We start from the raw sequence: 144,179 nt of genomic DNA on the forward strand, positions 1-144,179 counted from the left end.
AAGTGGCGAAATGCGGTGGGCTTTGCCAGCAGCCTGGCGGCGGTGGCAGGCGTCGAGCTAAGTGTTTACCGTCGCGATAGGCGGTGCCATGGCATAGACGCAGAGGAGCTTGTGCAGGTGTGAATGGGGAACGTACCGGAGGGGACAAGGGGGTGGCGGGGGGTGAGGGTTTTTGTGACGTGGGGATGGTGAGGGTTTTATTTTTTCTTTTTTGAATTGGGTGGTGAAGGTTTTCTGTCCCACAAAGAATTTTGGGGGCGACGGTTTGCTAGAGCGAACTGTGTGTGATTGATGTTGCAGGCAAAATGAAAGTCATTGCACATGGTTCCAATTTTTGGAACCATGTGTGATTGACGTACTACCTCCGTCCTGGTTTATTGGTCCCCCATTGTATTTTTTACCAAAATTTGGCGAAATATTTAACATACTCAGACATAGATAATAAGCGCACACGTACATAAGCATAGTTCAACCATAAGTACATAGTTCAACCGCCATTAAGCATACTCAAGCATACATAGTTTGATCCATCCCACATCTCATCTCACATGCGGTCGGCACAATCCTGAAGCTTCTCCAGGTACTCGGCATACGCATCGTGCGCCCCCCTACGAGAATACTTCTAGTTGAAGGAGCCAACGACCCATCCTCTTGCATGCGCCAAAACACTTAGATACGTGTCATGAATCTTGTGGTGGCAAAATGGGCATCCATAGCCGTCGTTCCAGGTCCTAATACGCCTGTTATGCATTCCCGCATAAAGCTCCCTCAGGATTCGCCTCTTGTACCTCCTCTGGGCATCTTCATCCTCGTTGTCCACATCGTCAGACCGCAACTATACAAATAGTAAAAAAAATTTGGCATCAAATCACTGATTACATGCCGTGAAGTAGGATTAGGAATTTATGGCTATTTATTTATACATATCCAGAGATTATGATTCGATTTTCAAGCACAGTCGTCCATGTACAGACCAATCTTGAAGAAAATCATGGCACAAACATAGGTAGGTCATTCAAAATCAATTGTCAACTCCTGGCTAAGAATTATTAGCACGAACACTAACCCTAGTCGGATTATTAGTAGAAATCATTTGCACAGATGAAACAACTAATCACTTATCACCTGTACCATTCAAGCAATCAATACACTACACGGATCTAACGAAACTTACTCAGATTTCATGGATTGGGAGAACATAACCACATGATTTCTATTCCAAAAAGGGGGAGGCAGGAGTAACCAGAGAAACCCTATGATCTATTTGACACATAAATGGGTATAGATGATGAACCAGCTATCCGTCGTCGTCGGAGTCGTCGCCGGAGTGGTCGTCGGAGTCATCACCGGAGTGGTCGTCAGAGTTGTCGCCGGAGTGGTCATCGGAGTCGGTGTGGAACTCCGCCTCCGGTTGTGGAAGCTCGACGACGTCACGGTGCAGCATAACTCGCCGGAGGTGATGGCAACCTCTGTCTCCATCTCCACGCCATGCTCCGGTGCATTAGCAGCCCCGGTGTCGCCAGTCCCTCCGATGGGGCGCTTCGGCGGCATCCTCATACACTGACTGCTTTGAGGACTGAGAGCGGCGTCGAGGATGCAAGCAAAGAGAGAGGATTGTGTGTGCGTAGCGAGGATGGGGGGTGCGGCCGCTCGGGCGCACCATTAATATTGAGTAGTGGGGGTTGTGGGAGAGAGGCGGGCGGCGGTCAAACCGATGGATCACCTCCCAGTGAGCCTGCGCACCGGACTGTTGGCATGCCTACCAAAGTTTTACACAGCTAGTCGCATGCCTCCCGATGAAAATGCGCAGCGAGAATGCCTCCATCAATTCACACACATGCACGCATGCCTCCCCGTCTGCCTGCGTGGCGGACTTCTTGCATGCGTCCCGTCAACTCACGCCTGCTCGCACGCCACACGGGTCATGCGGCGGCACGTATATTGTTTTTCTGTTTGGATGATTAATGTTGTCGCTTTATTTCTTAACCGAACCATGGCACGTATCCATTGGTGGACCAACGCTCACGGTTCGAATAAATAATCCATTTGGGATATTGGTTCCCAATTATTAATAATCTCCCGTCTGTAATTAGATAAAGATTACGTCAAAACTGGTCTCAAATTTGACAAAAAAAAGTACAATGCCACTTTGTATTGGTGTCCATATGACAACACGATAAGTTTCATGAACTTCAAATAGGTTTTAGATGTACTAGAATTTAACAATCAAGATTCTCAATGTTTGAAATTTGTTGCACGGGGAGTAAACATGCACCCAATGAGACACATGTGTTTTTGCAATCCATTTAGGTGCACTGTCACGTGTGGATGTAGCTCAAATTTGATTTTTGCACATTATACCCATAGAAAATCAAACAATCAATGTACTAAAACGTCTTAATGATCTCTGTGGTTTTTTTAAATTAAAACGTTCCTCCTTTGGTAACATGTATGTTCACCACGGGATAATTAATTTAACATGCATCGTAGTTGTGATGGATTCGCGGTGTGTGTGTGGGTGTGTGCGTCTGGGGGTGGTGGGTGGCTCGCAGTACACTACGAGTTGTGAGCCACCGTGTGGGTTAGCCATTTTATTAGGCAGGCTGGTGCCACATCAGAGTCGTGAAATTGTTATTTAAAACATTGCACAACCCTTTCATACATAAATGTTTTGCCACATGCAGTCGATGGTTGTCCTACACGACACTTGATACTCGCGTGTGACGCTTAAGGTTGGCCCGCGAGGTCGTCGTCCATCACTTTGACGAACAGCCGGTAGTGAGGTTAATTTGACCAGCAAGGTAGAATCATTTTTGTTTGTGTTATGGTGGTATATAGTACGCGTCGAAGAGGTGGGAGGGGACTAGCATATATACTATACGTATGCGTCCGTGAACAAGTACACCTCACTCAGTGTCGGGACTTTTTGGTTACCGAGGCACGTGACACATCAAAATTGTGAAATTGGTTATTAAAACATCACACAACACCTTTTTGGGCCACATGCATATATATCTTAGCTAGGACACTCACGTGTGACGCTTCCATCTATGGGCCCACGAGGCCATCGTCGATGCATGCATGCATGCATCACTTTGACCTACATCGGGAGAGGTTAATTAATTTCACCATCGATGAGGATTCTTTTGGGTTGTACATATATTACGGCAGGAGCATATAGTATGCGGTGAAGAGGGGGAAGGGGACCATCATATGTAGTACGCTTGATATGAACCTCGCTCTGTGTGGGTGCATGGTTTACGGTTTTTGAGGCATGTGGCACATCAAAGTTGTGCATTTTGGGTGGTGGTTGTCCTCTCGCACCCACTTAAGCAGTTATCACCGATATCGATGCTTTCCATCTATGGGCCCGCTTGGTCCATCACTTCTTTTTGCCTGACAACAAGAGAGGTTAATTTGAGTTAGGAGGGGATTATTATTTTTGCTCTGGGATGACATGCATGATACACTTTGAGCACACACACATGCATGTGTATGCATGAATCCCTCCCATCGAGTCGAAGTGGCTAGTACAACGACACCATCATGAACCAATCTCGCTCTGTGTGGTGAGCTAGTGTACGATTTTTGACACACACGCGAGATCAATGTTCTGTATTCAAACATGCATGCACGCATCACAGCCATACATATGCATGTAGTGGTTGCCTTCGAACGATACACTCCCTCGCGTGGTTATCGGCGACAAGCCTATATATTTGTGGACCCGGATGGACATCCATGATCACCTTGACCAACAACAAGATTGGTTACCATGGTGGATTCTTCATTTGGTTCGTGTTATCGTAGTATAGGTCATGGTGAGATTCAGATCTAATTAAGTTTGAGCGCATATACTATGCACGCATGCATGCATATATGAATTCCCGTTGTTGGCTTGAAGTGTTGTGTAACATACATATGCATCGTCAACCTAACCCTCACTCAGTGTGGGGATTTCTAGTTCGAAATCACAGTGCCACATCAAAGTTGTTGCATTGTTACTCAAAAACACACCTCTTCATGCATATGTTTGGGCCACACGCATGCACTGGTTGTCTTCGGGGACTAGCTACTTGTGTGATTATTGGCGAGCTAGCCCATCTCCGGGGTCGCATGGACGGCCATCACTTTGTCCAACAACAAGAGAGGGGTTGTACGACCAAGGTGGATTATTCTTGGTCCGTTTTACGATCCATCTTGGTGAGATATATGCCTCTATGGCCCGCTGACTAAAAGTGTGTGTGTGGGGGGGGGTACTACATCACACTTTGCTAGGTGAACCTCGGTTGGGGGGCATGCATTCATAGCTTAATTAGGATTCCCTTTGTGGCGACATGAGGGGGGTGCGGGCTGCTAGCTACTTTGCACTTTGCGAAGTGAACCTCGGTTGGGGGGAGGGGGGCATGCTCATAGCTTAGGATTCCCTTCGCGCCGACACGAGGGGGGCTGCTAGCTACTTCGCACTTTGCTAGGTTAACCTCGGTTGGGGGGCATGTACATTCATAGCTTAGGATTCCCTTCATGCCGACACGAGGGAGGGATGGCTGCTAGCTACTTCGCACTTTGCTTGGGTGAACCTCGGTTGGGGGGGAGGGCATGCATTCATAGCTTAGTATTCCCTTTGTGCTGACATGAGGGAGGGGTGGATGCTAGCTACTTCGCACTTTACTAGGGTGAACCTCGGTTGGGGGGCATGCAATCATAGCTTAGCTAGGATTCCCTTCGTGCCGACACGAGGGAGGGGGGCTGCTAGCTACTTCGCACTTTGCTAGGTGAACCTCGGTTGGGGGGGCATGCATTCATAGATTAGGAATCCCTTCGTGCCGACACGAGGGGGGGTGCTAGCTCTACTTCACACTTTTCTAGGTGAACCTCAGTTGGGGGGCATGCATTCATAGCTTAGGATTCCCTTCGTGCCAACACGAGGGAGGGGGGCTGCTAGCTACTTCGCACTTTGCTACAGTGAACCTCGGTTGGGGGCATGCATTCATAGCTTAGGATTCCCTTCGTGCCAACACGAGGGAGGAGGGGGCTGCTAGCTACTTCGCACTTTGATAGGTGAACCTCGGTTGAGGGGGGCATGCATTCATAGCTTAGGATTCCCTTCGTGCTGACACGAGGGGGGTGGGGGCAAGCAATACTATGCGCTTTGCAAGAGAAGTGTCACATCAAAGTTGCATTTGGTATTTGAAAATCAAACCACCCTTTTGATACACAAATTTGGTCCACATGCAAGTGTGTTCGTGTTCTGACCCCCTCCCGCGTCATTTTTCGCCAAATTTATGAATATTAGACAAGTCGGATGACGCAACAGACATGGTTCACTCAAACTAACTGTGTGCCACGCCGGTGCACCTGTCACGCACACATCCGCACAGTACATTGGGCTCCACGAGGCTCCCCCTCTCAAAAATATATGCCCGCCTCGAGGGTTTTTGTGTTTCATAACACACGGTTGTTATCTCCGGACCGTGTGCGATGTATCTTGTTCCCAATCCCGCCTACATCCCTAGAAAATATCTGCCCGCCTCAAGAGTTTTTCTGTTTCATAACACACGGTTGTTATCTCCGGACCATGTGCAATGCACTATCATCAAAATTTTCAATCGCCCGACATTTCACTCCCGCCTTTGACTCATGCGTAGTAAAATTTTCAGTACCCGCGTCATTTCCTCAAACACCCCGCGCCGCCCCCCTCCACACACACACACCAAAACCTCCTCGGGCATGCACACACACACACACCCTCCCTCGCTCGAAACCCTAGCAAAGTCCCTGCCGCCGCTGCCGCTGCCACCGCAAGGCCTCCATTGTCAGCATCTACCGGTATGCCCGTGCAGCTTACCCCCCAATCTCCATACCCAGGTCGCCCTAAGTTTCTTAGAGGACGCCTGCCAAACACCCCCTTTCCAACAGATCCCCATCCCCATCCCCCACTCCCGAGCGTTGTAGCCTAAGCCCGGCTACACTTCCCATGGAGCTCGAGGAGCGACTGGCCCAAAAGAGGTGTATAATCGTCTCTTCGCCCGACATCGCTGAGGAAGCTGACGGCAGGCACTCAAGCAGCGGGATAGAGTATGCAGGCATGTCTCGTCCGCCGGCTACGACATTCGAGGTCATCGACGGCGACGCCCTGAGGCGGGCTAGGTCACAGGTTAAGTGGCCCACCCCAATCCCTTGGGTTCAACCACTGTCGATCTCATCCATGGCCCCGCCGCTGATCTCCTCTGGCTCGCTGTCAACAATTTTCCATTCGACATCCCCATCGAGCCCCTTTTGTCATTTCTGAAGGACACGTTCTGTGACGCTGGCTTGGGATCCACAGCTTCCAAGTCAAACATCATTGACGGTGACCACGAGGAGGGCACCCTCTCCGGCTCTTCCAAGGGGAAAGAGCCCATCTGCTCTTCCAAGGGGAAAGCGCCTGTCTGCAACATCAGGGAGGGCACCCTACAGCCGTGCTCTTCCAAGGGGAAGGAGCCCATCTACGACAACATGGAGCGCATCCAGGGTCCGTGCTCTTCCCACAGGAACGAGCCCATCCGTGACAAGTGAGGAAACCCATGATTTGTTTTGCCGTGCCTCTTAACAGGGGGGCCATGATTTATTTTGTCGAGTCCCTTTTGTAGTGTAGTGAGAATATGTCCAGTTTTAATTCTATATCTGGTTGTTTGCAGTATGCCTTGTTTATTTCAGTTGTTCACAATGTGATGCTCTATATGTGCAATTATTTACTGTGCAGTACATTTCATTAATCCAGTTTTAAACATACCAATAGGAATGCATATATTTGCTTGCTGTTAAGCCTGTTATAGCTAGCATATGCCTCTTTTAAAGTTTTTTTATTGTTCGTTTGTTTGTAGTTAGCATATGTTCAGTTTTAAATGCTATCTTTGGTTGTTCGTAGTATGCCTTGTTTATTCCAGTTATTCACAACGTGATGTTCTATATGTGCAAGTATGAACTGTGCATTTCAATTTCATCAGTACCAGTTTCAACAATACCATTATGAATGACTACATTTGGTTGCTGCATCTTGTAGTTAAAACGCCTTTCCATTTCTATTTAACCATAACCAGTGTACTTAGACCGGCACAATACCAGTTTGAATGACCATGTTTGCTTGTTGTTAAATGTTTGGCCTGTTGCTATTAGCACACCTTTCCACTTGTTTTGCTTTACTAGCGTGCTTAAACCTACACACTGAAGCTATCTTTTGGAGATTATTTTGCTTGCCATGTGTAAATTTGGTTGATGTTTAGCCTGTTGTGCTTAACATGCTTCTTAATGTACCTACACAGGACAATTTTGGGAACGATTGTTGTTTTCCATCGAGGTTAGTTTCATCCCATGGCTTATATCTGCTCACTGTTCAGGATATCGGTAGCTGGTACCATATAGGCCAACGGCTGATAACGGACTAATCGGTGAATCGGACTTTTAACTGAATATATCTGCAACCAATTTTTCCTTAGGTTAACTAGGGCCATATGTAATATATCTGAGGCTACATAGCAACATGCGGTGTACTTAATGTCTAAATATGCAATCCTAGGCTACATAGCAACAAGGAAGAGTGTTACATTAATCTTCTAATGATGTCTATATATACGTAGAAGAGCAGCAGCAGCAACAGCAACAACACAGCCCTGTTTGGATACTCAACTTAGCTAGAGGTTAGAGTTAGTTTCTAGATCATTACTAACCCTGAACGAACTCCATCCAAAGAGTTGTTTGGATGGCAGGGTTAGATTGAAAATAAATGAACTAGGAGAACTAGCTCCAATTAGCACCTCTTGGGTTGGATACTAGTTTTTTGGGGTGGGTTATAGATGCAACTAGCTCAAACTAGCCCTCTTGTTTAGATATACTTTAGGGCTACTTGAGCCCAAACTAGCTCAAAATAATTGTAACCCATGGATACAGCAGCAGATAATTTGTAAGATTGAACTAAACTCCTTCTAGCCCATAATATAAGATGTTAATTCATCTAATATGTGAGTATATTGGATGTTATAAGATACTCCCTCCGTTCCTAAATATTTGTCTTTTTAGAGATTTCAAATGGACTACCACATACGGATGTATATAGACATATTATAAAAGAGTGTTGTACTACATCATTGTGCAATTGTTGTTTAGCTTCTAATATTAACTTGGTGCATTTAGGTACATATGTCATTGGTAAAGATCCGCGTTTCGACCCTTTCTGCGTATGGGGCAATGAGATATCAATGAACCAGCATCAAGTGAGGAAGCTGATAAAGATTGTTAGTAAAATGGGTCCAAAGATGGCAATTAAACTACTTGTTTACACTTTATCTAAGACAACAGCGTACTGCAGGATGTTAAGTAAGAACTCTGCAGCCTTCTTTTTACTGCCCATAATGAGTTGTGTTAGATGACAATGTCTGAATCTTTTTCCTTTGCAGTGGTTGCCAAAGCAGTTTACTCAAGATTACCTCTCAAACTACATGATTGGTGGGCATGCAAAGGTTAAAGCATTTCTACCAGAACACGATGATTATCTAGATGTTATCATGAAGACCGTGAAGGATGGTCGGTCGGACATCACAAGGGGTTGTAATAGAGTCGTGCGTGCCTTCTGCATGGTGGAGGGCACAATATGGGCATTCCGCTTCACCTTGTTCAGCAACCAGAATATATTTCGCCTCTTTCTTTACCGTCTTTAATAGCACAACTATACAATTGTGGTTCATCATTCTTTATTTGGTTCTTATGTAATTCTTGAACATATGTACCTATGAATCGAATAATGCATTGGTTGTTTGAACCTGATGGATATGAATAAAGTTGTAGCATACATTCAAATTCACATCCAAATCTGGTACAATTTGGATAAGTAGCAATTAAACTACGATGAAATTACGCTCTCCAGGTTGTTACGGCACACACGGTTGGTAAAACACAAATGTTTGCGATATGCACCATAATCGGAGATGGCTCATAGAGAGAAAACGTGTGCAAGCATGCACACAGTTGCCATTTGCAAAGCGTGTGCAATGTCAGACAATATCACAAATGGTGCGGGCAAACTAAACGTTTGTGTAAGTTGCCTTATCGTATAAGATTCGCAACCATGAACTGTTTTTGATGAAGTATGCATCGTAAATGTTGCACCACATAATAGAGTGTGCGGTAGTTGTCGTGTACGACGATGTTACGACAGTCCGACGTTTCGTAATCCTGTCCGACACTCGTACGACGATTAGCTAATCTTCAACCATATGTGATGGGCCGCGCATCATAAACGTAGCACCACAGAATACCGACTGGGATGGCAATGCGAGCAGAAACGAGTAGGAGTAATATAGGGGCCCTATCCCCGACGGTTTCTGTGTCGTATGGGAAGGATCCCCCTATCGCCCACACTCACTTAGCGACGGTTCCAAATGCCGTCGCGGAAAGGGGTTTTAAACCGTTTGTTTAGGACCGACGTGCACCAGTGTGAGTCTTCGGACTTTACAAAAATAAAAGAGGCCAAAGAATCCCACCCAAAAAATCAAAAAATAGAGAAAAGAGAGAAGGGGCAATGTTACTATCCTTTTTCCACACTCAGGCTTCAATGTAGCACCATGATCTTCATGACAGAGAGTCTCCTACGTTGTCACTTTCTTATACTAGTGGGAATTTTTCATTATAGAACTTGGCGTGTATATTCCAATGATGGGCTTCTGATGTCTACTACGCAACTTTATGCTTGTAGACGTTGTTGGGCCTCCAAGTGCAGAGTTTTGTAGGACAGTAGCAAATTTCCCTCAAGTGGATGTCCTAAGGTTTAGCAATCCGTGGGAGGCATAGGATGAAGATGGTCTCTCTCAAACAACCCTGCAACCAAATAACAAAGAGTCTCTTGTGTCCCCAATACACCCAATACAATGGTAAGTTGTACAGGTGCACTAGTTCAGCGAAGAGATGGTGATACCAGTGCAATGCGGATGGTAGATATAGGGTTTTTGTAATCTGAAAATATAAAAACAGCAAGGTAGCAAGTAGTAAAAGTGAGTGAAAACGGTATTGCAATGCTTGAAAATAAGGCCTAGGGTTCATAATTTCACTAGTGCAAGTTCTCTCAACAATGATAACATAATTAGATCATATGGTAATCCCTCAACTTGTGACAAAAGTCACTTCAAAGTCACTAATAGTGGAGAATAAATGCAGAGATTGTTATAGGGTACAAAACCACCTCAAAGTTATTCTTTCTGATCGATCTATTGGGCTATTCCTATACGTGTCACAAACATCCCTAGAGTTTGTACTAAAATAACACCTTAAGGCACACAACAACCAAAACCCTAATCTCAACTAGATACTCCAATGTCACCACAAGTATCCGCGGGTTTGATTATACGATATGCACCACACAATCTCAGATTCATCTATTCAAACCAACACAAAGAACTTCAAAGAGTGCCCCAAAGTTTCTACCGGAGAGTCAAGACGAAAACATGTGCCAACCCCTATGCATAAGTTCACAAGGTCACAGAACCCGCAAGTTGATCACCAAAACATACATCAAATAGATCACGTGAATATCCCATTGTCACCACAGATAAGCACATGCAAGACATAGTGTTCTCAAATCCTTAAAGACTCAATCTGATAAGATAACTTCAAAGGGAAAACTCAATCCATTACAAGAGGTAGAGGGGGAGAAACATCATAAGATCCAACTATAATAGAAAAGCTCGCGGTACATCAAGATCATACCAAATCAAGAACATGAGAGAGAGAGAGAGAGATCGAACACATAGCTACTAGTACATACCCTCATCCCCGAGGGTGAACTACTCCCTCATCATCATGGAGAGTGCCGGGATGATGAAGATGGCCACCGGTGATGGTTTCCCCCTCTGGTAGGGTGCCGGAACGAGCTCCCGATTAGTTTTTTGTGGCTACAGAGGCTTGCGGCGGTGGAACTCCCGATCTAGGTTTCTTTCTGGGGGTTTCTATACTTACAGGAATTTTTGGCGTCAAGAACAAGTTAGGGAGATCCACGAGGAGCCCACAAGACCAGATGGCTCGCCCACCACCCTTGTGGAGGCCTCGTGGCTCTTTTGGCCCAACTCTTTTGCTTCGGGGGCTTCTTCTGGTCCATAAAAAATCACTATAAATTTTCAGCTCAATTGGACTCCGTTTGATATTCCTTTTCTGTAAAACTCAAAAACAAGGAAAAAACAGAAACTGGCACTGGGCTCTAGGTTAATAGGTTAGTACCAAAAATCATATAAATGCATATAAAACATCCGAGATAGATAATATAATATCATGGAACAATCAAAAATTATAGATACGTTGGAGACATATCAAGCATCCCCAAGCTTAATTCCTGCTCGTCTTCGAGTAGGTAAATGATAAAAACAGAATTTTTGATGTGGAATGCTACCTAACATATTTATCAATTTATTGTGGCATGAATGTTCAGATCCATAAGATTCAAAACAAAAGTTTAATATTGACATAAAAACATTAATACTTCGAGCATACTAATAAAGCAATCATGTCTTCTCAAAATAACATGGCCAAAGAAAGTTATCCCAACAAAATCATATAGTCTGGCTATGCTCCATCTTCATCACACAAAATATTCAAATCATGCACAACCTTGATTTGAATCCAAGCAATTGTTTAATACTTTTTATGTTCTCAAACCTTTTCAACTTTCACGCAATACATGAGAGTGAGCCATGGACATAACACTATAGGTGGAATAGAATATGGTGGTTGTGGAGAAGAAAAAAAGAAGGAGATAGTCTCACATCAACTAGGCGTATCAACGGGCTATGGAGATGCCCATCAATAGATATCAATGTGAGTGAGTAGGGATTGCCATGCAACGGATGCACTAGAGCTACAAGTGTATGAAAGCTCAAAAGAAAACTAAGTGGGTGTGCATCCAACTCGCTTGCTCGCGAAGACCTAGGGAAATTTGAGGGAGCCCATCTTTGGAATATACAAGCCAAGTTCTATAATGAAAAATTCCCACTAGTATATGAAAGTGACAACATAGGAGACTCTCTATCATGAAGATCATGGTGCTACTTTTTGAAGCACAAGTGTGGAAAAAAGGATAGTAGCATTGCCCCTTCTCTCTTTTTCTCTCATTTTTTGTTGTTTTTTGGGGACTTCTCCTTTTTTGGTCTCTTTTTTCGGAGTCTCATCCCGACTTGTGGGGGAATCATAGTCTCCATCATCCTTTCCTCACTAGGACAATGCTCTAATAATGGTGATCATCATACTTTTACTTACTTACAACTCCAGAATTACAACTTGATACTAGAACAAAGATATGACTCTATATGAATGCCTCTGGCGGTGTACCAGGATGTGCCATGAATCAAGAGCGACATGTATACAAAATGATGAAAGGTGGCTTTGCCACAAATACAACGTCAACTACATGATCATGCAAAGCAATATGACAATGACGGAACGTGTCATAATGAATGGAATGGTGGAAAGTTGCATGGCAATATATCTCGGAATGGCTATGGAAATGCCAAAATAGGTAGGTATGGTGGCTGTTTTGATGAAGGTATATGGTGGGTTTAAGGTACCGCGAAAGTTGTGCGGTACTAGAGAGGCTAGCAATGGTGGAAGGGTGAGAGTGCGTATAATCCATGGACTCAACATTAGTCATAAAGAACTCACATACTTATTGCAAAAATCTATTAGTTATCGAAACAAAGTACTACGCGCATGCTCCTAGAGGGATAGATTGGTAGGAAAAGATCATCGCTCATCCCCGACCGCCACTCATAAGGAAGATAGATGATAAATAAATCATGCTCCGACTTAATCACATAACGGTTCACCATACGTGCATGCTATGGGAATCACAAAATTTAACACAAGTATTTTTACCAATCCACAATTACTCACTAGCATGACTCTAATATCACCATAATTATATCTCAAAACAATCATAAGGAATCAAAATTCTCATAGTATTCAATGCACTTTATATGATTTTTTTATTATATCCCTCCTGGATGTCTATCATATTTGGACTAAATTTATAACATAAGCAAATTACCATGCTGTTTAAAGACTCTCAAAATGATAGAAGTGAAGAATGAGAGTTCATCAATTTCTTCAAAATAAAACTAGCGTCGTGCTCTAAAAAGATATAAGTGAAGCACTAGAGCAAATGACAAACTTCTCCAAAAGATATAAGTGAAGATCAATGAGTAGTCGAATAATTATGTAACTATGTGAAGACTCCTTCTCATAAATAAAATTTCATATCTTAAGTATTTTATTCAAACAGCAAGAAATACAAAATAAAATGACATGACGCTCCAACCAAAACACATATCATGTGGTGACTAAAAATATAGCTCCAAGTAAGGTTACCGATGAACGACGACGAAAGAGGGGATGCCATCCGGGGCATCCCCAAGCTTAGGCTCTTGGTTGTCCTTGAATATTACCTTGGGATGCCTTGGGCATCCCTAAGATTAGGCTCTTACCACTCCTTATTCCGTAGCCATCAAAACTTTACCCAAAACTTGAAAACTTCACAATAGAAAACTCAACAGAAAACTCGTACGCTCTGTTAGTATAATAAAGCAAATCACCACTTGGGTACTGTTGTTAACTTATTCTACATTTATATTGGTGTTATATCTACTATATTCAAACTTCTCCATGGTTTATACCCTCCGATACAACTCATAGATTCATCAAAATAAGCAAACAACACAATGAAAATAGAATCTGTCAAAAACAGAACAGTTTGTAGTAATATGTAACACTCGTATACTTATGTAACTCCAAAAATTCTAAAAAATTAGGAGAACCTAAGAAATTTGTATATCAATCCTGTGCAAAATTAATCAGTATTTTATCACGCTCCTGTAAAAAGTGAAAATTATTTTACTGGGGGCAAAAGTTTCCGTTTTTCAGCAAGATCAAATCAATTATCACCGTAAGCTATCCCAAAGATCTTACTTGGTACTTCATTGAAACAAAAGCTATAAAACATGATTAATACAATAGCCTAATCATGTGAACACACAAAAACAGTAGGAGTAAATATTGGGTTGTCTCCCAACAAGAACTTTTCTTTAATGCCTTTTTAGCTAGGCATGATGATTTCAACGATGCTCACATAAAAGATAAGAATTGAAACATAATGGGAGCATCATGAAGAATATGACAAGCAAATTTAAGTCTAACCCAGTTCCTATGCATAGGGATTTTGTGAGCAAACAATTTATGGGAGCAAGAATCTACTAGCATAGGAAGTTAAAGCAAGCAAAACCTTAAACACATAGAGAGGAAACTTCATATTATTGCAATATGTAGAAGCATATGTTCCTCTCTCATAATAATTTTCAGTAGCATCTTGAAGGAATTCAACAATATAACTATCACATAAAGCATCCTTTTCATGATCCACAAGCATAGAAAATTTATTACTCTCCACATAAGCAAATTTATTCTCCTCAATAGTAGTGGGAGAAAACTCAACAAAATAACTATCATGTGAGGCATAATCCAATTGAAAATTAAAATCATGATGACAAGTTAAATGGTTATCGTTATTCTTTATAGCATACATGTAATCACAATAATCATCATATATATAAACTTTTTTCTCATAATCAATTGGAATCTCTTCCAAAATAGTGGATTCATCACTAAATAAAGTCATGACCTCTCCAAAACCACTTTCATAAACATAATCATCAAAAATAGGAGGCATGCTATCATCATAATAAATTTGCTCATCAAAACGTCTTCATTAAACATAGCATCCCCAAGATTATGGCTTTGCATATCATTAGCATCATGGACATTCAAGGAATTCATACTAACAACATTGCAATCATGCTCATCATTCAAAGATTTAGTGCCAAACATTTTATAGACTTCTTCCTCTAACACTTGAGCACAATTTTCCATTCCATCATTTTCACGAAAGACTTTAAAAAGATGAAGCATATGAGGCAACCTTAATTCCATTTTTTGTACTTTTCTTTTATAGACTAAACTAGTGATAAAACAAGAAACTAAAAGATTCAATTGCAAGATCTACAGGTATACCTTCAAGCACTCACCTCCCGGACAACAGCGCCAGAAAATAGCTTCATTGACGAGATGTCAGTGTCGCTTACCTAGCCTCCCCGGCAACGGCGCCAGAAAAGAGCTTGATGTCTACTACGCAACTTTATCCTTGTAGACATTGTTGGGCCTCCAAGTGCAGAGTTTTGTAGGACAGTAGCAAATTTCGCTCAAGTGGACGACCTAAGGTTTATCAATCCATGGGAGGCGTAGGATGACGATGGTCTCTCTCAAACGACCATGCAACCAAATAACCAAGAGTCTCTTGTGTCCCCAACACACCCAATATAATGGTAAGTTGTATAGGTGCACTAGTTAGGCGAATAGATGGTGATACAGGTGCAATATGGATGGTAGATATAGGTTTTGTAATCTGAAAATATAAAGGTAGCAAGTAGTAAAAGTGAGCGAAAACGGTATTACAATGCTTGGAAACAAGGCCTAGGGTTCATACTTTCACTAGTGCAAGTTCTCTCAACAATGATAACATAATTAGCTCATATGGCAATCCCTCAACGTGTGACAAAAGTCACTTCAAAGTCACTAATAGCGAAGAATAAACACAGAGATTATTGTAGGTGTGAAACCACCTCGAAGTGATTATTTCTGGTCAATATATTGACCGATTCCTATATGTGTCACAAACAGCCCTAGTGTTCGTAATAAAATAACACCTTAAGACACACATCAACCAAAACCCTAATGTCACCAAGATACTCCAATGTCACCACAAGTATCCGCAGGTTTGATTATGCGGTATGCACCACACACTCTCAGATTAATCTATTCAAACCAACACAAAGAACTTCAAAGAGTGCACCAAAGTTTCTAGCAGAGAGTCAAGACGAAAACGTGTGCGAACCCCTATGCATAAGTTCACAAGGTCACAGAACCCGCAAGTTGATCACCAAAACATACATCAAGTAGATCGCATGAATATCCCATTGTCACCATAGATAAGCACATGCAAAACATACATCAAGTGTTCTCAAATTCTTAAAGACCCAATCTGATAAGATGGTTTCAAAGGGAAAACTCAATCCATTACAAAAGTTAGAGGGGGAGAAACATCATAAGATCCAACTATAATAGCAAAGCTCGCGGTACATCAAGATCGTGCCAATTTAAGAACACGAGAGAGAGAGATCAAACACATAGCTACTAGTACATACCCTCAACCCCGAGGGTGAACTACTCCATCCTCGTCATGGAGAGTGTCGAGATGATGAAGATGGCCACAGGTGATGGTTCCCCCTCCGGCAGGGTGCCAGAACGGGCTCCCGATTGGTTTTTCATGGCTACGGAGCCTTGCGGCGGTGGAACTCCCGATCTATGTTTCTTTCTGGGGTTTTCTATATTTATAGGAATTTTTGGCGTTGAGAACAAATCAGGGGGTCGACGAGGATCCCACAAGACCGAAGGGCGCGCCCAGGGGGTAGGGCACGCCCTCCACCCTTGTGGAGGCCTCGTGGCTCTTCTGGCCCAACTCTTTTGCTTCGGGTGCTTCTTCTGGTCCATAAAAATCACCATAAATTTTCAACTCAATTGGACTCCGTTTGATATTCCTTTTTCTGTAGAACTCAAAAATAAGGAAAAAAAACACAAACTGGCACTGGGCTCTAGGTTAATAGGTTAGTACCAAAAATCATATAAAATAGCATATAAATGCATATAAAACATCCAAGATAGATAATATAATAGCATGGAACAATCAAATAATATAGATACGTTGGAGACATATCGGCTTCCTCAAATTGTCGTAGTCCTTCTTGAGCAAGCGAGTTGGATGCACACCCACTTAGCTTCTTTTTGAGCTTTCGTAAACTTATGGCTCTTGTGCATGCCAATCCCTACTCTCTCGCATTGATATCTATTGATGGGCATCTCCATAGCCTGTTAATATGCCTAGTTGATGTGAGACTATCTCCTTCTTTTTGTCTTCTCCACAACCACCATATTCTATTCCACCTATAGTGCTATATTCATGGCTCAAGCTCATGTATTGCGTGGAAGTTGAAAAGGTTTGAGAACATCAAAAGTATGAAACAATTGCTTGGCTTGTCATCGGGGTTGTGCATGATTTAATACTTTGTGTGATGAAGATGGAGCATAGCCAGATTCTATGATTTTGTAGGTATAACTTTCTTTGGCCATGTTATTTTGAGAAGACACAATTGTTTTATTAGTATGCTTGAAGTATTTTTTATGTCAATATTAAACTTTTGTTTTGAATCTTATGGATCTGAATATTCATGCCACAATGAATAAGATTACAGGCATAAATATGTTAGGTAGCATTCCACATCAAAAATTCTGTATTTATCATTTACCTACTCGAGGACGAGCAGAAATTAAGCTTGGGGATGCTTGATACATCTCCAATGTATCTATAATTTTGTATTGTTCCATGCTATTATATTATCTATTTGGATGTTTTGTATGCATTAATATGCTATTTTATATTATTTTCGGACTAACTTATTCACCCAGAGCCCAGTGCCAGTTTCAGTTTTTTTCCTTGTTTTTGAGTTATATAGAAAAGGAATATTAAACAGAGTCCAAATGGAATAAAAATTTACAATGATTTTTCTTGGACCTGAAGACACATGTAGTACTTGGAGAGGAAGTCAGAAGAGTCCCGAGGGCTCCACAAGCCCTCATGGCGCGCCCCTTGGCTTGTGGGCCCCATGGGACTCCTCCAACCCTAATCTTTGGCTTATAAATTAAGAAACATTCCCAAACGACCAGAAGCGTCCACCAAAATACTTTTTCACCGCCGTAACCTTCTGTACCCGTGAGATGCCATCTAGGGACCTTTTTCGGCACCCCACCGAAGGGGGATTCGATCACGGAGGGCATCTACATCAACTCTATTGCCCTTCTGATGAAGCGTGAGTAGTTTACCACACACCTATGGGTCCATAGCTAGTAGCTAGATGACTTCTTCTCTCTCTTTGATCCTCAATACCATGTTCTCCTCGATGTTCTTGGAGATCTATCCGATGTAATCTTATTTTGTGGTGTGTTTGTCGAGATCCAATGAATTGTGGATTTATGATCAGTTTATCTATGAATATTATTTGAATCTTCTCTGAATTCTTATATGCATGATTAGATGTCTTTGTATTTCTCTTCGAATTATCGGTTTGGTTTGGCCAACTAGATTGGTTTTTCTTGCAATGGGAGAGGTGCTTAGTTTTGGGTTCAATCTTGCGGTGTCCTCACCCAGTGACAAACTAGGGGTAGCAAGGCACGTATTTGTATTGTTGCCATCAAGGGTAAAATGATGGAGTTTTCATCATATTTCTTGAATTTATCCCTCTACATCATGTCATCTTACTTAAGGCATTACTCTATTCTTATGAACTTAATACTCTAGATGCATGTTGGATAGCGGTCGATGTGTGGAGTAATAGTAGTAGATGCAGGCAGAAGTCGGTCTACTTGACACGGACGTGATGCCTATATTCATAATCATTGCCTTGGATATCATCATAACTTTTCGCTTATCTATCAATTGCTCGACAGTAATTTGTTCACCCACCGTATTATTTTCCTTCAGGAGAGAAGCCTCTAGTGAAACCTATGGCCCCCGGGTCTATTTTCCATCATATATTTTCAGATCTATAAACCAAAAAACCCAAAAATATCTCGCTGCCATTTATTTACTTTTATTTTGTTTTACGTTTTAGTAATATTTTATATCTATCTCTATCAGATCTCACCTTTGCAAGTGACCGTGAAGGGATTGACAACCCCTTTATCGCATTGGGTGCAATTGTTTGATTGTTTGTGTAGGTGCATAGATTGGAGACTTGCTTGTATCTCCTACTAGATTGATACCTTGGTTCTTAACTGTAACGCCCGGAGACCGTTGTGCCAGGTGTCTTCTAGTTATTCGCTATTGTTGCCTTGTATTTTCTTGCGTGTTGCATCTTTCCATGTCATAATGTGCATAGCATGATCATGTTTTCAAAACTTGCATCCATCACGGTCTTCCCATACCTTCCGTTGTCCATTCTAAGGCCAGACACACTCACACGCAGCTACAGCATGTCCGAAATATTATTTTATAAGTGAGGGGAAAATGTTTTCGGAATGGTATAAAATTTGGCGTGCAGTCTTATTATAGTGTAGGTAGACCGCCTATCAAATTTCATCACATTCGGAGTTCGTTTGATGCCCCAACAGATAACTATAGCGACAATATAGTCGGTCATACGTCAGACGTTTTCGGTCTCCAGAAACAGTTATCGGGCTGCACTCCTTCCCCTCTCATCTCAGCCCACTCCCAGAGTAAACCAGCCCACCAAACCCCCCTCGCCTGTGCGTCCGAAACTTACCCGAACCCGACCCGGGCAGTCATCACCGTTGGATCCGGATCATCCCCAAACATCCCTAAATCTTCATCGGTTTCTCATTGGACTCTCCTTAGCTATTTATTCTCGATCGTCCGATTAAAAATCGGAGGGACCAGATACCCCCTAAACCTAGCCTACTTACCATATAAATAGAGAAACCCTAAAATCTAGGGACCTTGTCCCATCTATCCCATCCCCACGCTGCCGCCACTCCCTTTGTTTTCAGTGCTGAACCAACCAGCTTCATCCCCCCCTATCCAAATCCATCCAGCCACCCACTTCCTCCATTGATCCACCGCATGAGAGCGAGTGCTCCCTTGCCTCCCTCGATCCTGCCGCACCCGACTCCGCCCGATCCTGCCGACCACCTCGCCGCAGCATAGCACCCTCGGAGCCTCGAGGCTCGTGCCCTTCGCCGCCTCCCATGCGCCTCTGCTCATGCCTAAGCACGGACGCCTCGCCGGACTCCTCCCGCAGCAGTCCCGCTCCAAGCCTCGCGCCGTCGGCCAACAGGACTGAGCCGCCATCGTCCTTTCTCCCCGCAGCCTCCCCGCTCTCCTCATCGGCGCAGGGAGATGAGCTCCTCTCCAAGACCAGCAACGGCGGTGCCCCTCACAGGTCATCCGTGCCCCTGCGTTTCCTTCTTCTTCCCCTATCCTGCTCTTCTCTCGGTACTCTCTCTTTGTCCAGTGTAGGAGGATAGCCATGGGAGCACCACCGCAGGAGCAGCTGTCCCGTCCGCCGCCTCCCATGCGCTGCCGTCCAGGACCCCGGCAGGTCACGCCACGCGCCGAAGATGGAGCTCCACAGGAGTTCTCCTCCGCCAATTGCCTCAGCTCTGGCCAGAACGAGCCGTCCCCGGCCTCCTCGTCAGACCGGCTCCCCTCCACCAAGTCATGCATCGTCGTCCAGGCCCCACGGCCCTTGACCCCTGCCTTCTGTCACGTCGCCCGTGCGAGCCCTCCTCTGCTTCGCCTTCGCGGAAACGCGCCATCCTGCTGCTCGCCGGAGTCCCACGCGCCCCTGCATTGTCGCTGCCTTCTAACGAGCACGAGGTCGATCCCCTGCTTCCTTGCATCGAAAGAACCAGGCACGTTGACTGGGCCTGGACCGGCCTCGCCTAGGCCCAGCACCCACCTCGATCTACCTCCAAGCCAGGCCTTGGGCCGACTTCCCACAACGGCCTGCCCCACGCCACTGTCCCGCGTGGGCCACTTCCCCTCCAACGGCCCGATTTGGCCCATGGTGAGTGCCCCAGCGCCCAGCAGTTTCGGCCCCGTTCTGTATTTTTTCCGGGAACGTATTTGTCTAATTTTCCAGAGACTGCGGTTTTGCAGAAAAACCCTCTAACTTCATGCATATAATAACTCATGAACTATGCATCTTATGTAAAAACTTTAAACATGTAAACTGCTTAGAATTCTGTCTTGTTTCATAATATCCAACTTTCATCCATGTCTAAAATGTTGTTTGTGTTTATTTTGCATAATGCCATGTTAAAATGATTTATTTCATAACTTAATAACCATAGCTCCAAATTTAATAAACTTTATATGTAAATGGGGTAGGAAAATGCATAGATTAACTTGTTGGCATTACTTTGCATGTTTAGAAACTCTAAAATTATGTTTAGGGCAGAACAGTAGCTAATTCGAAATATGCATGTGAGGATTTTTTGGAATTGTTGTTGTTGTTTCTGGCCTCATTTAAACTTGCTTAAATGTGTAGTTTTCATATGCTTCACCTCTTGCCATGTTTAAACATTTAATATTGTTGGGTACATAAACGAGAGAGAACAAAATAACTGATGTGGTGTTTCGTCAATACGCAACTCGTTGCATATTGAGCTCCACTTAATTTGTAGTATTGTTTGTGCACTTTGCCATGCCATGCCTTATTGTACGTACATGCATCATACTTGATTGTGCATCATGCCATGTTATTGCTTGTGTGTTTACCATGTTGCTTGCTTCTTTCCGGGTTGCTTCTCTCGTTAGCTTCGGTTTCGTTCCGGAGTTCTGAGGATTCGTTCGACTCCGTCCGTTTGTCTTCTTCATGCACTCGTTCTTCTTCCTTGTAGGATCTCAGGCAAGATGACCATTACCCTTGATATCACTTCTATCTTTGCTTGCTAGTTGTCCGCTCTATTGTTGTTTATCATGCCTCCCATGTTGCCATGTCAAGCCTCTAACCCACATTCCTAGCAAATCGTTGTTTAGCTATGTTACCGCTTTTGCTTAGCCCATCTTATAGCATTACTAGTTGCAGGTGCCTTGTAGGTTGTTCCATGTTGGAACATGGATATGTTTGGGATATCATATTATATATTGTTTAATTTAATGCATCTATATACTTGGTAGAGGGTGGAAGGCTCGGCGTTATGCCTGGTGTTTTGTTCCACTCTTGCCGCCCTAGTTTCCGTCATATCGGTGTCATGTTCCTTGATTTTGCGTTCCTAGCGCGGTTGGGGTTATGGGACCCCCTTGACAGTTTGCTTTGAATAAATAAAACTCCTCCAGCAAGGCCCAACCTTAGTTTTACATTTGCCTCACCTAAGCCTTTCCCTTGGGTTTCCGGAGCCCGAGGGTCATCTTATTTTACCCTCCCCCCCACGGGCCAGTGCTCCTCTTAGTGCTGGTCTAAACTAGAGCCCTTTGCAGCGCCACCTCGGGGAAACTTGAGGGCTGGTTTTAGTTGTATGGATTGCTCATCCGGTGTGCCCTGAGAATGAGATATGTGCAGCTCCTATCGGGATTTTTCGGCACAGTCAGGTGGTCTTGCTGGTCTTGTTTTACCATTATCGAAATGTCTTGTAACCGGGATTCTGAGTCTGATCGGATCGTTCCGGGAGAAGGAATATTCTTCGCTGATCGTGAGAGCTTGTGATGGGTTAAGTTGGAACACCCCTTCAGGGTTTAAACTTTTGAAAGTCGTGCTCGCGGTTATGTGGCAGATGGGAATTTGTTAAAATCCGGTTGTAGATAACTTGACACTTGACTTAATTAAAATGAATCCACCGCGTGTGTAGCCGTGATGGTCTCTTTTCGGCGGAGTCCGGGAAGTGAACATGGTCTTGTGTTATGTTTGAACGTAAGTAGTTTTAGGATCACTTCTTGATCACTTATAGTTTTTCGACCGTTGCGTAGTTTTAGGATCACTTCTTGATCACTATCCGGTCATGATTTTTTTACCCAGACGACCCCCTCGAACTCCCGACTTGACCGGCACCCTTCTTATCCGGCCCAAATATGGGACGGATATGGGGGCACCTGGGCCCGCCCGCCACATTGGACCCGATAACACAACCCTACCCCAAATTGTACTACATCCACCCCTAAGACCAGCCAGATCCATTTTCTATCTCCTCTCTTCTTCCTCCTCCACGCCATCTGTCTCGCGCTCCGCCACCTCACCCGCTCCATGGTTGTTCCTAGGCTCTCCGTCACCAGCTCCGGAAGAGCCATTTCCTCCTCGCCGCAGGGGACATCATCGTCGGCCCAGACACCACCATGGTACGTCTGGCAACACTCTGGCTTCGTGTTTCGCTTCATGTGTTCGACACATTGTCTGACCAGATTTTTTATGATTTTTTAGGGAAAACGATGGATTTTGATGCTTCGTCGGATAAGGAGTATGGACCGATAGAGTTTGACCAAATGATTCAAGATGAGTTCTTCGATTGTCGGATTTGGACGAAGAAGTGGACATGATTATGCTCATGTGCATGCAAGAGGAAATGGACCGGAAAGTGGATCATATTCTCAAATTCAAGGGCTCAATCAAAGGAGAGGAGTGAACAACCGAGACAGGGTGTTCGGAGCAAAGCTACTACGCAAGGACTACTTTGCTCCCAACCCTACTTTCCCAGGTAATCCATGGTTCCGTCGTCGTTTTCACATGCGAAAACCATTGTTTTTGCGCATTATGGAGGGAGTGGAGGCACACGACGACTACTTCAAGATCACAAGGGATTGCTGCGGCAAACTCTCTTTCTCGACCAAGCAGAAGTACACGACTGCTTTGAGGATGCTTGCACTTGGTACTGCTCCGATGGTCAGGATGAGGGAGATCACGTGCTTGAAGACTACTGTCAAGTTTGGCCCCGCCGTGGTGGAGGTGTTTTGACCTGAGTATCTTAGAGAACCAAATGCGCAGGACACGGAGAAGTTGTTGGCTATTGGAGAGCCAAGGGGGTTTCCAGGAATGCTCGGATCAATTGATTGCATGCATTGGCAATGGAAGAACTGCCCCAAAGGTTTGTGGGGAATGTATTAAGGTCACACCAGAGAGGCCACCATCATACTAGAAGCGGTGTCATCACATGACTTATGGATTTGGCATGCTTTCTTTGAAATGTCGGGTTCTCACAACGCCATCAACGTGCTTGAACGATCTCTGGTGATCGAGAGGCATTGCAATGGGGAATCACCGCCGTGCAACTACACCATCAATGGCCGAGAGTACAACATGGGATACTATCTTGCCGATGGTATCTATCCGCAGTGGGCGGCATTTGTGAAGACCATATCCGAACCGCATGGCAATAAACAGAACCACTTTGCAACAATGCAGGAAGCGGTTAGGAAGGATGTGGAGAGGGCATTTGGTGTACTATAGGCTCGTTGGGGAATTGTGCGGAGCGCTGCAATGACGTGGGAATCGAAAACTTTGTGGCAGCTGATGACATGTTGTGTTATTCTGCACAATATGATTGTCGAGGATGAGGATGATGGTGTAGCCCAAACCCATGATTTTGAAGCACCTGGAGAACAAGTTAAAATCCTGGAAGATCAAGATGCGGCTCAGCTGATGATCTTTCTACAGATGCATCAGAATCTTCGAGATCAGCAGGTGTACATGCACTCAATAATCTTGTGGAACCCATGTGGACCCACAATGGCAACCAAGGACCCAATGCTTGAGTTTGGCACTTAAAATAAATTTTATGTAAACCCTATCTATGCTTCAAACCAACATTTGCCATTTACATGCGACATTGACTTGTATGATCCCCGTGCATGTATTTGCATGGATTTCAGAGTCCGAATTTGAAATATGTGGATGCTGGGACGGAAATATGAGGACATGTCCGGATGCTCCCGCGGGCATGCCCGGGCACGTCCGCGAACATATAGGGAGTCGGATTTGCCAAGTCCAGTGGTAGATGCTCTTATGAGGCAGTGGGAATAATGATAGGAAAAACTAAACTAATGGAACTAAGCTAAAAGCAACAATTAAAGAAGCAACAACAAACACTAAATGAGATGATGATTAATAAACGACTTTAGGCAAGTGGCTACCTAAACTACAGTAACACAAAACATATGCTATATGCCTACATTAGAGAGGTCGGGGGGTTAAATCTTGATGATTTCATTGGTCCAGTTCCTCGGAATAGGCATCCCTAGGGTCCGAAAATCCCTCTATTATTTGTGTGAGCTTTATCTTTGCATCAAGTACACACACGCGCGCGATTTTAGAGTGCGTCAAATGTGAGAAGGAGGGTCGGGCGCGCTTCCGCAGATTCCTACAATTAATATAAAGTTGGGAGGAAATGTATTTTGTCAAAAAAATATTTGAATAATTTACATATTTACAGTTGCACTATGAAGATGGGCATATGACTTGGACTTAAGATTCACATTTTTTCTATTTTTTTCTATAAAATCTCAAGACGGAAAAGCTAAAATCTTGTCGGCAGGATTTTTGCAACATATCCGTACAATTCGGTTGTCGTTCGACCCGATCTCGCAGCGTCGCTCCTCCCGTTTTCCCTCGCGTGCTGCGTTTTTTTCTTTTTATGTCCCCATTATTTCCGCTACCGTTCGAACACACGTAGCGAGCGATTCCATAGGAGTCCCAACCGTCCCCTATTTCTTTTCTCTCTCGAAAATAGGGAAAATAGGGGCGCAAAAAATAAAAGTGCTGGTTGTAGGGTTCGAACCCAGCACCTGTTGAATTTATGCACAACATCCTTGCCATTTCAAAAACTACTGACTCTTGTCTATAAAAAGGTAACAAGGTATTTGAACCTTTTTACTACTATATGAGAAAACAGATGAAAAACAATTCTTGTTCTTTTTCTTTGGATTTCTCCTATAACTCACGTACAATCATTATGATATCTAGTTTCATGAGTCTCAAGTTGATAACACCCTATTAATTTTCATGCGGGGGTGGGGGTGAGGGGGGCAGTTGATGAAACATCCACTCGGTGACTTTTGTCTGAATAACATGGTAGCTCACACATAGTAGACCTGATAACTTATGTACATCTGGCTTGGTAACTTTGGCACCCGCGAGGGGGGGGGGCGTTGATGAAATATCCCCATGGTAAGTTTATGGGAATAGCATGGGTAGCTCGCACCTCACAGACTTGATAACTTATGTATACTAGTCCTGGTAACCATTGGCGGCGGTGGTGGGGGAAGGCTGTTGGTGAAATATCCTCCCTCGCCGGTAATTTTTGTGTGAATAATATGGTAAATCACATCTGGTTTCATGTGCTCTAATGCATTTGCATGTGAAAAGAATGCTGGAGGAGCCATTTTCATGCCTTGGTGATTTCTGTGTAAATAGGATGGTAACTGACGTATCATAGAGGTAACTTATTTAGCCTAGGTGTGTTAACTTTTGACCCAAAAAATTAGTCAAAATATACCAACATGGGATCTAGTTTCGAAGCTATCGTGGCGACGAATCTTTTATGTGAAAACAGTTTTTCAATCGGAGCGACGATTTGACCTACAAAACATTTAAAGTTTTAAATTTGATGGAATCTTTGACGACATCAGCATTTTTGTCCTATATGCATGTATGCAGCTATTAGAGAAAAGGTTAGACTGGATGTGTTTATTTTTTGTATTAAAAAAGAACGAGAAATCAACACTCACCAACAACAGCCCAAGCGACCATAGATGAATCATCCGGATCTATCGCTAATAGTCCGTACGTATGGATATTAGCACGGTCCATCTCAAAACTATATGCTGACTTAATTATTTTTTCTTTCAGTTCTATCATCCGGACTACGCGGACGAAGAACCACTCTTTTCTCTTTGTCAATGACGAATAGCCTCTTTTCGGTCCGGGTGCGCATCAAGAGATATCTCTGTTCTGGAGGGAATAAAGAGCGTTCTCAATTCTCATTTTTTGACAAAGGGTGAATTTTATTGGCTCAAAATGGAGCATCAAGAAGATACAAACACAATGAGCACACCCAGTCTCTACATAGCTAGGATGCACATAGTCAACACCAACACACGCAGACAAGAACGCACCAATAAATAGCAAAGTCATACAAGACCAAAGCTATGCATAGGTGAGAAAAAACCTGAAGTGATCAAATCCATAATCGGCAAACTACATCAATGACCATATCCGCACTGAAAGATCATGGATGTTGCCTAGAGGGGGGTGAATAGGCGTTTTAAAATAATTACGGTTTAGGCTTGAACAAATGCGGAATAAACCTAGTGCTTAATTTGTCAAGCACAGAACCTAAAACAACTAGGCTCACCTATGTGCACCAACAACTTATGCTAAGCAAGATAAAAAACTAAGTGATAGCAAGATATATGACAAGAAACAATATGGAAATCACAAAGTAAAGTGCATAAGTAAAGGGTTCAGGTAAGACATAACCGAGGAACGTGGAGACGGCGATGTATCCCGAAGTTCACACCCTTGCGGATGCTAATCTCCGTTTGGAGCGGTGTGGAGGCACAATGCTCCCCAAGAAGCCACTAGGGCCACCGTAATGTCCTCACGCCCTCGTACAATGCAAGATGCCGTGATTCCACTAAGGGACCCTTGAGGGCGGTCACCGAACCCGTCAAATGGCAACCCTTGGGGGCGATCACCGAACCCGTACACTTTGGCAACCCTTGGGGGCGGTCACCGAAACCCGTCAACTTGCTCGGGGTGATCTCCACAACATAATTGGAGTCCCCGACCCTTGCTCGGAGCATTACACCACAATGATTGAGCTCTGAACACCACCAACCGTCTAGGGTGCCCAAGCACCCAAGAGGAACAAGCTCAAGGGTACCAAGCACCCAAGAGTAATAAGCTTCTCCACTTGCAACTTTCACGTATCACGTGGAGAACTCAAACTGATGCACCAAATGCAATGGCAAGGGCACACGGAGTGGCCAAGTCCTTCTCTCTCAAATCCCACTGAAGCAACTAATGCTAGGGAGGAAAATGAGAGGAAGAACAAGAAGGAGAACACTAAGAACTCCAAGTTCTAGATCCATGGGGTTCCCCTCACATAGAGGAGAAAGTGATTGGTGGAAATGTGGATCTAGATCTCCTCTCTCTTTTCCCTCAAAAACTAGCAAGAATCCATGGAGGGATTGAGAGTTAGCAACCTCGAAGAAGGTCAACAATGGGGGAAGAACACGAACTTGAAGGATAAGGTTCATTGGGGAAGAAGACCCCCTTTTATAAGAGGGGGGAAATCCAACTGTTATCCTCACCGCCGCACTGAGCAGTACTACCGCTAGGGCGGCAGAAGCCAAATGAAACAACACTGCAATGGGGCAATAGGGCGGTACTACTGGAGGAGTGGTAGTACCGCCTGCCCTTGCGGTACAACCGCGCAACCATGGATGAAAAGAAAAACTACAGCGCCTACAACCATTGGAGCTAGCTACGAGAAAAAGTCGGCATGTTACTACCGATCACAGGGAGAGGCACTACCGCGTAAGTGCGGATGTAAAAAATTACATCCGCGCCTACTTCCGCACGCAACAGCGCCAACACATGAGGCAGCGGTACTACCGCTCACCAGGAGTAGTACTACCACGTAGGGCGCGGAAGTAAAAAAATTACTTCCGCACCTACTTCCGTCTGTGCCAGCATTCTGGGCTAGAGGCAGCGGTACTACCGCTCGCCAGGAGCGGTACTACCGCTGGCCCCTGCTGTACTACCGCTCCCTTGAGCAGTACTACCGCACGCCACAGAGGCTTTAGCACTTGGATGCCTTCAAAACGCAGCTAAAGACAACAGACGGACCCAATAAAACCAGAACTGCCATAACTTCTGCAAATGAGCTCCGAATTGAGCAAACTCAAGCTTGTTGGATACAATACGACGAGTAGCATCAAAACAGCAAAACCTCCAACAGAGAAGAACGGGCATAACCTCCAACATCGAAAACATCATAGAAGATGCAAGTGAACTCCGTTTTTGATGAACTCGAGCTTGTCATCAAGTTGACCATAAGCTCCAAAACTCAGAAAGAGAACCAAACAAGAACCAAGAAAGATGATGCAAGGATGCAGTGGTTTGACCTCTCTATGAACGATACGATCAAGCTACTCATCGAGAGCCCCCTCTTGATAGTACGAAAATCAATCCTATAACCCAGTCTCCCAACTACCACCATGAGACCGGTAAAATAGAAAACCTATCAAGGGCAAACCTTTGCCTTGCACATGGTCCACTTGAGCTAGATGATGATGATCTTAACTCCCTCAAGTTGGACCACCTTTCTTGATTGTGTTGGCTCGATGAATACTAGTTGATTGCTCCCCCATACTCCACCATGGGTGAGCCACTCTTCCACACATCTTCACAAATCCATTGTTACCACAATGGACGGCAAGCTTCAAGAATTTGATCTCTTCGTGATGCTCCACTTGAACTTGCACACCGCAACCTAACCCCACAAAGAACTCTCACGAATACCTTGGGTTAGCATACAAAGCGTAATGGACAATACTTGAATCTTTCGACCTTGAATCTTGTACGCTTTGTGTGTTGATCAACTCGCTTCACTCTTGACTTAATCTTGATCAACCTTGAATCTTTCCAACTCTCTTCATTTGGATGATGTCTTGAAGGTAGACATGAATGATAACACAATCTTCTTCTCCAAGACATGCTTGCAATAAGCTCAACTCTGACATGACCAATCTTTGGATAATTCCTTAAGAGCAACTTGGTCAACACATAAACTCCTTGAAACCAACACATGGACTTCAAGACATGCCTATGGACAAATCCTTCAAATATAACTCAATGTAACCATTAGTCCATAGAGATTGTCATCAATTACCAAAACCAAACATGAGGGCACCGCATGTTCTTTCACGCACCAACCAAGTTATTACCCCAAACGGACGACGAGATTTTTCAACAGCAACGCCTTAAGGAAGGGAGTGACGCTCAATAGCCGCCGTTGCTGGATCCAACCACCTAAGGTCAGAATCTAGGTTTTCACCCTGAAGAAATAGTCCAAGCATATCCGAGCAATGCCTTCAACAAGGTAACGGCGTAAAAACATCGCCATTGCTAGGCATGACCAACATGGTGTTGGGGAACGCAGTAATTTAAAAAAAATCCTACGCACACGCAAGATCCATCTAGGTGATGTATAGCAACGAGAGGGGATAGAGTTGTCTACATACTCTCGTAGACCGTAAGTGGAAGCGTTATGACAACGCGGTTGATGTAGTCGTACGTCTTCACGATCCGACCGATCCTAGCACCGAAGGTATGGCACCTCTGCGATCTGCACACATTCAGCTCGGTGACGTCCTAAGAACTCTAGATCCAGCTGAGGTCGAGGGAGAGTTTCGTCAGCACGATGGTGTGATGACGGTGATGATGAAGTTACCGATGCAGGGCTTCGCCTAAGCACTACAATGATATGACCGAGGTGGAAATCTATGGAGGGGGGCACCGCAGACGACTAAACAATCAACTTGTGTGTCTATGGGGTGCCCCCTCCCCCATATAAAAAGGAGTGGAGGAGGGGAGGGCCGTCCCTCTATGGGGCGCCTCAAGGGGGAGTCCTACTCCCGGGGGGAGTAGGATTCCCCCTTCACTTGTTGGAGTAGGAGAGAAAGGAAGGGGAGAGAGAGGGAAGGAAAGGGGGGGCCGGCACCCACCCAATTCGGATTGGGCTTGGGGGGCGCACCCTCCACCTTAGCCGCCTCCTCCTCTCTCCTACTAAGGCCCAATAAGGCCCATTGACTCCCTGGGGGGTTCCGGTAACCCCCCCGGTTCTCCGGTAAATGCCCGAACTCATTTGGAACCATTCTGATGTCCAAACATAGCCTTCCAATATATTGATCTTTATGTCTCGACCATTTCAAGCCTCCTCGTCATTCCCGTGATCACATCCGGGACTCTGAACTACCTTCGGTACATCAAAACACATAAACTCATAATACCGATCGTCACCGAACGTTAAGCGTGCGGACCATACAGGTTCGAGAACTATGTAGACATGACCGAGACTCACTTCTGGTCAATAACCAATAGCGGAACCTGGATTCTCATATTGGTTCCTACATATTCTACGAAGATCTTTATCGGTCAAACCGCATAACAACGTACGTTGTTCCCTTTGTCATCAGTATGTTACTTGCCCGAGATTCGATCGTCGGTATCTCAATACCAAGTTCAATCTCGTTACCAGCAAGTCTCTTTACTTGTTCCATAATGCAACATCCCATAACTAACTAACTCATTAGTCACATTGCTTGCAAGGCTTATAGTGATGTGCATTACCGAGAGGGCCTAGAGATACCTCTCCGATACACGGAGTGACAAATCCTAATCTCGATCTATGCCAACTCAAGAAACACCATCGAAGACACCTATAGAGCATCTTTATAGTCACCCAGTTATGTTGTGACGTTTGATAGCACACTAAGTGTTCCTCCGGTATTCGGGAGTTGCATAATCTCATAGTCATAGGAACATGTATAAGTTATGGAGAAAGCAATAGCAGTAAACTAAACAATCAAAGTGCCAAGCTAATGGATGGTTCAAGTCAACTACATCATTCTCTAATGATGTGATCCCGTTTGTCAAATGACAACTCTTTGTCCATGTCTAGGAAACTTAACCATCTTTGATAAACAAGCTAGTCAAGTAGAGGCATACTAGTGACACTCTATTTGTCTATGTATTCACACATGTACTAAGTTTCCGGTTAATAAAATTCTAGCATGAATAATAAACATTTATCATGATATAAGGAAATATAAATAACAACTTTATTATTGCACCTATGGCATATTTCCTTCAGTCTCCCACTCGCACTAGAGTCAATAATCTAGATTACATTGTAATGATTTTAACACCCATGGAGTCTTGGTGCTGATCATGTTTTGCTCGTGAGAGAGGCTTAGTGAACGGGTCTGCAACATTCAGATATGTATGTATCTTGCAAATCTCTATATCTCCCTCCTTGACTTGATCGCGGATGGAATTGAAGCGTCTCTTGATGTGCTTGGTTCTCTTGTGAAATCTGGATTCCTTTGCCAAGGCAATTGCACCAGTATTGTCACAAAAGAATTTTATTGGACCCGATGCACTAGGTATGACACCTAGATCGGATATGAACTCCTTGATCCAGACTCCTTCATTTGCTGCTTCTGAAGCAGCTATGTACTCCGCTTCACACGTAGATCCCGCCACGACGCTCTGCTTGGAACTGCTGTCTGTGTCAAAACCAGCAGATCTCCGTTAGGGGGTCCCGAACTGTGCGTCTAAGGATTGATGGTAACAGGAGACAGGGAACACGATGTTTACCCAGGTTTGGGCCCTCTTGATGGAGGTAATACCCTACTTCCTACTTGATTGACTTTGATGAGTATATGGGTTACAAGAGTTGATCTACCTCGAGAACGTATGTTGTGGTCTAAACCCTATAGGTATGATGAGTAATGTCATAATAATCTACCACCTAGCCTGGCCTTGGCTTGTATAATGTACCAGAGGCCTAGGATAACAAGAGTCCTAGTCGAATACGCCGGTGGAGAGGAGTCCTTGTCTTGATCACCAAGTCTTGTGGAATCTTCCTCGTGTATACATCGGCTCTCTGAACTGGCCCATGAGCATACGGCCATGGGGGTCCTTGGCCCAATTCAACTGATTGGGAGATGACGTGGTGAGTACCCCCTAGTCCAGGACACCGTCAGTAGCCCCCTGAACCGGTCTTCAAGTTGGGGACGCTCCTCGATTCTTCCAAACTATTCTTCATCTTCGGTCTTGAAAACTGGTTCAACAAATCTTCCCATCTTCGATCTTGAGGATCGCCGAAGTAAATTCGAAGAGTTTACACGTCGGGTATCCGAGGAGCCCCTTTAAGTTCTCGGCGTTTACCAATGCCTTGTTATTTTTATGCCACACCTCGGGTTTGAAGTTGTTCCTGGGCGGCAGCGTCCTCCTGCGTCCGAGCTCCCACGTGGGACTGCATTCGAGGTATCGTTTGTAGCCGAGCACCAACGCCGAACCGCTTCCGAGCTCCAATGCCGGAATGTATCCGAGGTCCAACACCGGACTATGTCCAAGATCCAACGCCGGACTGTATCCGAGCACCAACGGCGGACTATATCCGAGGTGTCATAAATCACCTTGGTTCAAAAAAGTTGAAGGAGTTTAGCCGAGCTTAATGCAGGAAATGCCCTCTATGGAGCCAGCCACTAGCGCCCGAGCTTTATGCCGGACTGCTTCCGAGGTGGTGCACCACCCCGATTACGGGCTGATTTTTTGTCAATATTTTTGATTGGTGCAATTTATTCTCTGCCGAGATATATAGCCAGTAGCCTCAAGGTGTGTATCGGTCTAAAACCCGAGATGCACCTGAAGGATGACATAAGACCGCTGATCACAGTAGCCCCTGAGACTCAGGTTGTTCCACAAAATCGGCCTGAGGATCAACTCCTAGATCGGAGGAATACTTCGGGACACAAAAGCGATGTGCAAATTCCTCGAGACTCAGGGTGGGTGCGGCCGACCAACCTGAGGATCATAATCTCCTCTAAAGCTATATTGCACTTTAAATTTTCTGCATTGGATTGTCAATGTAGTAGCCGCCGAGACACTGGTCGGGTGGCAACACCAGATCAGGGGATCGATATGCCCCTTTCAATATTTGTGAATGATAAGCTCGAAGCCCAGTAGCCCCCGAGACTTAATGTAGGCACGGGTGGCCGAATTAAGGATCGATATCCAGAGTAAAACCACAAATTATGTGTAATGATTCTACGTATCCAAGTACTTTACATCATTAATGCTCAGATCCGCATTGTACAAAACTTTGTTGATCGACCATCGGCTTCAACCTCCTCGGCCAGAAGCCGGGGAGTGTTTTTCCTACTTTATAAAGCCGTTATAAGGGCAAAGATTTACGGAAAACAAGGCAATCCGGCCATACGGTTTTATAAACAAAGGTACGCGGAGAGATATGTTATATTACTTAATGTAAGAAACATCTTCCAAGGAAAATAGTCCTGCTATCGGTTCCTTTCTTTGGGCCGTCATGCTTATCATGATCATGAAACCTCACCTCTGATCATTGTGGGAGGAAAATATTGAGGATTTAGTTCGGGGAAAGTTCCCGAACTCTGTGGTATTAATGAACCAAAAAATTTACTTCCGTCGTGGCCCATCGTCGGCTTCTACACCTTTGTAGATACTATGCAGGGTATCTCCGCAATAAAAAGACAACCCTTAGCCGACGTCTCGGTGCCCGAAGGCGGTTGTGTTAGCGGAAATGAGGCAATCAAATATGCGGGCTTTATAACTTTCACTTAGTCATAGGAGCTTTAAACTAGGGAAGCTAGCTATGAACCCTCAGTTAGTGTTAGACAACATCCAAGGTCAAGCCGTAAACACTTCGGCCAATGTTATGAACGGCCCATCATTTAACACAGTCATTGGATCGCTGACCAATTTACGCTTATTGTGACAGTCAGTTTTCGGCTTTCTCCACTGAGGTGCTTAACCATGTGAGCTGGAAGCACAATCGCAGTGGTTCTCCCTTTGCACACCTAGCCGAACAAAGCGGAACGTAGGAGGCAAGCGTAGGAGCCGGGCAACCCAACTATTGACTGAAGACACAATTCGAAACCGATGCATATTTAGCAATATCTGAGAATGTTTTTGCAGAATCTCTAAAGGTGTCCGGCGTTGCACTGCGAGGCTTGTGCTGAAAACACACAAATAGTTTAAAAGTGGCATAAGCTTGGAAAACCAAAAAACGTCAGTAAAAACTTGACATCCGAACAAGATCAAGTGTTCGGTGCCAATCCGAAAATTGGAAAAAAGAAAAAAATGTGCTTCTACCGTCACTACAAAAAAAAGACACATCCGTGACATTTTGGGCCGAACGAAATTTTTTGTCATACATATGACACTTCTATGACGATAATTGTGACAAAACCCGGTATCATCATAGATGTGGTGGGCTCCTACTTCTATGACAAAAAATCATGACAGAAAATGGGCTTTTTGTCCTGGGCAGGCCGGAGACGCAGCTGCATGACATTCTTTGGGCCGTCCATGACGGAAAAAACCGTGGTAGAAGCGAGGGGGAGGAAAATTTCAGGGAGTTCCCGGTTACGGTGGGGGGTCGGGGGCCAAGCGATGCGCGTTTCTCTCGTACACGTACGCGCGTGTGTGCGAGGCGTTGGCTCTAACTGAACCCGAGCGAGGCGTTGGACTCTAACTGAACCTGAGCATTTGCACTGCAGGCTACGCGTTACTGAACCCGAGCGATCGATCGACGGCTGTTAACTGAACCCGATCGAGCGATTCCTTCGCTACTGCTGCTAACTGAAGCCGATCGATGCTGCCTCTGGATGAACAGTGAGCATTGCGGGGGGGGGGGGGGGGGGGGGGGGGGGGGTTGGATGAACAGTTCCCGGTGGGGGTGTGGATGAACAGGACCCCGTGGTGTTGCCTCTGGATGAATAGGACCCCGATCGATCGAGCCGGTTGGGGCAGGATGAACAGGACCCCGTGGAGGGCTGGATGAATAGGACCACCCCATGGAGGGCAGGATGAATAGTAGACGGTGGAGGGCAGGATGAACAGTAGCCCGTGGAGGGGTGGTTGAACAGGAGCCCATGGAGAGGGCTGGTTGAGCAGTAGCCGGTGGAGTAGCACGCGGTGGAGTCTGGATGAACAGGAGCCCGTGGATGAACATTCGCAGGTGGAGGCTGGAGGAGGTCGACGATGGATGAACACTAGCTCGTGGAGGCTGGAGGGGGTCGATGGTGGAGATGAACAGTATCTCATGGAGTCCCGTTTTGCGGTACGCCACACCCCTCCCGATGAACAGGACCCCCGTTTCGACCGTAGCGCTCCAACACAAGTCCGTTTTGTCCGTTTTGCGGTACGCCACACCCCTCCCGATCAACAGGACCCCCGTTTCGACCGTAGGAGGTCTGTTTCCTCCGTTTTGTGGTACGCCAGACCCCTCCCGATGAACAAGATCCCGTTTCGAACGTGGCCGGTCGAACACAAGGCCGTTTCCTCCGTTTTGCGGTACGCCAGGCCTCGTTTCCATTGCCTGTTCCGTCCAAGCCCTCCCGATGAACACGACGCATTCCGTTGCCTCCCCATGAACATGACGACGACGCTGTTTCTCCGTTCCGACCCAGCAATGTACACGATCCCTGGCCATACGTATGCGCGAGTAGGCGTTCGAGACCCCGCCCGTATGTACACATACGTGGCCGTATTTTCTTTCTTGCACCCTGGCTGTTGTACGTACGTGTACATGCTACGTGCGCGCCTATACTACGACATGTGCGCGCCTCTACTACGACACGTGCGCGCCTCTACATCGACCAGTATGTACGTACACGTTCATGACCAGAATGACAACGCTACGTACGCTTCGACCAGGTGGGTCCCGAGTGTCAGGCACTTCCTTGCCTGCGAAGATGTAGCTGGTGGGTCCCAGTAGCCATGGGGCGAATCGTTTTTTTTTGCCCGGACGCACTTCCTTGCGGGCGAAGATGTAGCTGGTGGGTCCCAGCAGTCAGGGGGAAATGTTTTTTTCGTGAAATACAGTGGCCCGTCCGGTGGGTCCTAGTTGTCAGGTGGAGGAATCATTATTTTCTGCGTAATAAGGAGGCAGTTCCTTGCTGCGGCCGTGGACCTAGCTGTCAGCCTCTCCACGTACAGTCCACGTCCGATGGAAGTCGTTCCTTGACCATGTTGACCACGCCGCACCTAGAGCACAAGGGCGGTGGACGACGGCGAGGCCTAAGAAGGGGACGACATAGAGGCAGGGAAGACTCGGCAGTTGTTTCCCACGCGGAGGGGAGTATGATTGTACGAGGGTTTACTGGTTCGTCTGTCGTCACCGGAGAATAACAGCAGGTGTGGGTGAGTAGAGGGATGGCTAGGCCAGCGATGGGAGTACGGTCGGGTGGTGAGGTCTGCGCGGCAGCACAGCCGGCCTCGAGGAGGAGGGAGCAGGCAGTCCCGCCGGCCCTTGTTTGAGCGGCTGGAGCAGTAAGAGCAGAGATTGAAGAAGCACGACGGCTGTTGGGTGGACATCCAACAGTCAGTGCTTGTGCGTCAACCTTTTTTTAGGAAAGCCTCAAATCTGTGGAAAACAGCGTACAACCCATCTGGCATTATTTCTAATAAATTACAGCCCGTTTGCTAATTCTTAAGGTTTTTTTGGAGCCCATATTCTTTTCGGTGGCATTACAGCCCATATTGTGGCAATGGTTAAAAAATTATACGAAATTTTGCATATTTCGGTGCGGTCCGAACTGTTTTTAATCCCGAAATTTTGACTCACATTCAAACTGATTTTAAAAATAAATGTATATCAATATAAAATCCAACAAATTCTCCACGCATAAAAATTAATGTAATTTAAAATCTTGAAATGAAAAAAAAGATATTTGAAACTAATTGCCGGTTTGATGTGTTTTAAAAATGTACAACCCATTTCTCATTACTGATGGGCCATTTTCTCGGCCAGCCGAATGAAAGCTCTCCTCGTCTTGAAAGATTTGCAGCCCAACAGGCCTGACAAAGCGACTTACTTGGCAAATCACAAAAAAACTATGCTGTGGCCGTGGACCCAGCTGTCAGCCTCTCCACGTACAGTACTCTTCCGATGGAAGTCGTTCCTTGACCACGTTGACCACGCCGCGCGGAGAGCACCACGGCGGTGGACGACGGCGAGGCCTAGGAAAGGGACGACGCGACAGTGGAAGCCCGCGCACAGAGGACTACGAGGGTTCACTGGTTCGGCTGCGGTGTGAGTCTATCGTCGCCGCAGAGCCTGGCCAGCGGTGGGAATAGTAGGGGGCGGTGAGGCCTCTGGGGCAGCACAGCCGGCCACGGGAGGCAGGAGCATGCGGCACGACCGGCGCTGCTTTGGGCGGCTAGAGGAAGAAGACCAGAGGTTGAAGAAGCACTACGGCCGTTGGATCGACATCGTACGGTCACTGGAGCTAGAATCGTTCATATTGACTAAGTTGACAAAGCCCTTCGTCCCCATCAACTTAGTAGGCCCACAAGTCAGCCTCCCAGCAAGGTGGGTCCCAGCTAGCCAGGGGAGTATTCGTTTTTTTGTGCGTAATAAGGAGGCACTTCCGATGGGTCCGAGCTGACAGCGGGGGGAACGTTTTTTTTGCGAAATAGAGTGACCCGTCCGGTGGACACCATCAGTCAGGGGGAAACGATTTTTTTCGCAAAATACTGGTGGCCCGTTCGGTGGGTCCCTGCTGTCAGGTGGAGGAATCATTATTTTATGGTAATAAGGAGGCACTTCCTTGCTGTTGCCGTGGACCCAGCTGTCAGCCTCTCCACGTACAGTCCACGTCCGATGGAAGTCGTTCCTTCCACGTTGACCACGCCGCGTCGAGAGCACCAGGGCGGTGGACGACGGTGAGGCCTAGGAAGGGGACAACGCGGAGCCGGTGAAGACGCGGCAGTGGATGCCCACGCGGAGAGGATTATGAGGGTTCACTCGTTCGGCTGCGGTGTGAGGCTGCCGTCGTCGCAGGGCGTGGCCAGGGGTCGGAATAGTAGGGGGCAGTGAGGCCTCCACGACAGCACAGCCGGCCACGGGAGGCAGGAGCAGGTGGCACAACCGGCGCTGCTTTGGGTGGCTGGAGCAAGAAGACCATAGGTTGAAGAAACACTACGGGCGTTGGATGGACATCGTACGGTCACTGCAACTAGAATCGTTTATATTGACTAAGTTGACAAAGCCCTTGGTACGTCAACTTAGTAGGACCACAGGTCAGCTTCCGAAACGGTGCGCCCTAGATGTCAGGGGGAGGAATCATTTTTTGGGCGGGTGAACCTAGAATATCCGAGATTGAAGAAGAAGCACGGCATCCGTTGGATGGACATCCAACGGCCACTGCTGCTAGAACCGTGTGTTGACTATAAGTAGACAAAGCCTTGCATACGCGTTAACTCTGTTTTTTTGGGACGCGTCAACTTAGTAAGGCCAGAAGTGTGTTGCAGAGAACTTATAGCCCATTTGAGATTTGTAAGAATGTGTAGCCCACTTTTGAATTCTAATGGAATTTACTACAGCCCACTTACAGTTTGTTAAAAGTACAGCCCATTTCAACCAACCGTTCAAAACAGAATTCAATAAAATTTCCCACATTTTGATGGGATCCGAAATATTTTTATCCCGAAATTTCTAGTCAGATTAAATACAATTTCAATATAAATTTATATTACGTAAAAATCCAACGAAACATTGCGCTCGCAACAATTAATGAAATTAAAATTTTCAATATCCAAAAATAATATTTTATAAAGTAATCACGTGTTTGGTGCATTTTTTTAAAGTTACTGCCTAGTTTTTATAATTACATCCCATTTGTTATTTCTTAAAGCCCATTTTCTTGTTAAGCCTAATGCATCCCTCCTAGGAAAGATTTGCAGCCCAGCGGGGCGGAGAATAACAACTTGACCTTGCCTGGGTATTCCTAAAAAAAGTATAGCTGGGCTAGCCATTTTCAGCTTGAAAAAAATTAATATCTGGGCTGGATTTCTGGCCTGGGCTAGACGGGCCACAGCCAGCCCAGTTAATACCTGCAGCAATGTTTTCGTTGTTGTTCACAGGAGAAAAATTAATATCTGGGCTAAACATCGAAAAACTCTGCAGTGCTCACACCTCAAAAACACAAATACTGCTCGAGCTGCTTGGTCCCAGCTGTCGGCCGCTTCTTGTGCAATTCTCTCGTTTATTGACTACTACTACATAGGTTGACAATGGTGTGGGACCGTGATGTCAGGAAACCAGGGGGAAGCAAAATAAATAACTCCAGCGAGCGCTTCCACCTCTGCCTCGTTGTCTCCCGTGGAAACCCCTTTCCTCCCTTTTTTTTGCTCGGGCAAGGACCAATGCATGCAGCACGTCCATGCGGTTATTAGGAAAGAAATAAAAGCGCTTTGCATGCTATGAATTACGATGGCCTGCATGGGTAGCTAATAAGGCATCCTCTTAACTGCTGTGATTAAATGTTGTGTTTAGAAGAGAGAAATGTTCTTCTTTTCCACCAATCTGCTTGCACCTAGGTCGTGATGCACCTTCTAGTACGACTTATTCACCTAGACGGAGGGAGTATAGTTTTATACATACATACATATATATATATATAATAAGGAGGCAATTGCGTGCGTAGGCTATGGACCTGGTGGGTCCCCATTGTCATCCTCTCCAAGTAAAGTCATCTCCTCGCCCGCGCGCGCTTTCCGCCTGAAATAGTCAGCGCCGCCCGCCCCGCTTCCCGGTGCAGGTGATTGCTCCGCCTTCAAACGACAAAAGTGTCGTCCGTCCGTCCATCTGCCGCCCACATTAATGATACGCAGTTGCCGAGGCGGCTACTCCGGTGCCACACGTCCGTCCCTCCGCCCGCCCACCATTGCTATATAAACTGTTGTGCCGGCCATAGTCGCAGTCATCCGCATCCGTTCCCTTTCTCCTGTCCACACCACTACTGCCCACCAGGGCTTCCTCGCGCTCAAGTGCTCTTCGGGATGGGCGAACGACGGACCACAAGGAGATGGCAGCCATTGCTGCCGACCGGCTGGCCAGCAGGCAGCCGGAGGACGACCACGTCCCAATGGAGAACATGGTAATCAACGATCCAGTGCCAACCCCCTCCTCCGCGCCATCCTCACCGGTGCATTGCACCATGACCATCGGCGAGGCCCGTGCCCAATATATGGACAGTGTGAGGCAGATGCGTCAGGAGCAGTTCCGGGAGGCGCAGGCCGACGCCGCCTACAACCACCATCTCCTCCAGGAGCATCTGCAGGCTGAGGAGCAAATCACCGCGGAGCGGGCGGAGTAGGAGGCGCTGCTCGACTCATACCGCTCCACCCGCAAGGGCCGCCTCGAGCGCTGGCAGAAGCGCATGCGGGTGGCGGAGGCTGCAGCCGCCTACAAAGAGGCTAGCAAAAAGGGCGATGAAGCAGGCAAGGCGCTGTTTGGCGAGACCGAGGACGAGGCAGAGGATAATGCCGGCTCCGACGAGTCCCCGCTCCACAGGCGTCGACGAGGCCCTGCTCCGCCGAGGCCCCGCGGCGCCAACAACGAGACAGAGGACACCACCGGCTCCGTCGAGGCCCCGCCCCGCCAACAATGAGGCAGAGGTCATCGCCGGCTCAGCCGAGGCCCCACCATGTCGGCAACGCGGGGGAGGATTTCCACTGCTCCGCTGAGGCGCCGCCCGCCGGCAACGAGACAGAGGACATCGCCAGCTCCGCCGAGGCCCCGCCCCGCTGCCAACAAGGCCGCGCCACACAGAAAACGAGGAAGAGTAGAACACGGTAGGTCGCCACGGCTCGGGTCCAAGTAAGGCCACCGCTGCTACCCTCCTGTTGAAGCCAAGCTAGGCAGGTTGACCATTGACGGCCAGTTAGCTTCTTGGCGGCGACATGGAGTCGGGGAGTTCTGCTGGAGAATAACGCTGCTTCTACTTAACTGTTGGTGCAGTTGGCTGACTGACACGGGGGCCCAACAGGCCACATGTCAGTTACATAACTGCACCTGCAGTTAAGTCACTGAAGCTTCTGTTCGGCTCAGCGGGACACAAGTGGGTAGCTTCGGTTAATTAATTATACCTCCAGCGCACCCCTTTTTAGTTGAAGAATGTATGAAATGTAATGAAATCTGGCATGTTTATATGAAATCCGACCGTGTATGAATGAATTTATTTCGATTAGTTCAAATTCTTGTATCACTGGCATTGGATGAACATGCAAAACAATATGTACTAGCATTATTCCCAGGGTGATCACCTCGTTTGCAGCAGTTTCACATGTACTCCCTCCGGTCCTTTCTAGTCTGCATACAAGTTTTGTCTGCAGTCAAAGTATCTCTACTTTGACCAATCTTATACAAAAAAGTATGCACTTTCACAATGTGCGAAGTAAAAAGGAACAGAAGGAGTACAAAGAGTTTGAGCAGGTTTTTAGCATTTCTGTACATTGCAATCAAACACACAGGCCTGGCAATTCATAGAGAACATTCAAAACAATCGATGATTATGCATCTCAGCGACTCACATGTCAGAGGCAATATTTACTTCACAACTAAAGAATAAAGAAAAAATTGATCGACGCTGCTGACAGCAAGGGCGTCCCATTTGAAAATATCAAACGCATGTCTTGCTAAAATCAATGAGCAAAATTTGACAAGGTTGTCCCATTCCAAAATATCAAATGCCTATGATTGTGGAATGGGCAGGGTTTGCCATCAGTTCGGACATTGACATGGCACCTCGTGCTAAATAAACCAGCTGTTCTTTTTGTGCAGTTCCACCAAAATCAACTAAATTCGCGCGTAGCTTGTATGATTTCGCCCTTATATGTTGCAACGCCTTGAACTTATAAGCACCTCCTTTCTTGTGGTGGAAATGAATGAGTCGATGTATTCATGAACATTTTGTGCAGTTCCCATTGAAATCAAGCTGAGCACCCATGTTTGCACAAATACAAAAAAGTGATTAGTATAGAGCAAACTGTACTATGAATTGACAGTTTCAATAGGCACATACATGGTCCATGTAGAGCACACTTTTAGAAAAATGGAACTCACCAGAAAGAATCCTAGAACAACATTGTACTCGCACATCACAACAAAAAAATGGAGATTTTGTCAGTCCTTCTAAGCTGAAGTTAGTTTGGTCTTGTGGGGAGTAATGTAACCATCCTTCAACTGCTCCTTCTGATGATAAGATAGACAGGGCTTGTTCATCCTGCCATAATCGGAACTAGTCACTTCACGTACTCCATATTCTTCTTCAGAGGAAGATGATCCTGTTGTGCAAGGACAAGAGGACTACTAAATGCTAGCATCACTGTTTGCTCGAAAAAAGGAAAGGAAATATTTAAAACAGCACAGATGAAGCACTTCTCAAGGACAATACCACTTTTTCATGACAGCATCGGGAGTTGATTTTTGTTTTTCTTCCCCTTGTTCTTCCCCTTCATCACTTGGTTCAATAACAAACAAGCTTCACCTTCAATGTAAGATTTGGCATGTCAATTAGGGAGCACAAGTATAGTACTAAACTTAATTTTCTGATGAAAGTGGCAAAATACAGGCCAGCAGTTGTGAAATATCCTTATCTTACCTCAATGGGATATTACGGTGCACATACAAATTGGAAGTCTTGTCTCCATTTGTGCAGTTCACTAAAATCAAGCAACATTATCGTACAAGTAGCACAACATATGAATGCACACTGCAGAATCATGTGAAAGAAGGCGAGTACTGACCTCTGATGATGCGGAATTCAAACAACTCACAAGAAGAAGATCTGAACCAAATTCGCCTTAACGGATAGGAAGTAAGATCTACTCTTGTGCAGTTCCACTAAGATCAAGCAATCAAGCAACATTGTCGGTGTGACATTTTGGTTGAACTGCACAAAACACTCTTAAAACAAAAGTGTTTTGTGAAGTGCAACAAAAGGTCACAATGGCAACGAGGTGAAGCAGATAACCCTGTTTACACAGAGGTGCAAAGGAAACAATTACTCCCTCCATTCCGGTTTACAGGGCTTATCAAAATTTTAGTTTTTCCATTTTATAAGGCTCAATTTGGTTGTTCCCCATCACATGTTCAGACTTCAAGGTGCATTAAATCATTGCATGCAGTATTAAGAGAAAACTGACCAATGCATGCATGCATTGCAATTAATGCATTCGCAAACATAATTTTTTGAGGAAAACAAGAGCATTAATTGGGTGCTTTTGCAAACTACAAAAAATATTCCACCACTCATCATCTACCTTGGTTGGTGAGATTTTTGAATTGAGCCCTATAAACCGGAAAGGAGGGAGTAGTGGTCAATAACGATGGATGACACAGAAGCCAACAAAAAGAAGCATCTACCTTATCTAAATGGGAAAGAAAGCAAGACAGTAGCATTTTTCAAACGGTGGCATTGATTAATATTAACATAGAGATTATATTAACAATAAAATTCGTTAAACATGTAATTTTCTTTTAACTGTGGCATTGCATCAATTTTCCAGCGGCATTTTTAGAGGCTGTTTGTTTACAGGGACATTTTGGTGTAGGGACTAAAAAACTCCATGTCAGTCCCATCTAAACCAAAGAGGAGGGACTTTTAGGGACTAAAAGTGGGCATTTGGGACTAAAGAAAGAAGACCCCGAGGGAGTCTTCTTGGGACTTTTTCCAACAGTTTCCCCTGCCACGCATCGCACCTTGTGTCTATTAGTTCATTACTAGGGTAACATGGTCTTTTAGCATGTAATTTTATAACCTCTAGTCCATGTTTAGTCCCTGGAACCCAGCAGGTAGGGACTAGGGAGTTTTTAACCAAACAGGGCCTTAGATTAACAACAACTAATGAGTTGCACGGGACAGTGGACGCACCAGCACCATGTGCATCTACCGATGTACTGTGGTCATGCACAGTTTGTTGCAACAAAGAACAAGAAACCAAGGAGCATATTTGTGTTGGTCCCAGTTTTGTTACCTTTAGACGCCTTTCCCTATGTGAGCGCAGCAAATCTAGTCCTGCTCAAACTCTACAGCCTTGTCCCTTCCTTTCCTTTTTGAACTAGTACTTTCGCCCCTTCCTTTCCTCTTTGAACCACTTCCTAGATTTATGTGATACAACTTTCCCCACAACTTTCCCCCATTCCTTTACTCTTTGAACCACGTCCTAGATTAATGCTATACAACTTTCCCCCTTCATTTCCTCTTTGAACCACGTCCTAGATTCATGCTATATACAACTTTTCCCACTACTTTCCCCCACTCCTTTCCTCTTTGAACCACGTCCTAGATTCATGGTATACATGCAGCTAGAGCAATGCATGTGGAGTAAGTAAATTATAACTTAAGGTTCTTGGGGCGTGGTTCGGTGGGCGATGGGACGGCAGCGAAGAAGAAGGGGTCGGAGGCCCTCCCGCGCCGCCGCTGGGTGGAAAGTGAACAGCTGCGCCGGTAGTCCCTCGCCGACGGCGACAACGTTAAGCCTCCTTCCCTTCCCAGCGGACGGATGCTGCCGGCTCTTTGAGTAGCAGTGAGGGGAGAGAGAGGCCAACGAAGTCTTGTTTAGATCTAGAGACGGCGAGAGAGTGTGAAGAGAGCAACTACAAGCGCTGAGGCTCCAGCGGGAGAGGGCGAGAGAGTGAGCGAACAGGCTAACCAGCTACACAACCCGCCCATTATGTTCAACGAGAGGGAAATAACCTTTTATACATTCCTGCATTCGTGTGACAAGCATGCCGTGTTTTTTGTGTGCGTGGGAGTCATTGGGATTTCAATCATAATCGTGTCATGTGGCTTTGCTGGTAAGACTATCCACAGTGGTGCAAAAATAATGCAGCCTTAGTCACCTTACCTCTCTCCACGTAGTATGTTGGGTCCCACCAGTCAGAGGGTGAAACAAACAAATTAATAAGAAAAATTAAAAGCGACAGCGGTGTATCTTACCTCACACATCTCGCTACTGCTCGGGAACACTGTCCAATTGATCCCTCTGTTTGCTCACGTACTATTTTAAGTGAATCCTTATTATAACATGCACACAAATTTTGGCCACATGTATTCGACTTAAGTCAGTGTGCCACCGTATCTGGTATAGTTACTACTACCTCCGTCTAGGTGTAATAAGTCACGTTAGAAGGTGCAACGGGACCAAGGTGCGTGCGTGTGCGCGCGCGCGCGTGTGTGTATGTGTGTGTGTTTAACACCATGTGTGTGTTAGAGAGAGCGACATATCGACCTACTCCTATAGAGAGATGTTGTGTAGTGTACGATTTTAGCCGCGAGAGTCGGTGCATCCTCTCGTTTCCGGGTGTGTCCGGTTGGGACATGCGGACAACTGCCACGCCTGCTCCTGATCAGCCTGGCCCACCCAAAGCCCCTCCATCGCCCGCGCGCACTTCCCGCCCAAAACAGTCAGCGCCGCTCCAAAGAATCGGTGCCGCATTCATGCCTGGGTAGAGCAGGCACGACCTCTCACTGGCGCAAGAGTGATGGTTGCTTCGTCCGTCCAACTTACTGCTGGGTCTATGTGATTTGACGGCTCATTGGTCTTTATTACTGAGGTGGTAGGACTGTTGGATGTCCCACGCTTTCGGCGAAAGGAGGTATACTACTACTACTAGATTACAATTTTCTCCATGCTTACAGCGGAGGCGTGCAAGAGCAGTGAAAACACGCAGGCTCAGTGATTACATGGCCCACCTCACACTACTATCACTTTGCGACACCTAACTCTTTACATAGTACTCCCTCCGTTCCTAAATATTACTAGATGAGTCACCGCGCGTTGGCGCGGAACAACGATATATCTCTCTACGCAAAATTATCAATTTCATAGAACAAAAAAAAACTCTATGACCGCATGACAAATGTGGTAGCCAAACTAAATAAACTCCCATCATCATTTAGATCATCCGACGTAAGGAAAAAAGATCAGCCAACTCCTGAACTCCTACTGCATAATGGGATTATATTTTTCTTTTTGACATGTTAATGGGACTTAAAAGCTCACTTACATGCATGCTACCGGTGCATACTTGCATGCAGACATGTTGATGTGATTTAAAACCCACTCACATGCATGTGGCACGGTATTTCTGCATGCTTGCATGTGTCTTAGTGCGGAGCCTCTCAACGTCAAGATCAGATGGCTATTATGGACTGATTTACTTCATCTAACGGCTACATCAATTTTTATGACGTGGCTCAAGGAGAGGATAGAGAATTCCTAGTATTGGGGGCTAGCTATTACTAGTAGATATAAGTCTTTGTAGAGATTCCACTACATACGGAACAAAATGAATGAATCTACACTTAAAATGCATCTATATACATCCGCATGTGGTTCATGGTGAAATCTCTACAAAGACTTATATTTAGGAACGGAGGAAGTACTAGTATAGTACGTACTGTAATTTATCAGCGAGATAAATTTGTACAATGCTATGAAGCTTCCAGCTTCTGTTACATGTATCTTGCGTCCAAGGTTGCCCGTTGGAACATTTCATCAAATACAAAGGAGACTAACATGCATGCTATTTCATCTCAATGATTGACAGATCATAGCAAATATGTACTCCCTCCGGTCCAAAATAAGTTTCTCAACTTTGTGCAAACTTTAGTACAAAGTTGTACTACTACTAAAGTTGACACTTATTTCGGAATAGAGGCAGCTAAAGAAAAAAATGATCCATGCAGTCCCTAGCCCTTGAACCGTGAACCCTAACCAGGTTTCAATTTTCTGGCAACGTTCGAGCTTCCTGATGAATGAATTTTGTAACCTTTTGACCATCGGATCATTTTGTGCAGTTTCACCAAAATCGAGATGAGCATCCCTGTGGCAAAGAAGTTGAACAAGCGTGATTAGAATAAGATTACTGGGACTAGTTGATGAGACATAAACTCATCACAAATACAGTACGTAGAAGCCAGTAGAGGTATGTGAGGGGCAAAGAAGTAGAGAAATATCCACAGGGAGTACGTAGAAGCCAGTAGAGGTATGTGGGCAGCTGGAGCAGTGGTGCAAGCCGGCTATAAAGGGAGTTGTACCTGAGGGACGTAGCTCAACCTTGAAGAGGGCGGCGGGAGGCGGCAACTGCCCACGTCGCGGCAGTGAGCAAGGGATGAAGGCAACCACACCGGCTTTGTGAGAGAACGGCGGGGACCCCTGATCGGGACGTGTCGACAGTGGGTTTTCGCCTTCGGCGACGGCCACCGCATCTACACTAAGCATCCACCCCTTCCCCAAGCGGACGTGATCCGCCGGGATGTTAGAGATGTGGCCACAGTCGTTTTGTGCGAGAGAGTGTGAAGAGAGCAACCCCAGCAAGCAACCGTGTAGGCTGGCCCGTCCTGACTATGTACTCCTTTTCTCTCCATATGAACCTATCATATTGCGTATGTGCCACTGAAGAAAAAAAAACTTTATTTATAAATGACGTGGCACCTACTACTCGTTCTCCTATAACCTTGCGCTTGGCATCTCCAAAATATTGACCTTGCGATTGGCTCTTCGCCTCTTCGGGAAGTCGAGCAATAATGGTAGTGCAGTATATATCGTTCTGGCTATATGAGACCGAATGAATTGCTGCACGTCCACCACGTGGGCGAGGGTCGAGGGGCGAGGGAGAGTGCTACATACGGAGCAAAATGAGTGAATCTACACTCTAAAATACGTCGATATACATCAGTGTTTGGAGTATGTACTAGTAGTTCATCTTGAAATCTACTAAAGGACATATATATTCCAAACAATATGATATAATCTCTATAACCAAGGTAGTAGGGACGAGGAGTAAACGGAGGGAGTAGTAAATTTTTCTCCTCTTTCTGCGAGCCACCGCGCGCATGGGCGAGGGAGCGGGCGTAAGGCGTAGTAAGCAAGCTTCACCTCATCCTGCGAGCCACCGTGCCCGTGGGCGGGGGAGACGGCGTACTAAGTAAGCTTCTCCTCGTTCTGCGAGTTGACGGGACACATCAAAAGTACTCCAGTGTATAGAGCCTTGCCTCTAAGGTAGGCCCCACATGGTTTGCCTCTTTTTTTAACAAAACATGTCAAGTCGCAATTTGTTTGTTCACCCGTGGTAGACGATTCTCCCTCCACCAAGTGGACAACCAGTACACGTGCCAAATTACCACATGGGCTGCCTTTTCGTACAGAAATGAGCTCCACCGTGTACCCGCACGGGTGTGGTTGGGAAAGAGACGGGAGTACGTGCGCCGTGCATGCACCTCTTCTCTTTGTGCATGTTCCCCACCTACGTGGGTGTGTGTGAGAGATACAAACCGCGTTCGTGAGTGTTTTTTGTTTTGGGGTGGGGGTTGATTTCGTGAATTATTTGTGGGAATATGTGTCGATGACATCTCAAACAAAATTTTGCATGCAATGTGTGTGAAATGGAGGCCTATCCATATCATACAAAGAGGGTCGGGCAATCCACGAGAAGAGAGGGAGGGGTCATAGCTATCGATAGAGTCGAAGAGAGGATCAAGTGGGTGGGTGCGAGATCGATGAAGAGAGCCATCGAAATTGTGTGTGTGTACAAGTCAAAGATATAGGGCGACTGGCCTACTGAAACGTTAGAGGGCACACGTCAAGTTTGTGTGTGGCAGGGAGACATGACTAGAGCGCTCAATGTAGGGGTGGGGGGGGGGGGGGGGGGGGGGGGGGGGGGGGTAGGCAGAGGCCTAACTATAGAGGTAGAACGACTCGTATATGTGTTGAGAAGGAGAGACCCATCTATGTCTTGAGGGAGATCGGTCGACATCCATACATAACTGAAGGACAGGAAATATGATGGGAGAGAGATATAGGAGAGAGAGAGGGAGGGAGAGAGAGGGAGAGGGGTAGAGTGCTGGATGGGTGATGGAGTTGCTTCTCGAAGATGGTGGGAGAGGCCTACTAGACAAACTGACGGTGGAACTGCAATGTTATCAATAAGAGTGGGGATGTGTTTCTTTGTGTGCCTATGCGTGATAGATCTGTCGGGACGCATCCATGGATGATGAAGGGGAACCATGTGTTTGGTAAGCAAACATAACTAGATCGGTAGATCAATTGTTGTTTGTCGGAGGAAGGGAGAGACACAACTAATGAGGTAGATCGATTGACGTGTGGGTAAAAACGAGTTATAAGGACCTAGCTAGCTATATGTATAGCGAGAGATCAGTCGGTGTACGTCCATTTGTTAGAGGCTAATAAGGCCCAGCGAGACAGATAGACAGAGAGAATGGAGCTAGGAGGTGGTGCGAGAGGCCCAACTACTAGCTAGATAGGGGGAGGAGTGTGCGGTTGTGAGAGAGCGATGAAAAGAGGGGCGAGAGTTTACACATGTGTCTGCCCGTATAATAGACACGAGGCAAGGACACATAAAGGAGGAGATTGAAGGTGTGTTTGTATGTTGTAGGAAGGCATCGCTTGAGAGGTTTATCGATCGGTGTGTGTCGGAAAGGAGTTGTGGAGACTCTGGGAGAACGACCTAAGGAAAAAAATGAATGTGCCGGGTGGATAGAATGCCGAGGGAGGGGGAGGGCGAGGAGGGCGTGTGCATGCACGAGAGAAAGTTAGTGGTAGCTACAAAGGTTAGAGGATTGTGTGGGTGTAAGAGACTAACAAAGATCATAATTTGATATGAAAGCAGATTCATATATTTGAATAGGAGATCATAGTGTTCTAAACATTGCATGCATGAATATAGCGGTGATACACGTGCTGTGCACATGTTATACCATAATGTGATAATGCATGGTGTTTGCAACTTACAGCTAAATGCCGAACAATCTAAACCATACTATACATCAAACAGTCTCACATTTTACTTGAATTTGTGATAATGTGTGGTGTTTGCAGCTTACAACTAAATATCGAACAATCTAAATAATACTATATATCGAACATTCTCACATTTTATTTGAATTTGTGGTAATGTGTGGTGTTTGCAACTTACATCTAAATACTTGTAGGCATATGGGGCGGGGCACCATACATAATGTGATGAACACATTATACATATGAGACATGGTTTAGATTATGAAGATCTAGCTAGAGCTAGAAATGTAATGTGATTTGAAATCAAAATAAAGTGGATTCAAAAAATCTAGTTCAAGTTCATATAGTACACATAGTTCATATGTAACTCGAGACTAATCATGTAGTGTGTTGTGAAGATAATACACAAACGATGGTTTAACTTGACAATAATGATGATTGTAGATCTTATTAAAACAGAGAAACGAATTCAAATGCTTTGACTTCACAACTATCATTACTGTAGATCTTATTCAAATAGAGAAACGAATTCAAATTTAGTTCATATTGAAGCGGTAGTATATACGTTTGGAATGCACTAAAACGTTCATTTGAGTAGTAGGTTGCATGCATTATACACGTAGCGAAATATTTTAATTGAACATAACATGAATTCAAAGTTTTGAATGACATTTGTAGGGCGCATTGATTTGGTACAGTACACGTTAGGCTTGTTCGGAAATTTCAACCCGCGCCTTGTTAGCCTGAAATATTTAAGATATATATTTGTCTCGTTGTGCTCCCACAACTCCCTCCATCTCAACCCGCGCCTTGCTATTCCAAAATTACAACGCGCGCGAAAACTCCCACCTCCTGTGAAATCCCGACACGTGAAATGCCTGTGGTACCCCTGAACCGAAAGAACCGCCTCAAATCGGTGGGGGTACTTTCGTAACTTACCCCACATTTCGGACAAGCGCGTCTCTAAGCCATGGTTCCCCAGTGCCATCCCATCCGCCCAACCATTCGTACACCGAGGCTGCGAAAACCCGCGACGAAACCCCACGCCCTGCTCCGTCCGCCACCCAGCCGGAGCCTCTTCCCCGACGACGTCGTCCACAGCAACACCTCGACGTCCCTCATCCACCGTACCAGATGAGGATTCGTCGTCGATCTCATCGTCCCGCCGGTTCAGCCACATCGTCCTCCACCTCCAAGGAGCTGCCCCGACGTTCCCCTCATCTTTCGCGCCATCTCCATTCCCACACCGCCGTCTTCACCTGCACCACTGGAAGAGCATCATCATCACCGTTTCCTCGGATGAAGCTGCGGCCTAATCGGCGCCACCAAAGAGGTTGTACACTAATTGACGCATTTTCTTCTTGATTCGATCTCAGGGTGCTGCCGGCGCTCGGTCCCGAGCCGACACGGCGCGGCTCCATCCACGGCGGCGTCACCGGCCACTTCCTCCACGGCGTCGCTCCCTCGGCGGCGACATCCACATCAGTAGGACCTGCTGCTACTTTAGCTCTCGCTCGCGCTGCTGCTCTGCTCTTTCTCTCGGTCCCCTGCCTGGTCTGCTCTTGCTATTGCTCTTGCTCACGCTGCTGCTCTCGCTCTTGCTCTTGCTTGCGATGCTGCTCCGATTTAGCTACACTTCACTCCGATGCCGCCGGGGTGAAGGAAGAACCAGCCGCAGCGGGGAGGGGGGCTCGCCGAAGAGGTACCCCACTATCTATCTTAGGGTTCAGGATGGGGCGGTGGTCGCCGACAGTGGCGGGGCGTTGGCGGGGCGGTGGCGTGGGGATCGCCGGAGAAAAACTCGGCACGGGGGGCCTAGAGGGATGGCCGGGGCGGCGACGGACTGGCGGTGGGGAGTGTTTTTGGGGCGGCCGGGGCGGCGCACCGCGGGCGGTGGGGGGCTGTTGTTTGGCCGGCTCAGGGGGGTGGAGGTTGAAGATGAACCGCAGGCCCTTGATTTCGTATCCAACGGCTGCAAAATTGACTGACCAGAGATGAAAAAGTCAGTCGACCGACGTGTAGCCCCACCTTGCTAGTGTGTCCAGTTTCGACAGCAAAATTCAGTTTCGACAGCAAAATTCAGTTTTGACAGTTAAGTTCAGTTTCGACAGTTAAGTTCAGTTTCGACAGTTAAATTGAGTTTTGACAGTTAAGTTCCGAGATGAGCAGCTGATGTATTTTACATCTAGCACTTTGTGGTTATGTATTTTACGTCATGTATTGGAGATGCTATTAGAATTCCACTCAGGTTAACGTTGTTCGTTGTCTCTCTTGTCCTGTTTCAGCCTTGGCGTCGTACAACTCATCGGAGCTGCTCCAACGACGAAACCCTCCATCACAGCGGAGCAGTACCTCGGGCTCCATCTCCAGACGCCTAAGATCTTCTTCCCCTCCTCCGACAGCCAAGTCAGCCGGAGCATCCTCACCGGCCAACCCAATCACGCTGAGATCGACATGGCTTCGCCAAAGAGGTTGTACACTTGTTGCATCCCTTTTTTACTCTACATGTTATATATATTGTCCACTGAGCACACTGATTTGTTCCTTTAGTGTCTCCTTGAAAGAAAAAATGTAGGAATTTTAATTTTCACTTGTCCTCCTTTTCAAATTCCTATTCATGAAGCACAAGGCTAAGAGATAGTAGCATAATAGCATTATAACCGTACATTTTCTTGTGGTTTGACTAAATCTCACCATGCTTCTTTGCATCCTGTGATCTTCCAATTGTTGTGAATCAAACACCCAGATTGGCAGAAATCCTGTGTTTTTAAATTCTCTGTTTTGCACGTGCATTCCTATCCTATTCCTGTCTATTTCCTATCCCTGCATTGTTGTAATCCTCCAATTCAAACGAGCCCTTACAGAATTACTTCTCTTACAGATAGTTGTCAAAGAAAACCTTGCGTGGTTTGTCCCGCTCCTGCTGCTCCGTCGTCCACCCCAGCTCAGCTGCTCCAACGACAGAAGGGTCCAACACAGCAGGGATCCAGCCTCCAGACTGTCTTTCACCGCCTCAGATCTTCTTCCCCGCCGCTGGTAGCCATGAAAACTGCACTACCATCATCAATTGAGCAGATGACCTCGAGGTCGCACTCTTTCGTGTCTTCTTACGTTATGCATCGCTTAATATTACATGCTACTTTATCGTCCTGTTAACCGATTAGACTCTGAGTCAGCTCCAAACTAATGGTCAAACTTGAGCTTTTAAATGGTTGTGGGGTACATATCGGGGCCGCTATCAATAATATCTATCTACTATCTGGTTAATCTCTGGTGTCTACTATGAGTTTCATGTTGGGTGGGAAACAAATAGTAAAGAAGCCATTATCTGTATTTTTTAACTGGAGCCATTATCTGCCTGCTATTATTGGTTTGGTGTCTATCCACAGGTTGCTACCATCACTCTGGATTTCTGCAGGCACTCCTTACATAATCTCACTATGTTTTATTCGTATGCATGATAGTTATTGTAAACAATGGAACTGAACATGTAGAGCAAAAGAGACGAGCCTTGTGTGGCAATAAAATTTCATGTAGACGTCGCTCCATGGTAGGCACAAAGGCAGCCCCCCCCTCCACGCATTTCGGATTGTAATCGAGAGGAAGATATCTGTTCTGAGGGGGATTCAGAAGGAGAAGACAACTCCTATTTACCCCCTAAGGTCTTCGCTCTAACTTGGCATGCTGATGTTGGTTATATCATGCATATGGTGTCTTGCATTGCTTACTTTATTCATCAAATATGTCATCTGCTTAGTTTAGACATCCTTTGTGTGAATGACATTTGTTTAGTTTATTCATCGTTTATGTGAATTATGCAATGCCATCTTGTTTAGCCAGGCATCATATATGTGAATTTTGCAATGCCGTCCTGCTTAGCCAGTCATCTCATATGTAAATTATATCATGCCATCCTTTTTTTTCGTTACATATTACATTTGTCAACAATGTTATTACATTCAACTGCTCTTCGTGTGCATCAGCCATTTGACACGGTGATGGCAAATTCTAGAGTGAAAACAAGGTCTTCAGAGCAGACTATGCTATCTGACGAAGCGCATATCTTGCTGGTTACGGATAGCTCCTCAGAGGAGGATTCAGAGACAGATGACCAGTCCTATTCCCCCCCCCCCCCCGAGGTGTATGCTCTAACTTGGCAGGGTTATGTTGCTCATATCGTGCGTATGGTGTCTCTCATTGCTATTGAAAGTGCGAGTGGTCGACTAGAGGGGGGTGAATAGGCGATTTTTATGAAAGTCTTCAAAACATGGAAGTTTCGAAGACAAACGATGGAGATAAACCTATTACCATGCAGCGGAAGGTAGACTACACTAGGCAAACCATAGTCAAGTATTCAATGGAGTGAAAGCACAATGACTAATAGTATCTAGGCAGTAAAGATCAGGTAGGAAGATATTGTGAAGCCAATCAGAACAAGCAGTCACTCAGTGAAGACAAAAGATAAAGCAATCATACAATGACTTCACAAGGAACAACAGTAAGTAAAGGGAAGGGAAGGATGAAACCAGTGACACGTTGAAGACAATGATTTGTTGGACCAGTTCCAGTTGCTGTGACAACTGTACATCTGGTTAGGGAGGTTGAGATTCAACTCAGAAGACCTCGTCTTCACCTTATTCCTCTTGAGCTAAGGACACCCAGTCCTTGCCCAATCACTCTGGTAAGTCTTGAAGGTAGACTTCCAAACCTTCATAGACTTCGTTCACCGGCGATCCACAATGACTCTTGGATTCTCAGAACGCGACGCCTAACCGGCTAGAGGATTCACAGTCCTCAAGTGTAATAAGTCTTCAGATCACACAGATAGGAAGACTTAAGTGATGCCTAACACTCTTTGGCTCTGGGTGTTTAGGGCTTGATCCTCGCAAGGAATTCTCTCTCAAAGGCTTCGAGGTGGGTTGCTCTCAAACGACAAAAGCTGTGCACTAACTCTGAGCAGCCAACCGTTTATGGTTGTAGGGGTGGGCTATTTATAGCCACTAGGCAACTCAACCTGATTTGTCCGAAATGACCCTTGGTCACTAAGGAACTGACATGTGTTCCAACGGTCAGATTTCAAACACACATGACAACTTGACTTGAGCTACAAGCAAAGCTGACTTATCCAACTCTGGACAAGATTTGCTCTCATAGTCTTCACTCGAAGACATAGGATTTTGGTTAAGCATCACTTCAGTCATTCTGACTGGTACACTTGGACCCCACTCAACAAAGAAGAAAAAGAACAACGAAAGAACTAAGTCTCCGCGCTCCATAGTCTTCATGCAATGTCTTCTCTTGTCATAGTATTCAATGTGAATGTCTTCACATACCACCTTTGACTTTAATGTCTTCTTACATTTTTAGGGGTCATCTCTGGTAGGAAAACTGAATCAATGAGGGACTTCTACCTGTGTTATCCTGCAATTCTCACAAACACATTAGTCCCTCAACTAGGTTTGTCGTCAATACTCCAAAACCAACTAGGGGCGGCACTAGATGCACTTACAATCTCCCCCTTTTTGGTGATTGATGACAAACTAGTTGAAGTTTTCAACGGGGAATAAAATAGGTGAAATTGTAAAGGATAGGGGATTGTCATGATAAGTGGCAAAGGCTCCCCCTGAAGATGTGCATATAAGTAATTTGCTTTTGGTATGCAAATGCACATGGCAGGTTGTACTTGTGGAGATCCTCTTCAACTTATGATGACAATTCATCATGCAAGAAAAGTATGTGAAGATAATGACATGCATAATGAAAAATGGACGTCTGCAAAATGATCTAAGTGCAGAATTTATCGTCGCACATGCGGAATTTATCATCGCATCACAGAATACCAAATAAGTAGTAGACGACCATCGAGTTTAAGTATTACAACTCAAAGAACCAAATGTATTGAAAACGAGAGTTGTAAGCACTTGGCACAAGTAGCAAAAAGTAAAGCAAACACCCATATGGACCCGCTTGAAGAATATCAACTCATATGCTTCTCCCCCTTTTGTCAGTGAGGAGCAAAAAGGTTTGAAGACATAGAGCGCCTACTCGTCACCATGAGGTGCAGGCGAGGTAGCAGGGTCATCGGTGAGATCCGGTGGTGCAGAGGAACTTGGTGCAGTGTCGTTACGTGCTGAAGTTGGAGGAGGTGAAATTGCATCATCTTGGTCATTGATGACTCTGGCATTTACGGTCGCAGCTGAGGACGAGTATTCAGAGTCTTCAAGTGAGGGAGTCCGACGCAAGTGAGCATTTCTGGGAGGAGTTGAGTCAAACTTGAAGCGTTCGGTGAAGCCATCGTCGTGCAGATCAGCTTCAGCACTCAGTAGGGTCAAACTCTTCCACGACCTCCGACAGGTTTCATGAGTACCAAAGGCATTCTTGGTGGCAAGATTGCGAATGCGGTTGACATCCACCAAGAGGCTTTGCATCTAACGCTTAAGCCAGTCGTGATGTTTGTCTTGTTTCTGATGCAGCGCGACGAGAAGCTCTCGGTCATTGAGGACACGAGATCGTCTTTGAGGCCTTTGCGCAATGGTGCTACCAGTGGCATCAGTTTGAGCACGAGGGGCACATGTGTTTCTAGCAAGGGGATAAACACGAGACACTGCTGGAATTCCTTCAATGGGCTGGGTGAAGCTTTGGTGATCAGCATTGTGAAGATAAATGGGATCCTTAGCAGGCTCTGGGTAAATGGCTTCAACTGAAAAATCAACCTCGGGCAAGAATATAAGATGATTGCGCGCAGACGGCTGATAGTTGAAGGCTGAGTGACGCATGATCAGACGCATGACCCATGGAGCATAGAATTTCAACCCAAAGATGTCGGAGCCAGACGCAGCCAACTGCACAATGAAGAAGTCTTGAGCATTGAAGCTGATGCCATTGAAGACATAGAAAACCAAAGTCTTCATTGCTCCTTCAAGCTTCGCTACAGATGAGTGTCCTTTCACAGGCCATAGAGTCTTCCTGATGATGTGGTAAATGGTGCGAGGCAGGTACTCTAGGTCTTCAACAAAGAACTCAGATGGGTATTCAGCACCGTGAGGTAGAGGCTTCATCATGCTCAGCATTTGACTCATGTTGGGTTCTGGCTTCTGAAAGATGCTTTCCAAGGCATTTTGATGTTGTTGACAACCTGGTTCATAGTATTCACCAGGAGTGTGCAGGCCTGTGAGCTCAATGATATCAAGAGCTTTAGCTTCATAATGGATATTGCCTGTCATCCACTCAAGGACCCAAGTCTTCGGATCCCTGTTGTAGCCTCGAATATGAAGAGTGGCATAGAATTGAAGCAGCAATTCTTCATTCCAGTGCTCCTTGTCAGTGATGAACTGCAATAGACCAGCATCTTTGAAACAGTCCAATGCTTCTTCGAGGCAGGGCAGACCAGCTATAGCTTTAGAGTCGAGGCGCATATGTGGAAATATGCGCCCTTGATTGTATAGGACACAGGAATAGTAGCTGCACTGCTGATAGCTCCAGAACCGATCTGAGGAAATGTGCGGTCTGGTATAAGGGTTCTTGGAGGTGTTGAAGAAGGTACTATGTGCCACGAAGCCATTCGCATTGAAGACCCTAGGTGAAGTGGCAGTGCCTGGGAAACATGGAAGTCTTGGCTTGGGCTTTTGGACTTGAGGCCTGTGCTCGACCTGGTACTCAAATTGTGGACCAGCAGCAGGCGGAGGAGTCAGAATGGGCCATCGAACCATAACTGGCTGACCACGATCAAATGCCAGCTCCATTGTGTGAGGTCTTGGAGGGGGAACAGGGGCATTGGCATTGTCTTCATGGGCTTCAGGGGCCACATGTGCTTCAGGTACTTGGACCTCAGGTGCTGCAGCATTGACTTCAGGTGTTGCAGCATTGACTTCTAGTGCCTCATTGGCTTCTGGCGCCTCATTGGCTTCCGGCGCCATATTGGCGTCAACCATGACAAAGTCCTTGGCGTCAGCAGTGATGTTGGTGGTTACTTCAGGGTTGTTAACCTCCACTTCAGAAGCTGGAGGGTCGGTCACGTTCTCCTCGAGAACAACATCTTGGTGAGACGGGGGTGTAGCAACTCTTGTGTCTCTTAGGGCTTCTTCTTCATCTTCTTCTTCATCGGCTGATGCAGCCGGAATGTCTTCAGCCATTTTGGCTTCGGGTTCAGACACGTGCATTGTGGGAGTGACTTGGGGCCTTGGTCCTTTGCGAAGCCTGCATAATGCGGGCGACGCTTGTGGATATGGAGTGTGCTGGGCCACAAAGTCATCATCATCTTGCACTGTTGGGGTAGCTTGTGGTTGGGGAGAGCTTGGAGTGTCTTGTCTTTGTGGGTGATCAGCCCACGATGCATCCTGAGCAGTTGGCGTCAGAGGACGACCAATGCTGATGAGTTCGCTGTGCGTAAGCATAGGCGATGATACCAATTGGTGCTCGATCTGAGGAAGGACTTCATCATCTTCAACATTGTCATGGTGACCAATGTCTTCAGCAGCGGTTGGGTCAACTGTTGGAATGTCTTTAGCTTCAGGAGCCTCTGTGGAAGCAGGCTCATGAATTACCATCCATCGTTCTTGATGCGAAGAGGCAGGACAAGCAACCGAGATGGGCTCAACAATAAGGGGCTCTGTGGGAGCAGCCCAATCTTTCTTGGTTTTGCGCTTCTTCTTGGAGGGAGCGACATCAGAAGCTTCAGGATGTTTTCTCTTTCTGGCTTCAGCCTCGACAGCCCTTGTCTTCTTTAATTCTGAAGCCATTGTGGGGACCTTAGGCTTCGAGCCTGTCATACTGGCTGGGAAGATAATGGGATGTGCTTCCTGCCTTGTTGCTTCGGGTTCGGCCATAGCTGGCTTCTTCTTCTTCTTTGCAGCCATCCTGGGATCGGTGCCAGGATGCCCAAGAGCCTTGCGCTTTTCAGCTTCATTGTAGGCTTGCACGCACTTGTCAGCCAGACTCTTCATGCGCTCACGAGAACCTTTAGCTTCTTCCGTTTCTTGAGAAAGGCTTCCTTGAGCTCGTGCAACATAGTCTTGAAGTTCTTGACATCTTGCACGCTGAGCTTTGCCATGTGCTGTTTGAACTGAGCTTTCTCATAGTCGATCTTTTGCTTCAGTTCAACGATGCGCTGAGCTAGAGCTATCTCGGAAGCAATGGCGCCAGCGAAAGCGACACCGAGGCCAATTGGAAGTTGCAGATCATCAAAGCTGAGATTGGGGGTTTCAAACCACTCATCAATGAAGTTGTGAAGGATTGGTACGTCAAAGAGAGGCAAATCATTGTAGATTTCTGCTTCTTCTTTGCTCTTGATCAGTTGCTCAAGAGCATCATCTGCAAGATCTTCATCGCTGGACAGAGTAATGGCGTCGTTGCGCAGAATAGCAGCAGCAGTCAGTTCTTGGCTGGTGGGTTGCAAGGGCATCTTTACTCTCGAGGGCTTGGAGATGCGTGACAAATCTTCAGACTGCACACTGTGTTCAGGAGGTGCAGTGGCCAGAGGCTTCGCCTGTAAGACCTTTAGTGCAGGAGCAGGCTTTGAAGCTTTAGGCTTCTTTAGGTTCTTTGGCTTCGGCGGTGCAGGCACTTAATCAGATTCAGCGTCATCTACAGGCTCATCCACGGCTGTCCCTTGAATCATGATATGAGTAATGAGACCTTCCAGGTTGTAGAAGGGCCCAACAAGATTGGGTTCAGCTTCGCGTGTGCCATCAGCACGAGGAGCAGAGGGGCCTGGATTAAAGTCTAAGCCTCGTGACTTCTTGTTCTCTTTGGCTGAGTTCCTGGAAAAATGAAGGTTGCGCTTGAATAGATTATCATCACGGCACCACAGTAATGAAGGTGGGTCTGCATCCGCAGGATGCGGTCCAAGGACCATGCAAGGATAGAAGCCTTGTTCAATGGCTTCAGCTCTGGACTTGGGTTGAAGATTTCTGCATAGAATGTCTCCCCATGGTCGTTTGATGGCATTCTTCTCATCATACTCCTGGGTCACGAACCTGTACTTGAACCACTGTTCTGCCCAATATCTTCGAATCCATTGGATTCGAGTTTTTCGCTGATTGTAGTCCTCCTATGGATCTGTCTTGTACAACTCATAGAGGTCAGGAGGCAAATCTCTTGAGGTGTTGCCACGACGCTGTCTGCCACCCTTTCTTGTAGGTTTCTCTGGTGCCATGAACTTCAAACTGAATGGCTTCAACACGTTCAAAGGTTTCAAAGGCTTCCGCTTGCTGGTCAAATAGGAACTGGCTTCGGGAGAATTTATATGATGCTGTAAGAATTCTGCAAATGAATGTAGACTATGAGAACCAAGGGATTCTCCCACGGACATGTACCTGTGACAGCATTAAGGTGCGAGGGAAGGGGAAGAGGTCATATGCATTCTCAGAAGATTTTGAAGATAAATCAGTTTAGAAGACATTGACCTCATAGTGCGAAGACATTCAGTCATAGATAGAGAGTTGGTTCCAGATTTGTACGAATCCACGAATAAGTACAAGTGAGGAATCTAACTACTTTGTGAAGCATAAGTGAACATAGTAGGCATATTATGAGATGCAGTATGAAATAGATCCAACTTGTGTGAACAGAAACTGCTTGTGGTAGAAAGTGATGAATCTATAGGATCAAAGGGGCCGTAAAAAGGAAGTTTTATTTACCACACAAAGAACTGCTAGACAGAGTGTGAGAGGAGGCCGAGCAGTTCGATTGTTCGTGCCCTAACTTGGCGACGGAGAATACCTACGGCAACGGCGGAGAAGACGATGTCCGCGGCCGGCGTGAAGACGGCGTCGGTGAGGTCGCTGCAGCTAAGCACTTCGTCGCCGGCGTCGTCGAGGGCTAGCGGTGGCGCTAGGGTTTGTGCGAGAGTGGAAGAAAGGATAATGACTGTGGTGAGGTGTGTATTTATAGGGACAGGGATGACACAGTGTTATTACACAGGTGCCCCTAGCGATTCATATCTGAAGGACAAGTGGCCATCATGCAACATATCAGAGGTTGTTCCACGTTCCCACGCACGCCTGGATTGTCGGGTGGTCGTTCCCACTTCTCCGGGTTTCAGGTGAAGGAATTAGCATTGAAAATGGACTTAATGTTTGTCTCTGTATCTTCTGCTGACTAGGACGCAGAGAAGACATTCGACAATTTCAATAGAATGCATATGATTTGGACATATAGAGTTTGAGATAGAAAGCATAGAGAGATTAGGGTCCGATCACATTCACTTAGTTCAAAAGATTCAACAAGGAAGACATAGCTATAAGTGAATGTTGTAGAGGACAGAACACTAGTATGTATATATCAGAAGACAATCAAGTCAACATAGTGAAGATAATCATGAAGACAAGTTGAAAATGAAGACAAACAAAATGTGAAGACATAGCACATGTAACGCCATGGGTAAAACACTTCAAACAGAAGAATTTGGTGGTGGCGTTACAAACCGTATAGGAAGTATTAGACCCAGACACGGCGCACAATTATCGTGGCGCTAAGAAGTCAAATTCTACGTTAATGTATTCACACTCAGATTGTAAGTCTTCATTGATTAAAGATATACTTTCCTTCGTGTGTTGCACATCTAAGTCATCAACATGCATAAGTGTTAGGATGTGTGCCTGATCACAGGACATTTGAGGATTCCAAGATATTTAGCTCACACCGTAACTTGCAAAACCTCTTCTCATTCAAGGGCTTGGTGAAGATATCTGCCAATTGCGCTTCAGTGTTGACGTGTATGATATCAATATCTTCCTTCACAACATGATCTATGAGAAAGTGATGACGAATTTCAATGTGCTTTGTCTTTGAGTGCTGAATTGGGTTGTTGGCAATCTTGATGGCGCTTTCGTTGTCACAGTAGAGTGGTACTTGCTTCAGGTGAATGCCATAGTCTTCGAGTGTTTTCTTCATCCATAGAAGCTAAGCACAGCAAGATCCAGCAGCAATGTATTCAGATTCAGCAGTGGAGAGAGATACACAGTTCTGCTTCTTTGAAGACCAACATACAGGTGATCGTCCCAGAAAATGACATGTTCCTGATGTAGACTTGTGATCCACCTTGTCACCAGCATAATCAGCATCCGAGAATCCAACTAGATCAAACTCTGAGCCCTTTGGATACCATAATCCTAGTGTTGGGGTGTGAGCCAAATATCCGAGAATTCGCTTCACAGCTAAGTGATGTGATTCCTTTGGTGCCGCTTGGAACCAGGCACACATGCAAACACTAAGCATGATATCTGGCCTAGATGCACATAAATAAAGCAAGGAACCAATCATGGAGCGATATACCTTTTGATCGAACTCTTTACCATTGTCGTCGAGACCCAGATGATGTTTGGCTGGCATTGGCGTCGTGTAGCCTTTGCAATCTTCCATTCCAAATTTCTTCAGGCAATCTTTGAGGTATTTCTCTTGAGATATAAAGATGTCGTTGCGTTGCTGACGTATTTGAAGACCAAGGAAGAACTTCAGCTCACCCATCATGGACATCTGATATTGATCTTGCATCATATATCCAAACTCGTCAGTGTATTTCTAGTTGGTGCAGCCGAAGATAATGTCATCCACATATATTTGGCACACAAACAGTTCACCATCATATGTCTTCGTGAAGAGAGTGGGGTCGAGGGAACCAGGTTTGAAGCCTTTGCTCTCCAGGAAGTCTGTGAGTGTGTCATACCAAGCCCTATGTCGAAGTAATGGGCCACGGGTAGGCCAACCCGAGCCCCAGACCCTTTCAAGACATCGGGGCAGGCTGCGCCCCTCAAGACCCCAGGACGAAGAGCCGCCTTCTGGACGTCAACGGCAGGACGGCCGACTGATCACCAACGGCCGAGTCCCAGGGACGACTTCAGGGAAAGCCGACTCCTGACTAGCGACTTCTAGAGAAGCCGGCTTTGGGGAGTCCGCCTGCGACTCCAACACCCCTCACGATCTCATCAGGCGGGATGGGGCAGGGGAGTGGCAACCGTGAAGCCCGCTCCTACCCCTTACCAAGGGAAGGCATGGCCACAGCACGCCGTACCCCGGAAGATCTCCGTGCGGCATGGCACTATTGCCATGCCGGCCCTGACATCAGCACCGCAGGACCAAATCCTGCACCCACGACGGCTTGTCTGTACGGCCTAGAGGCAGCAGGTCCCATTAGTCGGTGAGACCCCAGGAGACGGCAAGAGGACCCCCCAGTCGGACCCGTCGGGAGTCGGCCCAGGGGAGTCGGCCGAGCACTCCCCCGGGGCCCACGCGCCATTAATCAAGATGTGATGGGGAGTGGCGATAGTGATCGCCCGCCGGGCGGCGGGGCTGTTGCCATGACCTCATGATCAAGCCCGCGTCATCAGAAGCACGGCTACAGTAATCAGCAGCCGGCAGGACCTGCCCACGGCGGACACGGCCTGTCGGCTCCATATCAGGCCAGTCGGCGGGCCCCAGCGGTCAGCAGAGAAGACGGAGGCCGGAGGCACTGACGGCTGGGCCCGCATCCAGCCGGATTGCCATTGTACCCCTGGGGGGTAGGCCTATATAAACCCCCCAGGGCACCCATGCAAAGGGTTGGAACCCATTAGCTCTAGACCAGATCATATAGAAGGGAGAGAGCTAGCCTTGCCCTCTCCTACCACCAGAAAACAGCTCAAGGAGCAACCGTGTAAACACTTTGCCATAGTGATCATGCAGAGACCCCACAGAGCAATAGTAGGGGTATTATCTCCCCGGAGTGCCCCGAAGCTGGGTAAGATTCGCCGGTGTGCATGCCTTCGCCTCATCCCATTTCCAGGCACCGGCGACGTTCTACTCGCCCCCACCATGATAATCCATCCGTTGGCATATGTCGCACCAAACCCCCGACATTTGCCGCCAACCGTGGGGTGTGGTGCACCGCCGTCCGGAGACCTGTTCTGGATAGGAACCCTTTTTCTCCCTGGCGAGCGCAGCCAGCCAGGCACGCCAGACGGAGTTTGCGCCGACACGCTAAGCGGTGTTGAGATCGCTTGCGCAGCCAGCTGCCTGGCTGAACTTGTCGGCGAGGTCCGCCTCTCCGATGAACCTGCATCCAACGCAGGCACGGGCGGCCCCAAGAGCCTCCTCGCGGGCCTCCTCGATCGACTCCACGTTTCCAGCGAGCCTGCCGTAGACTTGGAGTCTGTGGGCTCCACCGACCCGATGCTGGTCGACTCTGACACTGCGTTGCTCGACGCGTTCCCCACCAACGTGGTGGTCTACGACGAACCCCACCCTCGTGCGGAGAGCGACGGAAGCACCGTCACCGAGGTGCTAGTCATCAGTCATGACGAGCTCCCCGGCGGAGGAGTGCACGACTCACTCGGCGTGGCGCTGCAAGACCTAACTGCACCCATTCCGGAAGACGCTGACGCAGAGACGTTGGAGGCGCGCCGCCTTCAGCTCGTTGAAGGCGCGAAGAAGCTGGCCAGAATGAGACGCTTGTTAAAAGCCTACCAGCGGGAGATGGATCGCGCCGTCGGTGGCTCGCCGGCCCCGGCGGGGCCCAGCCGCCTTGGCATGGTCCAGCAGCGCAGCGTAGCCATCGCCAGCCTGTTTGGGGCAAGCCGCCCTGTGTACGCTACATCCGCAGAGAACATCCGAGCCGCCCAGGCAGCGGTGGATGAGCTGGACAATTTCGAGGGCGAATAGCGCCGCCTCATGATGGAGCGAGTCCAGCGGCTCTTCGACGCGGCCGCCGCGCAGAACGAGGTCGGCTGCCGCACGGAGGCGCCGCAGCAGCCAAACGACGACCTTCACCGAGATCAAGGCACGACGTCTCGGACGCCGACTGGCGGCGCCCGAGTCAGAAGAGACAAGGAGCCGGCTATCAGCCGCAGTCGGACACGCATTACCATAGAGCGCGACCGAGGGCAGTGGAACGACAGGATGACTGTCCGCCTCCCCCTCCTCGCAAGGAGAGGCGAGTCTCCCCGCCGCCTGTTGATCATCCGACTCTCGGCGACCGCCTTGGCCGCCGAGAGGGAGTTGGAGAGAATGACGCCCGCCACCGGATCGACCGGCTTCACCGATCCCTGGCGCTGGAAGAAGAGGACGAGCTGGGTCCGCCTTGTTTCGGGCCCCGCATTCAAGACGAGCCCTTTCCCAGAGGGTTCACGCTCCCAAGAGACACGCCCAAGTATACCGGCTCCGTGAAGCCGGAAGACTAGCTAGTCGACTACTCCATGGCTGTCAGCATAGCCAACGGCAACAAGCGTGTCGCCGTAAAGTACGTTCCGCTCATGCTCCAGGGCACGGCCCGGACGTGGCTGAACAGCCTAAAGCCCCGCAACATCAATAGCTAGGTCGACTTCACCGAAGCGTTCGTCCGCAACTTCAACAGCACATACAAGCGTCCTCCCAAGCCCCGTCAGCTCTCCTTGTGCGTGCAAGGCCCCGACGAGTCAACTCACGATTACCTCACGCGTTGGGCCGAGCTTCGGAACTCCTGTGAGGGCGTGCACGAGGTGCAGGCCATCGAGTACTTCACAGCCGGGTGCAGAGAAGGCACCCTCCTCAAGCACAGGCTCCTCTGCAACGAGCCAGAAACCCTCGACGAGCTACAGATCATAGCGGACAAGTACGCCACGGCCGACTCCTCCATGAAGGCGGAGATTCAAATCAGCACAACTGGCAAAGTGGCCCCGCAAGCTCCAAGAACTCCAGCGGGAGACGCCAGCCGGCGACAACAGCAGGGCGACCACAAGCGCAAGGCCCCGCCGCCGGCTTCCAGTAGTCGGCAGGTCGCGACCGTTGAAGCCCAGCAGCCAGATGAGCAGCCTCCGCCCAAGCGACAGAAAGGCGGCAAGCCAAACTGGTTGCCGGCCATCTCCTACGAACAGACCCTGGATGGACCTTGCAAGTTCCGTAGCGGCGCAAAGCCGTCGAATCACACCACCCGGAAGTGCCACTGGCTCACCAGGATCACCAAGGGAGACGGCTTCCTGCCTCCCCCGCCTGCTGGGCAGCCGCCTCCGCCGCCGGCCCAGCAGCCGGCTGTCAGGCCAGTCGGTGCAGTACAAGACGAATACCCTGAAGAGCATGGAGCCTACGTGGTGTTTACCAGTGTGGCTGATGATCGACGCAGCAGGCGGCTGCAGCGACAAGAGGTGAATGCAGTAGCATCGGAGACGCCAGAGTTCATGCACTGGTCCGAGAAGCCCATTACTTGGAGCAGGGCTGACCACCCAGAAGTGATGCCGAGTCCGGGCTCCTATGCCTTGGTCCTGGACGCCACCTTTTCTACGGACAGACGAGCCACGCGTTTCTCGCGAGTTCTGATAGACGGAGGCAGCAGCATTAATATCCTGTACAAGGACACCATGGAGAAGTTAGGAATCCAGCAAAGACAGCTTCAGAACAGCCGAACTGTGTTCCACGGCATTGTTCCTGGGCTTTCCTGCTCGCCAATCGGCAAGATCCCGATGGACGTCCTCTTTGGAGACAAAGATCACTTCCGCAGAGAGTCTGTTTGGTTTGAGGTGGTGGACCTTGAGAGCCCATACCATGCGCTACTTGGCCGACCAGCCTTGGCCAAGTTCATGGCGGTCCCCCACTATGCCTACCTCAAGATGAAGATGCCCAGTTCTAGGGGAATTATGACTGTGGCTGGCAACTACCGGAAGTCGTCTGCTTGCGCGGCTGAGAGCAGTCGGCTGGCCAAGTCCCTGGTAATTGCGGCCGAGAAGCGGCTCCTTGAGCGAGTTGTGGCGATGGCCGGCAAGCAGCCAGAGGTATCGCCCAACCCAAAAGAGTCGGAGGCTGAGGGTTCGTTCAAGCCGGCCAAAGAGACAAAGAAGATACCCTTGGATCCGGAGCACCCCGAGAGGTACGCCGTCGTAGGGGCAAACCTCAACAACAAATAGGAAGGCGAGCTCGTCGATTTCCTCCGTGAGAATCGGGACATCTTCGCATGGTCCCCCAAAGACATGCAAGGTGTACCAACGGAATTCGCCGAGCACAAGTTACATGTCTGATCTGATGCAAAGCCGGTCAGGCAGCCCCTGCCCCGCCTATCAGAAGAGAAGAGAAGAGTTGTCGGAGAAGAGATAGCCCGACTCCTAGCAGCCGGCTTCATTATGGAAGTGTTCTTTCCAGAATGGCTAGCAAATACGGTCCTGGTACGGAAGAAGAACAAGCAGTGGCGAATGTGTATTGACTACATGAGCCTCAACAAGGCCTGCCCCAAGGACCCATTTGCTCTACCAAGAATCGATCAGGTGATAGACTCCACAGCCAGATGTGAGCTGTTGAGTTTTTTGGATGCATACTCAGGATATCACCAGATCAAGCTAAACCCGGCTGACAGACTGAAGACCGCCTTCATCATGCCGTTTGGAGCCTTCTGCTACCTCACCATGACGTTCGGCTTAAGGAACGCCGGCGCCACCTTTCAGCGTTGCATGAAGAAGTGCCTCCTCAAGCAGCTCGGCAGGAACGCCCACGTCTACGTAGACGACGTGGTGGTGAAGACAGAAAAGCATGGAACGCTGCTGGAAGATCTCAAGGAGACCTTTGAGAACCTACGCCAATTCCAGATCAAGCTCAATCCCGAGAAGTGTGTCTTCAGAGTACCAGCCGGCCAGCTCCTCGGCTTCCTGGTCTCTGAACGTGGCATAGAATGCAACCCAGTAAAGATCAAGGCCATTGAGAGAATGGAGGTACCTAGCCGACTGCTGGATGTGCAGAACTTCACCGGCTGCTTGGCGTCCATCAGCCGATTCATCACTCGGCTGGGCAAGAAAGCTCTCCCCTTATACCAACTCATGAAGAAGACCACTTTTTCGAGTGGAACCATAAGGCGGACGAAGCTTTTCACCAGTTGAAGAAGGTGCTGACTACTCCACCCGTCCTGGCGACTCCGACTCCCAAAGAACCTATGCTCATGTACATCGCCGCCACCAACCGGGTAGTCAGCACGGTCATTGTAGTGGAACGCAAGGAGGAAGGCAAGGCGCTACCTATCCAAAGACCGGTATATTACGTGAGCGAGGTACTGTCGATCTCCAAGCAGAACTACCCCCACTACCAGAAGATGTGCTATGGCATACACTTTGCTGCCAAGAAATTGAAGCCTTACTTTCAAGAGCATCCAATCACGGTGGTCTGCACGGCCCCACTTACCGAGATCATTGGCAGCCGAGATGCTTCTAGCCGAGTGGCCAAGTGGGCCATAGAGCTAGCTCCTTACACCATCCACTACCAGCCCCGCACCGCTATCAAGTCACAAGCACAAGCTCAAATACGCACTTCAAATCCATTTTGCCGCCTCCAACAACGTCGCCGAGTACGAGGCGCTCATTCACGGGCTCCGGCTTGCTAAAGAGCTTGGCATCCGCCGGATCTTGTGTTATGGCGACTCGGACTTAGTAGTCCAGCAATCATCTGGCGACTGGGACGCGAAAGATGCAAACATGGCGAGTTACCGTTTCCTCGTACAACAACTCAGCGGGTATTTCGAAGGGTGCGAGTTCCTCCATGTGCCAAGAAACGACAACGACCAAGCAGATGCCTTGGCACGAATCGGCTCTACCCGCCAAGCAATACCATCTGGCGTCGCCCTTCAACACCTCCTCAAGCCGTCTGTCAAGCCTTCACCAGAATCAGACTCCATTTTTGTGCCGGCTCCTCCCGAAGACGTCGGATCCAACTCTAGAGCCCCGTCAGTCGGCGCGGGGATTTTGGCGGATGACTCCAAAGCCGCCACAGTCAAACCCGGCCCGGGGACTGCGGTGGCGGACTCGAAGACTCCAGAACTCGGCCCAATGACCGCGCCAGTCGGCCTGGGGACTTCATTAACCCAGCAAGCGGTTGCTGACTCGAACCCGCCGCCTCCCAGCCCAACCGCCCTCGTCCAAGCCGCTGTTCTGGCAGTCGAAGAAATAGCAGCACCCTCATGGGCCCAGCCCATCCTCAAATTCCCGGTGAACAAAGAGCTGCCGACTGATGAGACCTCAGCTCGGCAAATACAATGCTGGGCGGCAGCCTACACCATAGTCAACAGAGAGCTGGTCAGGCGCAGTGTCACTGGCATCTACTAGCGCTGCGTAGAGCCAGAGCAAGGCCAAGCGATTCTCAAAGACATCCATCAAGGCAAGTACGGCCACCATGCGGCTTCAAGAGCACTCGTCGCCAAAGCCTTTCGACACGGTTTCTTCTGGCCAACTGCCTTGGAAGAGGCCAAGGAGTTGGTCCAAAAATGCAAAGGGTGCTAGAAGTTCAGCTCCAAGCCGCACCAGCCAGCTTCTGCACTCAAGACCATCCCGCCTTTCGCAGTTTGGGGTCTAGACATGGTGGGACCATTCAAGACAGCATGAGGTGGTTTAACTCACTTACTTGTCGTAGTGGACAAGTTCACCAAGTGGATAGAAGCAAAGCCAATCAAGAAGCTGAACGGTCCGACTGCCATAACTTTCATCTCCGATATCACAATTCGGTACGGCATACCACACAACATCATCACCGACAACGGCACAAATTTCGCCAAAGGCGCCTTGGCCCGTTTCTGCGCAACACAGGGCATCCGACTGGACCTAGCGTCCGTCGCCCATCCACAGTCAAACGACCAAGTGGAGCGAGCAAACGGCCTCATCCTGTCCGGCATCAAGCCTCGGCTGATCGAGCCTCTGGAGTGCTCGGCTGGCTGCTGGCTCGACCAGCTGCCAGCCATCCTCTAGAGTCTGCGCACGACTCCAAACAAGTCAACCGGCTTCACGCCCTTCTTCCTCGTCTACGGTGCCGAAGCTGTCATCCCAATGGACATAGAGTTCGACTCCCCACGAGTCACCATGTACACCGAGGAGGAAGCAGAAGAAGCACGACAAGATGGCGTCGATCTGCTGGAAGAGGGCCGGCTGTTGGCACTCAGCCGGTCCGGCATCTACCAGCAGAGCCTGCGCCGATACCACAACAGGAAGGTCAAGCCAAGATCTTTCCAAGAAGGCGACCTTGTGCTTCGGCTGATCCAGCGAACAGCTAGCCAGCACAAGCTGTCAGCGCCTTGGGAAGGCCCTTTCATCATCAGCAAAGTACTGGGCAACAACTCCTACTACCTGATTGACGCTCAGAAGCCCCGAGCACGCAAGACGGACGACTCCGGCAAGGAGACAGAGCGGCCATGGAATGCAAATCTCCTCCGAAGATTTTATAGTTGATGCAGTATGTACCACGCTACCTTTTGTATTAAAGTACCAAGACTTCCGCCCCCCCGAGACGAGCTCGGGGACTGCCCTCTTTTGTCTGTATGATAAAAATTATGCCTACAAGTATGTTCCTCTCTGTCATGCCGCTTGGCACCGGGCTCGACGAGTCAGCCCGGGGACTTGCCGCCTTGCACTATGAAATGCTTCCTGCAGCCGGCCAAGTACTGTGTAACACCTAAAACGTCTTCTGTCAGAAGCCGCAGCTCGCAGAGTGACTGTACGGTGGGCAGAGGTAAGGTAGAATGGGCGTTCGCGTGAAAAATGGTTAAGGACTCAAAGCATAAAACATAGCTCAAGACGGCTTCCAGCCTTTTTTCGCAAACCGACTCTCGAATAGTCGGATTGCCGCCTTCTATTCAACTTGCTCAAAACTCTTAAAAACGGCTAAGTACTTGCCTTCTCAAATTAGCCAAGCATTTGATCCAGCGAGAGTCCGCAGAGCGGCTGTCCGATTGGCAAGGCAGGCAACTAAGAGAAAGCGGCAAAGAAAAAAAAAGCCGAAAGAGCAATGAGCAAGAAAAGATAGAACTCAGATAAATATATTTACATAACATAGGCCCTTGGCCGAATTTTCAAGCAGAGGTTCAAAATACACCCCGCAGGTGGAATTGTGCGAATTAACAAGTTCTTCAAAGACTACTGAAGCAGATAAAATAAAGATAAAGCGGCAGCTTAGGAAGCAGCAGACGGATTCGGAGGGTCGAAGGAGGCGGCAGCGTCAGGCATCGGGGCGGCCGGCTGGCTAGTCTCGGCTTGATCGCCTCCGGCGGCAGTCGGGTCGGTCGCATGCGGCTCGTTGCTGGAGGCGCGGTCAAGTTGAGGCTGGTCGTCTGCTCTGTCTTCTGGTGCCTCCGCCTCGCCTCCGTCCTCTGCCTCGCCTTCCTCCTCAACGCCGGAGCCAATCACCTGCGCCGAGTCCTCGCCGTAGTCTGGGTTCATCCCAAACCACTCTGGCGGTACCTCCTCGCCGTCTTCAGACCGCTCGGGGACGAAGATGCTGGTGTCGGTGTACTCGGTGTCGTGGTTCTAAGTCTGACAGTAGTGTAGGGGGGTAAGTATGGAGAGGCAAGATCTTAGCTTTGGAGAAGTTGTAAGCACGCAAGGTTTACGAGTTCAGGCCCTTCTCAGAGGAAGTAATAGCCCTACGTCTCGGAGCCCGGAGGCGGTTGACTGGATTATGTGAGTATGAGTTACTGAGGTGCGAACCCTTGTCTCGGAGGAGGGGGGTGGTGAGGGAGTCCTGGATTAGGGGGTGTTCAGGTAGCCGGACTATACCTTCAGCCAGACTCCAGGACTATGAAGATAGAATATTGAAGACTTCGTCCCGTGTCCGGATGGGACTTTCCTTGGCGTGGAAGGCAAGCTTGGCGATGCGGATATTCAAGATCTCCTACCATTGTAACCGACTTTGTGTAACCCTAACCCTCTCCGGTGTCTATATAAACCGGAGGGTTTTAGTCCGTAGGACAACTTCATCATACAACAATCATACCATAGGCTAGCTTTTAGGGTTTAGCCTCCTTGATCTCGTGGTAGATCCACTCTTGCACTACCCATATCATCAATATTAATCAAGCAGGACGTAGGGTTTTACCTCCATCAAGAGGGCCCGAACCTGGGTAAAACAACATGTTCCTTGCCTCCTGTTACCATCCGGCCTAGACGCACAGTTCGGGACCCCCTACCCGAGATCCGCCGGTGTTCACACCGACATTGGTGCTTTCATTGAGAGTTGCTCTGTGTCGTCGCTTTTAGGCCCGATGGCTCCTTCGATCATCAACAACGATGCAGTCCAGGGTGAGACTTTTCTCCCCGGACAGATCTTCGTCTTCGGCGGCTTCACACTGCGGGCCAATTCGCTTGGCCACCTTGAGCAGATCGAAAGCTACGCCCCTGGCCATCAGGTCAGGTTTGGAAGCCTAAACTACATGGCTGACATCCGCGGGGACTTGATCTTCGACGGATTCGAGCCATAGCCAAGCGCGCCGCACTGTCTCGATGGGCATGATATAGCTCTGCCGCCGAACAACACCTTGGAGGCCGCACACGCATCGGTTCCGACCATTGATTCAGAGCCTACTGCGCCGATCGAGGATCAGCGGTTGGACGCTGCCTCAGGGGCTGCGATCTCAGAGGCGATCGAGCCGAACTCCAGCCCCGCACTCCGCATGGCCCGTGACTCCGAGGAGCCGGATTCCTCTCCGAACTCTGAGCCCCCCGCGCCCCTGTCGATCGAATCCGATTGGGCGCCGATAATGGAGTTCACCGCCGCGGACATCTTTTAGCACTCGCCCTTTGGCGACATCCTGAATTCTCTAAAGTCTCTCTCTTTATCAGGAGAGCCCTGGCCGGACTACGGTCAGCAAGGTTGGGATACAGACGATGAAGAAATTCAAAACCCACCCACCACCCACTTCATAGCCACTGTCGACGACTTAACCGACATGCTTGACTTCGACTCCGAAGACATTGACGTCATGGACAACGATGCAGGAGACGAACAAGAACCAACACCTGTAGGGCACTGGAAGGTCACCTCGTCATATGACATATATATGGTGGACACTCCAAAGGATGGAGATGGCGATAGAACAGTGGGGGACAATACCTCTAAGAAACATCCCAAGCACCGGCGTCAGCGGCGCCACTCTAAATCCCGTCAAAGCAAAAACGGTGATTCCGACACGGGAGATAATACTACTCAGGATAGCGCCGAAGAACACCCCCTCCAGCAAGATTCAGCACAGGAGGACAGAGAAGCCAGCCCTCACGAGAGGGCGGCGGACCAAGAGGTTAAGGACGATAATTATACACCTCCCTCCGAAGACGAGGCAAGCCTCGACGACGACGAGTTCGTCGTGCCAGAGGATCTCGCCGAACAAGAGCGTTTTAAACGCAGGCTTATGGCCACGACAAGCAGCCTCAAGAAAAAGCAGCAACGGCTTAGAGCTGATCAGGATTTGCTAGCTGACAGATGGACTGAAGTCCTTGCGGCCGAAGAGTATGAACTCGAACGCCCCTCCAAGAGTTACCCAAAGCGCAGGCTGCTACCCCGACTAGAGGAGGAAGCACCTACATCACCAGCGCATGACATGGCCGACCGGCCACCTCGTGGCCCTGACAGAGAGGCCTCTTGGCCCTCCACTCAAGCCATGCCCCGACGCCGCGTCAAGCATACTAAGGCACGGGAAAATGCGCCCGAACTGCGCGACATACTGGAGGACAAGGCAAGGCAAACAAGATCGATCTACGGATCGCGCAGGCGCCCCACGGCATGTGACGGTGATCGTCACTCCGGATGCAATAAATCCGGCCGGGCCGAACTCAAAAGACAAAGCTCCTTCGAGATGCGTTGTGATATAGCCCAATACAGAGGCGCCGCACACCCACTATGCTTCACAGATGAAGTAATGGATCATAAAATCCTTGAGGGCTTCAAACCCGTAAACATCAAATCGTACGATGGCACAACAAATCCTGCGGTATGGATCGAGGATTATCTCCTTCATATCCACATGGCCTGCGGTGATGATCTACACGCCATCAAATACCTCCCACTCAAACTTAAGGGACCGGCCCGGCATTGGCTTAATAGCTTGCCAGCAGACTCAATCGGTTCTTGGGAGGACCTGGAAGCCGCATTCCTTGACAACTTCCAAGGCACTTATGTGCGACCACCGGACGCCGATGACCTAAGTCACATAATTCAGCAGCCAGAGGAATCGGCCAGGCAATTCTAGACACGGTTCCTAACAAAGAAAAACCAGATAGTCGACTGTCCGGACGCAGAGGCCTTAGCGGCCTTCAAGCATAATATCCGTGACGAGTGGCTTGCCCGGCACCTGGGACAGGAAAAGCCGAAATCTATGGCAGCCCTCACGACACTCATGACCCGCTTTTGCGCGGGAGAAGACAGCTGGCTAGCTCGCAGTAACAATTTAACCAAGAACCCTGGTAATTCGAATACCAAGGACAAAGGCGACAGGTCGCGTCAGAACAAACAAAAGCGCCGCGTTAACAGCGACAGCAACGAGGATACGCCAGTTAATGCCGGATTCCGAGGCTACAAATCCGGTCAACGGAAAAAGCCATTCAAAAGAAATACACAGGGCCCATCCAGTTTGGACCGAATACTCGACCACTTGTGCCAAATACATGGCACCCCTGAAAAGCCAGCCAATCACACCAACAGGGATTGTTGGGTGTTCAAGCAGGCAGGCAAGTTAAGAGCCGAAAACAAAGACAAGGGGCTGTATAGCGACAACGAGGAGGAGCCCAGGCCGCCGAACAATGGTGGACAAAAGGGATTTCCCCTGCAAGTGCGGATGGTGAACATGATATATGCAACCCACATCCCCAAGAGGGAGCGGAAGCGTGCGTTACGGGACGTATATGCGATGGAGCCAGTCGCCCCAAAGTTCAACCTATGGTCCTCCTGCCCGATCACCTTTGATCAAAGGGACCACCCCACTAGCATCCATCACGGCGGCTTCGCCGCATTGGTTCTAGACCCAATCATTGACGGATTTCATCTCACAAGAGTCCTCATGGACGGCGGCAGCAGCCTGAACCTGCTTTACCAGGATACAGTGCGAAAAATGGGCATAGATCCCTCGAGGATCAAGCCCACCAAAACAACCTTTAAAGGCGTCATACCAGGTGTAGAAGCCAACTGTACAGGCTCAGTCACACTGGAAGTGGTCTTCGGATCTCCGGATAACTTCCGAAGTGAGTTAATCTTCGACATAGTCCCGTTCCATAGTGGCTATCACGCACTGCTCGGGTGAACCGCATTTGCAAAATTCAACGCTGTACCGCACTATGCATACCTCAAGCTCAAGAAGCCAGGCCCTAGAGGAGTAATCACGGTTAATGGGAACACTGAACGCTCCCTCCGAACGGAGGAGCAGACGGCAGCGCTCGCAGCAGAAGTACAAAGCAGCATCTCTAGGCAGTTCTCCAATTCGTCCTTCAAAAAGCCGGACACTGTCAAGCGCGCCCGGAGTACCCTACAACAAGACCGCCCGGAGTACCCCCCAACCCTAGCCCTCGCGATATAGCGAAACCAGCGCTTCGCGTACAGAACTACGCTCTTGAAATACCATGGGCACAGGGGAAGGGGCACAATCACGGCACGCCCGAAATACGACTTAAACCGCACCAGGGGCTGCCGGATTCCTTTTTTTCTTTTTTTTCTCTTACTCTCAGGACTCCATACTTCGGATGACCCGTTCGGCAATTCAACTGCCGCACAAACGATGCAAGATCCAGGAAAGCAGACAAGCGACGCCGCATTATGGAACTCCCAGGTGGTCTCTATTGCGAGCAGTATACCTGTTTTTAAATACAATTCCGCGGCCTGCCCCTGGCCAGGACATGTTAAATAGTCCAATTTCTTTTGCTTATCGCACAATTTTATCGTTCCGCTTTCATAGCAGCGCTTCTATAAACAATGCATAGCTTTTTGTCTATTTTTTGCATTATCCTCTTTTTATATATATGTTTATCAATACCATGTTGCATCCGTACACTGTGGTACGGCAAAAATACGCCAGGGGCTTCAGTATCCATCAATATGGCGTGAGAAGTCCGTACACTTTCACAAGTGCGGCACCCCGAACTTATAGCACTATATGCATCGGATCCGAATCATGATTTGGGTCAATAGTTGGGTTTGCCCGGCTCCTATGTTTTGGTGCCTTACGTTCCGCTATATCGGCTAAGGTAGCACTAGGAGAACTACTACGATTGTGCCCCAGTTGAGCTGGGCTGAGCACCTCAGTAGAGAAATCTAAAACTAACTGTCATGATGAGGCGAGAGACCGGTCGCTGTTCGAGAGGTGTTTCGAGTCCTTGAAGACTTATGCCGCTTCGAGCGAGGAACTGGCTTTGTCCGGCCAAGGCGTGGATAGCGCCCCGAACTCGGTCTTCCGAATACTAGGGGCTTCGCCGAAATTTAAAATTATAGAGTTCTATGGCTAAGTGAGAGTGTTCAAGCATTATAGTCTGATTGCCTTGTTCGTTGTGCTGAGCGCCTCCCTCGGCGGACCCAATCATGGGAAAAAGAGTGCTCAGGTTTATCCCGAACACCCCAGCACTAGTGGCATGGGGGCAGAAGCCGACGACTGGCCATCTCTCAATTTTTGATAAACGGCCGCACAAAAAGTAATATTTTAAATTCAAGCATTGCTTAGCGCATATGAAAAAGTTTTCAGCGCATAGGATAACACGAGCGAGTTCATTCAAAAATTACATCTGTGCATTCGTCCGCCATAAGGTGGGCATCGGCCAGAACTTCTTTGTAATAGCTCTCGGGCTTGCGATGCTCCTTCCCCAGCGGCGGCCCGTCCCTCACAAGCTTCTCATCGTCCAGCTTACCCCAGTGCACCTTTGCACAGGCAAGGGCCCTACGGGCACCTTCGATGCAGACGGAGCGCTTGATGACCTCGAGCCTTGGACAAGCCTCCACCAGCTGCCGCACCAGTCCGAAGTAGCTCCCAGGAAGGGCCTCTCCAGGCCACAGCCGAACTGTGAAGCCCTTCAGGGCCTGTTCGGCCGCCTTGTGGAGCTCGACCAGCTGCTTCAGCTGGTCTCTCAAGGGCACAGGGTGTCCGGCCTCAGCGTACTAAGACTAGAACACCTTCTCCGTTGAGCTGCCTTCCTCGGCTCGGTAGAATGCAGCGGCATCGGATACGCTGCAGGGAAGATCTGCGAATGCCCCTGGAGAGCTCCGGATTCGGGTAAGTAACAAGTAGTTTACTTTTATATGTCTGCTTTGCATAGAGAATGCCTTACCCGCCGCTATCTTTTTCACCACATCCAATTCCTGGAGGGCCTTCTGGGCTTTGGCCTTGGCAGATTTGGCAGTTTTAAGGGCCGCAGCAAGCTCGGACGCTCGCGTCTTCGAGTCGATCACCAAACTCTCATGTTTTTTCATGAGAGCCTGAAACTCTTGCTGCACCCCGCCGACCCTCGCCTCAAATTTCTCCCGCTCGATGCACTCGGTGGCCGCTTTCTTCTCGGCCTCGGACAGCGCCTGCTTGAGGGTCGCCACCTCAGTTGCGGCCCCTACAATAAGCAGTATACTCCTGTCATTTTTTGCAATTGCGTCTTCTTATAGGCATTTTTTCTATAAGGTATCTCTTACCTTCTTTCTCCTCGAGCTGCCGTTTGGCAAGGCCGAGCTTTTGCTCGGTCCGCTCGAGGCCCTGCTTCAGGGCACCCACCTCCGCAGTCAGTGCGGCGGTGGCCAGCAGCGAAGCCTGCATACGTATATTGACTCCTTTTTAGTTAGACTCCTACGATATTTAATAGATCCTCTATTTGGCTTTTCTTTTCGAACGCCAAACAGAGCATCAGGGGCTATGTCTATGCGGTAATATTTTTACATATTTTTACTTACCTCAAAGCCTGTTAGAAAGCTAGCACAAGCTTTAGTCAGTCCGCTTTTGGTGGACCGAACCTTCTAGACCACCGTACTCATGATGGTACGGTGCTCCTCGTCGATGGAGGCGCCCTTAAGCACCTCCAGCAGATTGTCCGGCGCCTCCGGTTGGACGGAGGACGCCGGCTCAATAGGCTTGCTCCTCTTGGCAACAGTTCGCCTACCGCGGTCCCAAACCGTCGATGATTCTGGCGCGGTGTCCGGCCTAAAGCCAGACTTGGAGCCCTGGGGGGTCTTGTCCCCTTTACTCCTGGAGTCCGGGAGGTCGCCTCGCGGCTCCTCCTGGACCACCTCCTCTTGCCCCTAAGCTTGTCACGACGCCACTTCGGCGTCATCCGCAGCACAGGGGGAGGCAGCGGGCGGAACTGAATTCACGTCCAATAAATCCAGGGAGCCGCTCGACGACTCATCGAGCCCGTCCTTGGGCGGGCTGCATGATTATATTCGACATTAGGGAAAGCTGCACAACAAAAGGAATATCATGAGTTACTCTGGTATCCGAACACTTACGATTTCGCCGGACGCTTGGCCCTGTCCGGCCACTCCTCTTCATCCTTGTCGGCGTCGGGGGCGCGGTCCGGTGGAGGGGTTTTCCTCTTCTTGGACCCTTCGGCCTCCCCTACTAGGGCGGCCTTCCTCTTCTTTCCTCCCCCCGCTAGAGGGGGAGAGGTCTCTTCTTCCTCCTCCTCGTCTTCACGGGAGGAGTGCGTCTCGGACTCATCGGGCGACGAGTCCGACACCACCATATGCTGGGAACTCTTTCGAGTCCCCGTGGCCTTCTTCTTCTTGGCCTTCTTCTCTAGCACCACATAAGGTGCCGGAACCAGCAGCTTCACTAGGAGAGCAGGGGCTGGGTCTTCGGGCAAGGGAGCCGGACAATTAATCAGTCCGGACTTCGCCTGCCAATCCTCTCAAAGGTGAGGGAGTTTAGATCCCGCATAGAGTCAAACAATGAAGAAAACATAACATCCTGTAAAAGATGAAAATATTTTACCTCGCCAGTAGGACGCTGCGAGCTGAATCCGCGGTCTTTAGAGGCGGATGTGGGAGCCTCGGCGCCTTTGGTTAGCCCCTTCCAGACATCTTCGTACGTCGTGTCGAAGAGCCTGCTCAGAGTTCGGTGCTGCGCCGGGTTGAACTCCCACAAATTGAAGTCCCATTCTTGACACGGAAGGATCCGGCGGATGAGCATGACCTGGACTACGTTGACAAGCTTGAGCTGCTTGTTCACCAGGGACTGGATGCATTTTTGCAGTCCGGTCACCTCTTCTTCGTCACCCGACGACAAGCCCATCTCCTTCCAGGACGTGAGCCGCGTAGGGGGTCTGGATCGGAATTCAGGGGCTGTGATCCACTTCGGATAGCGTGGCTCGGTGATGTAAAACCACCCTGACTGCCAGCCCTTCAAGGTCTCCACAAAGGAGCCCTCGAGCCATAGGACGTTGGCTATTTTGCCCGCCATGGCACCTCCGCACTCCGCCTGGTTGCCGCGCACCACCTTTGGCTTGACGTTGAAGGTCTTGAGCCAGAGGCCGAAATGGGGGCGGATGCAGAGGAAAGCCTCGCACACGATGATAAACGCCGAGATATTGAGGATGAAGTTCGGGGCCAGATCGTGGAAATCTTGGCCATAGTAGAACATGAGCCCGCGGACAAATTGGTGGAGAGGAAAACCCAGTCCACGGAGGAAGTGGGGAAGAAATACTACCCTCTCATGGGGCCTTGGTGTGGGGAGAAGCTGCCCCTCCTCAGGAAGCCGGTGCGCGATGTCTTTGGACAGGTATCCGGCCTTCCTTAGCTTTTTGACATGGCCCTCCATGACGGAGGAGACCATCCACTTGCCTCCCACTCCGGACATTGTTGGAGAAGGTTGAGGTAGGAAGTGCGGGCTTGGGCGCTGGAGCTCGGGTGCGTAGAAGATGGATACGCAAAGGAGGAAGAAGGTGTAGGTAAAAAGGTGGATCCTTATCCCCTTATATGAGCGGATGCGACTATGCGTCCCCACCAGCCTAGGAAAACTCGCTTACCTCCCAAGCGCCGTGATAAATGGCACGGTTGGGTTACCCATGTCCATATTGATGAGAATCCCATAAATGGGGGACACGATCTCTGCTTTGACAAGATGTGCCAAGGAAACCGCCTCGCAAAACACGCTGAGGTGGAAAAGTGAAAACAATTCGAATAAAGGCTTGGCCGTAGTGTGATGTCACGCTGCGGAATACGTCAGCAGATTAGATTTGTGTTAATATTATTCTCTCTGTGGTGATACGTGGAAACTTATTTTGCAGAGCCGGACACTACTCTTGGTGTTTACAAACTTTTATGAAGAATTTGGAGGAGGAACCCGCCTTGCAATGCCGAAGACAATCTACGCGCCGGACTCGTCGTCATTGAAGCCTGGTTCAGGGGCTACTGAGGGAGTCCTGAATTAGGGGGTGTTCGGGTAGCCGGACTATACCTTCAGCCGGACTCCAGGACTATGAAGATACAAGATTGAAGACTTCGTCCCGTGTCCGGATGGGACTTTCCTTGGCGTGGAAGGCAAGCTTGGCGATGCGGATATTCAAGATCTCCTACCATTGTAACCGACTTTGTGTAACCCTAACCCTCTCCGGTGTCTATATAAACCGGAGGGTTTTAGTCCGTAGGACAACTTCATCATACAACAATCATACCATAGGCTAGCTTTTAGGGTTTAGCCTCCTTGATCTCGTGGTAGATCTACTCTTGTACTACCCATATCATCAATATTAATCAAGCAGGACGTAGGGTTTTACCTCCATCAAGAGGGCCCGAACCTGGGTAAAACATCGTGTTCCTTGCCTCCTATTACCATCCGGCTTAGACGCACAATTCGGGACCCCCTAACCAAGATCCGCCGGTTTTGACACCGACAGGTGGCTTATATAGAGTGCGCCAGGATCCCGGCCAGCCCATGTTACAAAGGGTACAATGTACATTAAGGCGGGGCGTTACTGGTAACGCTAGTAATAAAGTGCTATGATGACCATAAAAGCTACTTAATGACCAACCGTTAGCATGTGGAGTGACTTTAGGTCTCCTGGCCGTCGAGTGGTTGGATCTTGGTCGAGTGATTGCTTCTTGGTCGAGTGTCTTCGAGTTTGTCGAGTGGAACGCCTCCAAGTCGATTGAAAGGTGATTTCTTCTAGAGATGTCCTTGGGTGGGGCAGTTAGGACAGGTCCATGACCCTACCCTAGGTACATAGCTTCATCATTAGCCCCCGAATGGATCGAGGTATGAGTGGGGAAGGAGTTGAGAACTTCTCCGACTCGTTTTTCATGCCGTGAGTATATCTTGTTTCGGATCCAACAGACCTGAGTGATGACAGCAACTTCCTTTTCAGTCGCCTTGATCCATTCTTAATTCTTTGTCGAGTGAGTTTCTTTACTTGTAAAGCTCTGAGTTACGGTGCGGAGGAGATCTTTGGTCTGACAAGTTGTTTGCTGCCCGCAGATTTCGTGGGATCCGAATTTTGGGAAGCGTGCGGGGCGGGGGAGGCCGCTGTAATCGGATGGGATAGAGTGGAGCCGCCTCGATCCCCGTGCCGCCTTTTTCGCCACGTATCACGCGCGCGATCATTACGGGATTTGACAGAGCCACCTGGGCCTACCCGTCAGCCACTCGGAAGCGGCCTCATATAAGGCGTTGGACTGGAGTCTCCCGAACAGTGCGTTCCCATTTCCTCTTCTCCTCTTCACGCCCCTCCGCTGCACTCGCTCTCGCCCCAGCATCACCGCTCCATATGTGTCTCGCCGGCGACAATGGGGAAGGAGAAGACGGCGGCTCTGGAGCGGGCAAAGAAGGCGGCGGCGAGGTCGAAGGGGAAGGCGACCAGCCGGGGCGGATCTTCCTCGCGGCCCGGCCTGCCGAAGGGCTGGATCCAGGGCGACTGGATCCACTCGAGGATCACCCAAGAAGACCTCGACGACCTGGCTGAAGGGGGGCTGATCCCCTATGAATCGGCACGGTTTCCGGAGAAGGAATCTGAGCCGCAACCTCAGGAGGGTGAATGTGTTCTTCTTGCCACCCACGTCAACCGTGGATTTTCCTTGCCTCCTCACCCTTTCTTTCGAGGGTTTCTGAACTTCTTTGGGGCACAACTCCACCATTTTACCCCCAACTCAATTGTTTAGCTCGCCGCTTTCATTTCTTTGTGTGAGAATTTCCTGGGTTGCCGGCCTCACTGGGGTCTTTTCAAGCATATTTTCACTTGTCGCTCCCAGACAGTGAAAAAGGCTAATCCGAGTGACGAGAGGACCCAAGTGATCCAGATGTGTGGGGGTCTTGGCATTCAGACAAGAGGGAAAAGCTCCTTTTCAGCCATGATTCTTCCTGACTCAGTTCGCGGATGGCAGTCGACCTGGTTTTACTGTAAAGACCAGTCGACGCCAGGGCAATCGACTGGCCTCCCTCCCTTTACCATGGACCGAGTGGAGAAACCCTCCCCTTTGAAGGTGCTCCCGGAGGAGAAGGCGCACGTGAAGGTGTTGGTCGCTCGAGTGGTCCAGCTTATTCGTGACGGGGTCACTGGTATGGATCTCTTGGAGGTCTTCCTTCAGCGGCGCATCCAGCCTCTTCAAGCTTGAGACCATCCGATGTGGATGTATTCGGGTCTTGTAGACTCCACTCAGATCCACCCAGAGGAGGTCGACGACGACACACTGGTGAAGTGGCTGTCGGGCATTACCAGAAACAAGGACAATCCCAGGGGAGCCAGGAGAGTTCCTCCATTCGACCAGTCTAATGCACCAGAGCAGGTCTGATTCTGAGTTTTTGCTTGTAATATGAATTCACTCGCGCAGCTGCCTATATTGCATTGACTGACTTTGTTCTCCCTGCTTTCTTTCAGGCCATTATTGAAATGTATTCAATGCCCAACGGGGAGCAAGAGCAAGTACTGGAAGGCGAGGCGAGTGGCGGCGACAGTGGCGAGTGGACTTCTGATGGTGAAGGGGATGGAGGAAGTGATGACTCAAGTGATGGAGAAGAAGTCGACTCGCCCCCTCGCAGGGAGAGGCGATCCAAGCTCAACCAAGAACGGCCGAGTTCCCGCGACAAGGCAACTACTCAGGCTGGTCAGTCTTCGAAGCGTCCTCGGATCTCTTCACCTACCCCGACTGAAAAGGCGCCAAAGCACCCCAAAGTTGCAGAGCCGAGGACTCGGAAGGCGTTGCCGAAGATCAAGATTAATATCCCCGTCGCCTCCGCGTGAGTGTCTCTCTTTGTATTCACTCGACGCTCCGCGCTGTTCGTTTTTCTTGTTTTAACTGGACGAACTTTGGAATTGTCAGCGCTGCCACTTCCGGGACCTCGGCTTACAGGGATGATGATGAGGTGATGGAGGATGCGGTCACTTCTAATTCGGGTATGACTTCTGCCATACTATCTTTATTCGGTCGATTCAACTGCAATGTGCATCATTGGGTGACGTGATTTTGGCAATTGAACTTTGCATAGCTCCCAACATTATTGACCTCCCTGATGATGATGAAGTGTCCGAGAGGCCTTTGACGAGGAAGAATAGGAGTTCAATCGCCCGTTTTGCCACTCGACCAGTTGCATCCCTGTTATGCAAGATCTCTGACAACGAAGCATCGCTGACGACTATAATGGAATGACCAGAGAAGTAATGGGCAACTTTCTTTGTGGTCATATAAATCCCATATATGAGCTTCTGATAATGAGGATATCTTTGCTTCGATGGGGTCAAGACTTCAAAAATATAATACACTGGGCGCAGAACTTTGAAGGTTTTCCCTTCTTTTTCCCGCTCGACCGTAAGTACCGTACTGACGACTTGTCCTGTGGCTGCAATGTAAAGCAGCAAAGGCTCCTTGCTGATTGGGGCAGCAAGCACCGGCTGGGTGGAGAGCAGAGCTTTGAGCTCTGCGAACGCTACGTCAGCTTCAGGAGTCCACTCGAACTTGTCAATGCCTTTTCACCGAGACGAGATATGAATCGACTTAGGGCGGCCAAGCAACCAGTAAGCTTCTGAACATCGTGCACTCGCACAGGACTTTTCATTCGGAGTATAGTACCGACTTTTTCTGGATTGGCGTCGATTCCTCGTTCGGAAACGAGAAAACCGAGTAACTTTCCGCCAGGAACCCCGAATGTGCATTTTGATGGATTAAGCTTGATATCAAACCTTCTGAGGATGGCAAAGGTTTCAGCAAGGTCAGTCAGCAGGTCGGAACCCTTCCGTGACTTGACCAAAATATCATCCATGTACGCCTCCACATTCCGACTGATTTGGGTGAGCAAACACTTCTGAATCATCCTCATGAATGTGGCTCCGGCATTCTTGAGGCCGAATGGCATGGTAACATAACAGAAGCACCCAAATGGAGTGATGAAAGCTGTTGTGATCTCGTCAGGCCCATACAGACGGATCTGATGGTACCCGGAATAGGCGTCTAAAAAAGACAGTCGCTCACATCCCGCAGTCGAGTCGACTATCTGGTCGATGCGGGGGAGAGGAAAATGATCTTTCGGGCAGGCCCGATTGATATGTTTAAAGTCAATGCACATGCGAAGTGACTTGTCCTTCTTGGGGACCATGACAACATTGGCAAGCCACTCGGAGTGGTAGATTTCTCGGATGAACTCCGCCGCTAAGAGCCGAGCTACCTCTTCGCTAATGGCCTTTCTCTTCTGGACGTCTGACCGTCGGAGATGTTCCTTGACAGGTTTTATTTCTGAGTCGACTCTTAGGCGGTGCTCAGCCAGCTCCCTGGGAACACCCGGCATGTCAGAGGGCTTCCATGCGAAAATGTCCCAGTTCTCACGGAGGAACTGGATGAGCGCTTCTTCCTATTTGGAGTCGAGTGTTGTCGAGATATGAGTTGGAGCAGCGCTGGGGTCGATCAGGTGGATGTGAGCTGTCTTCGTATCGCCAGTCGACTGAAAAGCTAACTCTGTAGCGGGCTTCTTGGCTCGCAACAAATCACTCGGGTCTGCAGTCTTCTGGTATTCCTGCAACTCCACCACTTCCATCTGAGCATCGGCGATCTTCGAACCTTTCTGAAAACATTCTTCCGCTTTCTTCCGATTGCCCATAATAGTGATCACACCTTTCGGGCCAGGCATCTTCAATTTGAGATACACATAACACAGTCGGGCCATGAAGCGTGCATAAGCCGGCCTGCCCAAAATAGCGTGGTAGGCACTCTGGAAGTCTACAACTTCAAATGTCAACTTTTCTTTGCGGTAATTCTTGGAATCACCGAAAACCACATCAAGTGAAATCTGGCCAAGTGACTCAGCCTTCTTCCCAGGAATGACCCCATGGAAACTCATGTTGCTGGCACTGAGTCTGGACATCCAAATGCCCATCCCTTTCAACGTCTCAGCATACAATATGTTCAAACCACTGCCACCATCCATCAGGACTTTGGTCAGCCGAGTGCCTTCAACAACTGAGTCGACTACCAAAGCTTGCCTCCCAGGGGTGGCGATGTGCGTTGGGTGGTCAGACTGGTCGAATGTTATGGCAGTCTGAGACCATTTCAGGTAACTAGGTGTCACCGGAGCGACCATATTCACCTCTCGGTTAATAACTTTCAGTCGACTTTTGCTTTCAACATCGGCAAAAATCATCAGTGGAATTGACCTGAGGGTATCCGTCGTCACTGTCTTCTTTGTCCTCGACCTTGTCCGACTCCTTTTTCTTACCTTTGGGCTGCTTGCCCTGGAACAGCTGGATCAAGAGTCGACACTGCCGAGTGGTATGTTTCGGGTAAATGAAATTACCCTCTTCATCTTTCTTTGTGTGGACGAGACATGGTAAGTCCAACACATCATTTCCGTCCTGGTTTTTAACATTTTTGGGGTTCCAAGGTCCTTTAGGTTTCCCTTTAAACTTTCCTTGGGATAAAGCCAAGGCTTCCCCAGGAGCCGCTGGCTCGGCTTTCCGCTTCTGTTTCCGATGGGAATTTCCTCCGGTTTCTTGGGCGACTGACTTGAGCTTGCCACTCCTGAGTCGATCCTCATCTTCACCATTACCGTACTTGGTGGCAATCTCCATCATCCGATTCAAGGACATATCTCCGGTTCGACCGAATTTCAAATTCAGTTCTTTGTACTTGACGCCTTCCTTGAAGGCACAAACTGCTTGGTGGTCAGGCACATTCTCCACCGAGTGATGTAACGTGATCCACCTCTGGATGTAATCCCTCAAAGTTTCATTCAGCTTCTGCATGCAAGACCGCAGTTCCGTCAGCCCTGCCAGTCGCTTGCATGTGCCTTCAAATGTGGTGACGAACACTCGGGAGAGATCTTCCCAAGTGTAAATGCTGCTAGGTGCTAACTGGTTCAGCCACGCTCTGGCCGAGCCCTCCAACATGAGGGGCAGGTGCTTCATGGCCACTTCATCATTGCCGCCGCCAATCTGGACGGCCACTCGGTAGTCCTCAAGCCAAGTATCGGGTTTGGACTCACCAGTGAACTTACTGACTCCAGTCGCCAACCTGAAGTTGGGAGGAATCACAGCGGCCCTGATGGCTCTACTAAAGCACTCTGGCCCCGAAACATGTACTCCGCTGCTGGTAGGTGCATCTCTGTCGTGACCTTCTCGGTGAGCCCTGTTCCTGTCGATCAAACCTTGGACGAGAATGGATCTCGCATCAAAGCCTGGCCCTCTGGGGTCGACTGGAATCCTTCGCCCAGCACTATGAGGGTGCCTGTCATCCTGCTGGCGAGGCATATACGACCCGCTCCTCAGGGGAGGCGTGGGCACTCGGCGTCGACCGTCACGATCGACTCGGTGATCATACTGCTCATGGTTCCCATACTGGTCACGCCGGTCTCCACGCCCCTCACGCCTCGGGGGCGATCTCGGGCTGTGAGCCGACTGGACTGTATCCGCGACAACGGATCTGCTGTGAATCCTGTTCCGCGACTGAGAAACAGCGGAATTCTGATCTCCTGCTGCCCGGAGTAACGCTCTGATCTGCAACAAGCCTCTGCCAGCCTCCGACTGGGAAAGCTGAATCGACTCCGCTATACGGGCCGCTGCTGCTAAATTCTGAATCAGAGTTTGATATACCTGCGGGGGCAGGAAGAGCTGACGTCGACTGGATTCGGGAACCTGTTGTTGCGCATGCTCGTCGAGTGCTCGCTGGAGATTCTCCAGTCGAGTGCGCTCGGCCAAGTTTGCCAGGCGCGCGTCCTCCAAGGCGCGAGCCTCGGGGGTTTCTCCAACGATAGGAGTGTGCAGTGCATCCACGTTCCGGCGGCGAAGATCTTCTCTCTGCAGCGACGTGAGAGGCTCGGGAAGATACTCCTCATGGAGACGCGACGGGTCGCCTCCACCCGTGCCTCCGTCGGTGCAGGGAAAACCGGGACGACTGGGCGGTCCATCGACCATCAGAACCTCCGCCGCCGGATCGCTGCTGTCGCACTCAGATGCGGTCTCTGCGGAGCCAGTCAAACAGGCCGTACTGGGATTCGTCAGGCTCGATTGCTGCGACTTGAGGGGTGGCCGACTGACGTGCCACCGTGTGTCTCACCCACCGCTGAAGTCTTGACCGACCGGAGCGCTTGCGCCGGCAGGAAATGGGGAGGGAGGACAACACAGGATCCGACCGATAGGGGGTCGGCGGTTGCCGCAGGAGAACGCCGCAGACGCACGCGCTAAAGTGCGTTGCCCCGCGAACAGGGTGTGCGTCCACGTTGAGCGGAGCCTCCTGGAGCCAAGCAGAGTCATCGACGAAAAACGCGAGCGCGCCGAGACGGATCTCGCGGCCCTCCACCGAAACTCCGCCGAAAACCATGATGATTCGGGTCGGAAAAGGTCGCAACTCCTCTCAACAAACGCTAAAACACCTGCCCCACGGTGGGGGCCAACTGTCGTGGTTCTAAGTCTGACAGTAGTGTAGGGGGTAAGTATGGAGAGGCAAGATCTTAGCTATGGAGAAGTTGTAAGCATGCAAGGTTTACGAGTTCAGGCCCTTCTCGGAGGAAGTAATAGCCCTACGTCTCGGAGCCCGGAGGCGGTCGACTGGATTATGTGAGTATGAGTTACTGAGGTGCGAACCCTTGTCTCGGAGGAGGGGGTGGCTTATATAGAGTGCGCCAGGACCCCGGCCAGCCCACGTTACAAAGGGTTCAATGTACATTAAGGCGGGGCGTTACTGGTAATGCTAGTAATAAAGTGCTATGATGACCATAAAAGCTACTTAATGACCGACCGTTAGCGTGCGGAGTGACTTTAGGTCTCCTGGCCGTCGAGTGGTTGGATCTTGGTCGAGTGATTGCTTCTTGGTCGAGTGTCTTCGAGTCTGTCGAGTGGAACACCTCCAAGTCGATTGAAAGGTGATTTCTTCTAGAGATGTCCTTGGGTGGGGCAGTTAGGACAGGTCCATGACCCTACCCTAGGTACATAGCTTCATCACTCGGCGATCGCCGCAGCACGCTTGACGAGGGCGTCTTCCGCAGCCGCCAGCTCCGGCTGGGCCTCCGACCGAAGCGTGGCCAGCCGGTCTAGATCCAGCCCCGGATACCATGCCTTGATGAACTCCAAGGCCTGGCGCGCTCCAGCTCGGGCCGAAGAGCCCTTGCAGGCCTCAAGACGACCAGCCGTGACCTCTAGCCAGTTGGCCGTCAGGCTGGGGGTGCGTGGAGCCTGCATATCTGGCCACAGGGTGGCAATTGCCTGGGCACTGACACGCTGAAGCCGGCGCAGCATCTGGTGAGCCGGCCGAAGGCGAGCTTCGATGCTCAGGATGTGCTCGTCAAGAGTTCGCGGGGCATCGGCGGCAATCTCTACGCCCTCCGCCCTCCGACCTTCACGGTCAGCCTCGATGGCTTGGATGGCGGCCTGCGACTGCCCAGGAAAGAAGTCTACAAAGACAGGAAGAAACGAAGAAGCAAGTCAAAAACCAGGAGTCGACACGACTTAAATCGGCAGCTCAAAGAAAGAAAATAAAGAAACTCACCATCAACGATGTCTTCAATCTCATGGAAGCCGGAGGATAGCAGCGCCTCCTTGTCAGACCAGGAGGAGCGCTCGCTCGCGAACTCGGCCAGGAGGGCGGTTTCCGTCTCCTCCGCCTCCCTCTGCGTCTTCACAAGCAGCTCCTTCTGCTCTGCCAATTGAGTGGCCAGCAGATCGCGCTCCGTGGCGAGCTTGCTGCACTCTTCCTCTTTGGCGCGCAAAGCGGAGTTGGCGTCGCTCGGCTGCTCTTGAAGAGCAGTGTTGGCTCCTGAAAAGAAGGAAGAAAGAAGGCGTTAAGTCATCAGGTAAAGAAGGTCGCCGGAGAGATCCGGCCCGACTGCGCAGCAGTCGGCCCGAATCTCGGGGACTACAGCCCGCGGGTACGCCAGCGCACCCCTGCAAAGAAGGAAAAAGACTTACTCCGGCTCTCCGACAGATCGGCGGTCCGCTTGCCCAGCTCTTCAATGTTACGGTTGAAGGCAGTAACACGGAGGTTGTGGTAGTCCTGTGACAAACGTTTCAGACAAAAAGTTAATACCCAGAGTTCATCAATTGGAGTTCCGAGCCGCCTGCTCAGCAGCCAGCCCGGAACTCGGGGACTACACCCAGTGGGTGCGCTGGCGCCCACCCACGGAGAGGAACAAGAAAACAAAGACCAAAGGAAAAACATACCCGGACGGCTGCCCGTGATGCCAGGTACGCCTTGGTGCAATTCTGGAGAGCGTCGCCCTCGGCACGAAGCTTCGCCTGGACGTCCAGAAGCGCCTGGTTCAGCGGCCCTGTGCCGCCTCCTCGCACCCACCCAATGGGCGCGGCGCTCGTCGCTTCGGCATCTGGGATTGCCGAGCTGGCCGTGCCGGCTTCCAGGGGGCGGGGTGCCGAAGTCGCCTTCTCCAGACGGCGGCGCGTTGGTGAGCCGACTTGGAGGCGTAGCCTCGCCATGGCCTCGTCTTCGGTCGGCGGCACCGGAGGGTCCGTTGGCTGCTTGCCTTGCGCACCTTCAGACGGCGGCGGAGGCGGCGGCGGAACGTTCACGTCCGGCGTAGAGGGGTCGCCGCCTTCCCTCTCCACAACGGGGTTCTCCCCGTCGGCTTCCCCAGTCTGCCCCGTGAACTCCGGAGGCGGCGGTGCAGAGTACAAGAGGGTGATGAGCACCGCCGACTGGCGGTGTGCGGCTTCCTCAGCCTGCCGATTCGTCGCGGCGGCGGCTTCGGCCTCCGCCAGTTTTTTCCTTGCGGAGGCCTCCGCCCTGTCGGCTTCCGCCTTCTCCAGGCGAAGGGCCTCTTCTTCGTTGCACTTCTCCTATGCATTCCGCTGCGTCGCCTCCCGGAGGTCAGCAGCAGGGTCAATCCGCCGAGTGGTGGCGGACGTCTCCACTGACCCCATGACGGAGCCGGCGGTGACCCTCTCAAGAGTGAGGGGAGCCCTGAAGAAAGGGAAGCAAGCAAAAGACTCAAGCAAAGCCACAGAGAAAGAATAAAGCATTGAGACAGAATACTCACGCGGAGACCAAAGGCGGCTTCTTCACTTCCTTACGGAAGCGGATGGCCTTCGCAGCCGCCTCGTCCCGCCGGGTCGCCGCAGCCGAGCCCTTGGGCTTCTTTGGCCGATGCCGAACAAGGTCGGAATGGCCCTGCGCTTCTTCACGCCGCCTGGAGCGCCCGGCGCGGCAGAAGAGCCCGCGCGAGGCTGGCTGGCTCCTGGCCGATGGCGAGGGGCGACTTCTCCCTCGGCGTCGTCGTCAGGCCAGTCGGCGAAAGTGGACGAAGGCCTGAAGTCGCCTGCTGTTCCTCCTCCTCCCTCGGCGTCGTCTTCCAGAGCCGCCGCCCCCAGATCAGGGTCGTCGACGTCGCTCTCTGCCCGGTCCTCGAGGAACTCGCGGGCCGGCCCCGAGGTGCCGGCTGGCGGGTGGAGGAGGGGATTCTGACCAAAGCTGACTGGTCAAAACAAACTCGTCAAGAAAGAAGACAGTCCAAAGAGAGAAAGGAAAGGCAACTCACCACGGGCGGGGGGTTGCCGCGCGAGTACGGCTCATTGCCGAACCGCCAATCCTCCAGGAGCTTGCTGTCCGAGAGGTAATTCACCATGAAGGCCACCTCTTCGCGAGGCATGTCCTTGGTGCACATCCGACTCGGGTCACGGTGCCCGCTCATCTGGCATATCATGTGGGGGCGGCCTTGGAGTGGGAGAACTCGGCGTGCCACGAAGGCGGCCAGTAGGTCTGGACCAGTCAAACCCTCCGACTACGTCAGCACTCCGAGTCACGTGATGCCGCCGGCTCCCACAGGCGTCAACGACTTGGCCCGGTACGACTAGTTGGGCAGTCGCCCAGCCGGCGGGCCGGCTTCGAAAGCCGGCAGGTTGACCCAGTCCCCCCTTGCAGAGGCGTTCCTGACGTAGAAGTAGGATCTCTGCCACATCTTCACTAACTTCATCAGCAAGATGGAGGGGAAGGGATTTTCGGCCCCCGACCTTCGCACGACGATGAAAGCGCCGCACTGAGCCGGCACGCCCGTAGCCTGGGTGCCGAGCTTGGAGAAGAAGAACTCCCCCCAGAGCTCGAGGGTGGGGAGGACTCCGAGGAAGCCTTCGCACAAGGCCACGAAGGCGGACAGCAGCACCACTGCATTGGGGGTGATGTGGTGCGGCTGGAGGCCGTAGAACTCCAGGAAGGATCGGACCAAACTGCTCGCCGGCAGCCCCAACCCGCGCAGGTAGTGCGAGCGGAAGATAACCCGCTCGCCCTCTTGCGGCGTGGGGGAAATCTCCCCCTTCGGCGCAAGATGCACCTGCACGCGATCCTCGCCGGGGAGCCGACGATTCCGACGGAGGAACTCGATGTGGTCTTCATGAACTTCGAAGCCATCCCAAGTGTCGGAGCGCACCGGGAGAGGCGCGGCGGCGGAGGAAGAACTCATCGCGAGCTGTCGCCGCAGCGTTCGCCAGAGCTTGGGCGCGCGGCGGAGCGAAGAAGAAGAAGGAGGAGGAGAGCAAGGAGCAGTGAGAAGGAAGAGAGCGAGGAGTAGTGGGAAGGAGGGGCGCGCGTGCCCCCCTCTTCCCCCTACTTATAGCCTCGTGGGCTGCGAAGCCGAGGGGGCGGACGTGGGGATTTACTGCGCCCACAGCCCCACGACCTCCACGTTCCACGATAAAGTTACTGCGCGCAGTAACTCCACGGGAATCCCAACCGTCCGCCGGGGCCGCAGTGGATCCGCTCGGGCGCCGAGGCGCGGTAGTGGCGGGCCCCGCCTATGGGCCTGTCCCGTCGCGCGTGTAGGCTGGCAGGACGGCCCAGCCACGTGCCATCGCGTGACAGGCCTAGAACGAGCGGTGGCCTGGAGGCTTAGCTAGCACGCTACTTGGATCCCGCCGCGACATTCGAAATATTGTGCGAGTCGGAATCAAGTGAGTCCGAGTTGAGCAAGTCCGACTCCTTCTAGTCGGCCCGGCAGAAGTCAATCAAAGACCATGTGTTGAGCACCCGGAAAGAGAAACTGCTGAGGCTTCTCGGTCGATCGTCCGCGGCGCCTCACCAGCTTCGGGGACTACTGTCGGAGTAATGGGCCACGAGTAGGCCAACCCGAGCCCCAGAACCTTTCAAGACATCGGGGCAGGCTGCGCCCCTCAAGACCCCAGGACGAAGAGCCACCTTCAGGACGTCAACGGCAAGACGGCCGACTGATCACCCACGGCCGAGTCCCAGGGATGACTTCAGGGAAAGTCGACTCCTGACTAGCGACTTCCAGAGAAGCCGGCTTTGGGGAGTCGGCCTGCGACTCCAACACCCCTCACGATCTCATCAGGCGGGACGGGGCAGGGGAGTGGCAACAGTGAAGCCCGCTCCTGCCCCTTACCAAGGGAAGGCATGGCCGCAGCACGCCGTACCCCGGAAGATCTCTGTGCGGCATGGCACTATTGCCATGCCGGCCCTGACATCAGCACCGCAGGACCAAATCCTGCACCCACGACGGCTTGTCTGTACGGCCTAGAGGCAACAGGTCCCACCAGTCGGTGAGACCCCAGGAGACGGCAAGAGGACCCCTAGTCGGACCCGTCGGGAGTTGGCCCGGGGGAGTCAGCCGAGCCCTCCCCCGGGGCCCACGCGCCATTAATCAAGATGTGATGGGGAGTGGCGACAGTGATCGCCCGCCGGGCGGCGGGGCTGTTGCCACGACCTCATGATCAAGCCCGCGTCATCGGAAGCACGGCTACAGTAATCAGTAGCCGGCAGGACCCGCCCGCGGCGGACACGGCCTGTCGGCTCCGTACCAGGCCAGTCGGCGGGCCCCAGCGGTCAGCAGAGAAGACGGAGGCCGGAGGCACTGACGGCTGGGCCCGCGTCCAGCCGGATTACCATTGTACCCCTGGGGGGGTAGGCCTATATAAACCCCCAGGGCACCCATGCAAAGGGTTGGAACCCATTAGCTCTAGACCAGATCATATAGAAGGGAGAGAGCTAGCCTTGCCCTCTCCTACCACCAGAAAACAGCTCAAGGAGCAACCGTGTAAACACTTTGCCATAGTGATCATGCGGAGACCCCGCAGAGTAGCAGTAGGGGTATTATCTCCCTGAAGAGCCCCGAAGCTGGGTAAGATTCGCCGGCGTGCATGCCTTCGCCTCATCCCGTTTCCAGGCACCGGCGACGTTCTACTCGCCCCCACCATGATAAGCCATCCGTTGGCATATGTCGCACCAAACCCCCGACACCCTAGGGGCTTGTTTGAGGCCATACAGTGCCTTGTTGTGCTTGTACACCATATCAGGATGTTTTGGATCTTCAAATCCAGGCGGTTGTGCAACATACACTTCTTTGTCAATCTTGCCATTGAGAAAAGCGCTCTTCACATCCATTTGATGCAGAAGAATGTTATGATGATTTGCATAGGCCAACAGTATGCGTATGGCTTCAAGTCTAGCCATAGGAGCAAATGTCTCATCGAAGTCAATCCCTTCAACTTGAGTATATCCTTGAGCAACGAGACGAGCTTTGTTTCTGACAACTTGACCATGCTCATCTTGCTTGTTGCGATATATCCATTTGGTGCCTATTATATTGTGCTTGCGAGGATCAGGACGCTTAACCAGTTCCCATACATTATTCAGCTCGAACTGTTGAAGCTCTTCTTGCATAGCTTGAATCCATTCAGGTTCCATGAAGGCTTCATCAACTTTCTTGGGTTCAGATATTGAGACAAATGCGAAGTGCCCACAGAAATTTGCTAGTTGTGTTGCCCTTGAACTACAGAGTGGACCTGGTGCATTGATGCTATCAATTATTCTCTCAATCTGCACTTCATTTGCAACACGAGGATGTACAGGACGAAGATTTTGCTCTTGCTGATCATTTTCATCGTTAGAAGGATTGTCTTTAGGCTGAGCATTGTCTTCAGGTTGATCAGGTGCGGAGATGATAAGTTCCTCTTCAGGCTGAGCTTCAAATGGTATGATTTCTCTAGTTCCCATAAGTTTGATTGATTCACTGGATGGAACTTCATCTAGCACATTTGGCAGGTGCTCTCTTTGCGAGCCGTTAGTCTCATCGAACCGCACATCCACAATTTCAACCACTTTATAGTGAAAGAGGTTGAAGACTCTATAGGAGTGCGAATCCTTTCCATATCCAAGCATAAAACCTTCATGTGCTTTTGGTGCAAACTTTGAAGTGTGATGTGGATCCTTGATCCAGCACCTAGCACCAAATACTCTGAAGTAACTGACATTTGACTTCTTCCCAGTAAGGAGCTCATAGGAAGTCTTGTTCAGAAGCTTGTGAAGATAAACACGGTTGATGATATGGCATGCAGTATCAATGGCTTCAGGCCAGAATTTTCTTGGAGTCTTGTATTCATCAAGCATCGTCCGAGCCATCTCAATAAGTGTTCTGTTCTTGCGTTCGACGACGCCATTCTGCTGTGGCGTGTATGGAGCTGAGAATTCATGTTTGATGCCCAAAGTATCAAGATATGTATCTAGCCCAGTGTTCTTGAATTCAGTGCCATTGTCACTTCTGATGTGCTTTATCTTGATGCCATAGTTGTTCATGGCTCGATTGGCGAAGCGTCTGAAGACATCCTGCACTTCAGTCTTGTAGAGGATTATATGCACCCAAGTATATTTTGAATAATCATCAACAATGACAAAGCCATAGAGACAAGCAGTAGTAGTAAGAGTTGAGTAATGAGTGGGACCAAAAAGGTCCGTGTGGAGCAGTTCGAAGGGTTGAGTCATTGTCATGATTGTCTTCAAGGGATGCTTGGCCCTCGTCATCTTTCCTGCTTCACAGGCACCACATAAGTGATCCTTCTTGAACTTGACGCCCTCGATGCCTATGACATGCTTCTTTCTTGCAAGAGTGTGCAAGTTCCTCATGCCAGCATGCCCTAGCCTCCGATGCCAGAGCCAGCATTCTAAAGCTTTTTCTAGAAGACATACAGCAAGCTGTGGTCCTGCTGAGAAATCTACCACGTACAAATCATCTTTCTGATACCCTTCAAACACTAGAGACTTGTTAGATTCCATTAGAACAAGGCAACGATATTTTCCAAACATCACAATCATGTTTAAATCATAAAGCATTGAGACAGACATTAAGTTGAAACCAAGGGATTCAACAAGCATGACTTTATCCATGTGTTGATCCTTTGAGATTGCAACTCTACCTAGACCCAATACCTTACTTTTACCAGTGTTAGCAAATGTGATGTGACTTTTGTCAGATGGACGTAAGGTTGAGTCCATAAGAAGGCTTCGCTTGCCAGTCATGTGATTGGTACACCCACTATCAATGATCCATTCTGAAGCAGCTGGTGTCGTACCCTAGAGTGTAGTTAGGGGGATAGGCTTCACGAAGAGAATTGTGAAGCAAAAACATTTGACGAGCCAGTGGATTATGAAAGCTTGGATCGAGATTAGGACTAATAGGGCAAGCAGCAAGCGACTCAGGAACAAAGTACATAATAAGACCATTTGGGAATTTGATCTTGTGCCCTACAAGATGTTTAAGGTCCCCAGCAATAGCGTCAGACGATTTTGGTTTTCGGCTGGAGACCTTTCCCTGCAAAATAGAGTTAAGCTTTCTTAGCCACCCACATCTTCAAGGGTGGCTTCAAAGTAATGAGTCTAAGTGCAGCATCTGAGAACTTTGGATTTGGAGCCCTAGCAAAAAGTCTTGCAGGTGGACAATAGTACTCATAAGAATAAGAAGAATAGTTCTTGGTCTTATGAACATGGCGGTTTGATGAACCGCGCTCATATTCACAGGCCTGAGTATGGCTTCCCTGCAAAACATTTTCATTAGTGTGACTCAGGTGAGTCCTCTATCTTTATGAAGCCTTTGGGCCGTATGAAGCCTGTGGTCTGGGGTTTGTCTTCTTCACTTGTGGTGTCATGACGACATTCACAGGAAGATTCTCCAAACACCTTTTCGGCACCCAGACCTTCTTCATAGGCAGCCCATTCCTGTAGTTAGTACCAATATACCTGGCAAACACTTCACCATTCTGATTCTTAAACAGTTTATAGTTTGCATCAAAGGATTCATCAATAACAATGGGATTAGCACAAGTGAAGCCAGATAGGGTGGATGGATCCACTAAAGGTCCCTTTGCAGCAACCCATGTGGTTTTGGGGTACTGCTCAGGTTTCCAGTAAGAGCCATCAGCATTCATTTTCCTTTCGAACCCAACACCCTCTTTCCTAGGGTTTCGGTTCAGGATCTGCCTTTTGAGGACATCACATAGTGTCTGATGCCCTTTGAGACTTTTGAACATCCCTGTTTCAAGCAATGTCTTCAACCTAGCATTCTCATCAGCAATAGCAGTGGCATCCTCAGCAGAGGGGTTAGTTATCACATCAACAGTTGAAGATATTGCAACAGTAGCAGCAGTAGAACATTCAGCAACAGAAGTAGCGTTATCACGCTCAATGCATTTAAGACATGGTGGTTCAAAACCTTCCTGAGCGGAACTGATCTGTTTGGCACGAAGTGACTCATTTTCCTTTTGAAGATCTTCATGAGCCGCTCTCAATTTTTCAAGGTCTTGCTTCCTTTGAAGATAATCATAGGAGAGCTTTTCATGAGATGTTGAGAGTGTTTCATGACGACTTTCAAGTTCCTCATACTTAACATGAAGATTTTTTATGTCTTCAATTAAGGACTGAGATCGAGTCATTTTAGCGTCCAACAGGTCATCGCTTTTGTCTAATAGTTTTTGAATATGTTCCATAGCTTTCTGTTGTTCAGTTGCAATTTTAGCAAGTGTTTTGTAGCTGGGTTTGGAACCACAATCAGAGTCATCTTTACTTGATGTTTGATAGTGAGTGGCGCGTGAGTTTACCTTGGCACCGCGTGCCATGAAGCAGTAGGTGGGAGTGTTGTCGTCCTTGTCATTAGCATCGGTGTTGGTGACATTGTCTTCAGTGTTGAAGATGGACTTGGCAACGTAGGCTGTAGCCAGACTTGCTACACCAGAATGGGACTCCTCCTCAGACTCCACCTCCGCCTCCTCAGAAGCGGATTCCTCCTCCGAATCCATTTCCTTGCCAACAAACGCACGAGCATTACCAGATGAGCTCTTCTTGTGTGATGAAGACTTTGAGGAAGACTTGGAAGAAGACTTTGAGTATTTCTTCTTCTTCTTGTCATCAGAATCATACTCCTTGCTCTTCTTTTTCTTCTTGTTCTCATTGTCCCACTGCGAACACTCAGAGATGTAGTGGCCAGGTTTCTTGCACTTGTGGCATGTTCTCTTCTTGTAGTCATGAGCAGAAGCTTCATCATTCCTTAAGCTTGATCTTGAGGACTTTCTGAAGCCTTTCTTCTTGGTGAATTTTTGGAACTTCTTCACAAGCATAGCAAGCTCATTTCCAATGTCTTCAGGATCATCAGAACCGCTGTTAGATTCTTCTTCAGATGAGGAGACAACTTTTGCCTTCAAGGCACGAGTTCGCCCATAGTGGGACCGTAGATATCTCTTTTCTCAGAAAGCTGAAACTCATGTGTGTTGAGCCTCTCAAGTATGTCAGACGGATCGAGTGTCTTGAAGTCAGGACGTTCTTGAATCATCAGGGCTAGGGTGTGAAACGAGCTGTCAAGTGATCTCAGGAGTGTCTTGATGACTTCATGCTTGGTGATCTCAGTAGCGCCGAGGGCTTGAAGCTCATTTGTGATGTCAGTGAGTCGATCAAACGTGAGCTGGACATTCTCATTGTCATTTCTCTTGAAGCGGTTGAAGAGGTTGCGAAGGACACTGATTCTCTGATCTCTCTGGGTTGAGACGCCTTCGTTGACCTTGGAGAGCCAGTCCCAGACTAGCTTAGATGTTTCCAAAGCACTCACGCGGCCATACTGTCCTTTGGTCAGATGACCACAGATGATGTTCTTGGCAGTGGAGTCCAGTTGAACGAACTTCTTGACATCAGCAGCGGTGACACCTTCACCAGCCTTGGGAACGCCATTCTTGATGACATACCATAGGTCCACATCAATGGCTTCAAGATGCATGCGCATCTTATTCCTCCAGTAGGGATATTCAGTTCCATCAAAGACGGGGCAGGCAGCGGAGACTTTAATTATCCCTACAGTCGACATAGCTAAAACTCCAGGTGGTTAAACCAAATCACACAGAACAAGGGAGTACCTTGCTCTGATACCAATTGAAAGTGCTAGTGATCGACTAGAGGGGGGTGAATAGGCGATTTTTATGAAAGTCCTCAAAACATGGAAGTTTCGAATACAAACGATAGAAATGAACCTATTACCATGCAGCGGAAGGTAGACTACACTAGGCAAACCATAGTCAAGTATTCAATGGAGTGAAAGCACAATAACTAATAGCAGCTAGGAAGTAAAGATCAGGTAGGAAGATATTGTGAAGCCAATCAGAACAAGCAGTCACTCAGTGAAGACAAAAGATAAAGCAATCATACAATGACTTCACAAGGACCAACAGTAAGTAAAGGGAAGGGAAGGATGAAACCAGTGACACGTTGAAGACAATGATTTGTTGGACCAGTTCCAGTTGCGGTGACAACTGTACGTCTGGTTAGGGAGGCTGAGATTCAACTCAGAAGACCTCGTCTTCACATTATTCCCCTTGAGCTAAGGACACCCAGTCCTCGCCCAATCACTCTGGTAAGTCTTCAAGGTAGACTTCCAAACCTTCACAGACTTTTTTCACCGGCGATCCACAATGACTCTTGGATGCTCAGAACGCGATGCCTAACTGGCTGGAGGACTCACAGTCCTCAAGTGTAATATGTCTTCAGATCACACAGACAGGAAGACTTAAGTGATGCCTAACACTCTTTGGCTCTGGTTGTTTAGGGCTTTATCCTCGCAAGGAATTCTCTCTCAAAGGCTTCGAGGTGGGTTGCTCTCAAATGACAAAAGCCATGCACTAACTCTCAGCAGCCAACCGTTTATGGTTGTAGGGGGTGGGCTATTTATAGCCACTAGGCAACCCGACCTGATTTGTCCGAAATGACCCTTGGTCACTAAGGAACTGACACGTGTTCCAACGGTCAGATTTCAAACACACACGGCAACTTTACTTGAGCTACAAGCAAAGCTGACTTATCCAACTCTGGACAAGATTTGCTCTCATAGTCTTCACTCGAAGACATAGGATTTTGGTTAAGCATCACTTCAGTCATTCTGACTGGTTCACTTGGACCCCACTTAACAGTACGGTGGTTCCTATAACTCAACAAAGAAGAAAAAGAACGATGAAAGAACTAAGTCTTCGCGCTCCATAGTCTTCATGCGATGTCTTCTCTTGTCATAGTCTTCAATGTGAATGTCTTCACATACCACCTTTGACTTTAATCTCTTCTTACATTTTTAGGGGTCATCTCTGGTAGGAAAACCGAATCAATGAGGGACTTCTACCTGCGTTATCCTGCAATTCTCACAAACACATTAGTCCCTCAACTAGGTTTGTCGTCAATACTCCAAAACCAACTAGGGGAGGCACTAGATGCACTTACAGCTATGTCATTTGATTAGTTTAGACATGCTTTGTGTGAATGCCACCTGTTCAGTGTCTAATTACCATATATGTGAATTATGCATTGCCATCTTGTTGCAAGACATTATATATGTGAATTATACAATGCTATCTTGTTGCAAAGGCATTATATATGTGAATTATGCAATGCCATGCTGTTTAGCCAATCATCATGCATGTGAATTATATCATGCTATCATTTTTTTGTATTACGTGTTCCATTTGGCGACAACGTTTGTATATTCAACTACTCTTCCTGTGCATCAGCCATTTGAAGCGGTGATGGAAGTATCTGGAATGAAAACAAGGTATTCAGAGCAGACAATGCTACCTGCTGAAGCAGACATCTTGCTGGTTACAGAGAGCTCCTCAGAGGAGGATTCAGAGACTGATGACCAGTCCTATTTCCCCCTGAGGTCTATGCTCAAACTTGGCAGGGTTATATTACCCATGTCATGCATGTTGTCTTGCATTGCTTAGTTTTTACATCATATATGGATTGCCATCTGCTTACTTGCTTACTATATAAATCATATATTTGAATTATATCATGCCATCATGTTTACATAGTACATACACATCATCTATCTAAATTATGGCATGGCAACCCATTTAATAAAGACATCATATAGTTATATCATCTCATCCTGTTTAGTGTTTACAGTCATCATATTTTGAATTATGGCATTCTATCCGTGAATATATGTGAATTATGGCATGCCAACCTATTTAATAAACACATTATATAGTTATGTCATGTCATCCTGTTTACATAGTCTCATATTTTGAACTATGTCTTTCCATCTTTTTTAGTTAGCCATCATAATGTGAAATTGTGTCATGCTATCCTGTTTAGTTAGCCATCATATATGTGAAATTGTTTCATGCTATCCTGTTTGGTTAGACAACATAAATATGAATTATTTCATGCCCTCTTTTATTCCCCACTATCCATTGCACCTGTCTATCATACAATGTCTATACTTTCAATTACTTTTCTTGTTTATCAGCCATTTGAATTGAAGAGCGTGATGGAAGTATCTAAGGGAGTAACAACACGGTCTTCAGAAAAGATAGTGCTACCAGTTGATGCAGATAGAACCACGGTTGTACTTGCCCAAGGACCAGATCCACCACACATAACCCAGACTCTCACAGATTGTACCCCTACCCAGTTGGACAGAGAACTAGCTACACCCCTTCTAACCCCAACCCCGGCAGATAGTAACCCAGTTCTAGTTGACACAATACCGTCTCCACTACAGAGCACCCAAACACGAGCAGTTAGTAAGGGAACTGCAGTGCCCAAGGCACGAGGACCACCACTCCGAATCCCAACTCAACGCTTAAAGGAGAAGAAGATTTGTTCTCAGGTCAGGTTCTGTAGCTATGGTTCATACTCCTTTGCTCTTGCATGACTGTATTTACTCATACCAACTATTTTCAAATTTGAAGGATGGAATTGAAACTCCAATGGCGCAACAGGTATGTTTTAAACCTGTTTCTTTAACTGGTTTTCTGTTGTAACCTGCTCTATGTTGATTTCAGTTTCAATTGAATAAACAGTTATGTTCTCATGCCATGCACATTACAAGTGTTGTTATTGCTCTATAGTTACCCACACTTATATTCTGTCTATTTTGCTTTGTCTTGAACAAATATTATTTGAACTGTGTCTCTATCTTGATTTGGCAACAAAACCTAGAATGGTATGGACCATAAAGCGACCATGGTACATAGATATATGTTTGTTTCATGCTGTTATCCTGTCCACTTTACTACTGAACTCATTTACCAAGATGAGTTTCATATACAACATGGTAAACATGTGATGTGTCTGCTTGTTTCTCTTTTAGAATGCGGACAAAATATTGGAGAACAGTACCGCGTTATCCAATGGTAAAGGAAGTAATGCAGATAAGGTTCAAGATAGTGAGACATCCCTGTTGGTCTCCAATAAAGCTGATAAAAACTATCTTGACGACAGTGAGGGAACCCAAAAGTCCTGTCTTGATGTAGTGTTTGAGTTACTGGCCACTACTGCTTGCACAAGCTCTTTGAACTCGCTGCCTGAATCAGTTCGTCTTCTTGAGACTCAACTTCAGGTTGAAAGACATTGATCAGATATGCTATGACAGGAAGCTGAAGGACTGAAGAAGTCCCTGCAGAATTCAGATGCATATTTTCTGGTGCAACAGCAAGCGTGGAGGATTTAAGCGCCAAACAAGAGAAAGTTAATAAGCTTGCTAAGCATCTTGCCAGCATTATGGGTACCCAGGATATTGTTTCTTGAGATCTTCTGAAGTGCTTTCAGTTCTGGATTTGTTTTGCTGCGGCGTTTATTTGCGCTGGTCGCCAACTTTGACAACCAGTGTATAGGATATGCTGCTTTGTTCCCTATATTTGCACTGGTGGCGAACTTTGATGCCCGGTGGATGTAATATGAGTAATAGCCGTGATAGCCTAGCGTTAGTTGCTTGCTTATTTATTTCGTTGTTGTCTTGTTTATTTGTTTGCTTGTAGTCATTGCAGTTCTTTTTCCGCGGTTAGCTAGTGGCTACAATAACCTATTTTTTAAAACTAGGCCACAATATCCATGGGCTAATATTTACTCTAGTGACACTAGGCCTCCTACTGGTGGTAGAAACAGTGGGCCATCTACGGGCCGTAGAAACAATGGGCCTTCTAAGGGCCGTAGAAACAATGGGCCTTCTGCAGGCCGTATTATCAGTGGGCCTTATACGGGCCATATAATCGATTGGCCAAACATGGGCCAAACAGACCGCATTATGGCCGTAAACGGGCTAGAGTTGGAATCGTCCGTTCATGGCCCGACCATAATGGGCCATCGTTAATAGGCCGTATTTGATGACGCTATGAAATTGGCCCAACGTATTAACGGACCACAAACGGGCCGACTGTAACCACGGGCTGAATTTGGCCCACAAGCAGAAAATGACAGTAACGGGCCGTAAGAAAGTGAATGCTGGAAATGAGCCCAAGAATAAATGGGCTCTGAGAAGGCCGAAAGATAACATGGGCTGGAAACGGCCCAACGGAATAACGGGCCGGTAATGGATATAAAGTGATACACTGTTCATTACGGGCCAGTTTCACCACGGGCCGTTAATGGGTGTAAAGTGATACACTGTTCATTACGGCCCAGTTTCACCACGGGCCGTTAGTAGGCCAAGAGTTACATAGGGCCTCATATGGGCCGAAAGACATCATGGGCCATACATGGGCCAGAAGTGAAAACGGGCTGGAATCATATTGGATGGCCCAGATGACGCTACTTGGCCTAATTCGGATAGGATGTAACTGCCCTTGGGTTAGCGGGCTGTAAATGGACTATATTTGAACATGTCGTTAACAGGCTTTCCATGGGCCGGCTCGCCAGCTTTTGACCAAGTCAAACGGGCTGGCCTTTTCACAGGAATGGGCCTCTGTTGGGCCGTGCCACGTGTCGACGTATCATAGGCGCCTTCCGTCCAATGAGGGGTTGACATCTGTCCCAACGATGAGCCGACACGTGTTTCCTCCAGCCAATGATGATTTTACACGTGGAAAATCCCCATTGGTCGGGGCTGTTAATGGGTTATCGGATCCAAAACCCGACCCGATAGCTTAACGGTGTTCCGTTACGGTGGATGCCACGTGTCGGCCACCCTTGACGAAAGCACTTCTGTGACGCGTGATTTATCGTCATGGAAGTGGACACTTCCGTGATGATAATTTTGGTAATGTCATGGAACACTTCTACGACAGCACAGGTATGACTATCTTGATTCTGTCATAAATTTGTCATAGATGTACATGCATGACAAAAAAAGTGACCTACTGTGACAAACACGTATCATCACGGAAGTGTATTTTTTTTGTAGTGCGTGCATTAACATGACACACCCGATCTCAACACTTCAAGCGGGCTAGCCTACGGCTTCGAGCTCCTTATCCCAAAGGCAGAGTACTTCTTCGAGGCCAGTTTAGCGAAGTAAACTCGAGCGGCTTTTTAGAGAGAAGACAGGCTATCCGGCTATTGACCATACACTCGAGTCGAAAAAGGAGTGGTAGAAAAAGACTTTGCAATGACCAAGAAGAAAACACATTCACTATAAACCAGCTCATATAAATTTTAAGAGCCCCCAAGTGACTTGGGTAAAAGAATTTTATGTATAATGATTGTATGTACCGATGTACTTATATCATATCTATGTTCACCCAAACTTTAAACGCGTCTTAACCGACTGTCGGCTTCTCCCTCTTCGGTCAAGGACCGAAAAGTGTCATGTACTCCACCTTTCGAAAGCATCGACGGTGTTTCCGATAACCAGGCAATTAGGCCATAAGGCTGTACCAGACAAAGCGCGCTCAGGGAACTTATGCTATATTACTGACAAAGTGTAAGAAGCATCTTCGAAGAAAATAGTACCTCCACTGATACCTTTTTTGGTTGCTCATTGTTACTATGAGACTTGTGCAATAGATTTTTTTACTCATGAGTTCCGTTGTGTGCCGACCATTATTGAAAACAATAAGAGCGCTAGCTTTCGGCTTCACCCAGTCTAAGGTACTAACTCGGATGACCTGGTAGTAACGATCGCAGAGGTGCTCCCTTTACCGCCTAGCCGAACAATTGGGAATGTAGGGGTAAGCACAGGAGCCAGGCAACCCAGCTTGTGAAACACTTAAGTCAACATGGTGCATATTGTGGCGAAATACACGAACAAGGAACGAAGCCGTACAAGTATAATCATATGCAAGAGGAAAGGCTTCATAAAGGGAGCCCCCAAGTAAATGAGGTATTTGAATTTGTTTGCAACAAACAAGGTTTTGACAAAGAAATTTTTTCGCAAATGACTTTTTGTCAAAAAAGCATAATGCTTGGTCAAACCGAACGAAATTTAAAACTAAAGGTTTTTAAGCATGGAATCAACTTAGCTGGTTAATGTGCTCGGTGTCGATGCATGGCCCGAGCTTACGGCGGGACAAGGTCCCAGCCCCCAAGCCGGTCCCGAGGTGACGAAGCGAAGAGCTCGGCATTCCGAAGTGGTGACATAGCACGGCCAATGCAGGCCGGCAGTGTGACGCCAAAGTCCCCGGTGTGGCTTAATGAAGTAATGATGAAGCCCTCGGTCCAGCCGAGGTGACGTGGTACGTCGGTACGCTGAGGTGACAGCGTTGCCCAACCCGAATCCTTTACCTGTGCACAGAAAATAGTGCAAGCTGGAGATAATAGGAATAATAACAAAATGTTGCATAATTAATAATTTACGCAGAGTGAGTAATAAAAGAAATATAGCCCGTATGCCGAACACTCGATGAGGTAGAGCTCTCTCAGTGATGCCGAAGTCCCCGAGGCAATCGAACATGTCAGTATGGCAATTCGACCAACAAGGTGATCACACGAGCCGATTGGGACAACGACGTCGACTTGCCAAAGAGACCGCGTGACACAGTCGAAGTCGATCACCTACACACATAAAATAGTGCGGTCCAAAAAGGATAATTTCTTTTCGCAAAAATAATTTATTGAAAGAGATGTGGCCTGGCGCCGAAGTCATGTCGATGCAGGGCGTCGGCGTGACGCGGTGAAGGCGTGGCCAAGCATGAATTCGCAGGCCGGTCTGAGTTTCGGATGCGGCTTTCGCCGAACTGTACATGGAAACTGACTGAACCACCATGCAATAGTTGTTAATGCGGCCACCATTTGATAGACCTGTGTACAGATGATGTAACAAACCAGAGTAATAATTTCTTGGGAAAAATAAACCCAAGCAAGAAACAATACTAGGATTAATAGAACCTGGTTTATCTGTTGTAGCAATCTGAAGAAAGATTAGTCCCAAAATTGGGACTCGATCCACACACCCATTGCCTAATGGGCGATAAAGTGACGGCATGGTGATGCTGGCAATGGTGGGCTCACCGATGCAAAGCCCCCGGTCCAGCTAACGTGATGAAGCTGGTTGGCTGGTGTCACCGAAGTCACCGGAGTATGTTGATGAAGAAGTAGCCATGTCCCCGGTCTAGCCGAGATGACGGAGCGGGTCAGTAAGGAGATGTTGCAGCTGCCATGTCAGCCGAGGTATTGAAGCAATTAAGCGTGATGGACATTGGCTTGAAAAATCAACAGTGCGGCCATGCCGACGTTGGTCATAACTTGTGATGCGGTCAATGCCGGATTGATGAAGTGACCGAGCGGCGATGTCGGTGCGCCTGACCCGTGCAATCTATGGGGCGATGGTATTGGTGATGATTTATCCTTCGCGATGTTGAACTCTTGTTTGGCTTGCTGAGCTGATGATCCGATAAGGTTAGGCTCGGCCCGATGAAGCGACGATCTGATTAGCGCAGGTCGACAGACGTGGAGCAATGTTACCTGACTGGTGTGATACCAGTGCGATGGTGAAGAGTGTCTCAAAGAAGGCTTAAACTTTTATGGGCACGTGTTAAAAACAACGCACAATACCATAGAAGAAAATTCCTTTAAAAAGGTTGTCCAATATCACGTTCATAAAGAAACATGAATTCTGGTCGGATCTGTATTCGCGCAGAAAACAGGTCCGAAAAGTGATGCACTAATCGGAAGGTTCCCGGAGCTTGGACGGTCAGATCGAGCTGAAATTTTGAGGAGTAGTAGATACAGGAATTCCGCAGTCGATCAACGGTTGGATCTTCCAAACGACGTCCGAGATAGGTGCTGGAGACCACACCCTAAATTCGTCCAGAGTCCCGTCCAGATTTGACAGGGTTCCGGTATATCATAGATTGCCCAAAGATTTCTCCATCAGAACTTGACGAAATTTTGCATGGTTGTCGTAGACTCAATTCCGCACAATTCCACCAAAGTAATCGTCAAAGCGATGCTCGAGGAGGTGGTGGCAGCGGATACAACTTCGCTGTTCGAAAAAACAGCATGGTCACCCAAGAGTAATGTTGACGTTGAGCCCCTAAGCTTCATGGATGATTCCTCCATGATCTTGATAGAGATCGGAGTTGATCTTGATGAAGGCCCCCGTACGACCATGACGATCGGAGATGGAGCGCGGTCCTCGGTCGAACCAAGGTGACCAGTCGAGCCGGCGACGAAGATGTCGGCATCGCAGTTGATCTGCGCGGGAGCCATTGATCCTTTGCAGATCACACAGCGGAACTCTCAATGAAAGCACCATTGTCAGTGTCAAAACTAGCAGATATCGGGTAGGGGGTCCCGAACTGTGCGTCTAAGGATCAATGGTAACAGGAGACAGGGGACATGATGTTTACCCAGGTTCAGACCCTCTTGATGGAGGTAATACCCTACTTCCTGCTTGATTAACTTTGATGAGTATAGGGGTTACAAGAGTTGATCTACCTCAAGAACGTATGTGTGGTCTAAACTCTATAGGTATGATGAGTAATGTCATAATAATCTACCGACTAGCCTGGCCTCGGCTTATATAATGTACCAGAGGCCTAGGATAACAAGAGTCCTAGTCGAATACGTCGGTGGAGAGGAGTCCTTGTCTTGATCACCTAGTCTTATGGAATCTTCCTCGTGTATACATCGGCTGTCCGAACTGGCCCATGAGCATACGACCATGGGGGTCCTCGGCCCAATTCAACTGATTGGGAGATGACGTGTTGAGTACCCCCTAGTCCAGGACACCGTCAACTGCACCAACTGAGAGCTCCACCATTCAATAAAAATTCGTATCCGGTTTGTGACTTAGAGTCATCTGGATCAGTGTCAAAGCTTGCATCAACGTAACCGTTTACGACGAGCTCTTTGTCACCTCCATAAACGAGAAATATATCCTTAGTCCTTTTTCAGGTATTTTAGGATGTTCTTGACCGTTGTCCAGTGATCCACCCCTGGATTACTTTCGTATCTCCCTGCTAAACTGATAGCAAGGCACACATCAGGTTCGGTACACATCATTGCATACATGATAGAACCTATGGCTGAAGCATAGGGAATGACTTTCATTTTCTCTCTATCTTCTGAAGTGATCGGGCATTGAGTCTGACTCAACTTCACACCTTGTAACACAGGCAAGAACCCTTTCTTTGCTTGATCCATTTTGAACTTCTTCAAAACTTTATCAAGGTATGTGCTTTGTGAAAGTCCAATTAAGCGTCTTGATCTATCTCTATAGATCTTGATGCCTAATATATAAACAGCTTCACCGAGGTCTTCCATTGAAAAATTCTTATTCAAGTAACCTTTTATGATATTCAAAAATTCAGTATCATTTTCGATCAGCAATATGTCATCCACATATAATATGAGAAATGCTACAGAGCTCCCACTCACTTTCTTGTAAATACAGGCTTCTCCAAATTTCTGTATAAAACCACATGCTTTGATCACACTATCAAAGCGTATATTCCAACTCCGAGAGGTTTGCACCAGTCCATAAATGGATCGCTGGAGCTTGCACACTTTGTTAGCACCTTTTGGATCGACAAAATCTTCTGGTTACATCATATATAACTCTTCTTTAAGATATCCATTAAGGAATGCAGTTTTGGCATCCATTTGCCTAATTTCATAATCATAAAATGCGGTAATTACTAACATGATTCGGACGGACTTAAGCATCGCTACAGGTGAGAAGGTCTCATCGTAGTCAACTCCATGAACTTGTCGGAAACCTTTCGCAACAAGTCGAGCTTTGTAGACAGTAACATTACCGTCAGCGTCAGTCTTCTTCTTGAAGATCCATTTATTCTCTATGGCTTGCCGATCATCGGGCAAGTCAACCAAAGTCCACACTTTGTTCTCATACATGAATCCCATCTCAGATTTCAAGGCCTCAAGCCATTTTGCAGAATCTGGGCTCATCATCGCTTCGTCATAGTTCGTAGCCTCGTCATGGTCAAGTAACATGACCTCTAGAACAGGATTACCGTACCACTCTGGTGCGGATCTTACTCTGGTAGACCTACGAGGTTCGGTAGAAACTTGATCAGAAATTTCATGATCATCATCATTAGCTTCCTCACTTACTGGTGTAGGAATCACTGGAACTGATTTCTGTGATGAACTACTTTCCAATAAGGGAGTAGGTACAGTTACCTCATCAAGTTCTACTTTCCTCCCACTCACTTCTTTAGAGAGAAACTCCTTATCTAGAAAGGATCCATTCTTAGCAACGAATATCTTACCTTTGGATCTGTGCTAGAAGGTGTACCCAACAGTCTCCTTTGGGTATCCTATGAAGACACATTTCTCTGATTTGGATTCGAGCTTATCAGGTTGAAGCTTTTTCACATAAGCATCGCAGCCCCAAACTTTAAGAAACGATAACTAGGGTTTCTTGCCAAACCACAGTTCATAAGGTGTCGTCTCAATGGATTTCGATGGTGCCCTATTTAATGTGAATGCAGCCGTCTCTAAAGCATAACCCCAAAACGATAGTGGTAAATCAGTAAGAGACATCATAGATCACACCATATCTAGTAAAGTGCGGTTACGATGTTCGGACACACCATTACGCTATGGTGTTCCAGGCGGCGTGAATTGCGAAACAATTCTGCATTGTTTCAATTGAAGACAAAACTCGTAACTCAAATATTCTCCTCCACGATCAGATCGTAGAAACTTTATTTTCATATTACGATGATTTTCCACTTCACTCTAAAATTCTTTGAACTTTTCAAATGTTTCAGACTTATGTTTCATCAAGTAGATATACCCATATCTTCTCAAATCATCTGTGAAGCTAAGAAAATAATGATACCCGCCGCGAGCATCAACACTCATTAGACCGCATACATCAGTATGTATTATTTCCAACAAGTCTGTTGCTCGCTCCATTGTTCCAAAGAACGGAGTCTTAGTCATCTTGCCTATGAGGCATGGTTCACAAGCATCAAGTGATTCCAAAATCCCATCAGCATGGAGTTTCTTCATGCGCTTTACACCAGTATGACCTAAATGGCAGTGCCACAAATAAGTTGTATTATCATTATTAAACTTATATATTTTGGCTTCAATACTATGAACATGTGTATCACTACTATCAAGATTTAGTAAAAATAGACCACTCATCAAGGGTGCATGACCATAAAAATAGACCACTCTATTGGGCTTTTCCTATACGTGTCACAAACAGCTCTAGAGTTTGTACTAAAATAACACCTTAAGACACACATCAACCAAAACCGTAATGTCAACTAGATACTCCACTGTCACCACAAGTATCCACGGGTTTGATTATACGATATGCACCACACAATCTCAGATTCATCTATTCAAACCAACACAAAGAACTTCAAAGAGTGCCCCAAAGTTTCTACCGGAGAGTCAAGACGAAAACATGTGCCAACCCCTATGCATAAGTTCACAAGGTCATAGAACCCGCAAGTTGATCACCAAAACATACATCAAGTAGATCACATGAATATCCCATTGTCACCATAGATAAGCACATGCAAGACATACATCATGTGTTTTCAAATCCTTAAAGACTCAATCCGATAAGATAACTTCAAAGGAAAAACTCAATCCATTACAAGAGGTAGAGGGGGAGAAACATCATAAGATCCAACTATAATAGAAAAGCTCGCGGTACATCAAGATCATGCCAAATCAAGAACACGAGAGAGAGAGAGAGATCAAACACATAGCTACTAGTACATACCCTCAGCCCCGACGGTGAACTACTCCCTCCTCGTCATGGAGAGCGCCGGGATGATGAAGATGGCCATCGATGATGGTTTCCCCCTCCGGCAGGGTGCCGGAACGGGCTCCCGATTGGTTTTTTGTGGCTATAGAGGCATGAGGAGGTGGAACTCCCGATCTAGGTTTCTTTCTGTGGGTTTCTATATTTATATGAATTTTTGGTGTCAAGAACAAGTCAGGGAGATCCACGAGGAACCAACAAGACCAGATGGCGCGCCCTCCACCCTTGTGGAGGCCTCGTGGCTCTTCTGGCCCAACTCTTTTGCTTTGGGGGCTTCTTCTGGTCCATAAAAAATCACCGTAAATTTTCAGCTCAATTGGACTCCGTTTGATATTCCTTTTCTGTAAAACTCAAAAACAAGGAAAAACAGAAACTGGCACTGGGCTCTAGGTTAATAGGTTAGTACCAAAAATCATATAAATGCATATAAAACATCCGAGATAGATAATATAATAGCATGGAACAATCAAAAATTATAGATCGTTGGAGACGTATCAAGCATCCCCAAGCTTAATTCCTGCTCGTCCTCGAGTAGGTAAATGATAAAAACAGAATTTTTGATGTGGAATGCTACCTAACATATTGATCAATGTAATCTTATTTGTTGTGGCATGAATGTTCAGATCCATAAGATTTAAAAGAAAAGTTTAATATTGACATAAAAACGGTAATACTTGAAGCATACTAATAAAGCAATCATGTCTTCTCAAAATAACATGGCCAAAGAAAGTTATCCCTACAAAATCATATAGTCTAGCTATGCTCCATCTTCAACACATAAAATATTCAAATCATGCACAACCCCGATGACAAGCCAAGCAATTGTTTAATACTTTTTATGTTCTCAAACCTTTTCCACTTTCACGCAATACAAGAGCGTGAGCCATGGACATGGCACTATAGGTGGAACAGAATATGGTGGTTGTGGAGAAGACAAAAAGAAGGAGATAGTCTCACATCAACTAGGTGTGTCAACGGGCTATGGAGATGCCCTTCAATAGATATCAATGTGAGTGAGTAGCGATTGCCATGAAACGGATGCACTAGAGCTACAAGTGCATGAAAGCTCAAAAGAAAACTAAGTGGGTGTGCATCCAACTCGCTTTCTCACGAAGACCAAGGGAAATTTGAGGGAGCCCATCTTTGGAATATACAAGCCAAGTTCTATATTGAAAAATTCCCACTAGTATATGAAAGTGACAACATAGGAGACTCTCTATCATGAAGATCATGGTGCTACTTTTTGAAGCACAAGTGTGGATAAAGGATAGTAGCATTGCCCCTTCTCTCTTTTCTCTAATTTTTTATTGTTTTTTGGGCCTTCTCATTTTTTTGGTCTCTTTTTTTCCGGAGTCTCATCCCGACATGTGGGGGAATCATAGTCTCCATCATCCTTTCCTCACTGGGACAATGCTCTAATAATGATGATCACCACACTTTTATTTACTTACAACTCAAGAATTACAACTCGATACTAGAACAAAGATATGACTCTATATGAATGCCTCCGGTGGTGTACCAGGATGTGCAATGAATCAAGAGCGACATGTATAAAAAATGACGAAAGGTGGCTTTGCCACAAATACAACGTCAACTACATGATCATGCAAAGCAATATGACAATGACGGAACGTGTCATAATGAATGGAACGGTGGAAAGTTGCATGGCAATATATCCCGGAATGGCTATGGAAATGCCATAATAGGTAGGTATGGTGGCTATTTTGATGAAGGTATATGGTGGGTTTAAGGTACCGCGAAAGTTGCGCGGTACTAGAGAGGCTAGCAATGGTGGCAGGGGGAGAGTGTGTATAATCCATGGACTCAACATTAGTCATAAAGAACTCACATACTTATTGCAAAAATCTATTAGTTATCGAAACGAAGTACTACGCGCATGCTCCTAGAGGGATAGATTGGTACAAAAAGATCATCGCTTGTCCCCGATCGCCACTCATAAGGAAGACAGTCGATAAATAAATCATGCTCCGACTTCATCACATAACGGTTCACCATACGTGCATGCTACGGGAATCACAAACTTTAACACAAGTATTTTTACCAATCCACAATTACTCACTAGAATGACTCTAATATAACCATAATTATATCTCAAAACAATCATAAGGAATCAAAATTCTCATAGTATTCAATGCACTTTATATGAATTTTTTTATTATATCCCTCTTAGATGGCTATCATATTAGGACTAAATTTATAACCTAAGCAAATTACCATGTTGTTTAAAGACTCTCAAAATGATAGAAGTGAAGCATGAGAGTTCATCAATTTCTTCAAAATAAAACTACCGCCGTGCTCTAAAAAGATATAAGTGAAGCACTAGAGCAAATGACAAACTACTCCAAAAGATATAAGTAAAGATCAATGAGTAGTCGAATAATTATGTAACTATGTGAAGACTCCTTCTCATAAATAAAATTTCAGATCTGAAGTATTTTATTCAAACAGCAAGCAAAACAAAATAAAATGACATGACGCTCCAACCAAAACACATATCATGTGGTGACTAAAAATATAGCTCCAAGTGAGGTTACCGATGAACAACGACGAAAGAGGGGATGCCATCTGGGTTATCCCCAAGCTTAGGCTCTTGGTTGTCCATGAATATTACCTTGGGATGCCTTGGGCATCCCCAATATTAGGCTATTGCCACTCCTTATTCTGTAGTCCATCAAAACTTTACCCAAAACTTGAAAACTTCACAATAGAAAACTCAACAGAAAACTTGTAAGCTCTGTTAGTATAATAAAGCAAATCACCACTTGGGTACTGTTGTGAACTCATTCTAAATTTATATTGGTGTTATATCTAATGTATTCCAACTTCTTCATGGTTTATACCCTCCGATACAACTCATAGATTCATCAAAATAAGCAAACAACACAATGAAAACAGAATCTGTCAAAAACAGAACAGTCTGTAGTAATCTGTAACTCTCGAATACTTATGTAACTCCAAAAATTCTAAACAATTAGGAGAACCTGAGAAATTTGTATATCAATCCTGTGCAAAATGAATAATTATTTTATCACGCTCCTGTAAAAAGAGAAAATTATTTTACTGGGGGCAAAAGTTTCTGTTTTTCAGCAAGATCAAATCAATTATCACCGTAAGCTATCCCAAAGATCTTACTTGGTTCTTTATTGAAACAAAAGGTATAAAACATGATTAATATAGTAGCCTAATCATGTGAACACACAAAAACAGTAGGGGTAAATATTGGGTTGTCTCCCAACAAGCACTTTTCTTTAATGCCTCTTTAGCTAGGCATGATGATTTCAATGATGCTCACATAAAAGATAAGAATTGAAACATAATGGGAGCATCATGAAGAATATGACAAGCACATTTAAGTCTAACCCCGTTCCTATGCACAGGGATTTTGTGAACAAACAATTTATGGGAGCAAGAATCAACTAGCATAGGAAGGTAAAGCAAGCAAAACTTTAAACACATAGAGAGGAAACTTGATATTATTGCAATATGTAGAAGCATATGTTCCTCTCTCATAATAATTTTCAGTAGCATCATGAAAGAATTCAACAATATAACTATCACATAAAGCATCCTTTTCATGATCCACAAGCATAGAAAATGTATTACTCTCCACATAAGCAAATTTATTCTCATCTATAGTAGTGGGAGAAAACTCAACAAAATAACTATCATGTGAGGCATAATCCAATTGAAAATTAAAATCATGATGACAAGTTTCATGGTTATCGTTATTCTTTATAGCATACATGTCATCACAATAATCATCATATATAGCAACTTTGTTCTCATAATCAATTGGAACCTCTTCCAAAATAGTGGATTCATCACTAAATAAAGTCATGACCTCTCCAAAACCACGTTCATCAGCATAATCATCAAAAATAGGAGGCATGCTATCATCATAATAAATTTGCTCATCAAAACTTGGGGGACAAAAAATATCATCTTCATTAAACGTAGCATCCCCAAGCTTATGGCTTTGCATATCATTAGCAGCATGGATATTCAAGGAATTCATACTAACAACATTGCAATCATGCTCATCATTCAAAGATTTAGTGCCAAACATTTTATAGACTTCTTCCTCTTAACACATGAGCACAATTTTCCATTCCAACATTTTCATGATAGACTTTAAAAAGATGAAGCATATGAGGCAACCTTAATTCCATTTTTTGTAGTTTTCTTTTATAGACTAAACTAGTGATAAAACAAGAAACTAAAAGATTCAATTGCAAGATCTACAGATATACCTTCAAGCACTCACCTCCCCGGCAACAGCGCCAGAAAATAGCTTCGTTGTCGCTTACCTAGCCTCCCCGGTAACGGCGCCAGAAAAGAGCTTGATGTCTACTACGCAACTTTATCCTTGTAGACGTTGTTGGGCCTCCAAGTGCAGAGTTTTGTAGGACAGTAGCAAATTTCACTCAAGTGGAAGACCTAAGGTTTATCAATCCGTGGGAGGCGTAGGATGAAGATGGTCTCTCTCAAACGACCCTGCAACCAAATAACAAAGAGTCTCTTGTCTCCCCAACACACCCAATACAATGGTAAGTTGTATAGGTGCACTAGTTAGGCGAACAGATGGTGATACAAGTGCAATATGGATGGTAGATATAGGTTTTTGTAATCTAAAAATATAAAGGTAGCAAGTAGTAAAAGTGAGTGAAAACGGTATTGCAATGCTTGGAAACAAGGCCTAGGGTTCATACTTTCACTAGTGCAAGTTCTCTCAACAATGATAACATAATTAGATCATATGGCAATCCCTCAACGTGTGACAAAAGTCACTCCAAAGTCACTAATAGCGGAGAATAAACGCAGAGATTATTGTAGGTACGAAACCACCTCAAAGTTATTATGTCTGGTCGATATATTGACCTATACCTATAAGTGTCACAAATAGCCCTAGTGTTCGTAATAAAATAACACCTTAAGACACACATCAACCAAAACCCTAATGTCACCTAGATACTCCAATGTCACCACAAGTATCCACGGGTTTGATTATGCGATATGTACCACACAATCTCAGATTAATCTATTCAAACCAACACAAAGAACTTCAAAGAGTGCACCAAAGTTTCTACCAGAGAGCCAAGAAAAAAACATGTGCGAACCCCTATGCATAAGTTCACAAGGTCACAGAACCCGCAAGTTGATCACCAAAACATACATCAAGTAGATTGCGTGAATATCCCATTGTCACCACATATAAGCACATGCAAGACATACATCAACTCTTCTCAAATTCTTAAAGACTCAATCCGATAAAATGGTTTCAAAGGGAAAACTCAATCCATTACAAGAGGTAGAGGGGGAGAAACATCATAAGATACAACTATAATAGAAACTCTCGCGGTACATCAAGATCGTGCCAAATCAAGAACACGAGAGAGAGAGACAGAGAGACAGAGAGAGAGAGAGAGGGAGAGAGATCAAACACATAGCTACCGGTACATACCCTCAGCCCCGAGGTTGAACTACGCCATCCTCGTCATGGAGAGCGTCGGGATGATGAAGATGGCCATCGGTGATGATTTCCCCCTCTGGCAGGGTGCCAGAACGGGCTCTCGATTGGTTTTTCGTGGCTACAGAGTCTTGCGGTAGTGGAACTCTCGATCTAGGTTTATTTCTGGGGTTTTCTATATTTATAGGAATTTTTGGCGTCGAGACCAAGTCAGGGGGTCCACGAGGAGCCCACAAGACCGAATGGCGCGCCCAGGGGGTAGGGCGCGCCCTCCATCCTTGTGGAGGCCTCGTGGCTCTTCTGTCCCAACTCGTTTGCTTCGGGGACTTCTTCTAGTCCATAAAAATCACCATAAATTTTCAACTCAATTGGACTCCATTTGATATTCCTTTTCTGTAAAACTCAAAAATAAGGAAAAAACAGAAACTGGCACTGGGCTCTAGGTTAATAGGTTAGTCCCAAAAATAATATAAAATAGCATATAAATGCATATAAAACATCCAAGATAGATAATATAATAGCATGGAACAATCAAAAATTATAGATACGTTGGAGACATATCAGCTTCCTCAAATTGCCGTAGGTCTTCGTGAGCAAGCGAGTTGGATGCACACCCACTTAGCTTCTTTTTGAGCTTTCGTAAACTTATAGCTCTTGTGCATGCCAATCCCTACTCACTCGCATTGATATCTATTGATGGGCATCTCCATAGCCCGATAATTTGCCTAGTTGATGTGAGAATATCTCCTTCTTTTTGTCTTCTACACAACCACCATATTCTATTCCACCTATAGTGCTATATTCATGGCTCAATCTCATGAATTTCGTGAAAGTTGAAAAGGCTTGAGAACATAAAAAGTATGAAACAATTGCTTGGCTTGCCATCGGGGTTGTGCATGATTTAATACTTTGTGTGATGAAGATGGAGCATAGCTAGACTATATGGTTTTATTAGTATGCTTGAAGTATTTTTTATGTCAATATTAACCTTTTGTTTTGAATCTTATGGATCTGAATATTCATGCCACAATGAATAAAATTACATGCATAAATATGTTAGGTAGCATTCCACATCAAAAATTCTGTTTTTACCATTTACCTACTCGAGGACGAGCAGAAATTAAGCTTGGGGATGCTTGATACGTCTCCAACATATCTATAATTTTTTATTGTTCCATGCTATTATATTATCTATTTGGATGTTTTGTATGCATTAATATGCTATTTTATATTATTTTCGGAATAACTTATTCACCTAGAGCTCAGTGCCAGTTTCGGTTTTTTCCTTGTTTTTGAGTTTTACAGAAAAGGAATATTGAACGGAGTCCAAACGGAATAAAAATTTACGATGATTTTTCTTGGACCTGAAGACACATGTAGTGCTTGGAGAGGAAGTCGGAAGAGTCCAGAGGGCACCAAAAGCCCTCAGGGCGCGCCCCTTGGCTTGTGGGCCCCACGAGACTCCTCCAACCCTAATCTTTGGCTTATAAATTCAGAAATATTCCCAAACGACCAGAAGCGTCCACAAAAATACTTTTCTGCCGCCGGAACCTTCTGTACCCGTGAGATCCCATCTAGGGACCTTTTCCGGCACCCCACCGAAGGGGGGTTCGATCACGGAGGGCATCTACATCAACTCTATTGCCCTTCGGATGAAGCGTGAGTAGTTTACCACAGACCTATGGGTCCATAGCTAGTAGCTAGATGACTTCTTCTCTCTCTTTGATCCTCAATACCATGTTCTCCTTGATGTTCTTGGAGATCTATCCGATGTAATCTTCTTTTGCGGTGTGTTTGTCGAGATCCAATGAATTTTGGATTTATGATCAGTTTATCTATGAATATTATTTGAATCTTCTCTGAATTCTTATACGCATGATTAGATATCTTTGCATTTCTCTTCGAATTATCGGTTTCGGTTGGCCAACTAGATTGGTTTTTCTTGCAATGCGAGAGGTGCTTAGTTTTGGGTTCAATCTTGTGGTGTCCTCACCCAGTGACAAAGTAGGGGTAGCAAGGCATGTATTTGTATTGCTGCCATCAAGGGTAAAAGGATGGGGTTTTCATCATATTGCTTGAGTTTATCCCTCTACATCATGTCATCTTACTTAAGGCATTACTCTGTTCTTATGAACTTAATACTCTAGATGCATGCTGGATAGCAGTCGATGTGTGGAGTAATAGTAGTACATGCAGGCAGAAGTCGGTCTACTTGACACGGACGTGATGCCTATATTCATAATCATTGCCTTGGATATCATCATAAATTTTCGCTTATCTATCAATTGATCGACAGTAATTTGTTCCCCCACCGTATTATTTTCCTTCAGGAGAGAAGCCTCTAGTGAAACCTATGGCCCCCGGGTCTATTTTCCATCATATACATTTTTAGATCTATAAACCAAAAAACCCAAAAATATCTCGCTGCCATTTATTTGCTTTTATTTTGTTTTATGTTTTAGTAATCTTTTATATCTATCTCTATCAGAGCTCACCTTTGCAAGTGACCGTGAAGGGATTGACAACCCCTTTATCGCGTTGGGTGCAAGTGTTTGATTGTTTGTGTAGGTGCATAGATTGGAGACTTGCTTGTATCTACTACTAGATTGATACCTTGGTTCTTAATTGTAACGCCCCGAGACCGTTGTGCCAGGTGTCTTCTATTTATTCGCTATTGTTGCCTTGTCTTTTCTTGTGTGTTGCATCTTTTCATGTCATCATGTGCATAGCATCATCATGTTTTCAAAACTTGCATCTGTCGCGGTCTTCCCGTACCTTCCGTTGTCCATTCTGAGCCCAGACACACTCGCACGCGGCTGCGGCACGTCCCAAATATTATTTTATAAGTGAGGGGGACACTACTAGGAAAAGGGCTAATAATGGCGCACCAGTTTTTCCTACTAATGGCGCACTACTGGTGCGCCATTAGTATCACGCCACTAGTATTTCTTACTAATGGCGCACCACCGACGCCATTAGTATAGAACACCACGTGCCATTAGTATGCCTCCCAGGGGGGCATATTTAACCATGTGCTTTGGCATACTAATGGCACACTGTTGGGTGATGTGCCATTAGTATACTTTGGCATACTAATGGCGCACTCTGTAGTGATGCGCCATTAGTATGAATATTAGGTTTTATTTTTTTTTACTTTTCTGATTTTTGCACAGGTTACAAAATATATTATTTGACAGAATATAGACAGCAGCACACAGCAACAGCAGATTCATCGAATACAATAGAAGATTAGTCTCCGAAAACAATTCATCATATTAGTCTCCGAATTCAAAAGACCGAACAAAGATAAAACATTACAAGTCTCGAGACCGCGAGTATCGAGTTTGTCTTCATATTACAAGTCGATATCGATCATCTAAACTACCATCACATAGAAGAGAGCTACGGTCATCACGATGAGCATCATCGCGATGAAACTAGTCTTCATCCAGTTCCTCCAACGCTCCCTCCTCTCTCCCGCTAGATAGCGGGCGTATCTAGATTCCGCCTCCGCCCTAGTGGTGTACCCTTTGTAACTGTTACCGCTGAAACGGTGAACCTGTCTCCAACACTCCTCCCAGTCATCGTAGACTCCGGGAACCTTACCCTTGTACACGACATAGGACGACATCTCTATGCACAAGCCAAACAACAGACAATACATACATAAGCAATATATTAGTATGCAACAAAAGGATCAGAAGAGAAAAGCAAGACATTAATAGCACGATTCATGGTCCTACTAATAAATAGCATTGATTACATCTAAGTTGAACGACTGTCCAAACCAAAGAGACATACAATTCATTAAAGTTTAATTACAACATGAGCCAATCAATGTTTCAGAACTACACATCACTACTTTCGACTCGACTCATGGGACCGGAGCGTGGATGAAGCCACCGTCTGTCATGATGGTCATGAAATCGCGGACGTTGTCAGCCTGCATTTGTAGCATTCCGTCTATCTCACTATTGGACGGTTGATATCTGAGGAAGAACCGCCCCGAGGTATGAAGGACATCTTGATGGATGATGTCCGCAAACTCCTACTGGATGCGAAAGAATTCTTGTCTGATGTCCGCGTCCTGGATTGTCGACAAGCTCACGGCCCAATCTTTGAGATTATCTGGTAGCAGAAGGTGATGAAGGTCCCTTACGATCGCCCGCATGTGATGGAGGGTTTAGTAGGCATCCTTCTGACCGCCAGGCGGCTGCTTGACGCAGCAGAACGTCGTATTGTGGGCGAACACGTGCTTGCCGTACTTACGAACTGCCCTGGTGAAGGTGCCTCCAAATTTGGCGTAGCCGGGGAGAACATCATCAGGAACTTTCTTGATATTTGTGTAGTCTATATTGGAGTCACGGTTCGGGTCGAAATACGTGTCCATGGAATATTTCGGGCTTAAGAGGATGAGTGTGCAATGTGTGTCACTGCACAGAACACGGAATGTTAGAAAAAAAAAAGAACGATCGAAATCTAAGAAATCATATGTTACGGGGCGGTTAAGGGATGACTTACTCGGGAAAGTAAGCCACAAGGAAGTTATCCTTATCTGGGTTTGCCAGAATGATGCCTTCGAGGTGTGAACTCGCGACTTGGCGGTCCCCAGCGCTGCTCAAGAGCTTGGCACGCATGTAGAAGGGGTCGACTATCACGATATCCGGGGTCTTGTCTCTAATGATCCGCATCTCCATACTCAGCGAAAATAGCCGAACGAAGGTGTAGTGCAGTAGATGAAGGTTAAACATAGCAAAGATGTCATCAAACCGCAGGACGATCGTACCCCCGATGTCGCCATCCACAAAGCCCTTGCCCTCTCGCACCTTGGCCACGAAAACCGAGTATGCCACATCATTCTCTCTGAGACGCCGCTTCTCCAAAGAAAGAACACTGTCGTGCAGACTCCGCATAGCACCGGTTGCAGCATTGAGCATATTTGTCGGTAGCATCACCCTACCCGCCACATGCACCCTCCTCGAGACATCCTTAGGTGAAGGTGGCCAGTCCTGAGCATGGATCGTACTCAGTGCCGGCTGGCTCGGACCGGCGCTCTTTTTAGTCTTCCGTTTCCGGCTCTTCTTCTTGATCTGTTGTAATGGGACCGAGTTCTGCTCACAGACCGCCTTCTTGAGCATGTTGGGGCTGATAATATTCGGCACCTCAGCTATCTGAGGCTCGATGAAGGCGGCAGCTGGAGGCGTCTCCTGAGAATTGAACACCAGACAACGCATGTTGCAACTAGGTTTCTCCGTCGTACCAGCTAGATCGCGGTCGTCTTGGTTGGGTACTTGAGAAGGAGGCCCCAGAACTCGTCACCGTACCCATGTTCGGCAAAGTACTTATCGATGTTGGTAAATGTACCGTCGTCGTTGTCATCGTCGTCCGGATCCTGTGCCATATGCATGTCCGGATCCTGTGCCATAGGGATGTCCGGCATGTCCGCTAGCGTTGCGGCATTCTTGCCATGGCTTGGTGCCGGCTCGACTGGCGGTCTTGTCTGTGGGGTGGTGTCCCCCGCCCAAAAATGAATCTGGCTCTTCGGCCAAAGCAGGGGCCAGCTTACGCAGGCGCTGAGGGTCATCTCATCTTCTTCATCGGCCCCAGCGGGTCGAATCGGAGGTAACAGCTCATCGCAGCCTGGCAGCACCGGAACCACTTCAACCCTATACACTGTTGGGTGGCATCGGATTACCGTGGAACATGGGGTTGCCCGGTTGAATGATTCTGCCCTTGGCGACATTGACCAACTCGCCGCCCACGAAGTGCAGGAGAGTGCAAGGAACGTCGGCGGCGCCCTGCGAAAACATGTAGGGAGTCAGGGATGCCCAGTCAAAGGCAAGGAGATGAAGTCATCGGCCGAGAGGCTTAGTTACCATGATGTCGTCGAGCTCGGCTAATGTCGACGCACCGCCAACGGCGGGCGTGTAGCTGACGGAGGGGCCGCTTGCTGGCGAGGTGCCGTCCGGCGTACACCCGGGTGCATTAAGCTCCAATGCCCGTGCCGGCGCCGGAGACACGAATACCGCCTCCGCCGGAGACACCAATGGCGCCGCCTGCGCGCTATGCGAGTTGCTGGCCGTGAAGCTGGGAACCGGGGGAGGCCCCTGTTGGCCGCCCGCAATCCACGTCGTCAGCCCATGAATCAACGTAGGCACCATGGCGTTGAGCTTTGTTCCCAGTTGTTGTTCCACTTGCTCTAGGACAAGCTCCGAAATCCGCGCCACTTGTGCCTTGAGTGCTTCAACCTCGCGCGACTGGCTTTCCGAGCTGGTCTTTTTCTCCTTTCGCCCACCAGTGGTATAGTCTGACGACCATTTTGTGGACAAGCCTTTGCCGGCCACACGACCAGCTGACGTCAGCTTACTAAGCTTATCCTTGTTTTTCATTACGTTCAACGCCCTATTCAAAGGGGTGTCGAAAGGGGAGCTCTGAGACGACCCCGCGCTACTGCTTTCTTTGTCCTGCGGAAGGAACGTGAACCATTTAGAAATATTGGGGATTAATTAGAATGCAACCATAAGGAGCTAATTACGCGGGGGTGTATTCCTTACCAGAACAAGCTCAAGCGCCTTGCTCTTCGGATTCGTGGTAAGCTCCTTTGTTACCGCGGGCCCTAAGAAAGTTCCTGGTCTGCTTGTCACGGTATTTCTCGAAGCAGGGCGGTGGGCCTTGCTCGGCACGCTCCGCGTCCTCCTTGTCCCATATAGGCTCCGCCACTCTGTAACCGCCGGGACCGAGTTGGTGGACCCCTAAGTTCAACTGCCGCATTTCTTTCCCCCACTGACTTGATTCGGAGGTTGCGGGGCTCTCACACTTGATCTTGAACTCCTTGTAGTCATCTTCGCTCATCAAAGGATATTTCGCCTTGATCTTCTCATAATTATCACCTTTTTCAATCATTGCCTTCACCGTGCTTTTCCAAGTAGACAAGGCCGTGCTCATCCTCATGAGGGCGGCACCGTTCACTTTATTCCCTGAGAGGCGTGTCTTTGCAAACTCAGCGGGGAACTTGTATCGTTCGTGCACCTTCGTGAAGAGGAGGCTGCGCAAATTCCCTTGGTCCTTATGCCTTAGGTTCTCGGTGTTGATCGAGACGGTGCTCCGGAGAATGCACCCGAGCTGAACCGAGTACCCCTTGACTACGCGATTGGGCGCCGTCGGATTCCCATCAGAGTTCACTTCAGTAAATTCCTCCCTGATGGTGCCGAGCACGTTCGGGTGCCGGTCCTTCCGTTGCCTCTTCGGTTGGCAGCCATCTGTGCGTGCGCCGCCATCATCAGTGGTGGCATCCGCGGCGCCATCATCAGTGGTGTCATCCCCGACGCCACTAGGGGTTGTGTAGTCAGGATCGGTGTGTTCCGCGGCGTCCTCATAGCGGTGAGGTTCTTCCTCGAACTCCTGGGACAGCTCCCAGAATTGCTTGCCGCCCGAATCGCCGGCCTCATCATTGTGGGCCATGTTTCGCTCTAAATAAGAAAAAAGTTTGGTCAAAAAGTTGGTTATTGTCAAGGAACAAGATCATGGTCTCATCATTTAGGGTTTGTCGACACCGAGGCATCCTAAAAGCTAAGCTTTTATCATTTAGGATTTGTCGACGCCGAGGCACCCTAAAATCCTAAGCGTACATCATTTAGGTTCTCATCGACACCGAGGCACCCTATAGAAGCCAAGTTAAGTTTTCATCATTTAGGGTTTATCGATGCCGAGGCACCCTAGGTTGGGCCTAATCACTTGGCACTAATCACTTGGCTCTATTGCCACCTATGTTGGGTTTATCATCTAGGGTTTATCGATGCTAAGGAGAATTCTAAGTTGGGCCTAATCACTTGGCTCTATTGCCACCTATGGTTTAATGCAGCAAGAATGGCGGGGCAGTTGATCCTACTTAACTAAGTACTAAGATACCCCGGCCCATGCATTAGTCGCAAGTACCCCATATGTCCTATTTTTACCAAAGTCATGCTAAAATTCACAGAAAATTTTGGCATGACCTTTGCTGAAAATAGGACATATGGAGTACATGAATTTGCCGGAACGGAAGTTAATCGACATTCCGACAAACTCAAGGGCCTCTCGGGGTACCTGCAAATTCATCACGACCCAATGGCCGGAGACAAAACCCAGCAAACTAGCAAGATGATCATCATCTTTGCAAGTCATTACTTGTCAAATACAGAAGAAGGGACAATTTATTTGTGACATAGTTGGCCCATACAGAAGAAGCAACACCTTGCACTAGCCTAAAAACAAGTGAAGTTTCACCCATATAAGAACAACTTTATAAAATCAGAGAAGTTGCTATGTTTTTTCTACTGCTAGGAAAAACATCACTCATTGGAAATGAAAATCTCAGTAGCAGCATTTTGAACTTTGAAATGAAATACAGTAGTAGTATTAGTAGTATATGGAGTAGTATCTTGTCTAGTAGTAGTATTAGTTGTATATGGAGTAGCAAGTTTTGCCTCAGAGACCGCAAAAGCTATGTTTTTTCTCAATTCAGATAGCTAAGTGGAAAACCACATCAAGTTCTGTATTAATACTCTATTTCTCAATGCATGCAATTGGTTTCATCTGGACTACATCATAGAACCACCAATAAAGGACACTGAAAAAATATATAGAGAAACCTACGGTTCCTATCCTTGAGTAGCATGATTAGAGATGAGTAGATCTCCTAAAGGTGTCCTAAGCACCTGCTGTTACTCTTGGAAGCAATGCAAACATGTAAAAGTTATTACTGTTGACAATACTACTCAAATATCCAACTATCAGGACACAAGGCATGATAATCCATCTAATCTAATGAAATCTGAACTCAACCTGATCATGGTTCATGCCCTCAGACACATCAGCACCTCAAGAATGCCATGACAAAAATGAAAAGGACCAAGACAATGTTCAGTTAACAGAAAGGGGGGAGGGGAACCGGTGCAGCTCACCGAGAGGAAGACGATGGCGAGCTCGTGTGGGGTCGGGGTTGACGAGGTGACGCGGATCGACGGTGAGGCGTCGGTGTCGTAGAGGCGCCGGAGACCTTGCCCTGCGAGACAGAGAAGGAGCCGTCAGCCCCGGCGCAGGCGGGGGGCAAGGGGAGGAGGAGGAGGGAGGAGGGGAGGAGGAGGGTCGGGGGGGCGTACGGTGCTGCGTCGCTGCTCGGCGCCGACGGCGAGGAGGAAGGCGAAGACGTTGAGGGTTCGGGGCGGCGGGGGTGGGGGCGCGGGGGCGGCGGGGTGGAGTGGCGGGGGGGGGGCGGGCGCGGGGCGCGGGGGGCCGGGGGGGTGGGGGCGGCGGGGGGGGCGGCGGGGGTGGGGCGCGGGGGCGCGTGGGCGGCGGGGTGGAGTCCGGCGGGGGTCGGGGCGGCGGCGTCGTGTGTCTGGCGAGGGAGAGAGGGACGAATGGATCTAGCGAGGGAGAGGAAGGACTTAGCTATAGGGGGAAGCTTACTAATGGCGCACCACCTGTCGGTGCGCCATTAGAAATCGTTTTTTAGATAGCAATGGCGCACCCACCACCGGTGCGCCATTAGAAATCTTTTTTTACATAGCAATGGCACACCACCAGGCCGGTGCGCCATTAGTATATTTTATTATTATTATTTTTTAATAAATGAATATGAATATGAAACAGTAATCCATGCATTTAAATAATTATTGTGTATTTGTATTCTGATAAATATTTGTTAGTTATTATGCCTGATTTATAGAATGGTTATTGAAACTAGTTTAGTGGGTAAACGAAGTTAAGATTTATTTGTGGTGATGTTATAAATAATTTTTGTTATGAATGTTAGTAATTGTTTAAAGGTTTGTTCTTGCATACATAATTTGACGAGAGCGGGGGAGGGTGCGGGGGGTGCTCTTCGGCGGCAGTGGAGCGGGGGAGGGTGCGGGGGGTGCTCGTCGGCGGCGATGGAGCGGGCCGGGGAGGGTGCGGTGGGTCGTCGGCGGCGGTGGGGCTAGCGGGGGAGGGTGTGGGTGGAATCGAGATGGAGGGTGCGGGGGGTGCCTCTTCGCTATTACGCCAGCTGGCGAAAGGGGGATGTGCTGCAAGGCGATTAAGTTGGGTAACGCCAGGGTTTTCCCAGTCACGACGTTGTAAAACGACGGCCAGTGAATTGTAATACGACTCACTATAGGGCGAATTCAAAAAGTGCCCATGAAATTTAAAAATATTCATGATATCAATAAGTGCCCATGAAATACAATCGAGAAATGAAGACTGCGATTTAAATACAATCAATCTTAGCTAGCTATCTGTTCACAATCTTCTTGCCCTTCTTTTTCGCAAATGGAGTTCTTCTGTGGAACGGACGTCCTTTAGGTAGGGTGGTCCTGCTTCTTCTTGTGGTGTATGCTGCTACTTCATCGTCGTCGTCATGTTCGATCTTCAGGTCGCCGTACTTGTCGAAGTCTTCCTCATTGGCTACTCCATCCATTCCGATGATCTTCCTTTTGCCTCTCCTCACGACAACATGACTGGTCTTTGACGGGTCGGTAATGAAGAAGCATTGGTCCACTTGGGAAGCCAGTACCCATGGCTTATTTTTCACGGTGACGTTTGCGCCCGCGGTCTTGGATTTGGCTTCGGGTATAACCATGGTGGTGAAATACCGGTCTTCTTTTAGGACGCTCTTGGCCCATATGACACGGAACATCGGGACCTTCTCTCCAGCATAGCTCAGCTCCCAGATCTCCTCGGTCCTTCCGTAGTATCTGTCCTTGTCGTTACTGGTGTAGGATTCCATCGTTACCCCGGAGTTCTGATAACCATCGCTCTTCATGTCCTTGTCCTCGGTGTAGAATGTGTAGTCGTTGATATCGTACGCCTCATAGGTCATTAGGTTGTGCTCGGCGCCCTGTGACAAGGCGAATATGAGTTGTTCTTCCGCGGAAGAATCCTCATGTAAAGGGTACGACAGAAGCTTCTTCTTGAACCAACGCGTGAAACATGAGTTGTGCTCTTTGATTATATCTCCGTCTGTCCTCTGTTGGCCTCGGTCATTGTACGTCTTCTCAATAAAGGTTTTGTGCTCTACCACCCAAGGATCGACCGCGTCTATGTGTTGTAGCGCGACTAGGTTTGCTCTTTCAAAGTCGGCGAGTCGACCCTCGAAGTCGACATGCATTTCACGGCGACCCTCACAGTGACCCCATCCTGCGAGCCTGCCGAGGTGCCTGTTGACGGGCAGACCAACGGGGTTCTCGATGCCTAGATAATTCATGCAGTAGGAGATGCACTCTTCGGTCAGAAAGCCCCTGGCTATACTTCCCTCTGGACGTGACATGTTGCGAACGTATCCTTTGATGACACCATTCGTCCTTTCGAACGGCATCATGCTATTAGGAACGTCGGCCCGAGTTGGATGATATCCTCCACGATATGGACCATCAGATGCACCATAACGTCGAAGAATGCAGGCAGGAAGTACATCTCAAGCTCGCATAGTATCACCACAATCTCTTCCTGTAGCCTTCTGAGTTTCCTCACGCCAACCGACTTCCGAGAGATGACGTCGAAAAAGTTGCATAGGCCAAATAGCGTTTCACGGACGTGCTCGTCCATGATCCCACGGATTGCAACTGGAAGTATCTGCGTCATCAGCACGTGACAGTCATGAGACTTCATCCCGCTGAACTTCTGCTTCGCTGGGTCTAGGTATCTTCTTATCTTCCCCGCGTAACCGTAAGGAAGTTTTACTCCTACGAGGCAGGTGAAAAACTGCTCGATCTCCTCCTAACTTAGAGTGAAGCACGCGGGAGGGTAGTCATTTCCGGTCTTCTTGGCATTTTTGCCTTTGCGACGACTTTCTATGTCCTGCTTCGCCTCATCATCATCATCATCATCATCATTAGCGTCAAGCTCCTGCCTGATGCCCATTGATTTCAAGTCTGCCCTTGCTTTCGGCCCATCTTTGGTCCTCTCTGGCATGTTGAGCAGGGTACCAAGCAGACTCTCGCACACGTTCTTCGTGATATGCACGGCATCAAGGCTGTGAGGCACACGGTGGATCTTCCAGTACAGCAAGTCCCAGGAAACAGACCTCATTTTCCATACCTTCAGCAGCGGCTCTGGCGCCTTTCGCTTCTTTCTCGGCTCTGGCACCTTTTGCTTCTTTCCCGGCAGTGGGCAATCTTTCCAATTTTTCAACAGCCCGTCTATTTCCTCGCCGCTCCTCGTACACGGGCGTCTTCAGGGTTCGGTTTCACCATCGAACAGATCCTTGCGTTTCCTCCACGGGTCATCGTCGCGAAGCCACCTTCGATGTCCCATGAACACGGTTTTCGAAGACCTGGGATCTCTATCTAGCTGGCGATATGTTGTGTCATCCATGCACCTGACGCATCCAAAAAATCCGTGGACCACCTGCCCCGCGAGATATCCGTAACCGAGATAGTCGTGCACCGTTGTGAGCAGTGCGGCTCTCATAGGGAAATATTCTTTCTCTGCGGCGTCCCACGTATTGGCTAGCGTTTTCCACAGTGTGTCTAACTCCTCTTTCAGCAGCCCCAGATATAGATTGATGTCGTTCCCTGGTTGTTTTGGCCCTTCAATTAGCATACTCATGTGAGTGTACTTCCTCTTCATGCACAACCAGGGGGAAGGTTGTACATCTACACAAACATAGGCCAGGTGCTATGTGTGCTTCTCTGGCTGCCAAACGGATTGACTCCATCGGTGCTCGCGCCCAGCACGATGTTCCTTGGATCCTTCCCAAATTCTGGGTGTTCGAAGTTCAATGCTTGCCACTGGCTCCCATCCTTAGGGTGACTCAGCATCTTGTCTTTTTTATTTATCTCCGGATCATTTGCGTCATCTTCTCGCTTATTCTCCTCCCTATCCGCGTGCCAACGCAGGAGGTTTTCTACCTTAGGGTCCGCGAAATACCGCTGCAGACGAGGAGTGATCGGAAAGTACCACACCACTTTTCGAGGAGCTTTCTTCCTCTTCTTGTATCGAGTGACACCGCACACCGGACATATGGTAGACTCCGCGTGCTCGCCTCGATAAATGATGCAATTGTTCATGCACACATGGTATTTCACGTGCGGTAAATCCAGAGGACACACGACTTTCTTCGCCTCCTCGAAACTGGTCGGGCACTTGTTCCCCTTGGGAAGACGTTCGTGCCAGAATGACATGTTCTCCTCGAAGCATGCATCGGTCATTTTGTGTTTTACCTTCATCTCCAAAGCCATGAGCGTTACTTTCAGGCGGGTATCCTCGGGTCTGCATCCTTCATACAATGGAGTAACCGCGTCTATCTCCAGTTGATCCAGCTTGGCTTTCTCTCGGGCGGCAGCTCTTGCGTTATCCGTCTGCTTGAGAAGCAGCTCTTGAATATGAGGGTCCTGCACCCAGCCCATCGATGGTCCATCGTCGTCTTCTCCGCCGGCATCTTCATCTTCATGATCATGCCCTTCGTCTTCTCGCCCGCCCGAGTCGTGGTGGTTGTCTTGCTGCCCTTCCTCATTTCTTGCCCGGCCCCCATGGATGACTTCATAGTCATCTTCATCACCTTGCCACCGATAGCCATCCATGAAACCACGCAAGAGCAGGTGGTCCCGCACCTGCCTGGAATCCGGGTCCGCAATAAGGCTCTTCAGCTTCCATCTTTGACACAGACATCTTATCTTCGTCTCGTTCTTTTGAAGCATCTCGGCCTTCTCGGAGCTCAAAAACCTATTCACGATGCCTTCGGTCATCGTGCGGACCATGGTCGCCTGCGGGGTAGAGCAAAACGATATTTTAGAACCAAGAAAAAAATTGGCATGACTTTCCCTAAAAATAGGACCAAAAAGAATGCATAGTGCCAAAATTCTCGCCGAAACGGAAATGAATCAACATTCCGGCAAAATATTGGCAACTATCGCATTTCAAATACCGGTACCTGCAAACACAAACATATATGCAACACCACAAACATACATAGATCTAGCTAGGCCACAAAAAGTGCATGTGCACGTTGTTGGAGCGAGCTAGGGAGAAAAACAGTAGATCTTCAACATGAAGATAGCTTTCCCCTTACTTACCTATCAAAAAAATGTTATTTCACCACTTAATTTTGATGAATCTATGGTGCAAATGAGGTGAGGAGGAGGAGGCAGCCGACAAGCTTGGGGGAGGAGGTGGAGGGAATGAAGTGGGGAATGTGAGTGTGTAGGTGTGGCTGTCCAAAATATCTAGCTGGTCCCAGGTTACTAATGGTGCACCATACAGCCATGCGCCATTAGTAACCCAACATACTAATGGCGCACCTGCTGGCCGTGCACCATTAGCAGTTTTGCAAAAAAGTAAAAAAATATATATATATACTAATGGCGCACCGTGACAGAGTGCGCCATTACTAGTTTAAACTAGTAATGGCGCACTTTACAACGGTGCGCCATTAGTAGTTTTGCAAAAAACAGAATAAAAAAATACAGTAGTGGCGCACTCCATGGCTGGTGTGCCATTACTAGTTAGAACTACTAATGGCGCACTTTGCCCGGATGCGCCATTAGTATGTTTGGAAAAATGAAAAAAAAATCTTACTTGTGGCGCACCTTGTGCCTGGTGCGCCATTAGTGTCTTCCACACTAATGGCGCATCGCCACATGGTGCGCCATTAGTATATAGTAGTGGCGCACCACTTCTCTTGTGTGCCATTAGTGTCAATTTCATCTATAGCCCTTTTCCTAGTAGTGGCAAATGTTCTCGGAATGGGATGAAATTTGGCGTGCGGTCTTATTATAGTGTAGGTAGACCGCCTATCAAATTTCATCGCATTCGGAGTTCATTTGATGCCCCAACGGATAACTATAGCGACAATATAGTCGGTCATAGGATGGACATTTTCGGTCTCCGGAAACAGTTGCCGGCCTGCACTCCATCCCCTCTCATCTCAGCCCACTCCCACACTAAACCAGTCCACCAAACCCCCCCCCCTCGCCTGCGCGTCCGAAACTTACCCGACCCCAACCTGGGCAGTCGTCACCGTTGGATCCGGATGATCCCCAACCATCCCTAAATCTTCATCGGTTTCTCGTTGGACTCTCCTAATCTATTTATTCTCGACCGTCCGATTAAAAATCGGAGGGACCAGATACCCCCTAAACCTAGCCTACTTACCATATAAATAGAGCAACCCTAAAATCTAGGGACCTTGTCCCATCCATCCCATCCCCACGCCGCCGCCACTCCTTTTGTTTTCAGCGCCGAACTAACCAGCTTCATCCTCCCTGATCCAAATCCATCCAGCCACCCACTTCCTCCATTGATCCATGGCATGAGAGCGAGTGCTCCCCTGCCTCCCTCGATCCTTCCGCGCCTGACTCCGCCCGACCCTGCTGACCACCTCGCCGGAGAACAGCACCGTCGGAGCCTCGAGTCACGTGCCCTTCGCCGCCTCCCATGCGCCTTTGCTCATGCCTGAGCACGGACACCTCGCTGGACTCCTCCCGCAGTAGTCCCGCACCAAGCCTCGCGCCGTCGGCCAGCAGGACCGAGCCGCCATCGTCCTTTGTGCCTGCAGCCTCCCCGCTCTCCTCGTCGGCACAGGGAGATGAGCTCCTCTCCAGGACCAGCAACGGCGCCGCCCCTCGCAGGTCATCTATGCCCTTGCGTTTCCTTCTTCTTCCCCTATCTCGCTCTTCTCTCAGTACTCTCTCTTTGTCCCGTGTAGGAGGACAGCCATGGGAGCAACACCACAGCAGCAGCTGTCCCGTCCGCCGCCTCCCATGCGCTGACGTCCAGGACCCCGGCAGGTCACGCCATGCGCCGGTGATGGAGCTCCAAAGGAGTTCGCCACTGCCAATTGCCTCGGCTCTGGCCAGAATGAGTCGTCCCCGGCCTCCCCGTCAGACCGGCTCCCCTCCGCCAAGTCCTGTGTCATCGTCCAGGCCCCAGCGGCACTTAACCCCTGCCTTCTGTCGCGTCGCCCGTGCGAGCCCTCCTCTGCTTCGCCTTTGCTGGAACAATGCCATCCTGCCGCTCGCCGGAGTCCCACGCGCCCCTCCGTCGTCGCTGCCTTTTGACGAGCACGAACTCAATCCCCTGCTTCCCTGCATCGAAGGAACCAGGCGCGTTGACTGCGCCTGGACCTGCCTCGCCTAGGCCCAGCACCCACCTCGATCTACCTCCAAGCCAGGCCTTGGGCCGCCTTCCCACAATGGCCTGCCCCACGCCATTGTCCCGCGTGGGCCACTTCCCCTCCAACGGCACGATTTGGCCCATGGTGAGCGTCCTAACGCCCAGCAGTTTCGGCCCCGTTCTGTATTTTTTTGTGAACGTATTTGTCTAATTTTCCAGAGACTGCATGAGGGAGTTCTGGATTAGGGGCTCTCCGGACAGCCGGACTATATCCTTTGGCCGGACTGTTGGACTATGAAGATACAAGATTGAAGACTTCATCCTGTGTCCAGATGGGACTCTCCTTGTCGTGGAAGGCAAGCTAGGAAATACGGATATGTAGATCTCCTCCCTTGTAACCGACTCTGTGTAACCCTAGCCCCCTTTGGTGTCTATATAAACCGAAGGGTTCAGTCCGTAGGCTAGCTTCTAGGGTTTAGCCTCTACGATCTCGTGGTAGATCAACTCTTGTAATACTCATATCATCAAGAACAATCAAGCAGGACATAGGGTATTACCTCCATCAAGAGGGCCCGAACCTGGGTAAACATCATGTCCCCTGCCTCCTATTACCATCCGCCTTACACGCACAGTTCGGGACCGCCTACCCGAGATCCACCGGTTTTGAAACTGACATTGGTGCTTTCATTGATAGTTCCACTCTGCCATCACCGTAAGGCTTGATGTCTCCTTTGATCATCGGTAACAATGTGGTCCAGGATGAGGTTTTCCTTCCCGGATAGATCTTCGTATTCGGCGGCTTCGCACTGCGGGCCAATTCGATTGGCCATCTGGAGTAGATCGAGAGCTACGCCCCTGGCCATCAGGTCAGGTTCGGAAACCTAAACTACACTGCCGATATCCGTGGAGACTTGATCTTCGATGGATTCGAGCCCATATCAGGTGTGCCGCACAATCATGACGAGCATGACGTAACTCTGCCGTCGGACAGTACTCGAGAGATCGCATCTGCAACTGCTCCGGCCATCAATCCAGAGCAAATCACGCCATCCGAGAGCGGAGGGATAGACCCGGCCATAGAGGCCACACTCTTAGTGGCGATAGAGCCGGATACTAACTTCACCCCTTACGAGAGTCGTGTCGCCAAACCACTGGATTCGTCTCCGACCACGGACTCCGAGCCGCCTACATCCGTGCCCATCGAATCCGACTGGGCGCCGATCATGGAGTTCACCTCCGCGGATATCTTTCAGCACTCGCCTTTCGGCGATGTGCTAAATTCATTAAGGTATCTCTCCTTGTCAGGGGAGCCTTGGTCGAACTATGTCTGGCTAGAATGGGATGCGGACGACGAAGAAATTCGCTGCCCACCCACCACCCACTTAGTAGCCACTGCCGACGATTTAACCGACATGCTCGACTTCGACTCCGACGACATCGACGGTATGGACGACGATGCAGGAGACGAACCGGAACCACCGCCCACAGGGCGCTAGACCGCCACCTCATCATATGATATATACATGGTGGACACCCCCAAAGAAGGCAATGGCGACGAGAAAGCGGAGGATGACCCCTCCAAGAAGCAACCAAAGCAACGACGTCAGCGGCGCCGCTCTAAGTCCCGCCACAGCAAAAGTAGTGATACTGGCATAGGAGATAACAACACTCCAGATAGTGCCGAAGACAACCACAACCCCCTCCGGTTTGATGTATAATGGGAGGATGAACAAGCTCGCCCTCCAGAGCAGGCAGCAGATGGAGAACCGAAGGAGGACAGTTATATGCCTCTCTCCGAAGATGAGGTGAGCCTCGGCGACGAAGAATTTATCGTGCCTGAGGATCCCGTCGAGCTGGAGCGCTTCAAGCGCCGGCTTATGGCCACAGCAAATAGCCTGAAGAAAAAGCAACAACAGCTTCAAGCAGATCAAGACTTGCTAGCAAACAGATGGACCGAACTCCTTGCGGCCGATGAATATGAACTCGAGCGCCCCTCCAAGAGTTACCCAAAACGCAGGTTGCTACCTCACCTCGAGGAGGAAGCATTGAAACCTCCATCGCCAGTGTACGATGCGGCTGACCGGCCACCGCATGGCCGAGCCAGAGAGGCGTTTCAGCCTGAAGTTCAGCCTGCACCCCGCCGCCACTCAATCAAAAATACCAAGGCCTGGGGCAACACACGGGACCTGCGATACGTATTGGATAGTAGGGCAAAACTTGCAATGTCAGTATACAGGTCACGGGCTCGCGCGCCAACACGGGACGATGATCGTCGCGCCGGATACACCCAAGGTAAATCCGGCTGGGCTGAATACAGCAGACAAGACTCATATGAACTGCGTCGTGATATAGGCCGGCACAGAGCCGCCGCACACCCCCTATGCTTCTCTGATGAAGTTATGGATCATGAATTCCCGAAGGGTTTTAAACCCATAAATATCAAATCGTATGATGGTACAACAGATCCCGCTGTATCGATCGAGGATTTCCTCCTTCACATCCACATGGCTCGCGGTGACAATCTACATGCCATCAAGTACCTCCCACTAAAACTCAAAGGACCAGCTCGGTATTGGCTGAATAGCTTGCCAGCAGACTCCGTCGGCAGTCGGGAAGATTTGGAAGACGCATTCCTTGACAACTTCTAGGGCACTTATGTGCGACCACCGGATGCTGATGACTTGAGCCATATAACTCAGCAGCCAGGGGAATCAGCCAGGCAATTCTGGACACGGCTCCTGACCAAGAAAAACCAAATTGCCGACTGTCCGGATGCAGAGGCCCTAGCGGCATTCAAGCATAATATCCGCGACGAGTGGCTTGCCCGCCACCTTGGCCAGGAGAAGACGAAGTCTATGCCAGCCCTCACGACACTCAGACCCGCTTTTGCGCAGGCGAGGATAGCTGGCTGGCTCGCAGAAACAACACATCAAGGAATCCGGGCAATTCAGATACCAAAGATGCCAACGGCAGACCATGTCGTAACAGACCAAAGCGCCGCAACAACATCGATAACACCAATGATACGGCAGTCAATGACGGATTCAGAGGCTCTAGATCCGGTCAGCGGAAAAAGCCATTTAAAAGAAGTACTCCGGCTCTGTCCAGTTTGGATTGAATACTGGATCGCTCGTGTCAAATCCACGGCACCCCCGACAAGCCAGCCTCACACCAACACAGAATGTTGGTTGTTCAAACAGGCCGACAAGTTAAATGCCGAAAACAAGGACAAGGGGCTGCATAGTGATGACGAGGAGGAGCCCCGGCCGCTGAACACAGGAGGACAGAAGGGGTTCCCCCCACAAGTAAAGACGGTGAACATGATATACGCAACCCACATTCCCAAGAGGGAGCGGAAGCGTGCACTAAGGGACGTCTATGCGATGGAGCCCGTCGCCCTAAAGTTCAACCCATGGTCCGCTTATCCGATCACCTTTGATCGCAGGGACCACCCCACTAGTATCCGTCATGGCAGATCCACCGCACTGGTCCTAGACCCCATCATCGATGGATTTCACCACACTCGAGTCCTTATGGACGGTGGCAGCAGCCTGAACCTGCTTTATCAGGATACAATGCTAAAAATGGGTATCGATCCCTCGAGGATCAAACCCACCAAAACCACCTTTAAGGGCGTTATCCTAGGTGTAGAGGCCCATTGCACGGGCTCAATCACACTGGAAGTGGTATTCGGATCACTAGATAACTTCCGAAGCGAGGAGTTAATCTTCGATATGGTCCCGTTTCGTAGTGGCTATCAAGCACTGCTCGGACGAACAGCATTTGCAAAAATTCAATCCAGTACCGCATTACGCATACCTCAAGCTCAAGATGCCAGGACCTAGGGAGGTCATAACAGTAAACGGAAACACATAACGCTCACCCCGCACGGAGGAGCACACTGCGGCCCTCGCAGCAGAAGCACAAAGTAGCCTTTTAAGGCAAACCACTAATTCGGCGATACAGCCCCCGGACACCTTCAAGCGAGTCCGGAGTAAGTTGCAACATGATCGCCTAGCATGCGCAGAGCTTTCCTAGCAATTCGGCCCCCGTCCCAGTCCCGGTCAAGCAATGAAATCCGTGCCGCCCGTACATAATTACGCACTGACAATACCATGGACATAGGCGGGGGCACGATCAGGCCACGTCCCGCAATGCGGCTTAACCGCCCTATGGGTTGTATACCTTTATCATTTTTCCTCTTTCAGGACCTAACTCTCTGGAAGCCCTTTCCGGCAGTACGATTGCCGGACACATTACGGGAAGGAACAACCAAGGCGGCAAGAAGCTAAGATGTACACGGGAACCCCCAGGTCATCTCTAATAATAATTGATATACCCACTTTCTACTATCCATACACAGCAGCCCTTTGGTAGGACATTTCGAATAGTCCTACTTTTTGCTTATTGCACTACTTGTACCAGTACGCTTCGACGTATTATTTAAATAACAATGCATAGCATTAGTCTATTATTGCATTATTCATCACCTTTTTTCTTATATGTCCATTCATGACAATCTACACCCATACATTCGGGTACGGTCAGTACGCCAGGGGCTTTCGTTTACCCCATAATATGGCGCGAGAAGTCTGAACACTTTCAAAAGTGCGACACCCCGAACTTATAGCATTATATGCATCAGCTCTGAATCATGTCTTGGGTCAATAGTTGGGTTTGCCCAGCTCCCATGCTTTGGTACCTTACGTTCCGCTATATCGGCTAAGGTAGCGGTGGGAGAACTACTGTGATTGTGTCCCGGTTCTTCCGGACGAGCACCTCAGTAGAGAAAGCCGAAAACTGACTGTCATGATAAGGCGAGAGACTGGTCACTGTTCGAGAGGTCTCATGTCCTTAAAGACTTTTTCCGCTTCGGGCGAGGAGTCGGCCTTGCCCGGCTTAGGCATGTATAGTGCCCCAAATTCGGTCTTCCGAATACTAGGGGCTTCGCCAAAATTTAAAATTATAGACTTCTATGGCTAAGTGAGAGTGATAAAGCCTTATACTCTGATTGCCTGGTTCGTTGCGCTGAACACCTCCCTTGAAGGACCCAAAATTGGGGTAAAGAGTGCTCAGGTTTATCCCGAACACTCCAGTACTAGTTACATGGGGGCAGAAGCCGATGACTGGCCAACTCTCAGATTTTATAAAAGGCCGCACAGAAGGTAATATTTTAAATTAAAAAAAGCGCTGCATAGCACAGATGAACTCGTTTCACATTACAGGATCACATGAGCATGTTCATTCAAAAATTACATCCCTGGCGCATTCATCCGCCACAAGGCGGGAACCCTTTAGGACACTCTCATAAATACATCTTGGGGCAGCGATGCTCCTTGCCCTCCGGCGGCCCCTCCTTCACCAGCTTCATGGCGTCTAGCTTCGCCCAGTGCACCTTCGCCTGGGCAAAAGCCCGGCGCACCCTCGATGCAGACGGACCGCTTTATGACTTGAAGCCGTGGGCAAGCATCCACAAGCCGCCTCACCAGACCGAAGTAGCTGCCGGGCAGGGGCTCGCCAGGCCATATTCGGACAGTAAGACCCTTCATGGCCTATTTGGCCGCCTTGTGAAGCTCGACCAACTACTTCAGCTGGTCGCTCAAGGGAATTGGGTGTTCGGTCCCAATATACTGAGACCAGAACAACTTTTCCATAGAGCTCCCCTCCTCAGCTCGGTAAAATTCCACGGCATCCAGCACACTGCTGGGAAGATCTGCGAACACTCATGGAGAGCTCTGAACTCGGGTAAGTAAAAGGAATGTTTCCTTCACATGCTTGCTTTGCATAATGAATGCCTTACCCGCTACTATCTTCTTCACCGCATCCATCTCCTGGAGGACCTTGTGGGCTTCAGCCTTGGTGCTCCGTGCGCTTTCGAGCACCTTCGCAAGCTTGGAATCTTGCTCTTAGAGTCAAGCTTCAAGGACTCGTGTTTTTTGGTGAGAGCCTCGAGCTCTTGCTGCACCTCGCCTACCCGGGCTTCTTGCTTTTCCCGCTCAAGGAGCTCCTTGGCCGCTTTGTCTTCGGCCTCGGACAGCGCCTTCTTCAGGGTCGCCACCTCGGTCGTGGCCCCTGGCAAATTCATGATGATCCGATTACTTCACACCCGAACTTCTTTTTAAATATATAGACAAACTATTGCTTACCTTTGCTCTCCTCGAGTTGCCTCTTGGTAAGGCCGAGCTCGTTCTCAGACCGCTCCAGGTCCTGCTTCAGTGCAGAGACCTCCGCAGTACGTGTGGCAGCGACCAGCAGTGAAGCCTGCACATACACATAGACATATTCTGATTAGACACCTGGGTCATCATTTCATCCTCTATTCAGCCTTTCTTCGCGAACGGCGAACAGAGCATCAAGGGCTACTGTCTATGCAGTAATATTTTCATATATTTTGATTGCTTACCTCAAAGCCTGTTAGGAGGCTGGCGCAAGCTTCGGTCAGTCCGTTTTTGATGGACTCAACTTTCTCGACCACCGCACTCATGATAGTGCGGTGCTCTTCGTTGATGGAAGCGCCGCGGAGCGCTTCCAGCAAGTTGTCTGGTGCCTCTGGATGGACAGAGGTGATCGGCACGAGCAGCTTGCCCCCCTTAATGGGGATCGCCTGCCGGAGTCCGGAACCACCGAAGGTTCCGGAGCAGTATTCAGCTGGGGGCCGAACTTGGAGCCCGTGGGAGTCTTGATCCCTTTGCGCCCAGGGTCCGGAAGTTCGCCTCGAGGCGCCTCCAGGACTACCTCCCCTCGGCTCGGTGCCTTTCGAGACAACACCTCGATGTTGTCCATAGGGCGAGGGGTGGAGGCGGTCGGAAGAGAACCGTTGTTCATATTCGACGAGTCCAATGAACCGCTCGACGAAGATACGTCGAGATGAGCTCGGGACGGACTGCATAATCATGTTCGGCATGAGGAAAAGCAGTGCAATAAAATGTACCATGAATCACTATGGTGTCCAGATACTTACGACTTCGCCAGGGGCTTGACCCTAGGTAGACACTCATCGCCGCTGTAGGCAGCCGTCGTGGAGCAGTCCGGAGGGAGGGTCCTTCCCTTCTTGGACCCTTCGGCCTCCCCGTTTGGGTCGGCCTTCCTTTTCTTGTCCCCCCCCCAGCTGGGGGGAGAACTTTCCTCCTCCTCCTCGTTTTCGTGGGAGGAGTGCGTGTCGAAGCCATCGGACGATGAGTCCGATACAACCTTGCGCCGGAGACCCTTTCGGGTCCCCGTGGCCTTCTTCTTGGTCTTATTCCCCGGCACCTCGTAAGGCGCCGGAGCCAGCATCTCCGTTAGGAGAGCATCTGCAGGATCTTCAAGCAGGGGGGCTGGGCAATCGAGCTGCTCCGCTGTCTTTATCCAGTCCTGTGAATGACATGGAAGCTTAGATCCCCCGTATGATTTAACTGGGCAAAGAAATACCATATGAGATACAAAAACTTACCGGATTGGGTGGCGCTTTGTGCTGAGTCCACGGTCCTCGGTGAGGGAAGGAGGTACCTCGACGCCCTTGAACAGCACCCTCTAGACATCCTTGTGCGTCGTGTCGTAGAGCTCTCGCAGCGTCTGGTGCTTGGCCGGGTCGAACTCCCACAAATTGAATGCCCATCATTGACACGGGAGAATCCGGCGGAAGAGCATGACCTAGACCACCTTGACGAGCTTGATTTTCTTGCTCATCATGTTCCTGATGCAGGTCTGGAGTCCGGTCAGCTCTACCGAAGAACCCCAGGACAGGCCCTTCTCTTTCCAGGAAGTGAGCCGCGTGGGGATTCCGGATCGAAATTCGGGGGGCCGCCACCCAGTTGGTGTCGCGCGGCTCGGTGATATAGAACCACCCCGATTGCCACCCCTTTATGGTCTCCATGTAGGAGCCTTAGAGCTAGGTGACGTTAGGCATTTTTCCCACCATGGCGCCTCCGCACTCTGCTTGCTGGCCAACCACCACCTTCGGTTTGACATTGAAGGTCTTCAGCCACATGTCGAAATGGGGCCTGATGCGGAGGAAGGCCTCGCACACGAAGATAAACACCGAGATGTTGAGGATGAAATTGGGGGCCAGATCATGAAAATCCAGCCTGTAGTATAACATGAGCCCGCGGACAAACGGGTGGAGAGGAAATCCAGTCCGCGGACGAAGTGGGTAAGAAAAACTACCCTCTCATGGGGTTCGGGCGTAGGGATGATCTGCCCTGCATCTGGCAGCCGGTGCGCGATATCCGCGGCCAGATATCCGGCTTCCCGTAACTTTGTGATGTTCTCCTCCGTGACAGAGGAGACCATCCACTTGCCCCCCGCTCCAGACATGCTTGGAGTGGTTTAAGAAGAAAGACGCGAACTTGGGCGCTGGAGCTCGAGTGTGCGAGAATGGGTAAGGAAGGAGGAAGAAGGCGTGGGTGAAAAGAGTGAATCTTTGTCCCTTTATAAGGGCGAAGGAGGCAATGCGCCTCCCCACTTGCCTGGTAAAATCGCTTATTCCCCAGGCGCCGTAATTGATGGCGTGGTTGGGTTACCCACATCCGTATTGATGAGAATCCCGTAATAAGGGGGACACAGTCTCTGCTTTGACAAGACATGTCAAGAAAACCGCCTCGCGTTATGTGTGGTGCTGGTTGAGAAAAACGGTTCGAATAATGACCGGGCCATGATGTGAGGTCATGCTGTCAAACGTGTCAGCCGATTGGATTTGTGGGAATATTATTCTCTCTACGGTAGTATGTGGAACATGTTTTACAGAGCCAGACACTATTATGGTGTTCAAAATCTTCTATGGAGTATCGGAGGAGGAACCAACCTTGCAATGCTGAAGACAATACTGCGCGCCGGACTTATCGTCATTGAAGCCTGGTTCAGGGGCTACTGAGCGAGTCCTGGATTAGGGGGTCTACGGACAGCCAGACTATATCCTTTGGCCGGACTGTTGTACTATGAAGATACAAGATTGAACACTTCGTCCCATGTCCGGATGGGACTCTCCTTGGCGTGGAAGGCAAGCTAGGCAATATGGATATGTAGATCTCCTCCCTTGTAACCAACTCTGTGTAACCCTAGCCCCCTCTGGTGTCTATATAAACCGGAGGGTTTAGTCTGTAGTGCAATAGACAATCATACCATAGGCTAGCTTCTATGGTTTAGCCTCTATGATCTCATGGTAGATCAACTCTTGTAATACTCATATCATCAAGAACAATCAAGTAGGACATAGGGTATTACCTCCATCAAGAGGGCCCGAACCTGGGTAAACATCATGTCCCCTGCCTCATGTTACCATCCGCCTTCGACGCACAGTTCGGGACCCCCTACCCGAGATCCACCGGTTTTGACACCGACACTGCTGTTTTGCAGAAAAACCCTCTAACTTCATGCATATAATAACTCATGAACTATGCATCTTATGTAAAAACTTTAAACATGTAAACTGCTTCGAATTCTATCTAGTTTCATAATATCCAAATTTCATCCATGTTTAAAATGTTGTTTGTGTTTATTTTGCATAATGCCATGTTAAAATGATTTATTTCATAACTTAATAATCGTAGCTCCAAATTTAATAAACTTTATATGTATATGGGGTAGGAAAATGCATAGATTAACTTGGTGGCATTACTTTGCATGTTTAACAACTCTAAAATTATGTTTAGGGGAGAACAGTAGCTAATTCGAAATATGCATATGAGGATTTTCCGGAATTGTTGTTGTTTCCGGCCTCATTTAAACTAGCTTAAATGTGTAGTTTTCATATGCTTAACCTCTTGCCATGTTTAACAACATTTAATATTGTTGGGTACATAAATGAGAGAGAACTAAATAATTGATGTGGTGTTTCGTCAATACGCAACTCATTGCATATTGAGCTCCACTTAATTTGTAGTATTGTTTGTGCACTTTGCCATGCCATGCCTCATTAAACCGGACATGCATCATACTTGATTGTGCATCATGCCATGTTTATGCTTGTGTGTTTACCATGTTACTTGCTTATTTCCGGGTTGCTTGTCTTATTAGCTTTGGTTTCGTTCCGGAGTTGTGAGGATTCGTTCGACTCCGTCAGTTTGTCTTCTTCATGCACTCGTTCTTCTTCCTTGCGGGATCTCAGGCAAGATGACTGTTACCCTCGATATCACTTCTATCTTTGCTTTCTAGTTGTCCGCTCTATCTCTATGTCACGCTACCTACCAGTTGTTTATCATGCCTCCCATGTTGGCATGTCAAGCCTCTAACCCACCTTCCTAGCAAACCGTTGTTTGGCTATGTTACCGCTTTTGCTCAACCCATCTTATAGCATTACTAATTGCAGGTGCCTTGCAGGTTGTTACATGTTGGAACATGGATATGTTTGGGATATCATATTATCTATTGTTTAATTTAATGTATCTATATACTTGGTAAAGGGTGGAAGGCTCAGCCTTATGCCTGGTGTTTTGTTCCACTCTTGCCGACCTAGTTTCCGTCATATCGGTGTCATGTTCCTTGATTTTGCGTTCCTAGCGCGGTTGGGGTTATGGGACCCCCTTGACAGTTCGCTTTGAATAAAACTCCTCCAGCAAGGCCCAACCTTGGTTTTACATTTGCCTCACCTAAGCCTTTCCCTTGGGTTTCCGAAGCCCGAGGATCATCTTATTTTACCCCCCCCCCCGGGCCAGTGCTCCTCTGAGTGTTGGTCTAAACTAGAGCCGTTTGAAGCGCCACCTCGGGGAAACTTGAGGGCTGGTTTTAGTTGTATGGATTGCTCATCCGGTGTTCCCTGAGAACGAGATATGTGCAGCTCCTATCGGGATTTGTCGGCACAGTCGGGTGGTCTTGCTGGTCTTGTTTTACCATTATCGAAATGTCTTGTAACCGGGATTCCGAGTCTGATCGGATCATTCCGTGAGAAGTAATATCCTTCGTTGATCGTGAGAGCTTGTGATGGGCTAAGTTGGAACACCCCTGCAGGGTTTAAACTTACGAAATCCGTGCTCGCGGTTATGTGGCAGATGGGAATTTGTTAAAATCCGATTGTAGATAACTTGACACTTGACTTAATTAAAATGAATCCACCGCATGTGTAGCCGTGATGGTCTCTTTTTGGCGGAGTCCGGGAAGTGAACACGGTCTTGTGTTATGTTTGAACGTAAGTAGTTTCAGGATAACTTCTTGATCACTTATAGCTTTTCGACTGTTGTGTAGCTTCTCATATTACTCTTATTTGCATATGTTAGCCACCATATATTGCTTAGCACTTGCTGCAGCTCCACCTCATGACCTTATCCTACACATAAGCTTAAATAGTCTTGATCTCGCGGGTGTAATATTGTTGAGTCCTCGTGGCTCACGGATACTTCCAAACAGTTGCAGGTGCCGATGATACAAGTGCAGGTGACACAACCGAGCTCAAGTGGGAGCTCGATAAAGATCTTGGTCATTGTTATGTGTCTTTTCTGGATGATCAGTAGAGGTGCCCAGTTGGGACGATCGGGGATCTAGCATTTGGGTTGTCTTCTTTTATTTTGGTTCCGTAGTCGGACCTTGATTGTACTCTGGATGATGTATGTTTAACTTGTTATTTGTGTGAAGTGGAGATTGTAAGCCAACTCTTTATCCCTTTCTTATTCAGTACATGGGATTGTGTGAAGATTACCCCTCTTGCGACAAAACCACCTTGCGGTTATGCCTCTAAGTCGTGCCTGGACACGTGGGAGATATAGCCGCATAGTGGGTGTTACATTAACTAAGGGAAATACGTGTCTCTACTTTGTTGCATCACCCTTTCCTCTTCAAGGGAAAAGCCAACGCAAGCTCAAGAAGTAGCAAGCGCCTCAAACCTGCCTCATACGTCCAGGTGGGCCGCCCGGTCACTATCCGGTCACGATTTTTTACCCTGACGGCCCCCTCAAATGACCCTCAAACACCCGAGTTGACCAGCACCCACATATCCAGCCCAAATATGGCACCCGGGCCCGCCCACCACATTGGACCCGATAGCCCGACCCCACCCCAAATCTCCTCTCTTCTTCCTCCTCCACGCCGTCTGTCTCGCGCTCCGCCACCTCGCCTGCTCCGCGGCCGTTCCCAGGCTCTCTGTCGCCAGCTCCGGAAGAGCCATTTCATCCTCGCCGCAGGGTACATCGTCGTCGGCCCGGACGCCACCACGGTATGTCTGGCAACTCTCTGGCTCCGCGTTGCGCTTCATGTGTTCGACACATTGTCCAACCAGATTTTTTGTGATTTTTTTTAGGGAAAACAATGGATTCTGATGCTTCGTCGGACAAGGAGTATGGACCGATAGAGTTTGACCAAATGATTCAAGATGAGTTCTTCGATTGTCGGATTTGGACTAAGAAGTGGACATGATTATGCTCATGTGCATGCAAGAGGAAAT

Source organism: Triticum urartu, chromosome 4, assembly GCF_003073215.2.
Source record: "Triticum urartu cultivar G1812 chromosome 4, Tu2.1, whole genome shotgun sequence".
Classification (NCBI taxonomy): domain Eukaryota; kingdom Viridiplantae; phylum Streptophyta; class Magnoliopsida; order Poales; family Poaceae; genus Triticum; species Triticum urartu.